Below are 142,648 nucleotides of genomic sequence, written 5' to 3'. Positions count from 1 at the left end.
CTCCACTCCTGGGAACCAGTGGGTCCCATGAAGTCAGAGATTAATTGAGTCTTGCAATGGCATGGGCTGGAAGGGACCTAAAAGATCATCTCGTTTTACCCCCTGTCAGGGACAGGTAAAGGAACATTTTCCACTAGACCTGGTTGCGGCAAGATCCCATCTAAGCTGGTCTTGGACACTTCCAGGAATGGGGCAGGCTCTGTTAAGGCATCACCATGCTCACAGGGAAGAATTTCTTCCCAATATCCCACCTATCTCTCCCCTCTGTCATTGTGACGCCATTTCCATGCCAAGTCCTTGTACAAAGTCCACCTCCAGCCCTTTTATAGTCCTTTTAATTGCCATAAAGTGCTCAAAGTTCTCCCAGGGGAGTACAGCCTCATTGTTTTTCTTTTGATCAGTTTAAGATGTGCGTCACATCTGAGCCAGTTCCCCCACTGCTGCAAACCCTCAGCCTGGTTTGGAGCATCCATTGGGATCAGCCTTTGCCAGGGGGGCTGTGCATGAGCCCCTGGCTGAGCTATGGGGTTGTTGGGGCACAGAATCCTTTCTTCTCAGGAGTTTGGGCAAAAAGTCTCTGTGGGTGAAGCCTTTGGACATTTTCCTCCAAGTCAGGTTTTATGTCAGCTTGACAGTCCATAAAGAAGACAATGACATAATTTCTCCTGCCAATGTCCCCAAGACAGTTGGGGAAGACAAATCAAGTTCTTCCCTTCAATACCTGCCATTTACTATACGTTCTACTGTAGGTGTCCACAGAGCCCCATAATTACCTTGGGCCACCTTGATTTGTTACTGAGCTCTCAAGGTAGCACTGACTGTTCCATTAACTGCCACTTTTGCAAAATTTGCTCCACTTTCAGCGAGGTTTTATTGTCCCCTGGGGAATGGCCTGGGGTGACAGGGACAGGGACAACCCTCCCAAGCCCCTCCCAAGCATCCCCCAGGGCGAGAGGCACAGAGACCCCTTGAGCATCTCCTGGGAACTGGACCAAAGAAACTTGGCAGAAATCAAACTTAACTCTGCATAAATCACTTTGAAGAATGTTTGCTCTTCCCACAAGTAACTTGTGATGGAAATGCAAACAAATCCCAAATATGAATAAACCGACAATCCAAGCAGTGATGTGGCAATTCCAAGTTTCATTGGTTCCTGCACAGCTCCAGCTCAGCTGCTGGCAGGTTCTGATAGAAGAAAAGAGAAAATTTGGCCCAATACAGATTATTAAAAGGAAGGGGAAGCTCTGTGTAGCTGTCACAAAGGTGACAGGGATCAAGAGAAAAATGATTCTCACATTTGGCAAAGAACCCAAGCCTGGGAATTCAGGAGATATTCAGGAATTTAGGTACTTGAGCTGGGCTTTCAGCAGCCTTATGTTCCTCACCGTGGGGTGAATGAACCTTGTCAGTCTCGCTGGTAACATTTGCTCCCTTTCCTCCAGTGATTTTAACACACTTTTCAAGGAAGGACAACAAAATATTTTCTTTTCACTGGCCACCCACAACAGCCATTTTCCTCATCAGTTCTCCCATAAGTTGCTCAGAGGAAGCTGTGTCCAAGTTTCCAAGAGTTCCTCCAGAGAGAACCACAACCTCCTCAGAGGACGGGAACCATGCTGTTGTCAAAGGCACCTGGGGACAGACAACAGTGCCCTGAACTCACTGTGCCAAAATCATGTTGCAATCTGGTTAAGAAAATTGTTAGAGAGATGCCTCAGCCCTAATTAAGGCACTAACAAGACCAAATCCAAAGTGGATTTTATTGAACAGTAAATGTGAGGTAGAGAGAGAGATGGAAAGAAAGAGAAAAGGGGAGGAGAGCAAGGGAGTGACAGGGACAGAGACCTCCCCTTGAGCAGGTGTAAGAGTCTGTCCGAATTTTCCCTCATCTGCCTCACGATCGTCATTTGAGGACCACTGAAGAGAAGATCCCCCCCGTCTCCTCTGTAGGAGAAAGTCACATGCCAAAAGGCCCTGAGACCTGAGAGCATTGCTAAGCTACTGTTTCCACAGGTGTTGTTTGCTGTCTGCTACTCTGAGCCCAATGAGAAGAAGGAGGCACCGTGCCCTTTTTGCAACAACAGCCTTGGAAGCTGCCCCACCTCTCAGTCTGGCTGGACTTCTCCTGAGTGGTGGAACCCTGCAGAAGACCCCTCTCACTCGTTTGCAACCACCGTGACACACAGACTGAGATGTAAGAAGCCTCTTCATCAAGAGACCGAGACATCAAACCCCCATGTGAGAAGGCCCCCTCTTATACTTTCCAAGGACTGGGACTGAGACCCCCAACCCGGGGGAGGTGTGTGGGGAGAGGCAAGCTGACCAAAGCGAGATGGATGTTGCAGGTGTGAGCATTGGGCCACAAAAATAATGGCTCACGCCCACTGCCGAACACAGACTGTGTGTACCCTTTCGAAACACCATTCTTTCCCCAAAACTACCTTTGATTCGGTTGCAAAATTCATTCTCCCTTCCCCCATTGAAAAAGAGCATAATTGGGGTCCAGATGAACTGTGCCTCTGAGATCTCCCCGACATAACAGGCGGATCCTCAACTGGACTGGACCCAAGGAACTTCATCTTTACGTTTGGTAGCTATATCCCCCTCTCTCTCTCTCTCTTTTCTCTCTCTTTTTCTATATTTTTCTCTCCCTTAATCCCTCTATCGCATATTGCTTCGCATATTGCTGTGGTCATTCAATAAAGGTGCATTTGTTTTGATTATTACTGCAAATCCCCCTGTACTGTGTCCGTTTTTTGCACCCTGAGATCAATCCATGAACGATCACAAAACCCGTTCATAAGGACGGATCGTGACACTGGGGTTACTGGGAGCTACCAGGCCCATGCTGGGAGCTCTCTGTGCACACAGTGGGAGGAACTGGGAGGAACTGGGAATGACAGGATGCATGCTAGTGACAACTGGGATGTCCTGGCAGTGACTGGGATAAAACTTGGGGCAGCTGAACCATGCTGAGCTAACTGGGAGTGCCTGGCAATGACTACGAGAATGTTCCGGGCAGCTGGGATATACTGGGAGTGCCTGAGACCATGCAGGCGATGACTGGGACTGGACTGGGAGCCACTGGGAGCCACTGGGAGCGTGCTGCGGGGAACTGGGACCATGCTGGGGGCAACTGGGGGCAAGTGTGAATGACTGTGGCCCTGCTGGGAGAGACTGGCATCATACTGGGAGTTACTTGGGGCTGCACTAGGGGCAACTGGGAGAACTGGGAACACACTGGATCAAAGGGGGAGCAACTGAGACCAACTGGAACTGTGCCAGGGGCAAATTGCATCATAATAAAGAATGACTGGGAGCAACTGGGATCATCCTGGGAGCAGCTCCTGGGTGACTCAGTTCTACTGGGATCATCCTGGGATCACACTGGCAGTGAGGAGGAGCAGCGCGATGGCTCCAGCGCTGGGGCTGGGGGCGCTCCTGGGGGGCCAGGGGCGAGTGGGACCCCCGGCACCGGGACCCCCCTGCTCCTCTTATCCTGCACAGGGACCCCCTGAATCCCCCATACCCAGACATCAGGACCCTCTGCTCCCCTTTTCCCGGGCATCCCATGGCTCCCAGCCTCCAGACTTGGCGTAGGCTTGACTCTAGGACAACCTGGAACGCCTTGGTCTCCCATTCCTGCCTTTCCCAGGCACATCTTTCTGCAAAACCAGAGACAGCCTGAACTCCCCCTTGCCGAACATCCCGGGTGTCCCACTCTGGTCCCCCCTTTTTGGGAAACCCCGGACTCCCCTTTCCTGGGCTCAAGGACCCCCTGGAACTCCCTTCTACCTCTCCACGTCCCTGCCCCCCCTCCATTGCCATGACCCTGAGACCCCCCTGGCACCCCCATTCCTGAGAACCCAGAGGCCCTTTTACCTCTTTGCTCAGTACTGAGATCCCCCTACACCCCTTTATCCGGCACCAACTCAACCTTTTCCCAGGCCCTTCTTTGTTTTTTAGAAGCACAAGACTACTCTTTCTCTGTTCAAACTTCTCATGGAATTACAGCTATTTGAACATCTGCTTACTTTAACATAGAAGCCTTTACTTGATATCAATTTGAACACTTTCATCTCCTTATAGTTTTATGCATTATCAAGAAAAAGAGTATTTTCTTTTTGTTAGGAAAATTAATCCACAAACACCAGAGGTTTATGTCTACAAAGGAGACAGAGAAGTCCTTTCTGGCTTTATTCCAATAAAGGGAGAGGCCATGGGGCATTCCCCTGGGATCTCTTGAACTTTTGGAGGATGCAGCCTTCTTTTTATCCTAATTTCCTGGCCACATTTCCCTTCTCTCTTTCCCCTTGGCTGAGGTGCTTGAGAGGTACAGATGCCCTGATACGCCTGACACCGAAGATTTCACGAAGATTTCCCTCTAATGTATAACCCTCCCTTTTAGTTTTTAATTCTTACGGAATTTAGGGGTTTTTCTTCCCCATTGTTTCTTTCATTTCTCAATGGCTTATTTCGTTTATCAGCAAACCTAAAGTGTATTTGTAAAAGCAAATATCTTTTTCCATTCATCAATCAGTGGAATCCTTCCCATTGTTTCTTTTATCTTCCAGAGCTAGTTTTATCTACGAGCAGACCCACAGATTGTTAGTAAAAACAGATCCACTATTCCTCTCCTTTACAGCTTACAAGAAGATTTCAGCTCTAAAAACAAAGCATCTTCTAAGCCCTCTCATCTAACACTTAACTTCTTCTTTATTGACTTGAGTGTCTTCATGTTGTTTTTTATATACTTGCATTTTGTTCTTTTCTCTCACTCAGAAGACTGAAGTACTTAAAAACTTAACATCATGCATGAGGCCTACCTAACCCACCAATAACTTGTAACAGAAAGCTGTGGCTCAGTTGTGTTCAAATCAGCTTTATAGTTAGTGTTTAGTTTTCTACACCAGCCACAGAAGTCTCTGGTCTCAGCCACGCTAAGAAGAAGAAGCAGCAGCCTGACAGCGAGATCTTCACAGCCACAGCCAGCCCTGCTCTGGCTAAAGCTCCGCAGCCTCCCCTGTCTCCTTGCCCAGCAGCTGCTGAAGCCCAGCCCGGCCAAACCAGAGCCCATGGAGAGAGAAGCCAGCAAGCAGCCCAGAAAATAGAAAAGAAGCCCAGCCTGCAGCAAGACTGCCAGCCCAGCCCAGCCCGGCCCAGCCCAGCCCAGACACAGAGCAGAAGCCAAACCCAGCAGCTCCCTGCCGACCAACAAAGAAAAAAAGTTTCTGAATTTTTTCATCTTTACCATGTGTGTTTCACTAGCTTTTCAGTAGTTTAACAGACTGTCAGATACACAAAGAACTTTGCATCACTTCCCTAACTTTCCTCCCACTCCAAAGCATAACACAGGGCCGCTGGGAGCAACTGGGATCAGACTGGGAGCAACTGGAAGCAACCAGGACCATACTAGGAGCATGTGGGATCATCATGGCATCAGAGAAGGATCATACTGAGAGGGACTGGGTCTATGCTAGAGGCAACTGGGATCACACTGGGAGGAAATGGGGACATGCTGGGGACAAATGGGAGCATACTGGGAGCAACTGGCACCACACTGAGGGTGACTGGGATCCTTCTGGAATCATACTGCAAGTGATTGGGAGCAGGCTGAGGGCAACTGGGACCATGATGGGGCAACTGGGATATACAGGAAGTGACAGGAATCATGTTGGAGGTGACTGGGAGTGGTTATGAGCAAGTGGAATAATGCTAGAAACTACTGGGAGCAACTGGGAGTGAGTGGAAACACATTAGGGACAAATGGGATATACTGGGGGAGACCAGGAGTGACTGGGACCACAGAGGGAGCTTAAAGTTACTGGAATAATACTGGGAGTATCTGGGAGTGACTGGAATCATACTGGGGGCAAATGGCACTGTACTGAGAGTGACTGGGTTCATATTGGAATCATACTGGGAAGGACTGGAACCATACTGGGAGTGCCTGGAACTATGGTAGGGGTGAATGGGAACAGCTGGGACTGTGCTGGGACCATGCTGGGATCATACTGGGAGTGACTGGGATGATACTGGGATCACACTGAGTGTAACTGGAAGTGACTGGGACCATTCTGGGGGTGACTGGGAGCCACAGGGCCCGTGCTGGGAGTGACCTGGGGGGAACTGGGGCAACTGGGCCAGTTGGGGCTCAGGGTTGTTCTCCCCCAGGGCTGCCCTGGCTCCTGCTGCTGTCCCTGGCCCCACAGAGCCGAGGGACAGGGGACAGCTGAGGGACAGGAGACAGGGGCAGGGATGTGAAGAGGTAGAAGGGAGTTCCAGGGGGTCCTTGAGCCCAGGAAATGGGAGTCCAGGGTTTCCCAAAAAGGGAGGACCAGGGTGGGGACACTCAGGATGTTTGGGAAGGGGGAGTTCAGGGGGGTCTCTGGTTTTGCAGAAAGGTGGGGCTGGGGGCTGGGAAAGGCAGGAATGGGGATCCAAGGTGCTGCAGGGCATCCTAGGGTGACGCCAGGATAAGAGGAGCAGGGGGGTCCCGGTGCCGGGGGTCCCACTCCCCCGTGGCCCCCCAGGAGCGCCCCCAGCCCCAGCGCTGGAGCCATCGCGCTGCTCCTCCTCACTGCCAGTGTGATCCCAGGATGATCCCAGTAGAACTGAGTCACCCAGGAGCTGCTCCCAGGATGATCCCAGTTGCTCCCAGTCATTCTTTATTATGATGCAATTTGCCCCTGGCACAGTTCCAGTTGGTCTCAGTTGCTCCCCCTTTGATCCAGTGTGTTCTCAGTTCTCCCAGTTGCCCCTAGTGTAGCCCCAAGTGTGAAGGTCCGTCCGAAATGAATGGGTGACGAATGATTTTTGGGTGCAAAAATAACCAACACAAGGCACAGGGGTTTTGCAGTAACAAATCAACAAGGTGCAATTTTATTGATTATAACCACAGCTAAATATGCGTTTGGTTAAGGGATCCGGGGAAGAGAAGGGTAAGACAAGGAAAAAAGGGAGGAAAGGAGGTCAGGGAATGGGATATAGCTACCAAAACGTGATGTCTTCGGGGTCCCACCGCCGATACTCGCTGGTACACGTCTTGGGGAGATCTCAAAGGACAGTCGGCCTGAACCCCAATATATATACTGTTCTTGGTTGGGGGAAGGGTGGCTGAAATTAGGTTTCCATGGAGGGGAGAAGAATAGGAACAAGAGGCGGGGGTGAGACAGTTCCATTGTTTTCATGGCCGAATGCTCACAGGTACGTTAGGTTTTTCCCCCTCCCTGAGTTGAGAGGGAGTACAGTGCCAGTCTCTGGAAGGAGGTTGCCAGGGGGGTGCCATGGGCGTGCCATGGGGGTGTCAATAGGGTGACAGAGGGGTTCTTGGTTCCTTGATGAGGGGATTCGCATCTCTGTTGGTCCGTCACGGTGGTTGAAGACAGGCAAGAGGGGTCTTCTCATGGAGCGGGGGGGAACCACCCCAGAGCTCAGTCCAGCCAGCTCAGGAGTTTGGAAGAAAGTCCAGTTCAATTGTCCAGAAAAGGGCAGCATGCCCCCTTCGAGTACAGCATGGCGTGTTCTGCAAACATCACTTGTGAACACACTAGATAAGCAGGAGACTTTCTTTCCCAACCGGCTCAGCAGCTTTAACCCTTCAGTAGTCTTTTCTCATGACAATTGTGAGGCAAAAAATGAAGGATTTTCGGATGGACTTCTACACGACCCCGTGTCTCACGATTGTCTTGAGGAATCTTCATCAGCAGAGCTCTAGAGTGTCTTCGAAACTCGTTGCACGTCGGTAGCATAACCCCGGAAAAGTAGGGATGACAGGGGAGAGGGGGTAAAAGGGAAAGAGAAGGAAAAGAAAGAGGGAAAAGGGGAGCCAACAAACATAAACATAATTAATATTGATCATCATAACAACTTCACACGTGGTTATTTGTTATAACAATTTCAAAAAATTATGATTAATTTTAACAATTTAAAAAAATATTCATCAATTAAAACAATATCATTTGTTTAACAATTTCAAAATGATTAAAACAAATCACAAATAATCAAAACAACAACCAAATCATAATATAATCATCATCTTTTAAAATTATTTTCTAAAAATTAAACTAACTTTCTGCAAATCATACTTGATATTTAAGAAGTTGTTCTAAGGCACATATGCTTTATTCATAACCGTTTCGTATCAAGTGTTCTGGGGACATCTATTGTATCGAGTACATCAGCTAAGCAGTGTGCATTGACTACAGTTGACAGTCTCTTAAGCTTTTTCATCATTCTCCAATTCAAAATGAATAGGGCTGCTGACAAGATAAAGCCAAGCGTAACTAGGATCAAAAGAACAACAATTGGATAGTACACATTGTTCAGAACACCTGTGGCAGTAGGTGACCACCCAAAAAGAGTATCCCACCACCTATGCTCAGCATCCTGCTTTACCCTCTCCATAACCCGGTGTATTTGTCTCACATTGTGATGAACAGTTACCAGGGTCTTCTGTCCGCTCTCCTTGATTTTCTCGAGGATGTCAACCAGGTCCTGATGGAGCAACAGTTGTCTCCCGAGGGTGAGGTTCATTCCGATAGGAGTGGGCATCAGCTTCTGGATCAGTGTGTAGTTGGATTGCAGTAGGTGTGAGAAGTAACTGGAGCTTCATAAGAGAAATCGCATCCTACTATCTTAGTAAAGTTACAAGCACAAAAGTTTGAATGATTCTTTGTATCTACCACAACATCTTCTACAAAGACAGAATCACATGTCGTTCTAAAGCATGCACAGCCATTGCCTATGTATATAAGAACTGTCTGGGTATCCTCATGTGGACGAATCTCGAAATGACAGATGTTCTGCTCTGTGTCCAAACAGATATCCTGGGCTACAATTGCATTGCTTTCACAGATAAACCCTTGCTGTTCTCGGACAATACAAGTTTCCAGGTTAAAAGCTTGCCATTTGTCATCAACCTGATGGGCCCATCCCCTATGTTCAGTAGGATAGAGAACAGCTCCGTCATGGTTTAATCCTAATGCAATAACAGGGAAGACCAAATGTACAGAGGCATTGCATATGGTTAGGACAAAAGCAGTGGCTGTGTTTGAAATGGGATCATAGGTAAAGTTCACCAGGTTCCACCAGGATTGGAATTCTCTTTCAAATTCAGTGGCACTGTCCCAGATTATTTTCCGAATTTCTGTGGGGAAGGTGCCTTCCTTGCCCTCTCTTATAATTGCAGCAGAGACAGATTGCATCCACAATTGTGCCTGGACACAGCTGAGGGCTAAGGAAACATTGTTCTGTGTAGCACTAAGTGCATCAATTACCAATTTGTGATCATCCACATTCACTCTTTCCCAATTTGGCAAAATGTTTGACAGCAGCCACTGGTATGTCCCTAAGGCTGACAGAGATGACTTCAGTGGTTGCTGCAATCCGGCCAGATCCCTAGTTGTAGCAGACAATTTGTTCATTAGTACTTCAGAGTCAATGCTATTCAGAATTCCCAATCCTGTACCCACAACACCGGTCACATCCCTTGGTATTGTCTTAAAGGAGCTTCGTTTCTGAAGCCAAGTGGTCCAGCCTTCAAAAGAGGTTTCCAGGAACGGAGAACAGGCTGGTTCAATATCTGAAACATTGTTCTGCATTAGCAATTTTACCTGTTTGAGAGACCATGCCGGATTGAACAATATTTGTTGTTGGCCAGTTTTCCTGATCACATAAGGTCCAATCTCGAAAATTATCGGGATGAGTATGACCGGTGGTATGGGTGAAGTGGTAACAGTGGCAACAGTGGGAGCAGTGGTTTCAACATTAATTACAAATTTAAAAGAAAGGCCTTGAGTATCCTTGGCCCAGAGACAAATTACCTCTGTAGTGCTGGTTAATGTGAAACTGTACCAGCAATCCCGTACGCTTGGGTGCGTGCAGATTTGTTGTTGTTCGTTTTCCCGATCTGTGGAAACACTGATTGACCTTGCTTTGCTATAATTAGACCCATTAACCATTCGGCACCCAACACTAATTTTTTCACCCACTACTCCTTGAACCTGCCAGGTTTTGCGTCTTTCCCATTCTTGTCTGGTGTACAACATATCCTCATGTGTAACTACTGTTAGCAAGTTCAGACCCATGACATCTCCCATAGATCCGGTGGATTACAGGAAGGCATGAGACCAGGGCCACTCGAAGGAGTTCCCTGCTGCTCCTGCCATTCAGGATGTGAAGTTAGAAAAAAGGCTCGCACTTAGGGTCTGAGAGAGTGTAATTACAGCACTCAGTGCGGGTTTTGGTACAGTGTTTATCTTAAATGTGTAAACCAAGCCTCTTAGTCCTAATGGACTAGCTGTGTCATTCTCCCAGTGACATGTCACGTAAGTGGGTTTGGCCAAAGTTAAACTGTACCAGCAATCAAGTGATTCATCATTACAATCTTTTTTAATTGCAACATTGGTGGTTTTGGCACTAGAAACATAACTACCAACATGTTCCTGGAGGCAACACAGAGTAAGGGGACTTTCTATTTTGGAACACCCCCATCTCTTTGTGGGACACAGTTTTGCTGAGGGGATGTTCAGATAATTCTTTCTGCCTGCTTCCATAAAATTTCCAGCAATTATGATGGAGGTGGCCTTTTCATGGAGGGTTCCTTCCAATTTTCTGCATGTTACCACAATTGACTCACCAACCGTTCCCGTCAGGGTTCTCATCAACTCATTCTGGTCCCACCTCCACTCATTCGGGCGGTACACCTTGGAGTCATGCTGCACTAGGGTTGCCAGGCTCAGGTAACGGCTCTTGGGATAGGTTCCAAGGACACTGGTGTGCTGAACAATGGCTTCAGGACCAAGCTGCTCACCAGGGGGTTGTCCATGAAATTGTGGTAAAATGCAGAAAAGTATTAGCAAGGTTATCATGTTTTCAGACGACTCTCATGTCCCTCGGGGTTCACCTGTAAAAGCAAGAACAACAAAAAATCCTGCCACTGAGAGGCAGAAAGGAGTTTAAAATGTAGGGATTATCCAGCGTGTGTGTATGCGGTGCTCTTTTCCAAGAGCGTCAGAGGCTACCCATGCATATTTATTCAGAGGGTTTTTCAGCACAAGTGGTACTTTGCCCACCGAGGGGAGGTCCACTAAGACAGGTTGTCCAGGGTAATGTGATGGATTGTTTGCATCGTCGGGACCTTCCAGTGAAGGGATGATGCTTGGAGGTGTGGGATAAAAAGCAGTGACTTTGGGGCAGCCATTCACTCCCCACCTGCTATTTACCCCTTTAACAGCCTCCCACAGTCGACAGTCCCAGCTTGCTTTGTGGGGCTTAAGGAACCGCTTTAAAAGGCCATTTGTCCTTTCTACGATCCCGTTAGCCTGAGGGTAGTAAGGAGTGTGAAAGGTCCACTTTATGCCTTCGGCTTTGGCCCAATCCTGAACCACCTTGGCAGTAAAGTGAGACCCGTTGTCAGACTGAATTTCTTGCGGCTTTGGAAAAGTTCTAAACCACCCCTGCAAAGCTTTAACTGTATTTTCACCTGTGGCCCTTTTAAAAGCATCAGCTTTTACTAACCCAGATACAATTTCCACTCCTACTAACACAAAATGTTTACCTCCTGATTTCTTAAAAGGACCAATATAATCTACCTGCCACGCATCCCACAAGCCTTTACCTTTTCTCAAATGCAGAGGGTCATCCTCTAAAGGATGCCTTTCCAGTCGCTGCGTCACTGTTCGCAGGCCGATATGCATGTTTTACACATTTCCCTGGTGACTGGCCAGCCGCGGGCGTGTGCTTCCTGGTACAGATCTTTGGCACCTGTGTGCTGCCTTTTTACATGTAACCATTCTAACAGTTGATTCCAATCTTCTGAAATAGTTTCTTTTTTCAGGGGGCTAAGCCTTGCTAGTTCATCAACTATGTTGTTCCATTCACCTGCTTGATTCCCATCAGTTTGATGAGGAGCTACCCAACCAACCAGAAAGTTTCCTTTACTGGCGATTTCTAGGATTTCTTTCCACTTATCTTTCTGCCACACTGGGGTTCTGTTAACTTCCCAGCCATTCTGTTGCCAGAAAGGGAGCCACTCAGTGCAGCCTTTGTATACCGCATATGAATCAGTATAGATGTAAACAGGAGAAGTGTTTTGTGCCTCATGCTGGAAAACACTCCAGAGGGCTATGAGTTCTCCTACCTGAGCGCTGCCCTCCCCTTCTGTGATAATATTTTCACCAGATGAAATATGTAAGGCAGCTGCCTTATATTTCCAAATTTTTCCTTCCTGCTTTGAGGAAGCATCTGTAAACCAACAGTTTGCTGCTATTTCAGGTGAGAATGGTGGTGCTATTTTTATTACAGAAGCAGGTTTGTCTTGGCTACTATCTAGGCTCTCAGTGTCTTGTATTGCCAAGAATTTTGCAGCACCTTCTGTGACAGAAAAGCTATTGCAGTAATACTCTATTTGAGCATACCATTTCCTGACTGACGACTTTTGAGCTATGCCGTCAGGTGGAGGGGTCCCATTTGTGACAGCTTTAATTACCTTGAAGAGACCTCTCAAGATGATAGCTTGCTGCCGTGTGATTTTTTCTACTTCAATGAGAGCTAAGCTAACAACAAACAATCCTTTTTCCCAGGTAGTGTATCTTTTTTCAGCATCTTTAAAACCACGGGAAAAGAAGCTGACGGGCCTTGTTGCACCCTCGGGACCTCGCTGCCAGATGTGTATTGATAGCCCTGAGGAGGCAAACCCCCATTCCACTTGGAAAGGATCTTTAGGATGGATGGGCCCCAATGCCTGATGTGCAGTGGCTTAAAAAATCAATAACTGCAGTGCTTCCTCCTGAGAGGGAGTCCAATCCCATTTGATTCCTTTTCTCAGTAAATTGTAAAGGGGCCTAGCAATGATTGAGAAATCTGGGATGTGTTTCCTCCAGAATACTAACAGTCCTAAGGCTTGTTGGAGGTCTTTTTTGTTTTCAGGCATTTTCATCTGCTCTAGAGAAGTTAGAGTGTCAGGTGGGATGCATGTACTGCCAGATCGCCACCAAATTCCCAGGAATTTTACTTCCTGAGAGGGCTTTTGAATTTTCTCTGAGGGGATCTTTAAATCAAGGCTCTCCAGATGAGAGATTACATTCTGCTGGAGATCCCCCACCTCTTTAATTTCCTCTCCTCCTACCAAAATGTCATCAATGTATTGGTACACAACTACAGTGTCAGGTTTAGGTATTTTTTCTAATTCTTTTGCTAAAGCATGATGTGCTAGTGTTGGAGAGTGTTTGTATCCCTGAGGGAGTCTGGTGAATGTGTACTGTTGTCCCTCCCATGTGAATGCAAAGCGATCCATGTCCTCTGGCTGTATAGGTATCATGAAGAACATGTCTTTGACATCTATGGTTGCCATGATTGTGTGAGCCTTTTCTTGTATTGATGTTATCAGTTCAGCTAAATTTGGCACTGCTGCAGTCAGAGGGTCAGTGTTGGCATTCAGCCTACGGTAATCAACCATAAGCCTCCACTTCCCGTTAGGCTTTCGGACTGGCCACACGGGTGAATTGTATGGGGAGTGTGTGTTAATATTTATTCCTTGATCACGCAATTCCTGAATAACTGGTTTGATGCCTTCTCTAGCTCCAGAAGGCAAGGGATACTGTTTCACATTGATTGTTTTACTGTAAGGCAGTGCAGGTGCGGTCTGAAGTAGCCTAATGTTAAGTGGTGGAGTGCCAAAAGACCACAGGAAACCCTCAGTGTCTTCCCACTGCTTTCCTGAGAGGACATCCATCCCTAGCAGATTATTCGCTATGTCCCCAATTACCATTTTGACAATCAATTGATTTTCTTCTCCAGGGAGTGTTACTTTGACTAAAGCAACGTTCATGGGTTCTATGGTTCCTAAAGCATTAAGAACGCAGCATTGCCTTTTTGTTGGAAGAACTCCACACTTCTGGGCATCTCTATGTGTCAGTGCAGAGATCTGGGCTCCCGTATCAACAATGTAGGTTATCAGAACTTTTTTGGGACCCGTGATTGCTGTAATTAGCATGTCTCCTGATTTGTTTTTTGTGAGCCTTCGTAAGTAAACCCAATCTCCACCCCTTCGCTCACCTGTAAGCAGTGGAGATATTAGTTTCCCGAAAGCTCTGCTGGTGAAGATTCATTGTTTGTGTTTTGGGGCACGGGCAGGTGGGCAGTTATGTTGCTTAGATTCTGTGAAAGAAGTTGCGAAAGAGTTACTTCCGGCTTACTGCTGGTGCTTTTCAGGAGACACGCAGCCAGGGTTTCACTGTCCAAGTTCTGTGAAAGAAGCTGAGAAAGAGTTAATTTTGGCTCACTGGCTGTGTTCTGTGGGAGGCTGAGATACAGCCTCACTGCCCAGGTTCCGAGGAAGGGTTAACTTTGGCTCATTGCCTGTGTTCTGTGTGAAAGACTGTGATGTATTGTGTGTACTGAACTGTGTATTGGTAGGAGTGTTTGTTAATTTCTGGTGAGGGAGGGGGATCGGGGCACTAGGCTGGGTATTTGTTCTTTTAAAATTCCAGTTAGTTATGATTTTCTGCAATTTTTCAAGTGGTAAACCATCCATTATGTCCCGGGGAACCCCCTTCTTTATTCCCAGCATCCACCAGCGTTGTCTGTTGGAAATCTGTTTTCTTGGTTCTATGTTTTCAGTGTTAGGGGTTCCCATAAACCGGACACCTTTTGTTTTTTCAGATTTTTCTTCCAGGGTTTTTACAGGTCCATACTGTCTACAATAGTTTATTAAATCAACTGCTACCTCACCCCATGTCCAAGTCTTGCGGTTACTATTAGATGTGTCAGATGGTGTTGTGGAAGCCTGTGTTGGTGTGTAGGGTGTAGGTGCAGTGTCAGTGGACTCAGACTGATCAGTGGAGCTGTTAAGAAGTCTTTCTAATCTATCTATTGGGCTTAGAGCCATAACTGTTTTCTGAATAGTGATTGAGGTTGATTTCAATGTTTCTGGAAGCCCACGAATTAAAGGGGTCATAATTTCAGGCTTCACAGGCAATTGCATTGGTGATTCAAAACCAGGAATTAATTTTTTCTCATGAATCATTTGAAAACATGCAGCTTTTTGTACACTTTCTAGGATTTGGTCAGGGGTAGTGGCAATTGCTAAGGGATCACCCCTTTCCAGGGGATTTATTCCCCCGGCCCAATAGGCTGCACGTTGTGTTAGAGACCAGGCATCACGCTTATCTCCTGTTGTTAGGAAAACACCGTGTCCCCAGTAACCACTGGCTTCTTGTTCAGTTAACTTAATCTGGTCTCCGCCAGTGAGAGACACACGGAACACATATTCTGTTTCTGATTCGTGGGGGAGGCGACCAAATTCCTTTTTCAATTTAGCTAATTCGGTAGCGCTGAATGGTGTTTGTTTGGTTGTTATGTGGGGATCCATGTCTTCATCATTAATGTAATTATATTCAGTTTTAATAAAAGGTCCCAAATGAGGACAACAATTTTCCCCACAATTTTTAGCTATTTCAGATTCTTTTTGTTTTGCTGCCTTGAGTTCTTTGTAAGGATAAATCTTTTTAATGCAAGGTGTTACTTTTTCTTCCTCCTCTGTAGAGGAGTTGATTTTGTGTATGGCTTTGGTGTGTTCTTCCCTAAGAGCAGCTCGCAGCGTGTAAATTTCATTTCTGTCCTCATTTAACTGTTTTGGCAAAATTTCAACCAAATTTTGAAGGGAATCTATAATTACCATTTCCTCAGTTCTCCGTTTACAGCGGTTTTCTATGGCTGCAGTAAGACATGCTCCAAGAACTGAGCAAAGAATGTTTTTATTTTTACCCATTTTGAATTTTGATTCATGTTGCAGAGAACATATTCTATCAATGACATTTTCCAAATTAAACCAATTGTTCTCTGCCCAAGTTTCTCCACCAGATGACGGTTTGGCATGGTATTTAGCAAGCAACGTGTAAAAGTCAGCTTTTGCTTTAGGATTGAGATTTTCACTCATTTTGTGTGAAGGGACTAGGACTATACCAGGGAGCTGATTTGCGAACTCAAGTTACATAATCATACAGACTTTTGTTCCACTCTGTCTCCCTAGATAGCTGAAGAAACCAAATCTGTCTGGAAGGCACTGTTTTAATTGCTTCAGATTGTCCCTTCCTTTCCAGACAGTCCGGGCACACACACTCACACGCACAAATGTTTTCTCTGTGAGGGGACCAGAAACCTAGAACAGGGAAAAGCCACTCAGCCTTTGCTGCACCGCCCCTCACTCCCTGTGTAGGTGAAGGGCCAATATCTGTCTAAAAGGCACTGCTTAATTACTTCAAGTCTGCCCCTTCTCTTTTAGACAGTCCAGGTACACAAAATACAGCAGTAAAAAACAGTAACAGGTTCAAATTCAGCTCAAAAACAACAGTAACAGGTTCAGATTCAATTCAAATACAACAACAACAACAACAACAGTATCAATATCAGTATCAATATCAGTAACAGCATCAATATCAGGATCAGGAGAAGTATCAGTGTCAGTGTCTGTGCTGGTAAAATCAGTAACAGAAGTGACAGTAACAATTTTCCCTGCTTTTGTACCGAAAAATCTTATGTGTCAATTCCGGAGCCTGTGTGCTCAATCGAACGTAAGATTTGGCTTTGGCGTGTGTAGTCTGCGAGAGGTTACAAACTACACAAAACCAGCAAAATCTCACTGGCTGATGGAATCCTTGTCCGTGACGCCAATTATGTGAAGGTCCGTCCGAAATGAATGGGTGACGAATGATTTTTGGGTGCAAAAATAACCAACACAAGGCACAGGGGTTTTGCAGTAACAAATCAACAAGGTGCAATTTTATTGATTATAACCACAGCTAAATATGCGTTTGGTTAAGGGATCCGGGGAAGAGAAGGGTAAGACAAGGAAAAAAGGGAGGAAAGGAGGTCAGGGAATGGGATATAGCTACCAAAACGTGATGTCTTCGGGGTCCCACCGCCGATACTCGCTGGTACACGTCTTGGGGAGATCTCAAAGGACAGTCGGCCCGAACCCCAATATATATACTGTTCTTGGTTGGGGGAAGGGTGGCTGAAATTAGGTTTCCATGGAGGGGAGAAGAATAGGAACAAGAGGCGGGGGTGAGACAGTTCCATTGTTTTCATGGCCGAATGCTCACAGGTACATTAGGTTTTTCCCCCTCCCTGAGTTGAGAGGGAGTACAGTGCCAGTCTCTGGAAGGAGGTTGCCAGGGGGGTGCCACGGGTGTGCCATGGGGGTGTCAATAGGGTGACAGAGGGGTTCTTGGTTCCTTGATGAGGGGATTCGCATCTCTGTTGGTCCGTCACGGTGGTTGAAGACAGGCAAGAGGGGTCTTCTCATGGAGCGGGGGGGAACCACCTCAGAGCTCAGTCCAGCCAGCTCAGGAGTTTGGAAGAAAGTCCAGTTCAATTGTCCAGAAAAGGGCAGCATGCCCCCTTCGAGTACAGCATGGCGTGTTCTGCAAACATCACTTGTGAACACACTAGATAAGCAGGAGACTTTCTTTCCCAACCGGCTCAGCAGCTTTAACCCTTCGGTAGTCTTTTCTCATGACAATTGTGAGGCAAAAAATGAAGGATTTTCGGATGGACTTCTACACCAAGTAACTCCCAGTATGATGCCAGTCTCTCCCAGCAGGGCCACAGTCATTCACACTTGCCCCCAGTTGCCCCCAGCATGGTCCCAGTTCCCTGCAGCATGCTCCCAGTGGCTCCCAGTCGCTCCTAGTCCAGTCCCAGTCATCGCCTGCATGGTCTCAGGCACTCCCAGTATATCCCAGTATATATAATGCCCTGAACATTCTCATAGTCATTGCCAGGCACTCCCAGTTAGCTCAGCATGGTTCAGCTGCCCCAAGTTTTATCCCAGTCACTGCCAGGACATCCCAGTTGTCACTAGCATGAATCCTGTCAATCCCAGTTCCTCCCAGTTCCTCCCACTGTGTGCACAGAGAGCTCCCAGCATGGGCCTGGTAGCTCCCAGTAACCCCAGTGTCACGATCCGTCCTTATGAACGGGTTTTGTGATCGTTCATGGATTGATCTCAGGGTGCAAAAAACGGACACAGTACAGGGGGATTTGCAGTAATAATCAAAACAAATGCACCTTTATTGAATGACCACAGCTATATGCGATAGAGGGATTAAGGGAGAGAAAAATATAGAGAAAGAGAGAGAAAAGAGAGAGAGAGAGAGAGGGGGATATAGCTACCAAACGTAAAGATGAAGTTCCTTGGGTCCAGTCCAGTTGAGGATCCGCCTGTTATGTCGGGGAGATCTCAGAGGCACAGTTCATCTGGACCCCAATTATGCTCTTTTTCAATGGGGGAAGGGAGAATGAATTTTGCAACCGAATCAAAGGTAGTTTTGGGGAAAGAATGGTGTTTCGAAAGGGTACACACAGTCTGTGTTCGGCAGTGGGCGTGAGCCATTATTTTTGTGGCCCAATGCTCACACCTGCAACATCCATCTCGCTTTGGTCAGCTTGCCTCTCCCCACACACCTCCCCCGGGTTGGGGGTCTCAGTCCCAGTCCTTGGAAAGTATAAGAGGGGGCCTTCTCACATGGGGGTTTGATGTCTCGGTCTCTTGATGAAGAGGCTTCTTACATCTCAGTCTGTGTGTCACGGTGGTTGCAAACGAGTGAGAGGGGTCTTCTGCAGGGTTCCACCACTCAGGAGAAGTCCAGCCAGACTGAGAGGTGGGGCAGCTTCCAAGGCTGTTGTTGCAAAAAGGGCACGGTGCCTCCTTCTTCTCATTGGGCTCAGAGTAGCAGACAGCAAACAACACCTGTGGAAACAGTAGCTTAGCAATGCTCTCAGGTCTCAGGGCCTTTTGGCATGTGACTTTCTCCTACAGAGGAGACGGGGGGGATCTTCTCTTCAGTGGTCCTCAAATGACGATCGTGAGGCAGATGAGGGAAAATTCGGACAGACTCTTACACCTGCTCAAGGGGAGGTCTCTGTCCCTGTCACTCCCTTGCTCTCCTCCCCTTTTCTCTTTCTTTCCATCTCTCTCTCTACCTCACATTTACTGTTCAATAAAATCCACTTTGGATTTGGTCTTGTTAGTGCCTTAATTAGGGCTGAGGCATCTCTCTAACAATTTTCTTAACCAGATTGCAACATGATTTTGGCACAGTGAGTTCAGGGCACTGTTGTCTGTCCCCAGGTGCCTTTGACAACAGCATGGTTCCCGTCCTCTGAGGAGGTTGTGGTTCTCTCTGGAGGAACTCTTGGAAACTTGGACACAGCTTCCTCTGAGCAACTTATGGGAGAACTGATGAGGAAAATGGCTGTTGTGGGTGGCCAGTGAAAAGAAAATATTTTGTTGTCCTTCCTTGAAAAGTGTGTTAAAATCACTGGAGGAAAGGGAGCAAATGTTACCAGCGAGACTGACAAGGTTCATTCACCCCACGGTGAGGAACATAAGGCTGCTGAAAGCCCAGCTCAAGTACCTAAATTCCTGAATATCTCCTGAATTCCCAGGCTTGGGTTCTTTGCCAAATGTGAGAATCATTTTTCTCTTGATCCCTGTCACCTTTGTGACAGCTACACAGAGCTTCCCCTTCCTTTTAATAATCTGTATTGGGCCAAATTTTCTCTTTTCTTCTATCAGAACCTGCCAGCAGCTGAGCTGGAGCTGTGCAGGAACCAATGAAACTTGGAATTGCCACATCACTGCTTGGATTGTCGGTTTATTCATATTTGGGATTTGTTTGCATTTCCATCACAAGTTACTTGTGGGAAGAGCAAACATTCTTCAAAGTGATTTATGCAGAGTTAAGTTTGATTTCTGCCAAGTTTCTTTGGTCCAGTTCCCAGGAGATGCTCAAGGGGTCTCTGTGCCTCTCGCCCTGGGGGATGCTTGGGAGGGGCTTGGGAGGGTTGTCCCTGTCCCTGTCACCCCAGGCCATTCCCCAGGGGACAATAAAACCTCGCTGAAAGTGGAGCAAATTTTGCAAAAGTGGCAGTTAATGGAACAGTCAGTGCTACCTTGAGAGCTCAGTAACAAATCAAGGTGGCCCAAGGTAATTATGGGGCTCTGTGGACACCTACAGTAGAACGTATAGTAAATGGCAGGTATTGAAGGGAAGAACTTGATTTGTCTTCCCCAACTGTCTTGGGGACATTGGCAGGAGAAATTATGTCATTGTCTTCTTTATGGACTGTCAAGCTGACATAAAACCTGACTTGGAGGAAAATGTCCAAAGGCTTCACCCACAGAGACTTTTTGCCCAAACTCCTGAGAAGAAAGGATTCTGTGCCCCAACAACCCCATAGCTCAGCCAGGGGCTCATGCACAGCCCCCCTGGCAAAGGCTGATCCCAATGGATGCTCCAAACCAGGCTGAGGGTTTGCAGCAGTGGGGGAACTGGCTCAGATGTGACGCACATCTTAAACTGATCAAAAGAAAAACAATGAGGCTGTACTCCCCTGGGAGAACTTTGAGCACTTTATGGCAATTAAAAGGACTATAAAAGGGCTGGAGGTGGACTTTGTACAAGGACTTGGCATGGAAATGGCGTCACAATGACAGAGGGGAGAGATAGGTGGGATATTGGGAAGAAATTCTTCCCTGTGAGCATGGTGATGCCTTAACAGAGCCTGCCCCATTCCTGGAAGTGTCCAAGACCAGCTTAGATGGGATCTTGCCGCAACCAGGTCTAGTGGAAAATGTTCCTTTACCTGTCCCTGACAGGGGGTAAAACGAGATGATCTTTTAGGTCCCTTCCAGCCCATGCCATTGCAAGACTCAATTAATCTCTGACTTCATGGGACCCACTGGTTCCCAGAAGTGGAGTGAGGTGCGTTGCCTGGCAACAGGAGTTGTGTTGAGGAGGGGCCTCAGTCCTGCAAGGGGTGTGGAAGGAGAAGGAGCCTGCTGGCTGCTTGTCCTCAGTCAGAGTAGAGATCCATTCTGAATTAGGTGAAGTGTCTAGGAGAGGTGAAAAGTCTGTGAGGCCAAAGCTGAAGGAAAAGTCGCATGCCGGAGACAGCTAGGAGACAGAGAAAGAAAAAAAGAAATGACCACAAGGTCAATTTGCCCCTGACCTAAAAATTCCTTTGATAAAGGAGAACTGGTGATAAATGTCACATGGAATGAATATGTATGAACCTATTGTGAAACTGTATGCATATGCATTTGGAAGGGGGATAAAAGGGGACCTGAAGTCTTCAGGGGTACGCATGCCTTTTCGGGGAGGCTTGCGTCCGGCGCGCGTCATAATAAATGCATACCGGGCTTGACAACTTTTATAAAGTTGTGAGGTGTGGAGAGATTTATTAATAATTGGTTAGCTGAGAAAGGCCATACTGACATAATGCCGCTGGTCAAGCTGAGAGAGGGAAGTCAGCAGTCAGTAAGCTGAAAAGAGAAGTCAGCAGTTAGTGACCAATGACAGGCAAGGACAGAATGCCCTTGCCGCAACATGAGGATAGGGAAGAGAGATTCTCCCTGAGAATATGTAGAAAATATCAAAAGTAGAACCATAGGAATGCAGAAGTAGGCGTAGATGCTGATATGTAACTGACCCATCCTGAGCTTAACTTTTGCAATATGTATGAAGCTCATTATGAACTGTATTTAACCTGCTGTACTGATCAATAAAATTGGGCCTGTGATGATCTAATTGATGTCCTGGTCTCCTTCCATCGACAAATGGTGGAGAATGGGGGCAACGCCGAACTTCTGCCCTTTTTTCTCAGATTAAAAGGAAAAGGGGAATACGCCACGGTCGAGGAAGTTGGGTTTGGGTCCTTGCAGCTGGGACGGTGCTGGAATTTGAAGCACCCTTGAGGATCACAACGGTGAGCCAAGCCAATACGTGTCGCAGGAGCCTGGAGAGCTGCAAAAGCGCGCGCTGACTAATAGGTATGGATAGGCAAGCGGCATACAACCTCTTCGCCGCGTATTTAGAACGGCGAGGAATGAAAGGGATAGATTTAAAAAAGGAGTTTCCAGGGTTATTAGCTTACGGCCATGCTAAAGGTATCTTTGCTAACCCACATACAGTTCATGAGCTAGCAGAGTGGAAGAAGTTTGGGGAAATACTGTGGGATAGAGTGTTAGATGATGATAAGTCAGCAAAGAAATTAGGGAAATTATGGCGGGTGGTGTATAACACGTTACTTCAGCAGGTCTCTGAGAGAAAGGCAGCAGAAAGGGCTACAGAAGCTCATAAGAGGAATATAGGGTATGGTCGTGAGGATGATCCCCTGGCACCTTCTGTAACTAAGATACTTATGCCTAAGGGTCCCCAGCAAAGTGGTGTGGAGGATTTCCCTATAGGCACAGTGGAACCATCTGCACCCTTCCTGTCAGAGGGGGAGGGCGAGTTGGATGGTGGGGGTAAGAGCAAGCCAGCTTTGCCTCCGCCACCAGTTTCAGGCGGGTTGGATGGTGGGGGTGGGAGCAAGCCAGCTTCGCCTCCGCCACCAGCTTTGTCTCCGCCGCTTCCCCCGAGTGAGCCGGCTCCAGTTACAGCTTCAGCGGGGGGCCCACTTCCCCCTACGAGTCGGCTCCGGTTTCACTGTCAGCTCCAGCGGAGGGGCCGATTCCCCCGCGTGAGCCGGCTCCGCTCGAGTCGGCTCCAGTTTCACTGTCAGCTCCAGCGGGGGGGCTGCTTCCCCCACGCGAGCCGGCTTCTGCTCCACCGCCTTCCCCATGCAAAAACTCGGTGTCTGTACTGAAATGCCAGCAGCATAGCACCCTTAAAGAGCCAGATCCCATCCCAGGGGCACACCGTGATCCATGGGGGGAGATGGCTAAACAGAGGAGGGAAGCTTGGGCTGCTTTGGCAAAAGAAGTAATGCAAATCGGGGATGGTGAGGCGGTGGAAGTAGCTTCTAGTCTTGCACGTCCAGTCACACACACACACCACAGTATGATGCACAGGGGAACCTTACGCATAATATAGCAGAATATACTCCCTTAGATTGGAAGCTGTTAACTCAGCTACGTTCTACGGTTAGTCAGTTTGGAGTAAAAAGTGAACCTGTTAAGCAAATGCTAGATTATCTTTTTAATACTCAGGTTTGATGTCCTAATGATTTAAGAGGAATAGTTCGGTTGATATTCACTCAGCATCAGCAGTTGTTGTTTAATGCACATGACCCATTACATGGAGTAACAGTAAAGGAGCTGATGGGCTTAGAGGCATTTTTACGTACAGAGGCACAGATGATATCGGGAGAAGATAAACTTAGGGAGTCTATGTGGTTAGTGAGTGCTGCAATAGACATGGTTAAAGAGCCAGGAGGGTTACCGGCTTATATGGGCATTAAACAAGGTAGAGAAGAATCATTTGCGAATTTTATCGATAGAGCAGCTATTGCTACAGATCGGGCTGGTGTTGCAGGGCGCTATTGAAGTAGTGTGCCTTGCAAAATAGCAATCCAGCAACCCAAAGAGTGTTAGCTGCTTTAGGGGCAAATTGGGCTATTGAGGAAGCATTAGAGCGAATGGCATTAATGCCAACAGCTTCACAGGCATTTATAGCAGAAGCCTTAAAGGAATTAGGATTAGGGTTGCAAAAGCATAGTCTACTCAAAATCAGGTGTTAGCTGCTCTTGCTCCTCTCCGAAGCGGCTCACTGGCAGTCACGCAAGCAGGCTCGAGACCATTCATCAAGTGTTACCGATGCGGCAATGAGGGACAGACACAAGTTGTCGCCGTGTCATCGGAGACACCAGCTGCTGCCGTAAAATCGCTGCCACGTCCTGTCTGCAACCAGCAACAACAGGGAGCCTCGGCTTGGATTTATCAGCAGCAGTAGACGTCACACTAATGACGAACCGGCCTGAGAGGATACCCACTGGAGTAAAGGGCCCTCTTATATTAAATGGACAAACATGTGGAGCATTATTGCTGGGACGTTCCTCTATAACTATGTTGGGATTATTTGTTTTGCCTGGTGTAATCAATGCAGACTTTACAGGAGAAATACAAATCATGGCTTACACCATTTATCCTCCGATTAAAATTAAAAAAGGACAACGCATTGCACAATTGGTACCACTGTCACAAATGACATCAGGAATACAATCATTTACTGGACAAGCACGGGATGAAAAAGGTTTTGGTTCTACTGGTGTTACACTTTTAACTGTGGATTTACAAAATAGACCAAAGCAAAAAGTTGAAATTACTTATGGGCATCAAAGCATAACCCTTTATGGATTATTGGATACAGGAGCAGATACCAGCATCATTTCTCCATATGCGTGGCCACAACATTGGCCTCTATTTCCTTCATCAAACATGCTCACAGGAGTGGGAGGATTTACATTGGCAAGCAGATCGCCGTCTTTGTCTGTGTGTATTGAGAATCAACAAATATCTGCTGTGTTTTCAATTGTTCAACTGCCTCCTACAGTTTCTTGCTTAATTGGAAGGGACATTTTAACACAATTGGGAGTGGTGTTAAATAATCAGCACCCTTTGGGGTAATTGCCATTGCTTGGACTTTCCCCATTCCACTAACCTGGAAAACGGATACACCGGTGATGGTTAAGCAATGGCCATTAAAAGGGGAGAGTCTTATGCATGCCCATGAATTGGTACAGGAACAATATACAAAGGGACACCTACGTTTATCCACAAGCCATTTATCCATATTCACTTGTTATTGCTGCAGAGAAAATTCAGACTACAAGGCCCTGGAAATATTTGGGATGGATCAAATAGTAACACCACAAAAATTGGAATTACAATTGGACATTAAAACTCTACATGATGCACAGAATTTGCTGGGAGACTTACAGTGGCTGAAGCCTATTGTGGGAATACCAAATCATTTACTAGAAGCCCTACGGCCTTTGTTAAGAGGCGTGGACCCTACTACTCCTGTACACCTGACAAAGGAGCATCATCTTGCTTTGCAGCAAATTAGTAACTGTGTACAGCAAGGCTATGTGTCTCGTCGACAACTTGACCACCCCATTGACCTTACTATCTGGAATAGCCCTTGCCACTTGCTTGGTGCTCTCTCTCAGTTGCAAAAGAAAACGGGGGAGATACGGGTGTTGGAATGGTTATCACCACCACTACAGCATAAGAAAACAATATCTTCAAAAATTGAACAATTGGCTGCATTAATCAAAAAGGGGCGTCTCAGAATTCTTGAAGTGGATGGTAGAGAACCTGCTACTATTAGATTGCCTATGGAAAAAGAAACCTTGGACTGGTACCTGATTAATTCGAAGAATTTACAAGAAGCATTATTGATGTCACCTGCTAAAGTAGAGACTAGTAAATTAGTGCCTAGAGTTTTGCAATGGATGACAGAATGGAACTGGATCACTCGACCTTTGAGAGAAGAAAACCCCATAGAAGGAGCTATTACAGCTTTTACGGATGCAGGAAAGAAATCAAGGCGTGCTGCTGTTACCTGGCAAGAAAAGGGACAATGGAAGCATCAACACCTCACAGCAGACCCTGCAGATAGCTTACAAACTTTGGAATTGCTAGCAGTAGTATGGGTGGTGTCCAACTTACAGGAGCCTTTAAATGTGGTCACAGACTCTATGTATGTTGCAGGAGTAGCCAAACGAATAGAGGAAGCAGCAATTAAGGAAGTGAATAATAAACGATTGTATGAGTTACTGATACAGTTAAGGAAGGCTTTACGAGAAAGAAATGCAGCATATTCTGTGATTCATATTAGGAGTCATAAGTGGTCTGAAGGTTTAGGAGAAGGGAATGAACGTGCAGATAAATTGGTTACTCTACCTATTGATAATTCTTGTCCTATTGACAAGCTCACATTGGCCAGAGAAGCACATAGTAGATATCATCAAAATGCAAGAGGTTTAGCAAAACACTTTGAGCTGAGTTTGTCAGAAGCCAAGGCCATTGTCAGAGCATGTCCAACATGTAGTTATCGTAATGGTGGAATAGGTCTAGGCATCGGGGTTAATCCTCGAGGTTTAGAAATAAATGAGAAATGGCAAATGGATGTTACACACATAGCCAGATTTGGTAAAGTCAAGCATGTGCACGTCACCAGAGATACATACAGCCATTACATATGGGCTACGGCTCAGGCAGGAGAGAAAGCTACACATGTTATCAGACACCGGTTAAGTTGTTTCGCTGTTATGGGAGTTCCAAAGAGTATCAAAACCGATAATGGTCCAGCTTATGTAAGTGCTAGGGTTCGGAAATTTTTGAATCAGTGGTCTGTTAAGCACGTGACAGGTATTCCACACTCTCCTACTGGACAGGCAATAGTGGAAACGGTACCCTTAAGCAGTGTATTGAAAAACATCAAGATTTGGCAGATCCACAAGCATGTTTGGCTAAGGTTTTATATGTGATTAACCATTTATGCATTTTTGGGGAAGATGATACCCCCCCTGCAATGAAACATCATCCAAGGTCAGGTCAGGAAAATACTAAGGAAACAGAGGTCTGGGTTAAGTATAAGAACCCGAGTACAGGACTATGGGAAAAACCTGCAAAAGTATTATATTGGGGTCGGGGGTATCTTTGTGTTTCCTCACCTACAGGGCCTTTGTGGGTGCCTGCTAAGTGGACTAAACCTGTTTTTGATGCAGCCTCTGGTGGATCGCCTCACGGAGGAGGACAGGGAGCGACTGGGGAAGGAACTGCTTCTAGTCCTACAACCTATACTATTACAATTGAAGGGGTACTCGGAAGCAGTGGACAGAGCACTGACACGTCACTATCGGACAGCCCAGGAGCTGATTGGTTTTATTGACTCATTATCAACTTTTCATTTAACGAATCCAGTGAAACTACATTGCCTTGACTGTCACAATCCACATTGTGCTGCCTGGATAGCCCTACGTTGTGGGGGTTGTGAAAGAACTTTTTGGATAGAACAATCACTATTGTGGGATTTGTGGTGTCATACTTGTGAACATGAGCACACGTGGGGTAAAAGCTGGCAAGATGAATTAAGGAGACAAACAGGGCAAAATGCATATATAGCTTTAAATCTTTATGAGTCTCCTGAACAGAAAATTCTTGCTTATTATTGATGGGAAGTACAATGTATTGTAAATAGAATTAAGGTTCAAAGTAAATCACGTATAGTTTCTATAAGGTGTAGGAAATTAGTGCCTTTAACACAGCATTCAATTGTAGGACCCTTCAAAGGGGATCCTGATAGAGCATTAGAGTGCTGCATTGACAAGTTGCAAAAATTGAGTTTGCAAGTGGCAGGACCAGTGAAATCAGGAGCAGCAAGATTGAAGACAGATAAGAAAAAGAAGGTAAAAGGGGAAGGGTCTCATTTGAATAAGGGTATCAGTGATTGCTAATTAATTTTCTATGATTGGAACACTTTTACAGTTGTGGGACCCTCGGGAAGATATAGTTGTTGAGGAGGATGACGAACAAGAACTACGATTACAAAATAAGATATACCTTGTATTAAAGAAAGAGCTTGAACTATTAGCCTCATATAGTAAAAAACCTGAAGAGGCTTTGCGATCACCACCATTGAATTGGTTGCTTTGGATTGAAGAACCACAATTTCATACTGGTCCTTACTTATATTCACTTCCTTGTTATGTTTGCAAAAGGGATAATGATAAATGCTATGCATGGGTAGCTTTGCATTGTGCAGATTGTAATCAGGTTTATTGGTATTCACAGAGGTCAGTAGATTATTTATGGTGTAAACCTTGTTCTGGAAGGTGGATTCGAAATTTTTTCTGGGTTAGAGCTCTTGAACAAGGTACTGGCCTGCCAGGACGGACAGGATTACAGCTTTTTGAGAGTGCAGAACAAGTGATTATAGCATATCTTAGGTGGAAGTTGCAGGAAAACCTTAGAATATTTGAAATTACTAAAGCCTCACGCATCATAGCAGCTCGCTGTAAAGCTGATTTGCCTTCAAACTTACCTCATGCTATACCTGTGAGCAAGGATGCTGATTTAGAATTAGATCAGTATATTCAAAAATTGACTCAGCCTTACAATAGACAATCTAGCAAACCAGGGAAAAGACAGCGAAGAAAGGAAAAACAAAGCAAGCAGAAGGAAGAAAGGGAGAAGCAAAGCAAGCAAAAAGAAAAATGAGGTTTGTTCTTGTTATACTGCTCAATGCTGTAGCAAGTGAAGCAGTAGGAATAACACACTTTAGTCAACCAAGGGAAAATTTATGGGTGACACTTGCTAATCAAACTAACCAATCATCACTTTGTCTTAGTCTTGGAGGAGTCACTAACCCATTTCGAACATGCCTAATGGGACTTCCGGTGTGGTCTCCTGGAGAATTTGGCAGTTTGATAAACAATCAAACCTTATGTATGTCTAACATGTCAAACATCACATTGCCAGTGCAACAAGGGTATACTGCAGGTCAGAGTGATGGCTATCGTCAATGCTTACTAATCCAATCACTTAACACCTCTTTGCATTCTCCTCCTGAGGAATTGGATATTTTTGGAAGTACAAATGCCAGCGTATCTAACACTACAGCTGGCGGATGGTTTAGCTTCAGACTTTCGGGTGCTCAGAATTTAAACCAACCTAAAGAAACATGGGCCACCCTAGATTCATCCCTGAATGTGAGTGAATTCTCTCCACAGCATTACAGTCAATGTAACAGCACAAATATCACAGCACCAATGAAATTACCCACAGGAATATTTTTGATTTGTGGAGACAGGGCGTGGAATGGTATACCAGCTAAACCACAGGGTGGACCCTGTTTTTTGGGAAAATTGTCACTGTTTCACCCTAATGTGTCCTTGCTAATGCAGTTGAGTCAAAATTCAAACAGGAAAAAACGTAGCATACATGACTTAGACTGCAGCAAGATAGGAGATCCACGGTTTTGGGGCACATTCAAACAGGTGGTGGTTTCAACTATCTTGCCAGGAGGATCTGCCAATAAAGCTATGAATTTAGCAAAACAATTAGGATGCTGGGCAAGGGATGAGCTGAACAAGACATCACAAATTCTAGACATGTTAACTGCAGATGTGCAAAGTGTTAACCATGCTGTTTTGCAAAATAGAGCTGCTGTAGATTTTTTACTCTTAGCACAAGGGCATGGATGTGAAGAGTTTGAGGGAATGTGTTGCATCAATCTGTCTGATCATTCGGTGTCCATTCACACTAAGATAAAAGAATTGCAACAGGGACTTCACAAACTTAAGGAAGAAGACGGTTTAGGAATTGACGAATGGCTTAAAGGTTTAGGACTTGGACCGTGGCTGAGGAACCTTGTGATCTATGCTGTAGGCCTGCTGGGTGTAATTTTACTGTTTTTGCTTATTTTGCCTTGTATCTTTAACTGTATTCAAAACATGGTTAGCCATACAATAGCAAAAACATGGCAAACTAATCTCCTTGCGCAAGAAGAAAACGGGCGAAATGTGGAGAGATTTATAAATAATTGGTTAGCTGAGAAAGGCCACGCTGAAATAATGCCGCTGGTTAAGCTGAAGGAGAAAAGTCAGAAGTCAGCAAGCTAAAAGGAAAGGTCAGCAGTGACCTTGCTGCAACATGAGGAAAGGGAGTAGAGATTAGTCCTGAATATATCTGAGAATATGTGAAAAGTATCAAAAGTAGAACCATAGGAATGCAGAAGTAGGTGTAGGTGCTGATATGTAACTAACCAATCCTGAGCTCAACTTTTGCAATATGTATGAAGCTCATTATGAACTGTATTTAACCCGCCGTACTGATCAATAAAATTGGGCCTGTGATGATCAAACCGATGTCTGGGTCTCCTTCCGTCGACATTTCCCTGCCGCTGGCTCTGGAGTGCCAATCCCAGCAGGATGTGCTCTGCTCTGCCCATGGAGGTACAGTGCCATGCCAGGCAGGAGACACCTGACTTGGGCAGGGCGCAGCCATGTGGGAATGGATGGTGTGGGACAGGAAGCCCACTGGGAGATTGTGCTGCCCCTTGCAGACTGACAGAGACACCGTGGAGGACATGGAAGTGGACCAGGTCCTGGATGAGGAAGAGATGATGGAGGTGGACTCCTCTTCTACTTCCATGTCCTCCCCTGTTGAGGACATGGAAGTAGACGAGGAGGAGACCATTGAGGAGATGGAGGTGGACATGGAGGATGACACGGAAGATATGGAAGTGGACAAGAAGGATGAAGAGGAGCCCATGGTCCTTGGATGAAGATGGTGCCCCACAGGTAAGACAGGCAGATGCTTCCCACGTCCTGCCCACACACACACTGGGTCCCCTGACGCCAGGCTGGGGCTGGGCTGATGGTCCCGCCCAGGGACACGGTGCCTGCAGGGGGCCTGGATTGTGCTGCCACAAGCACCAGCCCCGGCCTGCCCTGCGCTTGCCTGGGGCCACGCCAGCCCTGCCTGCCCCGGCCCAGCCCCTGGGGCCCAGCTGCCAGCCCTGCTGGGCCCAGTGCTGCCAGCTGACTCCAGCTCTGCTGCTTCCTTTCTTACAGTCCTCATGCACATGATGGCACCGTTCAGATGCATTTGTAAATATGTTTGAGAATTCAGGAGTTTCTTGTAAATACGTTAATTACGTTGGATGTTGTTTGTAAATATGTTTTGAAGATTGTTAGCCCGTTGGATCCCATGTAAATATCTTCTGTACATTGTTGTTGTTGTTGTTATAACGATTGTTATAACGACACATGTTCTGTAAATACTAGATTTGCCAATCTTCGGCAAATAAATACTGTTTCTTTTTAAAACCTGACTCCTCTTGGCCATTCCTTTGGGCATGGGCACCCTTTGCACACTTGTGGGTTCCACTTGTTCCACGTTCCCAGGGCTGGAGGTCCCTGGGGGTGCTGGCACGGCAACCCCAGGGCTGGGGGTCCCTGTGCACAGGGGCTCCCACTGACACCACTCCTGGCACTGGGCACTGCTGCTCTTCCTGGCCTGGGGCACAGCGCTGTCCCCAAGAGCTCAGCTCTCACCAGCTCTCACACAGGGGGCTCTCACAGCACTGGTCCCGGCAGCCATGCCACCAAAGCAGGCAGCAAACCTTCAGCCACCCTTCCTGCTGCAGCCACAGGGACTCCTGGGCCCAGAGCCGCCAGCAGGCCACAGCCATGCAAAATCCACCTGAACACTCTCAAGGCCACCACAGCATTGGCAACTGGGCCAGCTTCATCTGGGCTGCAGATCTTTAAGCCTTGCAGCCTCCACAGGCCCTGGGCTCCGCTTCCCAGACTGCTCTGCACTGCCCTGAGCCCGCTTTGTTCCAGAGAGAAAAGCCAGGCCAGGGCATCCTCACCCTGCCCGCATTCCTGCTGCTGCCAGCGGCCACAGGGCCCTGGGCCCCACTCGGGTGACAGCTGCAGGGACAGGGCAGCCTGTGCTGGGCAGGGGCCACGGGGCTTTGGGCCCTGGGGCTGCTGCTGCTGCTGCTGCTGCTGGGGACCATGGGCCCAACAGGGCCCCGAGCTTAGCCCCTGCCCGGGCAGCTGCCCCCAAAGCCCCACACTCCCCAAGCATCCCCATCACACCTGCCAGGGGGAAATCCCACGGGCTTCCGGAAAGAAATTCCCCATAGTGACTAAACCAAGGGGTCCAAGGGGAAAGTCAGCACAGGCTGAGGTTAACAGCACCCTGACACAGGTGGCTGCAGGGCAGGTGAGATCTCCAGGGCCTCTGGCAGGGCCTGCTCTGCACGTGAGCCTGTGCGGCTGCTCCCAGTGGGACGCAGCACCGGGCTCAGGCCAGCCCTCAGCCCCTCACAGATGATACAAAGGAACAGGCTCAGAAAGCAGTTTCAGATCACTTCCTGTAGGTATTTCAAAGGTCTAAATGTCATTCAAAAACCCAAACTCTTGATTTATTTTTGGTGGTTCGGCATGAGAAGCCATGAATGTGCCTCTGAATGTGCACTCAAGGCACTTCCACTTCCATCCCAAAGGGATCACAAAGGACAGGCCTCAGCTTTCAGCACTGCTGAGCTCCTCACCCAGCAATGAAGTCTGAGGCAGAGGCAATGTTCTGCAGACCCGGGGGGCTACCACTGTAATAGTAATACCTGATGACGATATAGAATTAAAGTAAGGTGAATAACCCCTCTGAATAAAATGATCTTGCTCAATGTCTTTTGCGGGATCGTGCAGATTCAGCACATTTTCTTGGTATCATGAACTTCCTTCTTTCCTTAAATATACTCCCCTAGGATGTTCTCCCCTCTCTTAACCCCTATTAGTCCTGAATTACTGCATACAAGGTCCTTTTTCCCCCCCTGAAAATTCTTGTGTGCCCACCCCCACTTTGTCTTCCTCCCTGGACCCACTCCAGCGCATTCCACAGTATTTGCTGTTCCACACATAGATCCTTCTCTTGCCTCATCCATCATGCATTCCAGCAAGCTGCTCCTAGCTCTGGGAGTGCACGTCTCTCACAGTGTCTGGCTGTGGACATGCCACAAGGGCTGCCCAAACAGGGACCTTCTTTGAGAATTCCTGAGAGCCACTCCGGTAAGGATCCGGCTCTTCCACCATCACGGGACAGAAGACGCCTCGGGTCAGCCACCGCCCTGGAGTGAGACCTGAGTTTTATCAGGATTTGCTGAAGGCAGCATCAGCACCCTCCAGCAGCAACAGGGCTGGCTCAGCTGCTGAATCCCAGGGGACATTTTGAACACTTTGCATCCAGAGCCACCAGAGCAGTGAGTTGGAGGACAGCCACCAGCAGTACAGGATCCTTGGGAGATATTTCAGTCCTGTGGGTGGGCCAGCCTTTACATCAGGGGTAGCTCTGGGTAACAAATTATCCAATCCTTAGAGGGATATATATCTTCCAGGTAGGGAGGCTCTCCTTTCAGAGTGGAAGACTTTTACTAAAGGAAGTTGGAAGCCTTTTGTTCATTGGCTTTTTAAGGAGTTCACAGACATGTCTGTTGATTCAGTTCGTCATGTAGCATTTTGGGACTCAATTAGGGAAAGACTCTATCTTTTGTAAACTCAGGGAGTGATAAGAGTCGCAACATTTTTCCCACTTTTTCATATGATTTATAGAGTTTTCTCAAGGGTTCAAAGTTCTAATATTCAACCCAGACTTTCTGTTCTGCCCCCCGCATTCCTGACCCCACTGATACCATGAGGATGAGAGACAGAAACTGCTGTAAAGCACAGACAAGCCACCTGCTATCTGCCATCTCCCCTCGTTCTCTACCCCCTGCCCATGTCTGTACGGATCACACAGGCCTGGATTCTGGCCTAACCCATTCTTCAGTACCTCTCCTCCCTGGATCCCCCTCAGATAGCTCACAAAATGGAGTCCCTCCTCTGGAGGGGGTCATCAATGTCAAACTCCCTCCCAACCCCGGCTGTTTTATTGGGTCCGCCCCCTATGTTGGGTCCCAGCTCTGCGTCAGGAACCACCCCTGCACTGGGATCCAGTGCTTCCTTGCCTACTCCCGCTGCCCTACCCCCTCCAACTCAGCCATGTTGCGGATCCCACACTGTCGGAGCCGGAAGTGTGAGGGGCGGTAACCGGAAGGCCGCCATCTTGGCTACCAGAGGCCCACAACACCGGGCCTGGCCAGTCACCCCAAGGCCCCGCTCCTCTGCCAAAGAACAAGTTCCCTCTTCTGGAGAGGAGAGGGAAGGGTCATCCCACCTTCAGCATGAGCCTGAGGATTCTTGGAAGAGGATGGAGAAGCTCGCGGCTGAAGAGGGGAACTGGGAATTGGTAGCTAAAATACAAGCAGCACCGGTGCAGTACCGGAGTGGGGCTAACCCCTGATGGGAAGCTGTCACACAAGGGAGATGAAAGATCTTTTTAAAGCAGTGAAACACCATGGGAGGGGGTCACCGTATTTTAATATTTTTTTAAATGGCGTCTTTGCTGCACATGTTATGGTGCCTCACGATCTGCTCCATTTTATGCACATTCGACTTTCTCCCACTGAAATTTTTCTGTGGGAAGGAATAGGGAAAAAACTAATACAACATCCATAAAAGGCTATGCTAGAGAAGACAGGTGGACACACATAACATTAGTCCATCTAGCCAGTGAGGAAGATTTCATTAAACCTCATTCAATAGTCCTTCCCTGAGCTCTGTTAGAAGCGATAAAAGTGCTGAAAAGACAGCTCTCATGAAGACACCCAATGGAGAAACACCTACTCTAGATTTCACAGACATTCTCCAGGGATCTGGGCAATCCTTTCTAAAATTTATTGACCACCTTCCACAAGCAATAGAGAAACAAGTTGAACATCCAAAAGCCAGGAAGGTACTCCTTACTAAACTTGCTGAAACAAATGCTAATAACACCTGTAAAGACATTTTACCTTCTCTGCCACTCAACCCAAAGCCTACCATTGCACAAATGGTCGAAGCATGCACACTTAGGGCATCCTTACACCCTGATTCCAGCCTAGCTGAGGCTACCAGTTGGTGTAGTAGACGTGCTAGTAGCCTCCCAGCTTATTCCCTGAAAGACACAAGAAAAAGGACCTGGCTTTAAATCTGGGGAAATGGGGAGAATTAGGCATTTTTGACAGAATTGTAAAAATACAGGCTATTACCAGGGACCTTCTAGGTGTCACAGCCACTCTCCTCACTGCCCCCCTCGTCCACATGCTTTCCAACACCAGCAAAACCGCTGGCCTGCGGGAAACCCCACACAGACACAGAAAGGCCCCGTGCAATGACACCAAATGCGAGGCTGTTCCGCCCTACTCTCCCCAACATCGTGGAGAACCAGCACAGCGACCTTCTCAGATCCAGAGGGACAGCTCGATCGCTGCAGAAAACTGGACAGAAGACAGCTCTGTCCTGGAACCTAAAGGCAGCTGGTAAGCGCCTTTTCAATTCCAATCCATGATATTTATGTTCACCATATTCCCAAAGGCAAATACAGGCCTGAAGGACGGCCCAAAGACATTTTGATTTAAACCATAACCGGGAAAGGGATGGAGACACTCACTCTACTACCTGAGGTACTCCCCTTGACGCAGGAGATAACTGTCCAGGCTCTATGCTTAGTCCCTTTTCATTCCAAAAGGAACAGTTATAGCCAGAGCCATCCTCCTACTTGACATGATCACCACACCAGCTGATCCAATGGTGATGTGGGCACAGACAACAGGCAGAAACAGACCCATTCCAAAGTGTGCCTTGTCATGTAAAGGGAGAAAGAGATGTCTTTCAGGAGTATTAGATACAAGAGCTGATGTCACCGTAATTTCCTGCTTTGATTGGCTAAAAAACTGCCCCTGGTTCCAGCTGCTGGGGTAATTATTAGCTACCAGGGGAGCCACTACCAGCTTCTGGAGTCACAGTATCATCTGCATGGAAGGTCCTGAGGGCACAGTTGCTACAGTAAGATCATTCGTCGCCTGGGCAACAATAACAATTTGAGGAAAAGACCTCCTGTCCCAAAGGGGGACAAGGCTAGAAATCCTATCAACACCTCAGGATTTCTTGACGGGGCCACAGAGCAGCACGCCACACTTCAGTCAACCTGGAAGACCAACGACCCCATATGGGTGGATCAGTGGCCCCTCCCAGGCAGAAAGTTAAAGGCCCTGCAGTCCCACGTGCAGGAGCAGCTGCCTGTGGGCCACATTGTACCATCTACTAGCCTCTGCAATGTGCCTGTCATTATCATATGATAGCCTGGCAAAGACAAGAGGCGGCTGCTGCAGGACCTTAGGAAAATCAACGAGGTCATCAAGGACATGGGTGCCCTTCTGTCCGGCCTGCCCTCAGCCTCCATGTTACCTCGAGATTGCCGATGGTGCACCATGCCGTAGTTGTGGGTAGCATCTTTTGGAGTCCTCCTATTTTTCGGATATGTTGTTCAACATTTAGGCTGTAATTGGTGGAGCCTGAGCATAGGAAGAGCATTGCTTTGAAGATTGCACGGGTTGAGATGTGAAGGAAGGCTAGTTCAGGGACATTTCGTCCAATTGTCATTTTATTTCACAGTTATTGGCAGAGGGTTGTTATAGATCTTAATGACTACTTTTTTGATGTCCCCACCATTCAAAATGACATCCCCTGGTTTGCCTTGTCCGAACCTGAATCACCAAACACCTTTACAGAGGTACTAGTGGACTGCATTGCCTAGAACAAAGAAGAGTAGCTCAACTATTTGTCAATGGCTTTGAGCCCAAATTCTCTCACTCAGGTGGAAAAGACATCCTAATGCTATCATTTTTCATTACATGGACGATACAGTCATTTGTGCAGAAGCTCAAATCATTTTGGACGTTGCAGTACAAGATGTCATCGCTGTGGTACAGCAGAAGGGTTTTGAGATTGCAGCAGATAAAGTTCAAAAGACAGCCCCCTGGAAGTACCTTGGGCTAAAGAGCACAGAGAGAACCATCACAGGCTAAACACTGCACATCAAGGACAACCCAAAGACTCTGCAAGAACTCCAAATGCTCTGTGGAACAATCAGTTGGGTACGTTCCCTCCTGGCAATCACCACAGAAGATCTCATGCCACTGTTCCTGCTCCTTAAAGGCAGAGAAGGACATGATTCCCGTGATCACTGACACCAGAGGCAGAAGCAGCTGTACAAAAGGTCTCCTGGGTGATTCAAACTAAACAGGCACACAGATACCACACTACTTTTGCTTTCTCCCTGGCAATCCTTGGTGTAAGTCCAAATTTCCATGCATTATTGTTTCAGTGGGACTATACTATCTCAGATCCTGATAATAATTGAATGAGTTTTCAGAGCACACCAACCTACTAAAACAATAACAGCCCAACAGAAAGTTATTGCAGAACTATTGCAGGAAACCTAGAGAGCGTCTGTGCTCCCTTGCAGGAATAGACCTTGTGAATATTTACTTACTTCACACTCAAGAGCACCTCAATTTCCTACTTTAAACATCTGAACCACTGCAATACGCCTTAGATCATTTTTACTCATATTAGGATCAGCCATCAATTCTACCACCAAAATATTCCTGCGCTGCTCAGGATGTTCAAAATTACCCCATACCCAGCAAGATCCATTGTAGCCACCTGCCCAAATTGTCGGGAACACGGCCTTGCTTCTGCCAGAGCTGGAGCCAATCCAAGAGCACTAGAGAGTCTCCACATCTGGCAATCAGACATCACACACTAAGCTCCTTTAGAAAGACTAAAATACACCCCCTTCTCAATCGATGCCTTTACCAGTGCGTTTTTTGGCTCTGTCCATGCTGCAGAAAACTCAGAAGATGCTATAAAACATTACTTTTTTGTTTTTTCCACCTTAGCAATTCTACAGGAAATTTAAACTGATAATGCTCTTGCTTATACCTTGCATTGATTCAAGGAAGGGGCTTTCTGACCACTGGGGTATAAAACATGTCACAGGCATACCACACTCCACCACAGGACAGTCCATAGCTGAGAGGGCCCACTGACCCATCAAAAGGATCCTTGATCAACTGAGAGGGGTAATCCAGATATTATCTCCCATTGAAACACTGGCCAAGGCCTTTTCCGTACTCAACTTTTTGAACAACCCATTTATGGAGCCAACTCCCCCAGTCATCAGTCAGTTTACTAATTCAGCTGCAGCCCAATTAAAAGACCAGTCACCTGTGACCAAAACCCTGAATCTAAACAAATTATCGGCACCTTCCCATTGATTACTTGGGGAAGAGAAGATGCCCTAGTATCTACAGCAACACTCCTAAGATCGATCCCAGCAAAATACAAAAAAACTGTTTCTGGGAACTGCAAGGCAAACACCAGAGCCACCATCAGAAGAACAGAATGAAAGACTAAGAGAGACAACAGCAGCCAGGGAAAGAAGAAAAAGAAGGACAAAAGAAGATCTAAGCAGCGTTGACCACACACACCAAGACCAAGATAGCTCAGACCTCATTAACCAGGATATATGACTTAACATTTGTCAAAATTATATTTTAGCATTGATATATATGCCTCTTCTAATGAGATGTGTTCACACCCTTGCCTTATAGAAGAGAAAGTTTAGTGGGATCACAACTTAAGTTACACCTTCTAATCTCTTAATCTGTTTACTTTTAGTACACCCAAGCCTCCAGATATTAAATTACCGAAGTCAGAGGATGCTCCCATTGGTTGCTACTGAACAGCAATCTGGATGCTCCTCACTGAGCCACATGCCTTCAGCTGGGTGCTTCCACAGACAAGCCACAAATTCTTGTCCATGTACAAGCCTGTCAGGCATTTGAAGGCATGTGTTTTTTCTACCTGCTGTCGCATAGGGAGTCAGTATACCAGGGCATCCAGCTGCTGAAAGATCAAGGAAACAAGATGCAGACGGAAGGCAACAACGACTGGTTCAGTGGACTTTCCAAACAAAGAGGGGATGAAAGGCTGGCTTACATCTTCGCTTAAGACTGTTGTGTGGGTGTTATCATATTCATTGTGTTGGATACTTTATCCTTTTTTGCAAAATGCCTGCAAAACTCTATGACAGAAGCCTTCTCTATAGACAACAAAAAGGGGGAGATGTGAGGGCCCAGGAGCCTACCACTGGAACTGTAATACCTCTGGGCAAAGTGACCAAGGTAAAAGAGAGACACCGCTCTGAATGCAACGGTCTCGCCCATGGGCATTTGCAGGCTCATGGCGTTTTATTGGTATCACCCGGTTCAACTGCTGTATTTTCCTTATATGTATTCCCCCTAGAAGGTCCTAGCCTCCCTGTACTGTTTCAGTCCTGGCTCTTTCCATTGCTCCCCGGCTTTTCCCCCCAATTTTCCCTCTGTGTGCCAAGCCCAATTTTGTCTCCATTCCTGGACGCTCTTCAGTGCAATCCACTGATGCATTTGAAGTTCCACACAAAGATCCCTCTCTCATCTCGTTCACCAGCAGTTTAAACAAGCATGCTCGCAGCTCTTCATGTGCAGGTCACACACAGAGGCTGGCTGTGGACAGGCTGAAACAGAGAACCTGAGTGCACCAGGGAACCTGGCCTCTAATAAAAGGCACGAATCCCGCAACCTACCAAAGAAAAGACTTGCATGTCTCTACTTTTTCCTTATCCTCTCAGTCCTCATGTCACTTTCCCCATCATTTCTGACAGGGAACATGGATTCTCTCTCTCCTGTCTGCAAGTCTAGCCACACATATGACCCTGCAGGAACAGCCTGACCCAAAGGGAAGTGGCAGAACACACTTTGTCAGGAACTTTAGTGACAGAACAAGGAGGAATGGGATCAAACAGCAAGAGGTAGAGGAGATTTGATGATGGGAAGAAGTTCTTTACTCTCAGGGTGCTTGTCCCTGACACAGGGACCAGTGCAAAAAGTCTGTGGATGCCCCATCCTCAGCAACATCCAAGGCCAGGTGGGAGAGGGGCCGCAGCAACCTGCTCTGCTGAGAGCTTGCTCAGCTTGGAACCAGATCATCTTGAGGGTCCCTTCCAAGCTAAACCATTCAAGGAGTGGATAATTCTGCCATCCCCATCTCCCACTGCACAGCACCCCTGAATCTTCAGTGACATCACAGCTCCCAGAGGGTTCCAGGTGGAACGTGCAGGACCTGGAAGCGAGCACAGCAGACACTGCAACGGCTGCCAAGGGTCAGTTGCTGCACAACCTGTGCTCTGACCCTCAGTGCTGCAGTGCAGCTCCTGCCTGGGCTTTTCCAGCTGCCGGCTTTGGAGCGCCAATCCCAGCAGGATGTGCTCTGCTCTGCCCATGGAGGTACAGTGCCATGCCAGGCAGGGGACACCCACCTTGGGCAGGCTGCAGCCATGTAGGTATGGATGGTGTGGGACAGGAAGCCCATTGGGAGATTATACTGCCCCTTGCAGACAGAAAGAGACATTGTGGAGGCGATGGATGTGGACCAGGGGCTGGAAGAGGATGACATGATGGAGGTGGACTCCTCCACTTCCATGTCCTCCCCTGTTGAGGACATGGAAGTAGACGAGGAGGAGACCATCGAGGAGATGGAGGTGGACATGGAGGATGACACAGAAGATATGGAAGTGGATGAGAACGATGAGGAGGAGCCCATGGTCCTTGGATGAAGATGGTGCCCCACAGGTAAGACAGGCAGATGCTTCCCACGCCCTACCCACACACACACTGGGTCCCCTGACGCCAGGCTGGGGCTGGGCTGATGGTCCCGCCCAGGGACACGGTGCCCGCAGGGGGCCTGGATTGTGCTGCCACAAGCACCAGCCCCGGCCTGCCCTGTGCTTGCCTGGGGCCATGCCAGCCCTGCCAGCCCCGGCCCAGTCACTGGGGCCCAGCTGCCAGCCCTGCTGGGCCCAGTGCTGCCAGCTGAGTCCAGCTCTGCTGCTTCCTTTCTAACAGGACTTATTCACATCATGGCACCGTTCAGATGCATTTGTAAATATGTTTGAAAGTTTTGAAGTTTCCTGTAAATATTTTCACAACGTTAGAAGTTTTCTGTAAATACGTTTTGAAGATTGTTACCCCATCAGATCCCATGTAAATATCTTCTGTACATTGTTGTTGTTGTTGTTATAACGATTGTTATAACAAAACATTTTCTGTAAATCCTAGATTTGCCGATCTTCGGCAAATAAATCCTGTTTCTTTTTAAAACCTGACTCCTCTTGGCCATTCCTTTGGGCATGGGCACCCTTTGCACACTTGTGCATTCCACTTGTTCCATGTTGCCGGGCCTGGAGGTCCCTGGGGGTGCTGGCACGGCAACCCCGGGGCTGGGGGTCCCTGTGCACAGGGGCTCCCACTGACACCACTCCTGGCACTGGGCACTGCTGCTCTTCCTGGCCTGGGGCACAGCGCTGTCCCCAAGGGCTCAGCTCTCACCAGCTCTCACACAGGGGGCTCTCACAGCACTGGCCCCTGCAGCCATGCCACCAAAGCAGGCAGCAAACCTTCAGCCACCCTTCCTGCTGCAGCCACAGGGACTCCTGGGCCCAGAGCCGCCAGCAGGCCACAGCCATGCAAAATCCACCTGAACACTCTCAAGGCCACCACAGCCTTGGCAACTGGGCCAGCTACATCTGGGCGGCAGATCTTTAAGCCTTGGTGCCTCCACAGGCCCTGGGCTCTGCTTCCCAGCCTGCTCTGCACTGCCTTGAGCCCGCTTTGTTCCAGAGAGAAAAGCGAAGCCAGGGCATCCTAACCCTGCCCGCATTCCTGCTGCTGCCAGCGGCCACAGGGCCCTGGGCCCCACTCAGGTGACATCTGCAGGGACAGGGCAGCCTGTGCTGGGCAGGGGCCACGGGGCTTTGGGCCCTGGGGCTGCTGCTGCTGCTGCTGCTGCTGGGGGCCATGAGCCCAACAGGGCCCCGAGCTCAGCCCCTGCCCGGCCAGCTGCCCCCAAAGCCCCACACACTCAAAGTATCCCCATCACAGCTGCCAGGGGGAAATACCACGGGCTTCAGGAAAGAAATTCCCCATAGTGACTAAACCAAGGGGTCCAAGGGGAAAGACAGCACCAGCTGATGTTTACCCACCTTTACAATGGTGGCTGCAGGGCAGATGAGATCTCCAGGGCCTCTGGCAGGGCCTGCTCTGCACGTGAGCCTGTGTGGCTGCTCCCAGTGGGATACAGCACCAGGCTCAGGCCAGCTCTCAGCCCCTCACGGCTGATCCCACGGAGCAGGCTCAGAAAGCATTTCCAGACCACTTCCTGTAGATATTTCAAAGGACTAAATGTCATTCAAGGAAGCCACCCTTCACACTTAGATTTGGTGTTGTGGCATGAGAAGCCGTGAAGGTGCATCTGAATGTGCACTCAGGGCACTTCCACTGCCATCCCAATGGCAACACAAAGAACAGGCCTCAGCTTTCAGCACTGTTGAGCTCCTTACTATCAATGATATCTCAGGAGGACGCATAGTTGTGCAAGCCCATGGGCGTATTTTCTGGAACTATGCTACCTCACGACAAAAATGACAAATTAAAGAAAAGTGAGGCAGCCCTCAAAATACAATGTTTTATCAGTTGTATCAAGGCTTCCTAAATGCTGTGTCGGCACCCTCTAGCAGTATGAGGGATGAGGGCTGGCTCAGCTGATGAAGCTCAGGGGATATTTTGGCACCTCTGCATCCAGCACCACCATGCAATCAATGGGGAGACAGCCACCTGCAGCGCAGGATCCTTGGGTGATTTTCCCGTCCTCTGGGTGGGCCACCCTTTACATCAGGGGCAGCTCTGGGTAACAAATTTTCCAAAGCTGAGAGGGATACATAATTTCGAATTAGGGAGGTTCTCCTTTTAGAGGGGAAGACTTTTGCTGAGGGAAGTTGGAAGTCGTTTGTTCATTGGCTCTTTAAAGAGTTCCCAGTCATTTTTGTGTATTCTGTTCATCTTATATCATTCAGGGACAGAGTTAGGGAAAGTCTCTATTTTTATAAAACTCAGGGAGTGAGAAGAGTTGCAAAATTTTTCCCACTTTTTCATATGATTTATAGAGTTTTCTCAAGGGTTCAAAGTTCTAATATTCAACCCAGACTTTCTGTTCTGCCCCCCGCATTCCTGACCCCACTGATACCAAGATAAGGATGAGAGACGGAAACTGCTGTAAAGCACAGACAAGCCACCTGCTATCTGCCATCTCCCCTCGTTCTCTACCCCCTGCCCATGTCTGTACGGATCACACAGGCCTGGATTCTACATTAACCCCTTCTCCAGTACCTCTCCTCCCTGGATCCCCCTCAGATAGCTCACACAATGGAGTCCCTCCTCTGGAGGGGGTTGTCAACGTCAAACACCCTCCCACCCCCGGCTGTTTTATCGGGTCCGCCCCCTATGTTGGGTCCCAGCTCTGCGTCAGGAACCACCCCTGCATTGGGATCCAGCGCTTCCTTGCCTACTCCCGCTGCCCTACCCCCTCCAACTCAGCCATGTTGCGGATCCCACACTGTCGGAGCCGGAAGTGTGAGGGGCGGTAACCGGAAGGCCGCCATCTTGGCTACCAGAGGCCCACAACACCGGGCCTGGCCAGTCACCCCAAGGCCCCGCTCCTCTGCCAAAGAACAAGTTCCCTCTTCTGGAGAGGAGAGGGAAGGGTCATCCCACCTTCAGCATGAGCCTGAGAATTCTTGGCAGAGGATGGAGAAGCTCGCGGCTGAGAGGGGAACTGGGAATTGGTAGCTAAAATACAAGCAGCACCGGTGCAGTACCGGAGTGGGGCTAACCTCTGATGGGAAGCTGTCACACAAGGCAGATGAAAGACCTTCATAAAGCAGCAAAACACCATGGGAGGGGCTCACAGTATTTTAATAATTTCTTAAATGGCGTCTTTGCTGCACATGTAATTGGGCTCACAATCTGCGCCATTTCATGCACATCCTACTCTCTCCACTGAATTTGTTCTGTGAGAAGGAATGGGGAAAAATCTAATACAACAACTATTAAAAGACTATGCTAGAGAAGGCAGGCAGGCACACCTAACACTAGTCCATCTAGCCCGGGAGGAAAATTTCATTAAACCTGAGAATCACGCAAGACACCTTCCCTGAACTGTGTTACAAGAGATAAAAGTGCTGAAAGACAGCTCTCATGCAGACACCCAATGGAGGAACATCTACTCTAGATTTCACAGACAATCTGCAGGGACCTGGGCATAATTTATAAAATTTAATGATCACCTTACACAAGTAATAGAGAAGCAAGGTGAACATACAAAAGTCAGGAAGTTACTACTTCCTACACTTGCTGAAAAAAATCTTAACAACACCTGAAAAGACATATTACCCTTTCTACCCCTCACCCCAAAGCCTACCATTGCACCCTTAGGGCAACCATACACCGTGATGCCAGCCTACATAAGGCTACCAGTCAGAGTGTAGAAGAGGTGCTACTAGCCTCCCAAGCTATTCCCTGACATACACATGAAAAAGGACCTGGCTTTAAATCTGGGGAAATGGGGAGATGAGGCATTTTTGACAGAATCGTAAAAATACAGGCTGTTAGCAGGGACCTTCTACGTGTCACAGCCACTGCTCTCACTGCCCCCCTCATCCACACGCTTTCCAACACCAGCAAAACCGGTGGCCTGCGGGAAACCCCACACAGACACAGAAAGGCCCCGCACAATGACACCTAATGCGAGGCCGTTCCGCCCTACTCTCCCCAACATCGTGGAGAACCAGCACAGCGACCTTCTCAGATCCATCAGGACAGCTCGATCGCTGCACAAAACTCGACAGAAGACAGCTCTGTCCTGGAACCTAAAGGCAGCTAGTAAGCGCCTTTTCAATTCCAATCCACGATATTTATGTTCGTCGTATTCCAAAAGGCAGGCCTGACGGACTGCCCAGAGACATTTTGATTTTAACCAACACCAGGGAAGGGATGGAGACACGCACTATACTACCTGAGGTACTCAACTTGACCTCTTTGCAGGAGATAACTGTCCAGGCTCTATGCTTAGTCCCTTTTCATTCCAAAAGGAACAGTTATAGCCAGAGCCGACCTCCCACAGGATATGATCACCACACCAGCTGATCCCATGGTGATGTGGGCACAGACAACAGGCAGAAATAGACCCATTCTAAAGTGTGCTTTGTCATGTAAAGGGAGTAAGAGATGTCTTTCACGACTATTAGAAACAGGCGTTGACACCACCATAATTTCCCTTTCTGATTGGCAAAAAGAATGGCCCCTGGTTCCAGCTGCTGGAGTGATTATTGGCATCAGGAGAGCCACTACCAGCTTCTGGAGTCAAGGTACCATCTGCATGGAAGGTCCTGAGGGCACAGTTGCTACAGTAAGATCATTCATCACCCGGGCAACAATAACAATTTGTGAAAAGGTCTCTTGTCCCCATGGGGGACAAGGCTAGAGATCATATCAACACCTCAAGATTTATAGATGGGGCAACTGAGCAGCACGCCACAATTCAGTCAACCTGGAAGACCAACGACCCCATATGGGTGGATCAGTGGCCCCTCCCAGGCAGAAAGTTAAAGGCCCTGCAGTCCCTCGTGCCGGAGCAGCTGCCTGTGGACCACATTCTACCATCTACTACCCCCTGCAATGTGCCTGACCTTGACATACAAAAGCCTGGCAAAGACAAGAGGCGGCTCCTGCAGGACCTCTGGAAAATCAACGAGGTCACTGAGGACATGGGTGCCCTCCAGTCCAGCCTGCCCTCAGCCTCCAAGTTACATCGAGTTTGGGAGATGGTTTTTATACATCTAAATGACTGCTCTTTTGACTTCTCCTTGCACCCCAATGAAAGCCCATTGTTTGCCTTTTCCGGCCCCAAATGGACATGCACTGTTACAGAGGTACCCATGGACTGCATTGCCTCAAGGGAATGGAGAAGACCCCAACTACATGTCAATGCCTTGCAGCCCAAATTCGTTCACAAAGCTGGACAAGATGTCCTAATGCTATCATTTTTCATGACATGGACCATATATTAGTTTGTGCAGAAGCTCAAATAATTTTGCACGTTGCAGTACAAGAGGTCATCACGGCGGTACAGCACAAAGGTTTTGAGATTGCAAGAGATAAAGTCCAAAAGACAGCCCCCTGGAAGTATCTCGGCCTAAAATGCACAGAGAGAACCATCACAGGCTAAACACTGCACATCAAGGACAACCCAAAGACTCTGCATGAATTCCACCAGCTCTGTGGAAGCATCAGTTGGGTACGCTCACTGCTGGGAATCACCACAGAAGATCTCATGCCACTGTTCCTGCTGCTCCTTAAAGGCAGTGAAGGACTCGATTCCCGTGATCACTGAGACCAGAGGCAAAAGCAGCTGTACAAAAGGTATCCTGGGTGATTCAAACTAAACAGGCACACAGACACCACCCTGATTTTCCTTTCTCCCTGGCAATGCTTGGTGTAAGTCCAAAATTCCATTCACTATTGTTTCAGGGGGACTCAACTATCTCAGATCCCCAAATACAAATTAAATGTGTCTTCAGAGCACATCGACCTACTAAAATGATAACAATACAACAGAAAGGTATTACACAATTAATCAGGAAAGCTAGAAAACATCAGTGCTCCCTTGCAGGAAGACACCTTGTGAATATATACTTACTTCTCACTCCAGAGAACCTCAATTGCCTACTTGAAACATCTGAACCACTGCAATACGCCTCAGACAGTCTTTAAACAGGCAAAGATCAGCCACCAATTCTACCATCAAACCATTTCTGTGCTGCACAGGATGTTCAAAATTACCACAGGCACAGGCACTCCTGGGCCCAGAGCCGCCAGCAGGCCACAGCCATGCAAAAACCACCTGAACACTCTCAAGGCCACCACAGCCTTGGCAACTGGGCCACCTGCATCTGGGCTGCTGCAGGGGCTGATCTGTAAGCCTTGGTGCCTCCAAAGGCCCTGGGCTCTGCTTCCCAGCCTGCTCTGCACTGCCCTGAGCCTGTTTTGTTCCAGAGAGAAAAGCCAAGCCAGGGCATCCTCACCCTGCCCGCATTCCTGCTGCTGCCAGCGGCCACTGGACCCTGGGCCCCACTCGGGTGACAGCTGAGGGGACAGGGCAGCCTGTGCTGGGCAGGGGCCACGGGGCTTTGGGCCCTGGGGTTGCTGCTTCTGCTGCTGCTGCTGCTGCTGCTGCTGCTGCTGGGGGCCATGAGCCCAACAGGGCCCCGAGATCAGCCCCTGCCCGGGCAGCTGCCCCCAAAGACCCACACTCCCCAAGCATCCCCATCACACCTGCCAGGGGGAAATCCCACGGGCTTCAGGAAAAAATTCCCCATAGTGATATACCACGGGGTCCAAGGGGAAAGTCAGCACAGGCTGATGTTTACAGCACCTTGACAATGGTGCCTGCAGGGCATGTGAGATCTCCAGGGCCTCTGGCAGGGCCTGCTCTGCACGTGAGCCTGTGCGGCTGCTCCCAGTGGGACACAGCACTGGGATCAGGCCAGCCCTCAGCCCCTCACAGCTGATCCCAAGGAGCAGGCTCAGAAAGCATTTCCAGACCACTTCCTGTAGATATTTCAAAGGACCACATGTCATTCAAGGAAGTCACCTTGCACATTTAGTTTTGGTGTCGTGGCATGAGAAGCCATGAAGGTGCCTCTGAATGTACACTCAGGGCACTTCCACTGCCATCATATAGGGATCACAATGGACAGGCTTCTGCTTGCAGCACTGCTGAGCTCCTCACCCAGCAATGAAATCTCAAATAACAGGTATAAATCCCTCAGGCCACTAAACCAAATGACTTGCATGTCTGTACTTTTTTTGTCCTTCTCTCATCCCTTATGTCACTTTCCCCAAAACCTGCCATTTCACAAATGGTCAATGCATGCGCCATTAGGGCATCCGTACACCATGATGCCAGCCTAGATAAGGCTACCAGTCAGGGTGTAGTAGAGGTGCTAATACCCTGTAAGTTTCTCACCCACAAACATATGAAAAAGGACATTCCTTTATATGTGGAGAGATGGGGCATTTTTAACAGAATTGTAAAAATAAAGGCTATTACTAGAGACCTTCTAGGCGTCACAACCACTGTCCTCACTGCCCTCCTCGTCCATATGCTTTCCAACACCAGCAAAACCGGTGGCCTGCAGGAAAAGCCACACAGACACAGAAAGGCCCTGCGGGATGACACCAAATGCGAGGCCATTTGGCCCTACTCTCCCCAACATCGTGGAGAACCAGCACAGCGACCTTCTCAGATCCATCAGGACAGCTCGATCGCTGCAGAAAATAGAAGACAGTTCTGCCCTGGAACCTAAAGGCAGCTAGCAGGGGCCTTTTCAATTCCAATCCATTAAATTTAGGTTCACCATATTCCAAAAGGCAAATACAGGCCTGAAGGACGGCCCAGAGGAATTTTGATTTTAACCAACAGCAGGGAAGGGATGGAGACACTCACTACATTACCTGAGGTGCTCGCCTTGACATCTTTGCAGGAGATAACTGTCCAGGCTCTATGCTTAGACCCTCCACTTTCCATTCCAAAAGGAATAGTTAGAGCCCGAGCCTACCTCCTACTGGACATGATCACCACACTAACTGATCCAATGGTGATTTGGGCACAGACAACAGGCAGAAATAGACCCGTTCTAAAGTGTGCTTTGTCATGTAAAGGGAGAAAGAGATGTCTTTCAGGAGTATTAGATACAAGAGCTGATGTCACCGTAATTTCCCGCTTTGATTGGCTAAAAAACTGCCCCTGGTTCCAGCTGCTGGGGTAATTATTAGCTACCAGGGGAGCCACTACCAGCTTCTGGAGTCACAGTATCATCTGCATGGAAGGTCCTGAGGGCACAGTTGCTACAGTAAGATCATTCATCACCCGGGCAACAATAACACTTAGGGGAAGAGAACTCTTGTCCCAAAGGGGGTCAAGGCTAGAGATCCTATCAACATCTCAGGATTTATAGACAGGGCAACCGAGCAGCGCACCACACTTCAGTCAACCTGGAAGACCAACGACCCCATAGGGGTGGATCAGAGGCCCCTCCCAGGCAGAAAGTTAAAGGCCCTGCAGTCCCACGTGCAGCAGCAGCTGTTTGTGGGCAACATTGTACCATCTACTAGCCCCTGCAATGCACCTGTCATTATCATATGAAAGCCTGGCAAGGACAAGAGGCGGCTCCTGCAGGACCTCAGGAAAATCAACAAGGTCATTGAGGACATGGGTGCCCTCCTGCCCAGCCTGCCCTCAGCCTCCATCATACCCTGAGACTGGCAGATGCTTGTTATACATCTAAATGACTGCTTTTTTGACTTCTCCTTGCAACCCAATGAAAGCCCCTTGTTTGCCTTTTCCATCCCCAAATCGACAAGCACCTTTACATAGGTACCAGTGGACTGTATTGCCTCAAAGAAATGATGAAGAACCCAGCTACTTGTCAATGCCTTGCAGCCCAAATTCTCTCGCCCAGCCGGAAAAGATATCCTAATGCTATCATTTTTGAGTACATGGACCATATATTAGTTTGTGCAGACGCTCAGATCGTTTTGGACTTTGCAGTACATGATGTCATCACTGCAGTACAGCAGAAAGGTTTTGAGATAGCAACAGATAAAGTCCAAAAGACAGCCCCCTTGATGTAGCTCGGCCTAAAAAGCACACAGAGAACCATCACACCTCAAGCACTGTGTCAAAGTGGTCGCAAGGGTTGTAGGATGAAGAGAGAGGAGAATGTTGAATCCATGTTCAGAAGGCTTGATTTATTATTTTATTCTATTTATACCACATTATTATTATACTAAAAAGAATATAAGGAGAAGTTCTCAGAAGGCTAGCTAAGCTAGAATAGAAAAAGAATCAATAACAAAGGAGCTTTCCCTGACTCCATCCCAGAGAGGGCTCGGTCCTTGATTGGCCATTTATTGTACACATCCAACATGGGCCAATCACAGCTGCACCTGTTGCATTTCACAGCAGCAGATAACCATTCTTTACATCCTTTTTCTGGGGCCTCAGCTTCCCAGAAGGGAAAATCCAAAAGAAAGGATTTTTATGAAAAGATGTCGGTGACAGCACTGCACATCAAAGACAACCCAAAGATTCTGCGGAGACTCCACCAGCTCTGTGGAAGCATCAGTTGGGTACGTTCACTGCTGGGAATCACCACAGAAGATCTTGTCCCAGTGTTCCTGCTCCTTAAAGGCAGAGAAGGACTCGACTGTGACAACTGACACCAGAGGCAAAAGCAGCTGTACAAAAGGTCTCCTGGGTGATTCAAACTAAACAGGCACACAGATACCACCCTAATATTCCTTTCTCCCTGGCAATCCTTGGTGTAAGTCCAAAATTCCATGCATTATTGTTTCAGTGGGACTCAACTTTCTCAGATCCCCTCATAGAAATTGAATGCGTTTTCAGAGCACACTGACCCACTAAAACGATAACAACCCCACAGAAAGTTATTCCAGAACTAATCAGGAAAGCTAGAGAACATCTGTGCTCCCTTGCAGGAACAGACCTTCTGAATATATACTTACTTCTCACTCCAGAGCACCTCAACTGCCTACTTTAAAAATCTGAAACACTGCAATACACCTCAAATCAAATTTACACATACTAGGATCAGCCACCAATTCTACCATCAAAACATTCCTGCGCTGCTCAGGATGTTCAAAATTAACCAAGACCCAGCAAGATCCATTGTAGCCACCTGCCCAAATTGTCAGGAACACGGCCTTGCTTCTGCCAGAGCTGGAGCCAATCCAAGAGCACTAGAGAGTCTCCACATCTGGCAATCAGACATCACACACTAAGCCCATTTGGGCAGACTAAAATACATCCACGTCTCATTTGACACCTTTTCCTGTGTAGTTTTTGCCTCTGCCCATGCTGTTGAAAAATCAGAAGATGCTATAAAACATTACTTTTTCGTTTTTTCCACCTTAGCACTTCCACAGGAAATTAAAACTGATAATGCTCTTGCTTATACATTGCACTGATTCCAACAAGCTTCTGACCACTGGTGTATAAAACATGTCACAGGCATACCACACTCCGCCACAGGACAGTCCATAGCCGAGAGGGCCCACTGAGCCATCAAAAGGATCCTTGATCGACTGAGAGGGGTAATCCAGATAATATCTTCCATTGACAGACTGGCCAAGGCCTTTTATGTATTCAACTTTTTGAACAACTCATTTATGGAGACAACTCCCCCAGTCATCAGTCAGTTTACTAATTCAACCGCAGCCCAATTAAAAGAACAGCCACCTGTGTTGCTCAAAGAACCTGAATCTAAACAATTTATGAGCACCTACCCATTGATTACTTGGGAAAGAGAAGATACCCTTGTCTCTACAGCAATACTCCTAAGATCGATCCCAGAAAAATACATAAAAACTCTTTCTGGGAACAATGAGGCAAACACCAGAGCCACCATCAGAAGAACTGAATGGAAGCCTAAGAGAGACAGCAGCAGCCTGGGAAAGAAGGAGAAGGACAGAAGAAGATCTCCTAAGCAGCATTGACCACACACACCAAGACCAAGATAGCTCAGACACAACTAACCAGGATATATGAATTAACATTTGTAAAAGCTATATTTTAGCATTGATATGTGATTCTTCTAATGAGCTGTGTTCACATCCTAAGCTTACAGAAGAGAAAAGTTTAGTGGGACCTGAACTTATGTTTCATCTTCTACTCACTTTATCTGTTTACTTTTAGGACACCCAAGCCTCCAGATGATAAATTAGCTAAAGTCAGAGGATGCTGCCATTGGTTGCTACTGAACAGGAATCTGGATGCTACTCACTGAGCAGGAAGCCTTCAGCTGTGCGCTTCCACAGACAAGCCAAAATTTCATGGTCATGGCCATGCCTGTCAGGCACTTGAAGGCATGTGTTTTTTCAACCTGCTGTCACATAGGGAGTCAGTATACCAGGACATCCAGCTGCTAAAAGATCAAGGAAACAAGATCCAGATGGAAGGCAACAACGACTGGTTCACTGGATTATCAAATATTGGGGGATGAAAGGCTGGCTTTCATCTTTAGTTAAGCCGGTTTTGTGGACATGGTTTATTGTATTCATTGTATTGGTTAATTTATCCATTTTTGCTAAATGCCTGCAAAACTCTATGGCAGAAGACTTCTTTATAGACAACAAAAAGGGGGGAGTTGTGGGGGCCCAGGGGCCTACCACTGGAACTGTAATACCTCAGGGCAAAGTGACCAAGGAAAAAGAGAGACATCGCTCTGAATGCAATGGTGTTGCCCATGGGCATTTGCTGGCTCATGGTGATGCAGCAAGTTTTGTTGGTATCACCCAGTTCAACTGCTGTATTTTTCTTATATGTACTCACTCAAGAATGTTCTCCCCTCTCTTGTACCATTTTGGACCTGGTTTACTGCAATGCTACCCCGATTTCCTCCCCCCATTTTCCCGCTGTGTGCCCAGCCCCATTTTGGCTCCCTTCCTGGACCCTCTTCAGTGTAATCAGCTGAAGTGTTTGCAGTTCCACACAAAGATCGCTCACTCGCCTCGTTCACCAGCAGTTTAATCTAGTGCACTCCCAGCTCTGGGAGTGCAGGTCCCTCACAGAGGCTGGCTGTGGGCAGGCTGAAACACAGAAACTGAGTGCACAAGGGAACCTGGCCTCTAATACAAGGCATAAATCCCGTTGCCCAACCCAACCAATGCCTTGCATTTTTCTACATTTTCCGTCTTCTCTCATCTCACGTGTCATTTTCCCCATTTTCTCTTACTGGGAACTTGGCTTCCCTGTCCAGTCTGCAGGTCCAGCCACACGTGTGACCTTGCAGGAGCAGCCTGACCCAGGGAAGTGGGAGAGGACTTAGCGTCAGAAACTGTAGTGACAGGACACGGAGGAACGCGATCAAACTGTAAGAGGTAGAAGAGATTAAATGATGGGAAGAAGTTCTTTACTCTCAGAGTGATTGTCCCTGACACAGGGACCAGTGCACAGAGGCTGTGGATGCCCCATCCCCACCAACATCCAAGGCCAGGTGGGACAGGGGCTGCAGCAACCTGCTCTGCTGGGAGCTTGCTCAGCTTGGAACCACATCATCTTGAGGCTCCCTTCCAAGCCAAACCATTCAAGGATTTGATCATTTTGCCATCCCCCCATCTCCCACTGCACAGCGGCCCTGAAACTTCAGTGACATCACAGCTCACAGAGGGTTCCAGGTGGAACATCCAGGACCTGGAAATGAGCACAGCAGACACTTCACGGGCTGCCAAGGCTCACTTGCTGCTCACCCTGCGCTCTGGCCCTCAGCGCTGAGCTGCTGCTGCTGCCTGGGCTTTCGCTGCTGCCTGATCTGGAGCGCCAATACCAGCACAGTGTGCTCTTCTGTGCCAATGGAGGTACAGTGCCATGCCAGGCAGGGGGCTCCTGGCATGGGCAGGCTGCAGCCTTGTGGGAATGTGGGTGTGGGACATGAAGCCCACTAGGAGATTGTGCTGCCCCTTGCAGATTGACAGAGACACTGTGGAGGCTATGGAAGTGGACCTGGCGCTGGATGAGGAAGAGATGATGGAGGTGGACTCCTCTTCTACTTCCATGTCCAACCCAGTGGAGGACATGGAAGTAGACGAGGAGGAGACCATCGAGGAGATGGATGTAGATGAGGAGGATGACACCGAGGACATGGACGTTGACGAGAAGGATGAGGATGAGCCCGTGGTCCTTGGATGAAGATGGAGCCTCACAGATAAGACAGGCAGATGCTTCCCACGTCCTGCCCACACACACACTGGGTCCCCTGACGCCAGGCTGGGGCTGGGCTGGATGGCCCCACTCAGGGACACGGTGCCCGCAGGGGGCCTGGATTGTGCTGCCACAAGCACCAGCCCCGGCCTGCCCTGCGCTTGCCTGGGGCCACGCCAGCCCTGCCAGCCCCGGCCCAGTCACTGGGGCCCAGCTGCCAGCCCTGCTGGGCCCAGTGCTGCCAGCTGAGTCCAGCTCTGCTGCTTCCTTTCTTCCAGGACCCATGCACATGATGGCACAGATGCACCGCCGTTGTAAATACATTTGAAAGTTTTGAATATTTCTGTAAATAGGTTTGAAAGTTTAGAAGACGTCTGTAAATATGTGCACTACCTTTGAAGTTTCCTGTAAATACGTTTTGAAGATTGTTAGCCCATCAGATCCCATGTAAATATGTTCTGTATATTACCGTTGATGTTGTTATAACGATTCGTATAATGAAACATGTTCTGTAAAGCCTAGATTTGCCAATCTTCGGCAAATAAATACTGTTTCTTTTTAAAACCTGACTTCTCTTGGCCATTCCTTTGGGCAAAGGCAGCCTTTGCACTCTTGTGGGTTCCACTTGTTCCGCCTTCCCAGAACTGGAGGTCCCTGTAGGTGCTGGCGCGGCCACCCTGGGGCTCGGGGTCCCTGTGCACAGGGACTCCCACTGAGACCACTCCTGGCACTGGGCACTGCTGCTCTTCCTGGCCTGGGGCACAGCGCTGTCCCCAAGAGCTCAGCTCTCACCAGCTCTCACACAGGGGGCTCTCACAGCACTGGCCCCTGCAGCCATGCCACCAAAGCAGGCAGCAAACCTTCAGCCACCCTTCCTGCTGCAGCCACAGGGACTCCTGGGCCCAGAGCCGCCAGCAGGCCACAGCCATGCAAAATCCACCTGAACACTCTCAAGGCCACCACAGCCTTGGCAACTGGGCCACCTGCATCTGGGCTGCTGCAGGGACTGATCTTTAAGCCTTGGTGCCTCCAAAGACCCTGGGCTCTGCTTCCCAGCCTGCTCTGCACTGCCCTGAGCCCGCTTTATTCCAGAGAGAAAAGCCAAACCAGGGCATCCTAACCCTGCCCGCATTCCTGCTGCTGCCAGCGGCCACTGGACCCTGGGCTCCACTCGGGTGACAGCTGCAGGGACAGGGCAGCCTGTGCTGGGCAGGGGCCACGGGGCTTTGGGCCCGGGGGCTGCTGCTGCTGCTGCTTCTGGGGGCCATGGGCCCAACAGGGCCCCGAGCTCAGCCCCTGCCCGGCCAGCTGCCCCCAAAGCCCCACACTCCCCAGGCATCCCCATCACACCTGCCAGGGGGAAATACCACGGGATTCAGGAAAGAAATTCCCCATAGTGACTATACCACGGGGTCCAAGGGGAAAGTCAGCACAAGCTGATGTTTACAGCACCTTGACTGTGGAGAGATTTATTAATAATTGGTTAGCTGAGAAAGGCCATACTGACATAATGCCGCTGGTCAAGCTGAAGGAAGAAAGTCAGCAGTCAGCAAGCTAAAAGGAAAGGTCAGCAGTGACCTTGCTGCAACATGAGGAGTGGGAGTAGAGATTAGTCCTGAATATATCCTGAGAATATGTGAAAAGTATCAAAAGTAGAACCATAGGAATGCAGAAGTAGGCGTAGGTGCTGATATGTAACTGACCAATCCTGAGCTCAACTTTTGCAATATGTATGAAGCTCATTATTAACTGTATTTAACCCACTGTACTGATCAATAAAATTGGGCCTGTGATGATCAAATTGATGTCTGGTCTCCTTCCGTCGACAAATGGTGGAGAATGCGGGCAAAACCGAATCTCTGCCCTTTTTTCTCGGATTAAAAGAAAAAGGGGATTACGCCACAGTCGAGGAGGTTGGGTTTGGGTCCTTGCAGCTGGGACGGTGCGGGAATTTGAAGCACCCTTGAGGTTCACAACGGTGAGCCAAGCCAACACGTTTCCACCAAAGCCTGGAGAGCTGCAACAGCGCGCACTGATTAATAGGTATGGATAGGCAAGCGGCATATGGTTTATTCGCCGCATATATAGAGCGGCGAGGGATAAAAGGGAGAGATTTAAAAAAGGAGTTACCAGGGTTATTAGCCTATGGCCATGCTAAGGGTATCTTTTCTAACCCTCATACAGTTCATGAGCTAGCAGAGTGGAAGAAGTTTGGGGAAATACTGTGGGATACAGTGTTAGACGATGATAAGTCAGCAAAGAAATTAGGAAAGCTATGGCGGGTGGTGTATAACATGTTACTTCAGCAGGTCTCTGAGAGAAAGGCATCAGAAAGGGTGACAGAAGCTCATAAGAGGAATATAGGGTATGGTCATGAGGATGATCCCCTGGCACCTTCTGTAACTAAGGTACTTATGCCTAAGAGTCCCCAGCAAAGTGGTGTGGAGGATTTTCCTAGAGGCGCAGTGGAACCATCTGCACCTTTCCTGTCAGAGGGGGAAGGCGAGTCGGATGGTGGGGGTAAGAGCAAACCAGCTTTGCCTCCGCCACCAGCTTCAGGCGGGTTGGATGGTGGGGTTGGGAGCAAGCCAGCTTCGCCTCCGCCGCCAGCTTTGCCTCCGCCGCTTCTCCCAAATGAGCCGGCTCCAGTTACAGATTCGGCAGGGGGGTCGCTTCCCCCGCGCGAGCCGGCTCCGCTCGAGCCGGCTCCGGTTTCACTGTCAGCTCCAGCGGGGGGGCTGCTTCCCCCGCGCGAGCCAGCCTCTGCTTCACTGCCTTCCCCGCCCGAAAACTCGGTGCCTGCACCGAAGCGCCAGCAGCATAGCACCCTTAAAGAGTCAGATCCCATCCCAGGGGCACACCGTGATCCATGGGGGGAGATGGCTAAACAGAGGAGGGAAGCTTGGGCTGCTTTGGCGAAAGAAGTAATGCAAATGGGGGATGGTGAAGCGGTGGAAATAGCTTCTAGTCTTGCATGTCCGGTAACATACCACAGTATGATGCACAGGGGAACCTTACGCATAATATAGCAGAATATACTCCCTTAGATTGGAAGCTGTTAACTCAGCTACGTTCTACGGTTAGTCAGTTTGGAGTAAAAAGTGAACCTGTTAAGCAAATGCTAGATTATCTTTTTAATACTCAGGTTTTATGTCCTAATGATTTAAGAGGAATAGTTCGGTTGATATTCACTCAACATCAGCAGTTATTGTTTAACACACATTGGCACGCATTTGTAAATGAGTCAGTTGCTGTACAACGAGCCCAGGGAGACCCATTGCATGGAGTGATAGTAGAGGAGCTGATGGGCTTAGGGGCATATTTGCGTACAGAGGCACAGATGATATTGGGAGCAGATAAACTTAGAGAGTCTATGCGGTTAGTGTGTGCTGCAATAGACATGATTAAAGAGCCAGGACGGTTACCGGCTTATATGGGCATTAAACAAGGTAGAGAAGAATCATTTGCGAATTTTATCGATAGAACAGCTACTGTTATAGATCGGACTGGTGTTGCAGGGCGCTATTGAAGTAGTGTGCCTTGCAAAATAGCAATCCAGCAACCCAAAGAGTGTTAGCTACTTTAGGGGCAAATTGGGCTATTGAGGAAGCATTAGAGCGAATGGCATTAATGCCAACAGCTTCACAGGCATTTATAGCAGAAGCCTTAAAGGAATTAGGATTAGGGTTACAAAAGCAAGCAGAGTCCACTCAGAGTCAGGTGTTAGCTGCTCTTGCTCCTCTCCGAAGCGGCTCACTAGCATTCACGCAAGGAGGCTCGAAACCATTCATCAAGTGTTACCGATGCGGCAATGAGGGACAGACACAAGTTGTCGCCGTGTCATCGGAGACACCAGCTGCTGCCATAACATCGCTGCCACGTCCTGTCTGCAACCCGCAACAGCAGGGAGCCTCGGTTTGGACTTAGCAGCAGCAGTAGACGTCACACTAATGACGAACCGGCCTGAGAGGATACCCACTGGAGTAAAGGGTCCTCTTATATTAAATGGACAAACATGTGGAACATTATTATTGGGTGGTTCTTCTATAACTATGTTGGGATTATTTGTTTTGCCTGGTGTTATCGATGCAGACTTTACAGGGGAAATACAAATCATGGTTTACACCCTTTATCCTCCGATTAAAATTACAAAAGGACAACGCATTGCACAATTGGTACCACTATCACAAATGACATCGGGAATACAATCATTTACTGGGCAAATACGGGATGAAAAAGGTTTTGGTTCTACTGGTGTTACACTTTTAACTGTGGATTTACAAAATAGACCAAAGCAAAAAGTTGAAATTACTTATGGGCATCAAAGCATAACCCTTTATGGATTATTGGATACAGGAGCAGATACTAGCATCATTTCTCCAGAAGCATGGCCACAACATTGGCCCCAATTTCCATCATCAAACATGCTGACAGGAGTGGGAGGATTTACATTGGCAAGCAGATCACCGTCTTTGTCTGTGTGTATTGAGAATCAACAGATATCTGCTGTTTTCAATTGTTCAACTGCCTCCTACAGTTTCCTGCTTAATTGTAAGGGACATTTTAACACAATTGGGAGTGGTGTTAAATAATCAGCACCCTTTGGGGTAATTGCCATTGCTTGGACTTTCCCCATTCCACTAACCTGGAAAACGGACACACCGGTGATGGTTAAGCAATGGCCATTAAAAGGGGAGAGTCTTATGCATGCCCATTAATTGGTACAGGAACAATATACAAAAGGGCATCTACGACTATCCACAAGCCCTTGGAATACACCTATTTTTGTAATTAAAAAGAAATCAGGGAAATATCGTCTAATACATGATTTGAGGGCTGTAAATGACCAAATGGAACCAATGGGGGCCTTACAGCCTGGTCTTCCAAATCCAGCTATGATTCCAGAACATTGGCCACTTTTAATTATTGACCTAAAGGATTGTTTTTTCACTATTGGCCTGCATCCTGATGATATGAAGAGATTTGCTTTTACTTTACCAGCAATAAATCGTGGAGAACCGGATAAAAGATTTGAATGGACGTCTCTTCCGCAAGGCATGCGCAACTCCCCCACTTTATGTCAGCTTTATGTTGATGCTGCATTACAGCCACTACGTCGCAAATGGCCAGCAACTATAATATATCAATACATGGACGATATTTTGTTTGCACAGCAACAGCCATTCTCCTCTTTACAGATTAACATCATTAAAAATACTCTTGCTGCATATTCACTTGTTATTGCTACAGAGAAAATTCAGACTACAAGGCCCTGGAAATATTTGGGATGGACTCTGACGAATCAAATAGTAATACCACAAAAAATTGGAATTACAATTGGACATTAAAACTCTACACAATGTACAGAAGTTGCTGGAAGACCTACAGTGGCTGAAGCCTATTGTGGGAATACCAAATCATTTATTAGAAACCCTACGGCCTTTGTTAAAAGGCGTGGACCCTACTACTCCTGTACACCTGACAAAGGAGCATCATCTTGCTTTGCAGCAAATTAGTAACTGTGTACAGCAAGGCTATGTGTCTCGTCAACAACTCGACCACCCCATTGACCTTATTATCTGGAATAGCCCTTGCCACTTGCTTGGTGCTCTCTCTCAGTTGCAAAAGAAAACGGGGGAGATACGGGTGTTGGAATGGTTATCACCACCACTACAGCATAAGAAAACAATATCTTCAAAAATTGAACAATTGGCTGCATTAATCAAAAAGGGGCGTCTCAGAATTCTTGAAGTGGATGGTAGAGAACCTGCTACTATTAGATTGCCTATGGAAAAGGAAACCTTGGACTGGTACTTGATTAATTCGAAGAATTTACAAGAAGCATTATTGATGTCACCTGCTAAAGTAGAGACTAGTAAATTAGTGCCTAGAGTTTTGCAATGGATGACAGAATGGAACTGGATCACTCGACCTTTGAGAGAAGAACGCCCCATAGAAGGAGCTATTACAGCTTTTACGGATGCAGGACAGAAATCAAGGCGTGCTGCTGTTACCTGGCAAGAAAAGGGACAATGGAAGCATCAACTCCTCACAGCAGACCCTGCAGATAGCTTACAAACTTTGGAATTGTTAGCAGTAGTATGGGCGGTGTCCAACTTACAGGAGCCTTTAAATGTGGTCACAGACTCTATGTATGTTGCAGGAGTAGCCAAACGAATAGAGGAAGCAGCAATTAAGGAAGTGAATATTAAATGATTGTATGAGTTACTGATACAGTTAAGGAAGGCTTTACGAGAAAGAAATGCAGCATATTCTGTGATTCATATTAGGAGTCATAAGTGGTCTGAAGGTTTAGGAGAAGGGAATGAACGTGCAGATAAATTGGTTACCCTACCCATTGATAATTCTTGTCCTATTGACAAGCTCACATTGGCCAGAGAAGCACATAGTAGATATCATCAAAATGCAAGAGGTTTAGCAAAACACTTTGAGCTGAGTTTGTCAGAAGCCAAGGCCATTGTCAGAGCATGTCCAACATGTAGTTATCATAATGGTGGGATAGGTCTAGGCATCGGGGTTAATCCTCGAGGTTTAGAAATAAATGAGAAATGGCAAATGGATGTTACACACATAGCCAGATTTGGTAAAGTCAAGCATGTGCACGTCACCATAGATACATACAGCCATTACATATGGGCTAAGGCTCAGGCAGGAGAAAAAGCTATACATGTTATCAGACACCGGTTAAGTTGTTTCGCTGTTATGGGAGTTCCAAAGAGTATCAAAACCGATAATGGTCCAGCTTATGTAAGTGCTAGGGTTCGGAAATTTTTGAATCAGTGGTCTGTTAAGCACGTGACAGGTATTCCACACCCTCCTACTGGACAGGCAATAGTGGAAAGAGCAAACGGTACCCTTAAGCAGTATATTGAAAAACATCAAGATTTGGCAGATCCACAAGCATGTTTGGCTAAGGTTTTGTATGTGATTAACCATTTATGCATTTTTGGGGAAGATGATACCCCCCCTGCAATGAAACATCATCCAAGGTCAGGTCAGGAAAATACTAAGGAAACAGAGGTCTGGGTTAAGTATAAGAACCCGAGTACAGGATTATGGGAAAAACCTGCAAAAGTATTATATTGGGGTCGGGGGTATCTTTGTGTTTCCTCACCTACAGGGCCTTTGTGGGTGCCTGCTAAGTGGACTAAACCTGTTTTTGATGCAGCCTTTGGTGGATCGCCTCACGGAGGAGGACAGGGAGCAACGGCGGAAGAAACTGCTTCTAGTCCTACAACCACTACTGTTACAATTGAAGAGGTACTCGGAAGCGGTGGACAGAGCACTGACACGTCACTATCGGACAGCCCAGGAGCTGATTGGTTTTATTGACTCATTATCAACTTTTCATTTAACGAATCCAGCGAAACTACATTGCCTTGACTGTCACAATCCACATTGTGCTGCCTGGATAGCTCTACGTTGTGGGGGTTGTGAAAGAACTTTTTGGATAGAACAATCATTATTGTGGGATTTGTGGTGTCACACTTGTGAGCACGAGCACACGTGGGGTAAAAGTTGGCAAGATGAATTAAGGAGACAAACAGGGCAAAACAGGGCATATATAGCTTTAAATCTTTATGAGTCTCCTGAACAGAAAATTCTTGCTTATTATCGATGGGAGGTACAATGTATTGTGAATAGAATTAAGGTTCAAAGTAAATCACGTATAGTTTCTATAAGGTGTAGGAAATTAGTGCCTTTAACACAGCATTCAATTGTAGGACCCTTCAAAGGGGATCCTGATAGGGCATTAGATTGCTGCATTGACAAGTTGCAAAAATTGAGTTTGAAGCGGCAGGACCAGTAAAATCAGAAGCAGCAAGATTGAAGACAGATAAGAAAAAGAAGTCAAAAAAGGGAACGGTCTCATTTGAATAAGGATATCAGTGATTGCTAATTAATTTTCTATGATTAGAACAATTTTACAGATGTGGGACCCTCAGGAGGATATAGATGTTGAGGAGGATAAAGAACAAGAACTATGATTACGAAATAAGATACGCCTTGTGTTAAAGAAAGACCTTGAGCTGTTAGCCTCATATAGTAAAAAGGCTGAAGAGGCTTTGCGATCACCATCATTGAATTGGTTGCTTTGGATTGAAGAACCAGACTTTTATACTGGTCCTTATTTACATTCACTTCCTTGTTATGTTTGCAAAAAGGATAAAGATAAGTGCTATGCATGGGTAGCTTTGCATTGTGCAGATTGTAATCAGGTTTATTGGTATTCACAGAGGTCATTGGGATATTTATGGTGTGCACCTTGTTTTGGGAGGTGGATTCGAAATTTTTTCTGGGTTAGAGCTCTTGAACAAAGTACTGGCCTGCCAGGACGGACAGGATTACAGCTTTTTGAGAGCGCAGAACAAGTGGTTATAGCATATCTTAGATGGAAGTTGCAGGAAAACCTTAGAATATTTGAAATTAATAAAGCCTCACGCATCATAGCAGCTCGCTGTAAAGCTGATTTGCCTTCAGACTTATCTCATGCTATACTTGTGAGCAAGGATGCTGATTTAGAATTAGATCAGTATATTCAAAAATTGACTCAGCCTTACAATAGACAATCTAGCAAACCAGGGAAAAGACAGCGAAGAAAGGAAAAACAAAGCAAGCAGAAGGAAGGAAAAGAGAAGCAAAGCAAGCAGAAAGAAAAATGAGGTTTGTTCTTGTTATACTGCTCAATGCTGTAGCAAGTGAAGCAGTAGGAATAACACACTTTAGTCAACCTAGGAAAAATTTATGGGTGACACTTGCTAATCAAACTAACCAATCATCACTTTGTCTTAGTCTTGGAGGAGTCACTAACCCATTTCGAACATGCCTGGTGGGACTTCCGGTGTGGTCTCCTGAAGAATTTGGCAGTTTGATAAACAATCAAACCTTATGTATGTCTAACATGTCAAACATCACATTGCCAGTGCAACAAGGGTATACTGCAGGTCAGAGTGATGGCTATCGTCAATGCTTACTAATCCAATCACTTAACACCTCTTTGCATTCTCCTCCTGAGGAATTGGATCTTTTTGGAAGTACAAACGCCAGTATGTCTAACACTACAGCTGGTGGATGGTTTAGCTTCAGACTTTTGGGTGCTCAGAATTTAAACCAACCTAAAGAAACATGGGCTACCCTAGATTCATCCCTGAATGTGAGTGAATTCCCTCCACAGCATTACAATCAATGTAACAGCACAAATATCGCAGCACCAATGAAATTACCCACAGGAATATTTTTGATTTGTGGAGACAGGGCGTGGAATGGTATACCAGCTAAACCACAGGGTGGACCCTGTTTTTTGGGAAAATTGTCACTGTTTCATCCTAATGTGCCCTTGCTAATTCAGCTGAGTCAAAATTCAAACAGGAAAAAACGTAGCATACATGACTTAGACTGCAGCCAGATAGGAGATCCACAATTTTGGGGCACATTCAAACAGGTGGTGGTTTCAACTATCTTGCCAGGAGGATCTGCCAATAAAGCTATGAATTTAGCAAAACAATTAGGATGCTGGGCAAGGGATGAGCTGAACAAGACATCACAAATTCTAAGCATGCTAACCGCAGATGTGCAAAGTGTTAACCATGCTGTTTTGCAGAATAGAGCTGCTGTAGATTTTTTACTCTTAGCACAGGGGCATGGATGTGAAGAGTTCGAGGGAATGTGTTGCATGAATCTGTCTGATCATTCGGTGTCCATTCACACTAAGATAAAAGAATTGCAACAGGGACTTCACAAACTTAAGGAAGAAGACGGTTTAGGAATTGACGAATGGCTTAAAGGCTTAGGACTTGGACCGTGGCTGAGGAACCTTGTGATCTATGCTATAGGACTTCTGGGTGTAATTTTACTGTTTTTGCTTATTTTGCCTTGTATCTTTAACTGTATTCAAAACATGGTAAGCCGTACAATAGCAAAAACATGGCAAACTAATCTCCTTGCTCAAGAAGAAAAAGGGGGAAATGTGGAGAGATTTATTAATAATTGGTTAGCTGAGAAAGGCCATACTGACATAATGCCGCTGGTTAAGCTGAAGGAAGAAAGTCAGCAGTCAGCAAGCTGAAAGGAAAGGTCAGCAGTGACCTTGCTGCAACATGAGGAGAGGGACTAGAGATTATTCCTGAATATATCCTGAGAATATGTGAAAAGTATCAAAAGTAGAACCATAGGAATGCAGAAGTAGGCGTAGGTGCTGATATGTAACTGACCAATCCTGAGCTCAACTTTTGCAATATGTATGAAGCTCATTATGAACTGTATTTAACCCGCCGTACTGATCAATAAAATCGGGCCTGTGATGATCAAATTGATGTCTGGGTCTCCTTCCGTCGACAATAACTAGGCAGCATTTTTTCCTCCTCACTGAATTACAGGAAGGCTTTAAAAGGAAAAAAAAATATAAAAGAGCGTAAAGAAATTCTATCATACCTCTTAGGCGTTCATCATCTTTGGAGAACAAAAAAAAAAAACTCTAGCACTTCCTGTGCATGGTAAAGAAAGAAACCTAGAAAAGGACAAAAGGATTTGAGCATACTAAATTGTACTATCAAATTTCATGAACACAAGTTAATCCTGTAGTGCTTCAGAGAAATGCCATACATTGAAAAGCTTTATTCGCTAGAAACCAAATCGATCTTTTTATTTTCCAAATCCTCTTTTAAAGAGAAAACTGACTGTGTCTTTGGCTTTTGGCCAAACTCAGTTTGGAGTTGGTCAAACCAAAATGACCCAGTTAATTTCCTGTGCTCTGCTCTTTCTTTCCATATTCACATTCACATCCAATGGGTTGCTGGGATGTGCAGCACAAACGGTTTTCCAAGATGACTTTCTTTGCTCAGAGGTGTGAAATGTCAGTTTCCCATTCCCTGAGTGCTGCTATTAATATTCCCACAGCATCCAACTACTACAGCCAAGTAGACAACAAAGAGAAATGGAACTTGCATTTCTTGGTCCTGTTCAATTTCTGACATCTCAGGCTCATCATCACCCTCAGAACTGCTGTCCTGGAAACGTGGATCCTCTTGCCATGTGGCTTTTATTGGCTTTATTGTCCTAAGCGCGTGAGGCTCTGCAATGACAGCACCAATAGAGAAAAAAAGCCAAAACCAGATTATTCCTCTAATCGTCAGGAAAAATTCCTCCTTTCAAGTGAAATACTTACAGTGGAGAAGAGAGATTTAGGAAGGACAGAGTCTGCCCCTGCCAGATTGTCTAAGCTACATTTCTGCTCCAGTATTTTCCACTTTGTTCCAGGGATCCCTTATGTATTCTTAAACATTTCTCGTTGCATTCAGAAGACACTGAATACCTTCTCAGTTCAGCACAAGTCTGGGGGGCTCATTGCTTTGTGCTGTTGCGTTGGGTTTTTTAATATTTTGGGTAACTTCACAGGGTTTCTTTTCTCTCCTACAAGACTGGGACTCGAGTTAATGTTGTTTCATCTTCATTTCAGATGGCCTCATTTTATCTAAGGTTAGGACACCCCAATGATCATGTGTCATTCCATTTCCTTTTTCTAAAGGTCCAAGAGTAGAATTCAGTAATAAACAGAATGTTCATGGATCTTGGGGCCAGCTCTCGGACTTTGCTCCTCCCTCTACATTACCGCACATTTCCTTAAAAGCCTTGTGAGTTCCTATGAAACTTGATATGACTGGTGTGTCACCTTTTTCCCTGTTTGAGGAATTCAGGGCATGAGAACAAGCTTTTTCACCACTCAGCAAAAACCCCCAATGCCTTCTCAAAGCATGCCTTTCAGAATTCCTGAGATGCAAGCATGACGCACCTCTCAATAATCTACCACAACCCTGGCAAGCAGAAATGAAGATCAAAATGCTTCTGCCTAATTACTGACTTCTGTTGCTGAAAATCCCCTGCATCCTGACCTTTTTTACACCATATTGCCCTACAGTGCCTGCCAGAAGCTCTTCCTTAGCAATGGCACTGTTAGATGGGTTCTGCTGTTACCTTCTTTGATGCCCAACTCCTCTGTGACTCCAAAGAAAGAAAACTTGAAGTAACTCGTCTCCTGAGCTGCATCATCCTACAGCAAAGGTCCCAAATGGTCATCTGGGGCAGAGTCCTGTGCATCCTCTTTGTCCCAGGGTATTTCCTCAGTCTGTTCTGGTTTGTTCTTTGAAGGTCTTTCAAAGAATAAACCAGAATAGATGGAGGAAATACCGTCTATTCTGGTTTGTTCTTTCAAAGGCCTCTTTCAAATCCGCAGCAATGGTGTAGGAGTTGTCTTCAGACACGTGCGGCAGTGTCTCACACTCTTTCTTCTTTTTTTGGCTTTACTGAAATGAGATTGTTCAAGGATAGCAACACAGCACACGTCCTTTTCGGACACAGCTTCCCTAAGAGCCACCTTGCTGTGAATGTCTCCCTAAGCATATCCAAGCCCATTAAGGAGTGGTTCATTATCAAGGGTAAGCAGTGGGGAAACATCTGAGGTTAAGTCTAAAGGCAGGAACAAGAGTCCTTTCTAATTAGCCACATCCTTAAGTGACTTTTCACTGAATACACAGTTACACAGAAATCAAGGTATTTAGCACAGACTTCTTCCTGCCAGTAGAAACATCAAGAGCTAATATGGTTTGCTCACAGAGCTGCACATCTCAGGGTCCCTGCACTGACCGTTCTCACCTTCACTTCCAGCAAGGAACACACGACCTAGAAAGAAAAGATGACAGCGCTATGTGCTGCTGTTGGAGGTCCCAGTTGAGGTCCGACGTCGCTGGTGGGAGCGGCTGCTCCTGCGGGATGTCCCCGACCATGTCCCCCTACGCCTGGGCCTCTCAGCACTCGCTGCTGTCCTCCTGCTCCTGTCCTGGCAACTACTGGACCGCACAGTTTGAGTCGAGGCCCGGCGCTGCTGGCGGGAGCGGCTGCGTCTGGGGGATGGCCCTGACCATATCTCCCTTTGCCTGGGCCTCTCAGCCCTTGGCCTTGTTCCACTGCTGCTGCCACGGCGACTCCTGGAGCAGACAGGTGGACTCTGGGCCCAGCCTTGCTGGCGGGAGCGCCTGCGTCTGGGGGATGGCCCTGACCATGTCTCCCTTCGCCTGGGCCTCTCAGTCCTTGGCCCTGTCCCTCTGTTCCTGTTATGGCAACTCCTGGAGCGGACAGGTGGACTCTGGGCCCAGCCTTGCTGGCGGGAGCGCCTGCATCTGGGGGATGGCCCTGACCATGTCTCCCTTCGCCTGGGCCTCTCAGTCCTTGGCCCTGTCCCTCTGTTCTTGTCATGGCAACTCCTGGAGCGGACAGGTGGACTCTGGGCGCAGCCTTGCTGGCGGGAGCGCCTGCGTCTGGGGGATGGCCCTGACCATGTCTCCCTTCGCCTGGGCCTCTCAGTCCTTGGCCCTGTCCCTCTGTTCCTGTTATGGCAACTCCTGGAGCGGACAGGTGGACTCTGGGCCCAGCCTTGCTGGCGGGAGCGCCTGCATCTGGGGGATGGCCCTGACCATGTCTCCCTTCGCCTGGGCCTCTCAGTCCTTGGCCCTGTCCCTCTGTTCTTGTCATGGCAACTCCTGGAGTGGACAGGTGGACTCTGGGCCCAGCCTTGCTGGCGGGAGCGCCTGCATCTGGGGGATGTCTGTGATGGTGTCTCCCTTTGCTTGGGCCTCTCAGCCCTTGGCCCTGTCCTACTGTTCCTGTCACGGCGACTCCTGGACCGGACAGGTGGACTCTGGGCGCAACTTTGCCGGCGAGAGGAGCTTCTCCTGCGGCCGGGCCCAGCACGTCTGGAATGGACCCTGTCCTCAGGGTCAGGGGACGTGCTGCACATTGCCCTTGATCTGCTGATGCTGCTGGTGTCCAGTGAGGAAGATGGCAGCGCCTGCTGCCATGCTGCGTGTTGGGGCCTGCTGTGGCTGCCCGTCTCTGGAGATGGAGGTGGGGAAAGCAGCACCAATGGCACAGGGCTGTGGGAGCTGGGGCTGATGGCCTCTGACCAGCCACGAGCAGATTGCAGTCCTGACTGTCTGGCTGGCCTGGGGCCATTGAGCTCTGACTCATCCCTGGAGGCTGTAAGGGCAAGCAGGAATGTCAAAGATCACCCAGGCCCCGGCCAGGCCAGGCCAGAGCAGTGCCCCCAGCCCTCCAGCAGTGGATGCTGCGCTCTGCCAAGCCCGGCCTGGGCACTGCCCCCAGCCCAGGGACACCGGGGACTTTGACTCATACATGTTCCGAGCCCAGCACAGCTGTCACACTCCCATCTCTGTGTGCTGTTCCTCAGGCCAGAGCAGCGCCTGTGGGTGCCCTCAGCAGCACAGGAGGAGCACAGGAGCAATTGCCAGGGCCTGGGGAGGCAAACAAGCTCATAGCACTGAGAACAAAGTGTACCAGCACGTGGTTGCCTAGCCAAGTGCTTCTGCTTCTTCCCACTTTGAGCCCTTGCCGAGACACAGGTTCCCTGCAGAGCCCCAGGTGCAGCTTCCCAACTTACCCCTGTTCCTCTGCCTCCTCCCTGCCTCCGGGGTAAAGGCAATCCTTGGCGTTGCACTGGCCGTGCCTCGCTCCTAGATCTGCGAAGGCATCGTTGTCCTCCCATGTTGGCTGTCTGATGGAGAAAGGAAGAGATGATGAATTTCTGCTGCTCTCCCTCACGGAGGTCCGGGGTGTCCCAGCTCTTTCTCCAGCACTTTTCCAAGTTGGGGGTGAAGCTGAAGCCCAGACTCACAGGACAGAGCAGGGCCAGGGCTCCTGGGGCAGGGCCTGGCACAGCACAGCACTTGCACCCTCCTGGCTGGTGGGCCAGGCAGAAGGACACCAACCTGAAGGGGACTCGGATCCCCAGGATAAACATTTCAACAGGGAATTCCCCTCTGTCTCTGCACAGGGGGCACTGGAAATACATAGCACCAGCGCGCAAGGCCTGTCCCTGCAGGGCAAACACAGGCAGGGTGAGTGAGGCCCTGCTGCTGCTGCTGAGCACCTGCTGTGCCCTGGGGCTGAGGGGAGGGCTCCTACCTGGATGCAGTCCCTGTGGAACCAGGCCCTTTTGCACGTTGGGCACACCAGGGTTGTGAAGGTCTTTCTGTCCTCCACAGGCTCCAGGCAGATGAGGCAAACGGTGTCCGACTCAGGAGTCGCCTCCACCTCCTGCTCTGGACAGTACTCAGGGCAGAAAGAGCTGGGGGCAAAGGGATGGGGAAAGTGAGAAATGCTGGATCATTCCCCAGGGGTTGCCATAAAGAGAGATGAGGTACCTGAACGGAGTAACGTATACATTGACACAGCCGCCCTCCTTGGTACAGGGCAGGTGGAACCATCTGTCACAGTGCTCCCTGCAGCACATGATGGTTGCCCCGCTCTGGCCGCAGACGCAGCAGCGCTGGAAAGACCCAAGCAGCTGCAGCAGCAGCAGCAGCAGCAGCAGCCTCGAGGCCTCCCCAGGCAGCCCCAGGGCTTCAGGCAGGGCGCAGGACGTGGCCGCTGCCGGCTCCCAGCCCACAGAGCCGCCAGCTGGAGGAGGGAGGCTCCTGTGGCAGGGCCTCTGTGCCAGAGCTGCTGGGAGCCAGACTTTGTCCGAGCTGTTGGGCCGGCCTTTCTTTCCTGCAGTCTGGGCTAAGCTCTGGCAAACCTCGCCAGGCACAAATCTCCCTGCTCTTGTCAGGCTCTCACCTTCTGTGCCGCCCGCCGCACTGCAATTAGGAGATCTCGAGGGAGAAAGCCCATGAGTCCCCTGCGGTCTGTCTCTTGCTGAAATAGTAGAGTGGCGAAGAACTGCAGCCAAGGGGAGAAGCTGATGAGGAGAGGGCGGCAGGAGCTGCCCATTGCAAAGGTGGAGAGAGCGCCCGGAGCCACTCACCATGCAGAACACGTGGGCACAGAGCCCACCCTTCTGCAGTTTGTCACCACACATGTCCGGGTCAGCCTCGGCACGGCGACACAGCATGCAGGCTGCAGGGGACAGAGCCAATGGCACGGGGCATGAGCAGCTCTGCGGGGCTCTGAACCTGCAGCAGCATCGGCCCCAAGGCTGCTCTGTCCCTGCCTGGCTGATGGTCAGGGCTGGAGGCCTTGCAGAGCAGGGGCCATTGTGGGCACGGCTGTCCCAGGAGCTGCCCCCTGGCCCAGCTGGGCCCCACTTGGGCAGGAAGGAGGCTCCCAGCCCCAGCATGGCCGAGCAGCTCCTCCCTCCCCCTGCCTCTGCTCTGATCCCCACGCTGCCTGCTACCACAAGAGCCCCTGGGCCAGGCTGTCAGAGGGCTGCTTTGCCCTCACCTGGCTCCCTGGCACCAGCGCCGTCCTGCTTGCTGCCAGACATGGTGGCTGTCTACGTTGAGTCTATCTCCTCGAGGGACGTGGTCACTTCGAGGTGCTGTTCCTCTCTCTCTATGGGAGAAAGAAGGGAGGGGGGGGAGTTTGTAGAACAGGCCCAGAGCCACGAGGCTCTACTCCCTGCTCAGCCCTGCGTGAGCCCTGCTCCTGTCTGTTTCTCCTCCCATCGTCGCCTTGAGGAACACTGCAGTGTCCTCTGGCTGTTCCTCCGCTGATTCTGTGATTTTGGGAAGGGAGAGGCAGGTGAGCCTGCAGCACAGGCCCAGAGCCCCAAGGTGTGGGGCCCCTCTGGTCCCTGGGCAGCCACATCCCCGCCCTACCTTCTCCTCCCGTTGTCAGGTCGCACTGACACTCAGCTTGAGCCCCGCGTTCCCTTTTGTGGCCTTGGTGGCACAGGTCACAATGGCCACTCTGACATCAGCGCCGTGTACCCAAAATCGGGGCAGCCATGGCCCCAGGTCCCTGGTAACCACTTGTGGCGGCCCCCTCGGGCACCGAGCTTCTGAGATGGGTCCGAGCATTTGCTCAGGGTGTAAGCAGGGCCGGGACTCCTGCAGCAAATGCAGGGTCAAATGCCAGGCCCTGGGGCAGCCAGCCAGGGTGGCACTGTAGGCAGGGAGGTGCTGTTCAGGCACTGCCACGCCAGGGCTCCGGCCCCGGCCAAGGGAAATCTCTGCCCCTGGCAGGCGGTGGCCCAGAGAGCCCGTGCGGAGTCAACTGCACTGCAGGGATTCAAACCCTGCTCTACGTGAACTGATGTTTTCATCAAGACCTGTCTGCAGAAAACTAAGATGAACCTGATTTGATGCTGCTGCTGATCACCATTGGGTACAGGAGATAAACCTGGACACCACCACAGCTGCCTCCATTATCCTGCCATCATATGAACTAACAACTTTGACTTTCCATATAAATGGAAAAATTAGTATTAAGCTTCTGAGAAACCTCATCTTTTATACTGACTCAGCAGAAAGACAGAAAATTCGCTGAGAATTTTCTGTGTACATTTGACAGGAGAGCTTGCAACTGTCCTCAACTCAAGTCAAATACAGGAGGATGCTTTTCCTACATTATAGGAACTTTGCCAGTTTGGTCCATGCTTTCCTACTAGAAAATACATTGGAAAAAATCAGGAAGAGAAGCACAAACAATTCTTGTCAACTTTTCTCTTTTGTGTCTCTGCAAACATGCTCCTGGAAATGCAGATCCATGACTTCTGGAACAATCAGTGGCATCTCTGGGAAGCAGGGCAGGGGCTGACAGGCAAGGACACCCTGCACCTGCCTGATGCTGGGGCAGCAGGAGTTTGCCCATTTTCCTGTCTCCATGGGAGAGCCACCTTGGCTGGGAAACGATCCCTTCACTGGTCTAGGAGGGAGGCACAGCCAGTGCAATGCCAGGGAGTGCCTTTACCCTGGAGGCAGGGAGGAGGCAGAGGAAGAGGGGGGAAGTTAGGAAGCTGCACCTGGGGCTCTGCAGGGCTCCCGGCCAGGGCTCGAAGCACAAGGAGCCAGAAGAGCTTGGCCAGACAATCCCGAGCTCTGGACACCTTGTCCTCAGCACCGGGAACCCGTTTGCTTCTCCAGGCCCTGGGCACTGCTCCCGTGCTGCTCATGCAAGTCACACACAGACACAGAGCTACCTGCTCTGTCTCAACCCTCTTCAGCACTGAACAGCACAACACAGTAACATGTTCTCTTCAGTACATGGTCTAATTATTAATAGTCCTGCAAAGACTCGCATTCAAAGCACACACACACAAAAACCCCAAACCTTGGTACAAACCTTGCATCAACACAAAATGCATGTTGCTGTTCAGAAACACAGAGCAGCACTTTTGGCCAATGATTTTTCCTATAAGATCTTTCAAAGGATTGCAAAAGTGACTTTGTTTGACAACTTCTTCAAGGAACAAACTAGAAATAGTTCTGATTCTTTAAAAATTTATTGATTTGCTTTCACTTTGCTTCTAGCATCCTTACACTTCTCCCAGCATTCCAGAAAATCGTGAAAATTCAAATAATATCAGGGGAAGTTTTTGAATTCTTTCATGTTTCTCTCAAAGGCTTTCTTGATGTACATAAAAAGAACATACAGAGAAGCAGTGGTTTTCCTGAGTGGACATTAAAAGAAAACGTTATAGACTCCACTATACTAAAACACTTCTGTTGCCTGGTAATTACAAAGCCTGAAGCTCTTCTAGAGGCTTTTCCCAATGACACTTCATAAGTCCTTCTCTGCTCAACTCTCAAGCCTGTCCAGGTCTCATTGAAGGGCAGCAGAGGCTTGTGATGCCTCAGCCCCAGCTCCCAGTTCTGTCCCATCAGCAAATGCTGAGGGAACACTCCGTCCCTTCTGCCAGGTCACTGGGGAATAAGGCAAAAAAGGCTGGTCCCAGCAAGGTCAAAACAGAAAAGAAGGACTTACAAACACGCTGGAATAGAGATACCACCAAAGGAATTGCAATTGGAGGAGAAAAAAAGAAAATTTTGGGAAAATGAGTGACTCAAAGAAAATGGCCCGGGATTATATCAGGGGCATTGCAAAGGAGCAAAACATGCCAAAACTAAGCTCACAGATGTGGCAAAAGCAGGGGGAAAAGTCAAGGAGGAAGACACAACTTAGGGGGGAAGATATGAGGGACATGGCATGGACAGTTCATGAAACAACAAAAAAAAGAAAAAAATCATTCCCAAAGTCAAAGCCATCAAAAGGCATGGCATGTCATCAAGGGCAAAGACATGCACCAAAGATTCCTCTATTGGTCCCCATTGAAATCACAAGATTCCTTTTCCCTTCCCTTCTCCATTGTCAGCCATGAAGGGTATTGATTTTCATCTCTATTCAAACTGCATGAGGAGGTACCTGGATTCAGTGTCAACTGGAAATTGCACATATTAATTTATGAACAGGGGAAAAATGAAACAAGACCTAAAATATCTTTTCACACTGTCTTTTTAAATAGAATCTAATCAGTTTGAATACACTGTTGAAATCTGCCTGATTAACCACAAATTATTTGAACACCTAAATTATTCCCAGAGGCTTGGCTTGTTAAGGCATTCTGAATGTTAATGAGCCCTGGGAGACTGAATTCCTGCACTGAAGAGCTGAAGGCTGAACAAGCCTCTGGAGCAGGAAAATTCAGCAGCAGCCTCCAAGTTGCTGAGGATGTCAGCAGCCCCCACTGAGGCCATCCCTGCCCAGAGACCGTGGGGGAATGGGCAGACAAGGAGAGCGTCCCTGGGGCTGGGGCAGCACAACTCAGAGGCAGCAGCGGCTCCAGCTGGGAAATGGAGTGTGGAATGTGGCTGGGAAAGCCCTGCCTGGGCTGTGCCAAGCAGGAGAGACCAGCCCTGACTCCCATCCCCCGAACAACTCTCTCAAGGAGACATTTAAAAGGAATTACAATTATTTGTGTACTCTGAGTTGGATGTACTGGAGAAATACCACCAAGAGATTCTCAGGAGCTCAAAACAATCAAACAGTCATTTTTGACATCTTTAGAAAGTCAGAGAAACTTTGGCAAGATGTTTAATATGGCATTGTAGGGGTTTTGGTTTTTTAATTTAGGATTTTTCTAATTTTGACATTTTTTAATTAATATATTTATGAGCGTGGATTTTAGTGTCAGTTAATAATTTATGAATTTATTTTGTTGAGAGATAGGATTAGGAGAACAGTAAAGTAGGTCTAAAATTTTAAAAGGGTATAAAGAAAATTTTATTAAAAGTAACTAAAAGAAAAAAAGTGGTAAGTATTAAAATAAACATTGTAGAGTCCTTTTTTTTCTTTACAACTTTTTCTTTTTACTGACAATGTAAAGAAACAAAACTTCAAATTTCTAGTTAGTTTGCTATTTCTAGAATAGTCTTTTTTCAGCTTGTTAAGGTTATGGAGATTTTTTTACAAGAGGAAAAAATAGATTTTTTTTGTTTTTCTTATTTTTGTCATGGATAACAGTTTTCTGAATAACTTTGTTATAGTGTAGTTGTTTTTATTGCTACAAGCTTTTTTACAGCTTGTTGATGGGCCATGTAAACTTATGGGGTATTGTTTTAAAGATGAATTCTTCAAAGGTAAAAGTTTTTATTATTTCCTTATTAAATTATTTTTATCTCTGGGAATAGTGATCTTCTCTTGGGGGTACTGGATTACTTTTTTTTCAGCCCGAACTTTTTATGAAATCACAGTTATTTTATCATTCATTGACTTTAATATGAAGGTTTTTGTTTGATATTATTTGGAATAATTTTTTTAAGTTTTATGTGTTACAAAATAAAGGAGTTTTTTGATTATAGTTTATAAGAGGATTTTAGTTTTAAGATTAAGGTGTTTTTTCTTCTTTTTGATTGGGTATTTAATTTGTTCTTTGCTGACTTTGATGGTGTAATGGTTTCTTTTAAATGTTTGTATTTTGTTTTTTTTCTTTTACTTGAGAAAGGATTGAAGTTTTGAAAGCGTTTACACCTGATCTGATGGTAACTTGCAGTGGAAGTTGGGATTGGATTGTATTAGGACTGGTTTTCTGGCTGCTTTTTTTGGTTTTTTGTGGTTTTTAGTTGTAGGGTTATTTTGTATGGGTTGTAGGTTGTAGTGGTTTTGGTGTTAGTTGTGTTGGGGGGAGGGGACTTGATAGTAAGATTTTAATGTTGTATGACTGGCTTTGTTCTGGTTGGGTTTTGTAGCCTCTTTTGTTTTCCTGTTTGGTAGTTGTTGGGGTTTGGTTTGGTCAGAATGGGGCCAATGGAGGGGGGCAGCCTGGGGAGGGGGGAAGGTGCTCAGCCCACAGCAGGGTTACTTGGTTTGGTTCGGTTTGGTTCGGTTTGGTTTGGTTGAGATGGGGGCTGGGGCCAGGGCTTGCTGCTTCTTTGTTGACTGGAAAAGAAAGATGAGGTTCCTGGGATTTTTTGTCTTTAACATTTGTTTTGAACAGAGGCGTGTTCAGTGTCTCAGTGGTTTAACAGATTGTCAGTTACACAAAAGTTTTGTATTACTTTTTAAAATTTTTCTCATGTCAAACTACGACAGATAATCAGTCAACAAAAAACACTTCTGAAAGCATTGACTTGGCCCATTCAACTTCACAAACTCTAAGCCTGTTCAATTTTAAGTTACTCAACATTTGCAGGAGCACAGAAACAGAAGAAGACAGAGAGAGAGAAAGGCAAAAAACATCCAGAGTAGCACATACACAGGTACCAGCTCCTGGATTCCAGCACTGGTAAGATGGAAATTCCAAGAGGAGGTTGGGCCAAGATGTGTGCTTGCCTTGTGGTCAGCCTTCAATTCCCCTTGGTCTTCCTGGGCCCTTCCCCCCAGTGGGACTTGGGCTCATTTGGTCCCTCAGGAGCTGGGCTGGGGCTGCAGAGGTGGCTGTGGAGCATTGCCTGTGCTGTGCCAGGGACTGGCAGCCACTGCTGGGCTGGCATAGAGGCTCTGGGGGGATTGGGGTTCCAGGGCAGGGCAAGGCTGGACCTGCCCCTTCCTCCCCTACACATGAAATTTTTCAAGCCAACAATCTCCTCCAGTCTATCAGAATAGGGAATGTTGGAGGTGAAATCCCAATTCTGGCCATGGGTGCCTAGAGGTGCAGGACAGTTCTTTTCCATAGGAAGGAAAGCACAGAGCCTAATGTTTGAAAAGCAGATGAGAGACTGACTCAGCCAAGGCCAGCCAGACTTGTCAGGAATGGCAGATTTTGTCTCGGAGCAGTCTTTGGATTATGGGAATTTTGGAGGTGGAAGCCAAATCTTGACCATAGGCACCTGGAGAAGCAGGACAGTTCTTTTCCATGGGAAGGAAAGCATGGAGCCTTCCCCGGTGGTTTGAGGAGAGATGGGAAGTGAGCCTTGTGAAACGACTGCAAGACAGACTTCTCCTGGCAATATTCCTATTGGAACAATCACTGGATATAAGGAAATTTGGAGGTGAAATCCCAATTCTGGTCATGGGTGCTTGGAGGAGGAGAGATCATTTCTATAGGAAGGAAAACATGGAGCCCCAGTGTTTCAGCAGCAGAAGAGAAGAGACCCTCAACATGCCAAGGTCAGTTGGACCAGTCAGATGGTCCCTGGGAGGCCAAACCAGCCAGAGCTGTTCTGTGTTCCCTTGCTTTTATGGGGCCCCACAGTGCCATAATGGTGACTTGTTTCCAAGGGGTGCAGCAGTGTCACAATCGTCCCTAGGTTTCATAAGGCCCTGCAGTATCACAATGGTCTCCATGATTCCATGAGTCCCCTCAGTGTCACAACGGCTCTCTGGTTCCATGAGGCTGTGAAGTGTCCTAATGGTCTCCCCATGGTTTCATGAGGCCCTGCAATGTCATAATGGACCTTTGGCTCCATGGAGTCTCGCAGTGTCACAATGGCCCCTTGGTCCCATGACACCCCAAAGTGTCACAATGGTCTCCATGGTGCCATGAGGCCCCTTGGTGTCACAATGGACCCTTGGTTTGATGGGATCACACAGTGTCACAATGATCTCTACACTCCATGGAGCTACACAGTGTCAGTACACTCCCCTTGGTTCCATGAGGCCCAGCAATGTCACAGTGCTCTCCATGATTCCATGAGGCCCCACAGTGTCACAATGGTCCCTTGGTACCATGGCCCCTGCCTTCCCCCCTCCCCTTCTCAGGCCGCCCTGCCAGCTGAGAAATGCTCCTTGGGCCTGGGCCTTGGCCAACAGCCCCTGGGCTCAGCTCCTCTGCAGCTCATCACAAACACTGTCTGCCCCAGTCACTGCTGATGCCCAACCAGCTCCTGGTTCCTTTAGGAGCAGCCCTGGGAACTGTTTGTGTTCCCTCGGTGACACAAGATCCCTGTTCTCACCCTGTCAAAGAAAGTTGTTGATGCCAAGTGCAGCCAGGATGAACCATTGCTGGGACTGAAGCCCCTCTCTTGGGGCCCTGCAAACAGCGCTCCAAAAGGAGCCCTTGGAGCTCTCCTGGGCCAGCGACTCCCTCTGAGTGGGGCCTCTCCCAGCCGGGAACTCTCCCATTTGCTGCACTTGGGGATCCCCAACAACAACGGAGCCTGGGCCGATCCCTGTCGCAGACATTTCTCCACAGAAATCCTTTTTTTCACATTTCTGTGTCTTCGGGAGCCAGAGGCCCCCGAAGAGAAGGTAAACAATTATTATCAGCTGCTGTGGAATGCAATAGGATTCACCTTGATTGGCTCATTTTCTATGTTTATAATTAAGAGCCAATCACCAGTTCAAGCCAGGGGACTGAGTCCTTGGCCACAACTTTGTTGTGGGTTCTTTTCTATCTCTTCTTAGCTTAGCTAGCTGCTCTGCAAACCTCTCTTTATAGTCTATTTAGTATAACTATAATGTATTATATAATATCTTATTAAATCAAGCCTTCTGATCAAGATACAAGATTCACCGTCTCTCTATCACCAGCCAGCAGCGACCGACACAGGACGCGGTAATATCTGGTGACCCGATGTGTCAGAGCAAAAATTAATCTGATAAGACCAGAGGAGAAAAATTGCTGCACTGGGTAAAAATCCTGTATGTGTAGCATTTGAGGGTTGCTTTGAAGTGACCTCAGAAAGTGGATTCAAGCCAGGAGCTGAAGAACCGAAGATCCTGATTTGGACAGAGTTCACAGCCAAGGCTGACCACAAGAGAATCTTTCTTCTGGAAAATCATCAGGAAAGATGATGGAAAAGAGCAGCAGACCTGTGGAGCTGGCCAGAGCAAGCTGGACTCTTTCAAAAGGTACTGTTCACTTTTCTATCCCTGATGAACCAGCCCTTCGTAGCTTGTGGCTGTTCGTATGGCAAACACATGCCTTGCCAGAAGAGATTCAATTCTCTCCATCAGAGGAAAAACTCATAGCCCTCTGGAAATACTGGTGCAGAGAAGATGGTTGCTTTTTGTCAAAAACAGATATCTATGGGTTCTTTAGATGGGCAAAGCTTTTTGGGTTCTTTGCTGATATTCTGTATGCTTTGGATGTTTTTGTCTGGGAGTGCATGGACTCCATTATCCAGTGCGTGTACATTGAGGGACGTGTCCTGCCTTCTATCTACCCAGCATTTATAAAGCTTTTCCCTGTCTTGAAACGCAGAGCAGCTTGTTTTCAATGGATTTCTAACTGTTATGGCCAGGCTCCATTCCCACCACCTTTGGCAGAAGACCCGGTGGGGGAGGACATTTTTCTTCCCAGCCCCCCCCTGCTTCACGGCGGGGGGGGGCGAAACTCCGCAGCGCGAAGAAGTTTTTTTTACTCTTGCTCCGGAGCATGCTCAGATGGAGTGTTCTCCTTCCCCCCCTTCTCTCTCTCCGGGGGGATGGGAGTGGCCGCTCAAGCCAGCGCCGGCCTCTCAGACTCCGCCTTCAGAAACGGGGGCGGCACCGGTCTCCGAGGTTTCCTCCACGGCCCTGCTAGAGCCGTCACTCCAGGAGATCCCGTCTCCGCCTCTCCAGGAGGTCCCGCCCGCGGTTTCACCGGCCTCCCTGCCCCCGCCAGAGCCTGTGTCGGAGAAGGCCGAAGAGACAGCACTTCCTTCGATTGACCTGTTGCTAAGCAACGGCGACGCTCCGCTGTCTCTCCCAGCTCCGCTGCTGCCGGTTTGCACTGCGACGGCGACTGCGACTGCGCCTCCGCAGAGGACCCCAGAGTCAGCAGCAGAAAACGGAGTTGAACCTGCGGGACCCTCGAAGCAGCCCGCGGCTGATCCCACGCTCAGCGCGGTTCCCCCCCCGGTTCCGGCTCCCTCCCCGGTTCCGGCTCCGTCCCCGCTGCTTCCACCGGACGTCCCAGCAGCCGCCCTGGAGGCTGGTCTCTCCTTCAGTGGAGCAGGGGCTGCCCGCCACCTGACTCTTGCGGCAGTCCGGCTGCCGGCTTTCAAGCTCGGCGGTTTGGGGGGTGGTTTTTCGGGGATTGTCCCATGGAGGCCGCCGCCCCTCTTGTGCCCTAGCGGCGAGGGGGAGGGGGCTCCCGAAAGTTTTGCCTTTGGTCCCCAGCCCAGTGGGGGTGGTGCCGTGATGCTGTGGGAAACAAACATTCCCAGACCCGAGATGAAGATTCTCGGGGCAGCTTCTATTTCCCTGCTGCTGGCATGCCTCAGTGGTTTAGGGGAAAGGAAGCGTCTCACTACCCGTGCTGCCATTGTGCTAGCAGCAAGGTTCAGGCCTGCGGAAATGCAGAGCCTTCCTCATGGGTTTGGCCTGGGATGCTGGGCTCAGGAAATTCCTGGGCCGGGCCCACTGCGAGGCCTCTTGACGTTTTTGGGGATTCTGGTTTGTCCTACCGGTCCGGGTCCCCCTGTGTGAGCCAGTTTTGGGGTTCCTGGTCCAGTATGGGCCAGGGCCCCCAGGGCCTTTCCTTCTCTGGCATTGCTCTGCTCCACTGCTGCTCTTTTGCTTTTCGATCAAAAAAAAAAAAAAAAAAAAAAAAATTTAAAAAATAAATAAAAAAGATTGAAAATACTGGGCAGCAGCTCTGAAGCGCTGAAGCACTGAAAGGCCAGCAGAAAGGACATTTCAAAATTGTACATATTGTTTAAAATTGTGTTATGACTGTAAATGGTTTTTTGATACCTATTGATGGGATTCCTTTTGCAGCAAGCTGTTTCAGGACAAAAAGGACTCTAAGGACTCTCAGATATTCCAAGGGAACCAACTTCGGCTCTTGGACTGTTCCTGAAACTCAGCTGCATGGACTTGAATTCTCTTTGCATTGTTTCTTGCAATTTTCTTATATTGTAGGATTGTTTTAGTGAATTGTTAGTATTCTATATTTTATAGGTGAAGGAATTTCCTGTTCATTCCACATCAGCATTTTTCTTTTATTTTTATACAATTTAGAAAGGTGAGATGTCGCAGACATTTCTCCACAGAAATCCTTTTTTTCACATTTCTGTGTCTTCGGGAGCCAGAGGCCCCCGAAGAGAAGGTAAACAATTATTATCAGCTGCTGTGGAATGCAATAGGATTCACCTTGATTGGCTCATTTTCTATGTTTATAATTAAGAGCCAATCACCAGTTCAAGCCAGGGGACTGAGTCCTTGGCCACAACTTTGTTGTGGGTTCTTTTCTATCTCTTCTTAGCTTAGCTAGCTGCTCTGCAAACCTCTCTTTATAGTCTATTTAGTATAACTATAATGTATTATATAATATCTTAATAAATCAAGCCTTCTGATCAAGATACAAGATTCACCGTCTCTCTATCACCAGCCAGCAGCGACCGACACAGGACGCGGTAATAGATCCCCCCACTCCTCCAGGCTCAGCCCTTTGCCCTTTGCTGGGGAGATGCCAAAGGACCCTTAGGGAGCATTGCCTGCACTCAGGGGAATTTCTCACAGGTGCCTTGCACTGACTCCTTGTGTCTGTGTGCACACAGGACTGCCTGTGCTGGGGAAATGTGGCAGAAATGCTGCTCTCTGAGGGGCTTGAGTGCCTTGGATAGCTGAGTCAGTCAGATATCCAGATATCAGTAAGTAAGGTTTAGTCACAAGGTCTAAGCTAAATTAAATGCTGCTAAGAGTTGTTCTTTTGCTAAATTGTTACATTTTATTTAAGTTATTGGTTAAATTAAATATTGTTAAGTGTTATTCCTCTGTTAAATTGCTAAGTCATAGGTTATAAGTAAGGTTAAAAAGTGTTAAGTACTGTTGTTTTGCTAAACTTTGATGTTTAAGGTATTGGTCACATTTAAGGTGTAATTTAAGTCCTGTTAAGTGTGAGGCCTGTTAAGCCTTTAGGCCATATTCCTTTTATCCTTACCCTCACTTGTGTCACACACACACACACAGAGGGACATTTCTCAGTTCATTTCTGGTTCGATTGCCTGGATTTGGTTTGGTTTTGTTGTTGCTTTGTTTCCCTGGTGTGCCTGAAGTGTCCAGTCAGGAGCAGAGTGGCTCTTGCCAAGGAACTTTGTGCTGCAGTCCCTTAATATTAAATCTGTTTTTGGTTGATCCCTTGCCGGGGATTCTTTCAGCGCTCCCAAGCCCTCGTTGGTAGCAGGGTGAAGGAGCCCTGGCCCAGGCTCTGGCCCTGGGGGACACAGGGACGCTGCCGGGGGGTCCCTGTCCCCCTGTGCCACCCCCAGGGCCCCATCCCCCCATCCCCGTGTCAGGCTCTGGGGTCGATCTCGTGGAACATCCTCTGGGGGAGGCTGCGGGGCCGGGGGGACCCGGGGGGACAGGGGACCCTGCTGTGCACGAGCAGGGTTGGACTGCTCTGGGGGGAACTGTGAGGGGGCTGGGGCAGAGTGACCTCCCCAGTGCCCTCACACAACCCCTGTGATGTCACACAGCTGCCTCTGTGATGTCACACTGCCCCTGGGATGTCACAGGGCCAACTCTATGTCTCCCTGTAATTTCCGTGACATAGAGTTGATGCTGTGACATCACAGAAGACTGATGTCACAAAGTCACCCTGTGATGTCACAATCTGTTCTGTGATGTCATAGCCTCCTCTATGATGTTACACAGCCACCAGGTGATGTCACAACCCACTCTCTGATGCCTCAGAGCCACCCTCTATGATGGCAGACTCTGCTCTATGGCCTCACACCCTGCTCTGTGATATCACAGCCAGCTCTGTGATGTCACCACCAGCTCTGTGGTGTCACAGAACCCTCAAGAACCCTCAAGAACTCAGTTCCATTGAAACACTGAAGTTTCTTGTACTTTGAAGAGATCCCTGTCAGGGACACAACTGAGAAAGTGTCCCCAGGCCCCAGGCAGAGCAGAGAATTGGAGGCACTGATGGCAGCTGAGGACAAAGAGAAGCCAAGTCTTGGTGCCCTGGGGCACAGCAGGGTCTGTGCCACCAAGGGCTGTGAGGAGACACCTTGTCCTGAGGCCCTGGGGCCTCCTGGCACAGCACCAGCCAGGCTGGGCACTGTCAGCCCCTTGTCCTGCCCTCAGCATCCTCCCCTAGCCCACATCCCAGGGGCCTCAATTAATGCTTTGAGACACTCAAGGTGTTGAAGGTACTTTGGATTTTCCTTCCCACACTGAGTGTCTGAGAGGTTTCTGTGCCATCCTGGCCACCAATTCTCTCCTCCAAGGGGTCCATGAGGAGCCTGTGTTGGAGAGGGACCTCAGAGGGAGCCATGAATGCCTGGAGACACTTTGGGTGTTTCCTCTGCCTTTGACTCCTGGCAAGGTTTGTGCAATCTCCTCCCAGGCCCTGAGGTTCAAGGGCTCACTCCAAATGCACAGTGAGGCTCATGAGGATCAAGCCTGTCCTGACAAACCCTGGCTCTGCCTTGATTTCCCTCTGCTCCAGTGTAGTTCATTAGGAGGTTTTCCTTTGACAGTTGTGGAGAAATAGTTCAAAGAGCTTCCAGGAAATATGTAGTCCTATTTAAAAGGGTGTCTTTTATTGCTGTTCTTATTACACAAGAGGTGATTGCAGCATTCAGTGACTGATATTGATGCAGGGACTCTCCTAAGGAGGTCTTGCCTGCTCAGAGAAGTGGTGCCTTGAGCTCTGAGCCAGTGTGGACAACCTTGCTCCATATTCCCCAAGCCCATGGTCTCTCTCCTCACTCCCCTGGGACCTGCTTTTCTTGAAGAACTGGCTGCACACAGCCAAAGAGGGATTTTCCTTCATTTGTTTTTGAAGCAATCTAAAACTCCTGAGTTTCCCCACTGCAAACAGACATCCTTTTCAAGTGTGTGCCAAGCCCAAGGTGCCACCCAGAGCACTCCAGACCTGTCCCGGGCCAGCTGTGAGGGTGCATCATCATCCCAACATGCAGTGGTGCCATTGCAAGGGACTGTTCCATGGACACTTCAGGGACCCCAGTGCCGTGTCTGGGTGCCATGGCAACCCCCATCAGTTCAGGTTTCCTTGGAAACCAGCCCAAGGAGCCATTTCTGCAGCCAGGTTCCATGGCCATTTGCCTGCAGAGCTGTTGCTGCCCTCAGCTGCCATGGCAACCCTGAGGACAAAGCGGTGCCAGGGCTGTTCCAGGTACAATTGCAGTGACACTCGTTGGTGCCACCAGGTGCCATAGCAACGGCCATGGGGACCCGGTCCTTGGTTTGGTGCCATGGCAACCAATGCCCGGCCCCGTTGTGATGGTTGGTGGCCATGGAAAGCTGCCCTGGGCCCTTGCTCAGGAATGCTGTCAGAGCCCAGAGCCAGAGGGGATCCCTTGCTGGGGGCTGTGCCATGGCCACCTGCCCTGTGCCGCGCTGGCCGCTCTGGCACCAGGAACCAGCAGCCACCGGCACTGCCAGGGCCAAAGGCCAGGTCAGCCAGACAGAAAGGGGCAGGGCTGGGCACTGTTTCCATGGCAACCGGCACTGGGGGGACACCTGGGTCACCTGGCCTGGCAGTTGCCATGGAAACCCCTGGCAGGGACTGAGGGCACAGCCCCTGGCACTGAGACACTGCTGGGCCAGGTGCTGGGCACAGGGCTGAGCACGCAGAGATGGTTTTGTTCTTGCTGAGCTGCAGCACAGCCAAGGCCTGTCCTGCCCCTCGTCCAGCCACGCTGGGGAGGGGCTGGGGCTGCGGGGGAGCTGGGCAGGGACACAGCCAGGACAGGGGACCCCAACTGACCCCGGGCATACCCCAGACCAGAGCACATCATGCTCAGGGTATGAAGGGGGGAACAGGGAGGAAGGGGGGAATTTTGGAGGGAGGGCTTTTGCCTTCCCAGGTAACACATAGGCAAGAGGGGGACAGGGTCACCAGTGGACAGGGTCAGTACCAAAGACACAGACACCAACTGAAGGAATTGTGTCATTTATATCATGCACAGCTGCAGACATTTACAAAAGGATAAGCTCAGCAAAGCACATCATCATTGGCAAAGAATTACAAAAGAAGCTCAGCAATCCATCATAACCCATCATTACATTTTGATGACCAATCCCTTGGTGAAACACTAGAGCTGTTTGTGGCAGACAAAGATTCTGGCTGACTATCAAGGTACACCTTACAGACATCAGTAGTACTTTAGTGACACTGTTCTTCATTCTTATTTTTTCAATCTCATTCGAGTTAGGAACAAGAATTCTGTTGTCCATGGAGCTGGCACCTTTTTAATTCCAGAATAATGCCCCCAGGCCCTTTGCTGTTCAGCTTTACCATGCTGTCTGTGGCTAACAAGGCTTGGGGGGCCCTTTCCCCTCTGGCTGGAAGGGGCCGGGTCCCAGTCCCTGAGGGGCACCCAGGCTCCTGGATGGAATTCCAGTGCAAGTCCCTCAGTGTCACAGCAGCCTTCACATGGAGCCCCGTGGATCAGAGCATGTTCCAAAGGGGCCCTTGGGGCAAACAGGGAGATCTGGTCTGGCAGGATGTGCAAAACAATATCCTGGCAGATCTCCTTGTTCTCACACAGAATCCTTGGCTGCAGGGACACATTCCCATTGTTCCTGCCCAGGGTTCAGGACTCAGAGTTGTCTTTCCCAGGAGCTGCTCCTTCAGCTGCCTCGGGAGGGCCTTTTGGCCTCCGGACCCACAGTCTGGCTCCATTATTAGGGCTGCTGCACCCAAACCCTTTATCTCCACAAATGGTGGTGACTGGAGGTGGATCTCCTGTTTTCACAATCGTTCTTAAAATTGCAAAATCAGTAATTGTGCTACCCTGTCATGGGGTTGACAATCCAATCTTGTTTGTTATTGTTTACAGAATAACTGTAATTTCTCCTTGATATTCTGCATCATTTCCTCCTGCCATGACAGGAACACTTTGCAAGGCCAAGCTCCAAGGGAGCAGTTACCAAATCAAAGTGTCCTGAAGGAATCTGAATTCCTGTTTCAGGATTGACAGCTCTCATTTGCTTTGAATTTATCATAATGAATTCCAATGCATGAAGACCCAGCCCTGCAGCCTCTGGGCTGGCCCTGCCAGGGGCCATCACAGCCAGAACAATTACCCAGGCAGCCCAAGTCTCACTGCCCATGGCTGGATTTGCAAATTGGGGGCAGCCGTGCACAGCCAGGGGGTTTCCATTTCCCCAGTGGGCCATTGTGAAGGACATGGAGCACATCTGGGAGATGGGTTCTCCATGGACAAAGGTTCCCATCTCCCCATTTTTCCAACTGCTCTTTTAACAACCCCTTCACCCGTGCAACCAATCCTGCAGCTTGTGCATAATCTGGTACATGAAAAACCCTGCAGGCAAAATCACTGTATTTTTCACAGGAACAGACAAAGCACTCTGCATCACAGTATCATCAAACCCTGCAAAAATAGCCAATTTCCTCCCTTTCTCCCTTTTTCATTGTATACAATCTCACAAAGTTGACCACTGACATTAGGGTCCTGGCCAATCCTGTTCTGTAGGGTATTTAGTGTTACATCCCTGAGCAGCCAAAGCTACCAAATTAGTATTGTCAGCACTATTTCACATTATTATATAATTTTATACATAGATAGTGATATAGAAATATAGATAGATACAGACATAAATAAATATATATAAATAGGTATATTGAAGTCTTATTATACTATAAATACATATATAATTATTATGTATATAGATATTTCACTTGCACAAATGCATCTGAGCTCAAGACTAAAACCTTCTTCTCTTGCTCCATGTGGGAGCATTCCAATCATAATTGTTTCTTCTGATGGTGCTGTTTCCTATGTACTCTTTCCTTTTCCATGTGCAATTTTTGGATGCATTTGAAGCCATCCAGGGGTGCAGCTTCTTTTACCCAACTGCCCCACTGCCCACACAGGGATCCAACCTCAGCCCACTCCAGAGCCAGGGAACTCCAGGGAAGGGCTTCCCAATGGGACTGATTCCTCACACTGACACTGAACAAGTGACATTTTATTGGGATCTGGCCAGACTGAGCCAATTTTGTTTTACCAGTGGCCAAAGTCAGCACCAAAGACACAGACTCCAACTGAAGGAATCAGTGTCATTTCCTGCAGCTCAGAGCAGCAAAGAATCACAAAAGGAGCAGCTCAGCAATGCACCCAACCATCCCCACCAAAGATTGCCTTCAGAGATGAACAAAGATCCAGCAGCATTTACCCTCAGCCTTTACCAACCCCCAGACCCACACAGCAGCTGGGGAAGCTGTCACAGCCAAGGGCTGCAGAGCCACTCCTGGCACTGGAAATTCCTGCAGGTGCCTCCAGCCCCAGGAGAGGCTCCAACCCCACTGGGAGAGGGCCCAGCTCTGACAGTGCTGAATGAACAAACTGACAGCACTGCTAGTGTGGCAACATCTGCTTTCATCCTCCTCTTGGGTCCCTCCCAAAGCCTGGCCAGGGCTCAAGGAGGAACCAAGGGAGCTGACTTTGATCCTTCAGCCCCAAACAAGGCCAGATGTCAGATTTCATGGCCTTGTCTGGCTTCTAAATACACAAAGGTCAATCCACGTTTTACTAATGAGTGGCTACATCTATCTCAGTGCTAATGACCATGCATATTTCATCAGGGAGCAGATACAAAGACAATCTTTGCTTGGAAGGTTCATCCAGAGGCCACCTTTGGCTCAGGGCCTGCTGTCCAGGCCTCACTCAGGGCTGGTGTCCAGGCCTTGGCACTTCAGGGACGTGCTTTAGTGCTGGGCTTGGCACTGCTGGGTGAGTGGCTGCACTGGGTGAGCTCAGAGGGCTTTTCCAACAGAAAGGATTCTGTGATTCCATGATTCTATCCACAGCATTCAGCTGGGGCTATTTTAGCAGCATTCCTTTGCTCCAAAAGTTCCCTCTTGCCCAGCTCCTTTGGCCTGAGGCTTCAGCTCCTTCAGCTCCTGGTGCTGAGCTGCTCATGCTGAACGAGACGGCTCGGAGAGAAGAACACAGTCCATGCAATTCCTTCTGGGACACGGAGAGGGGAGGCTGTGCAAACAGGAGCATTGTTTGCTGTGGCCTCCTCTCTGCCCTTCACGCCTTTCAGTGCTTTGAACCAGCCAAGAGCTTTCTCCAAGAGTGCAATGGAGCAGCTGTTCCTGCTCCCGGGCCTGGCTCTCTCCAGTCTCTGCCCTTGCCTGCTTCTGTCCCTCTTGCTGTGCCCTCTGTTCCCCCAGGGCTCGCTGGCTGCTGCCCAGGACTGTGCACTGGCACAGATCCAGTGCTCCAGAGCCTCCTTTCTGTGCCCTTGGAGCTGCCTGGGCACAGCAGCCTTTTCCATCTGGAAGCTCCCCATGGACAGGGAGTGCCCAGCTCCATTCCTTGCACAGCCTCCAGGAGCCCAGGGCTGCCATCTCCAGTCCCTGCTGGCACTGGGGGCTCCCAGGTGCCTCAGGCTGCTGTGACACCGCTGCACATGGGAGGGAAGAGGGGCAGGGTCTGTGCTCAAAGTCAGCTCCATCTGCTGCTGCTGCTGCTGTGGGGTCATTTGTGCAGCCCTGGCCCAGAGTCAGGGATCAGATCCTGCCAGTCTCTTCCAGCCCTGGCTGCTCAGAGTTTGGGCCTTGGAGCCTCAGGTGGCCAAAGGCAGCTGCTGCTGGTCCCTCTGTGTGCCCATGTTCAGCAGTGCTGCTCCATCAGTCTGTGCCCAGCAACGGGGAAAAGCCTCAGCCCTGCAGGGCCAGGAGCTGCCGGGCTCTGCCTGAGCAGCTCAGCCAGCAGGAAGGGAGCTGCTCCACACGGGAACCAGGAGCAAAGGACATTTCTTCTGTAGGACATGTTTTCTATTTAGAGGGGAAAAAAAAGGAAAAAGAAAAAAAATAGGTAAATTGTAAAAGATAAGAATAAAATCCAAGTGTTAGTGAAAAAACATAACACAATGTTAGTGAAAAAACCAAAACATAAATGCAAAGATACATTCTTTGCATTAAGAGGTAAATGATCTTTTTCAAAAGAGAAGTCAGTTCTTTACATTGTAAATGTGCTGATGGCATGGATCCATCTTACTGACCTCAGCAGCCTCTTAAAAGATTTTGGGCTTTGTTCCCAACACTGGTATTTGAAATTGTGCTCGAAGCAAGAGGAAATTGCTTTGTGCCCTTCCAGCTCCAAGCAGGACTGGGAATGGAAACTCTGTCAAAGCCCAAATCCTTTAGAAGATGACCTTCCTTCTCAGCCTGGGAATGAGCTGCACATTCACTTTGAAACTGCCAGGAGTTTCTTAGAAATACAAAGTCCCACTTACGGCTTTTTGCTCTGGTTTGGAAGTACAGAAGGGCAATTCTCCATCCACCAGCTCCAGGCTGCACTGCCTCAGGAGCACGGCCCACTCGCCAGCCTTTGGCCCACTAGTGGCACTGCTAGAGGAGGAAGAAAGTGCAATTGCACAATTTCAGCCAATCAAGAAGGAAGAATGGGACAGACAAAACACCCTGTGCAGATCCAGGTGTTCAGCCGGGACTGTGGAGAGTTTGGGTCCTTGCCAGTTGGATGTGTGTCCCCAGCTGCAATCTCTGGGCCCTGCAGCAGTGTCTCACTCACCTGCCAAAGCAGAAAGCTCATGCGCTGTGCTCGTAACGGGCTTGTCTGATGCAAAGCTGTCAGAGCAATGTGAGGGCAGAGCCAGCCCAGCTGGGCCCAGGGCTGAGCCCAGCAGAGCCCTGGCAGAGCCCAGAGCAGCCTCAGCACCCGCAGAGCCCAGCTGCAAGGAGAGAAAGCAGAAACCGCCCGTCAGCTGAGGGCTCCTGTGCCCTTGTGCCAAGGCCTGTGGTGCCCAGGCCATGCTGGCTGTGCCCAGAGCTGCCCATCCCTGCTGCCTTTGGCAGCAGAGCAGGAGGGCAGCACATGTGCCCAGCCTGCAGCCAGCCAGGGCACATCCAGCCCTCAGCAGCTGCCCAGAGCAGGATGCTCCTGTGCTCGCTTCCAGCTCCCAAAAGCTCTGATCCCACCCTGCCAAGCACACAGGGACCCACCTCACGCCAGCCACGGCTGCAAGAAAAGCTGCTCCCAAACCATGGCCTCAGCCTTCTCCAAGGGCACAGCCCATCCGTGCCAAAGCTGCTCCCAAGCACTTCCCCATCCACACTGGACCACCTCGAATGCTTCCTCTGGAATAACAAACAACACATTATTGAAAAGAGCTTAGATTCAAAAAGGGAAAACAAGAAAAATGGTAAAAACTTTTATCTCTGTCAGGGCATTGAGGGAGGCCCAACCCCTGCATGCCAGGGAAAAACCCAGCCATGGCTGTGAGAAACCCAAACTTTCTCTCTTCCCCCCTGCACTGCCCCCCAAAATCAGGGTGACCCCAAAGCAAACAAGGGCAGTGGAGCAGCCCAGCTCTTCCTTGCCTGCACAGCAAAGCAGCTGTGCACAGGTTCTGGAGCCCCACCTCTGCTCCCACCATGGGGTTTGTTTGTGTCAGGCTGGCTGCCCCAGCCCCAGCCCCAGCCCGGGGCACGGTAGGTGCTGGGGGCTGCTGGCAGGGCCAGGAGCCCACTCCCATTTCGTAACAACCCCAGCCCATGCCCCAGCCCTGCCAAAAGCAGCTGGGCAGCCACTGAAGAATGAGTTGCATCTGCCCCAGCAAAGGGGGAGCCTTTGGTTCCCCGCCATGCTGGGCAATGCCCAAATCTGGCAGAATTTCCCCGGGTGGGACTCATCTGCAAATTCCCTGTGGAGTTTGGCTTTGAAGAAGGTGCCAGAATCAAAGTGCATCACCTTCAGCCTCCCGTGGCCAGGCTGAGGAAGAGCTTGTCATCCTTGATGTCACCCTCGCTGTCTCCAGCAGCAGCAGCAGCAGCAGCAGCATCCCCACCCGGTACAGCTTCTCCAGGGGCTCCTTCTCCTTCCCTGGGGGCAGACCAGGCTCTCAGGGCTCTGCCCAGGGCCCCAGCTGTCAGGGAACCAGGACAAGCAAAACCAGCTGGGATGGCGGCCACCAGTGCTGGGCAGAGCAGCTCAGCTCCAGCCCAAGGGCTGTGTGTTCCCATCCCATGACCCCGGTGCAGTGACACAGGCAGCACAAAAAGCTCTGGGTTCCTTTGCTTCTGACTGCCAAGGCATATGTGGAGTAGGAACTTACCAGGGCTCTGGATCAAAGTGTGCCTGTGGCTCTCTCCCTTCTTCTATGGCAGAGGAATATCCCACATCCAAGGATCACAGAACAGGTCTTCCAATGCGGGTCTGTCCAAGGAGTTCACGGATAAACACCACCTGATCAGGTCTTTGCACTCTGGGGAGAGAAAGCAGAAACTGAAGGTCAGCCAGAGAAGGCTCCTGTCTGCTTTACCCCACTATTCCCGTGCCCAGGCCATGCTGGATGTGCTCAGAGCTGGGCCTAAACTTTCCCATCCATTCCCTGTTTTGGAGGAGAGCAGGACATGTGCCACCTCCTCAGCAGCTGCCAGAGCGGGATGCCCACGACCCCGCTGCTGGCTCCCAGCACTGGCATTCCCCCCGTGCCCAGACAAGAGGATCCACCTTGAGAGAGCCTTTGTGGCAGCGGGAGCTGGCCCCAGCTGAGGTTCTGGCCCCTCCTGAAAGGGTGCTCCCCGCAGACCATCTGGTGCAGCAGGATGCCCAGGGACCAGACCGTTGCTGCCTCGCCATGGTACCAGCCAAAGTCGTTCCATTCCGGGGGGCTGTACGACAGTGTTCCTATGGAATACAGATGGAGTTCATCAGGGGGATGCAGCTGCTCCCAGAGCCTGGCCCCAGCATCCCTGCGCCTGTGGGGGCTGCATCAGGGGCACACAGGGTGACCACTGCCCTCTCGCCAGCATCTGGGACTTGTGCACAAAGTTAGGGTTGGAAAAGAAGCCTCTGGTGCTGGAAGAGGGCAGCCCTGGCTAGGCCCGACCATGACATGCAAAGGAAAAACCCACTCCATGCTGGGGAAAAAACCTGCCCTTATCCTCCCTGCCTGCATTGCCCCAAAAATATTATGAATCCAAGGCAAACAGGGCGAGTGGAGCAGTCCAAGCCCTTCCTCTCATCTGCACACCAAAGTGGCTGGGGCACAGGTTCCGCCCTCCCTCTCTGCTACCCCACCCACGGGGGTTTTGGTCGGGCTGGCTGCCCCAGCCCAGTCCCAGTCCTGGGCAGAGTGGCTGGCAGAGGCTGTCAGCAGGGCTGGAAGATGGCTGCCCACCCAGCCCCGCTCTAAAGCAACTCAGCTGAAGATTCAGTGCCCTGACTGGCAGCAAAAGGGAGAACTCCCGCTGCCACAGCCAGCTTGGGCTGGGAGATGTTGGGCCATGAGATGTCAGCAGCGGGAGCACAGCCCTGTGTAGGCTCACCTGCAAAGTGAGTGTAGACTGTGTCCTGCAGGTAGGTGCCACAGCCAAAGTCGATGAGTTTGGCCTGCCCGGTGTCCAGGTCAACCAGGATGTTCTCTGGCTTGATGTCCCTGTGCAGGACCCCGCAGCTGGTGCAGTGCCGCACGGCCTCCAGCACCTGGCGGAACAGCTCCCGCGCCTCCTCCTCGGGCAGGAACCGCCGTGCCCGAATGAAACGCTGCAGGTCCTGACACTGCTCTGGCTGCTCCAGCACCATCACGATGCAGTTGGGGAGCTCGAGCCACTCCAGCAGCTGGACCACACCAGGGAAGCCAGTGGACACCTTGGCCAGCAGCACAATCTCCAGGGGTGCGCTGGTGCCGTCGGGCTGCGGGAGGAGCACGATGCCGTCAGTGGGGCCGATGCCGTGCCAGGCCTGGGGAAGCCCTCAGCCAGCCCGGGATGCCCTGCGCCCTGCACTGGCCCCACGCCCGCTCTCCCTCGGGGCGTCCTGGCGGCTCCCACCCTGCCGGGCCTCGGTTCATCCCCGGCCGGCAGCCCCGGCTGCTGGCCCCGCTCACTCACCAGCTCGCCCCAGTGCCGGACGCGGTTCCGTGGCACCCTTTTGATGGCCACCTGCAAGCCAAGGGCAGCAGCGGGGTGAGCTCGCCGCCCGCACTGCGAGCCCCATCCTCCGCCCTCCGCCCTCCTCCTCCTGCATCCCCTCCTCCTGCGCCCGCCGCCGGCCCCGCCGCTCACCGGGGCGCCGTCCGAGAGCCGCGTGGCCGCGAAGACTCTTCCGAAGCCGCCGCGCCCCAGCAGCGATCCCAGCCGGTACCGCTCCTGCAGGGCCTCCTGCGCCGTCTCTGCGGGCGGGACGCGGCTGTCAGCGCTCGGCCCGGGGCCAGCAACGGCCCCCGAGCGCCCCTCACCCGTCCCGGGCCGGCCATGCCCCGGCGTTCGCTCCCGGGAACGCGGCACGGGAGGCTCGGGGCCGGCGGCCGCGCTGCCGAGCGGCAGAGCTCGGGCCGGGGAAGCCGCAGCGGAGGCGGCGGGAGCGGCCGCGCCGCCTGTGTGCTCCGCGGGCCCCGGGAGGAGCCGGGGCCGGGGCCGGGGCTGGAGCCGGGGCTGGAGCCGGGACCGAGGCTGTGGCCGGGGCCGGGGTCGGGTCCGGGGCCGAGCTCGGGCCAGGCGGATCCGAAGGGCGGCGATGCCGCCCCCGCCCCAGGCACTGATGCCCGCCCAGCAGCGCCACCGCCAGCACAGCCAGAGCCGGGCGGAGGCGAGACCGCGGCGGGACGGCCGGGGCCGGGCACGGGACAGCCCCGCCCGGGGCCGGGGGCGGGCCGGGGACATGGCCCTGCCCTGCAGGGGAGGGGGAGGCGGGGAGAGGAGAGGGACGCCGGGCAAGGGACCGCGGGAGAAGGGTGCCCGACAGCGGGAAAGAGAGAGAAAGAGAAAGAAAGAGAGAAGAGAAAGAAAGAGAGTATTCAAAATATCTCTTTTTTCTGCCGCCGCTACTGCTGCCGCCGCTGCTGCTGCCGCCGCTGCCGCCGCTGCAACTGAAGCACCGGGGCCGTTCGTCCCCGTGTCCGTTCCCCGCTCGCCCCACGAGCCCCACGTTCGAGCCCCGCGCGCCCCGGGGACAGCCCCTCCGTCTGTCCAAACACGGGAACTTTGCAGCCTTGAGCCCGGATGCAGAGCCCTGACTCCTGCACACTGGCACAGCGATCCCCTCGCTTGCTGCTGTGCATTGTCCTTGCTGAGGGTCAAACACTGTCGGGGCACCTTCCCTTGGGGTAGGATTCCTACCTGACCCCAGCACGGCACTGACACCTCCAGTGTTGCTTTCCTGTAAAAACAGGGGAAGGAAAACTGTGTGTGGCTCATGGTATTTTAGTGTCTAAAAATCACTAAGGCACTGATCTTAGAGGTGAGGTACATCTGGAATTACTGGGATGCAACATAGAAAAGGGAAGCATAGAAATAAATAGAGGAAAACATCTTGGATTGTTTCTCTCATTTTCATTTCCCTTCTGGAAAGCTGTTTCAGTTTTCCAGGAATCTTCTCCTGTCTGCTCTTCCCAAGAATCTCTCATGGAGAACAAGGTCAAGCTTCTGTCACAAGATTTGCTACCGGGAAATAATGCCACTGGTGAAATTTTCATGGTGACTGTTTGTGCTGGCTTAGGGCAAATTTTGGGAGGAAATCTCCAAAAGGGGTCTGTCTAGAAAGCAAGTTCAAATGGCCCGTCCCCCTACTAGTTCAGGAAAAGACTTCCCTCGAGAAAAGTGGAAAAACCCCCAGTTTATTTAACAAGTAAAGTATTCACAAGCATGAAAAATGAATAATATTAAATAAAACCTCTGACAGTGCTGAAGAGATGGCAAATTCAGAAAGTCCTTTTTGTGGGTTGTAGTTGGCTCACTTGGTCTCTTCTAAGTCCCTCTGGTGCTGGAATGCAGTGTCCCAGAGCTCAGTGGGCCACAGGTGTGAGCTGCTGCCGGTGTTTGCCTGGGTTTTCAGTCCAGAGCAGGTTTAAACAGTTCCAAGAAAAAGGAAAGCCACAGTCCGAGGAACTTCTCTTCCTAAGCTAGCTAAAACCAAATTGCTAGACCTGGGCTGTGAAGGCATTGGGAAATTTCCAAATCTGGGCACTGGCGGTCCCAGCAAACACCAGAGCTGGATGATGCTGGTGCCAGAACCTGCAGATTTCCAAATTTTGGCTTTCTGTGCCAGCAAATCCCCGGACTTGGGCAGTGCCGGCACCAGGAAGTTTTCAGATCTGGGTGCTGGCGCTGCCAGCAAACACCAGATCTGGGTGGTGTCATTGCAGCGACAGAAATCTGCCAGATTTGGTCTCTGCTGGCACCGGGAAATTTCCAAATCTGGGTTCTGGTTACATGAAATACAAGATGTGGGTGGTGCCAGAGCCAGTAGCAGGAAGCTGCCACAGGTTTTGGGTTTCTGTGCCAGCAAATTGCTGCACTTGGGCTGTGCCAGAATAGGGAAATTTCCGGATCTGGGCACTGGCAGTGCCAGCAAACAGCCCAGTTCAGGCTCCAGGCTCCAGGAAGGACTGGGTCTGGATGCCTTCCTCTTTTCTTTCCTTCTTTCCTTCCATCTTTCTTGGGATCCTGCTGCCAAAAAACTCCCGATTGGGCAGTGCTGGCAAAGGGAAACTGCCAGGTTTTAGCTTTCTTTGCCTGCAAATTCTGGATATGGGTGGTGCCAGAAGAGGGAAATTGCCAGATGTGGGCACTGGCATTGCCAGTGTACACCAGATCTGGGTGAGGGAAGAGCCGGCACTGAGAAATTTCCTGAGGCTCATTTTCTGTGCCAGCAAATTGCTGGAATTGTGCTGTGCAGGCATCTGAAACATTCCCGATCTGGGTACTGGGGGTGTCAGCAAATCCGAGATCGGGTTGCTGTAGGTACCAGGTCTTTGCTTGGTTTTGGCTTTCTTTGCCAGCAAGTTGCTGCACTTGGGCTGTGCCAGAATAGGGAAATATCAAAATCTGGGAACTGGCAGTGCCAGCAAACACCACATTTCAGGACTGGATCTGGACCCGTTCCCTCCCTGCCTCCCTCCCTCAACAAGGTGCCAGAGGGGCTGGAGAGCAGCCAGGCAGAAAGGGACCTGGGGGCACTGATGGAGAGCAGGCTGGACAGGAGCCAGCAGTGTGCCCAGGTGGCCAAGAAGGCCAATAGCACCTGGCCTGCCTTAGGAATGGTGTGGCCAGCAGGAGCAGGGCAGGGATTCTTCCCCTGTGCTCAGCACTGCTTGGGCAGCACCTCGAGTGCTGTTTACAGTTCTGGTGCCCCCAATTCAGGAAGGACATGGAGGGGCTGGAGCGTGTCCAGAGAAGGGCAACAAGGCTGGAGAGGGGTCTGGAGCACAAGAGCTGTGAGGAGTGGCTGAGGGAGCTGCTGGGGTTGTTTATCCTGGAGAAGAGGAGGCTCAGGGGAGACAAGGCAGTGTCAGGGCACAGGCTGGACTTGATGATCTCCATGGCCTGTTCCACCCTTGCTGTTCCTGGGATTCTCGGAAACCACCCTTGGAGCAGTTGCAGGAGGAGCCCTGGGCCTCCTCTTCAGCAGCTCCAGCAGCCCAGGTCCCTCAGCTTCTCCTGCCAGCCCCAAAGCCCATCCTGTCAGTCCTGCAGAGCCTCTACAGCTCCTCCTCACTGCCCAGAACAGGGAGCCCCAGAGCCAGACACAGCAGCCCAGATGTGCCCCCCTGGCCTGGGGTGCCGCTGGCAAGGGAGCAGCACCAGGCACTGCAGGAGCCTGCAGACAATTGATCTGAAGGCCAAAGCTCCTTAGCTCCTTCTGAAAGAGCAGGAACAGTTCCTCATTCCAGTGTGGTGGAATGCTGGGCACCGCAGCTCCAGGTGAGGACTGGACACAAGTTTGCTCCCACTGAGTGCTGTGATGGGTTCTGCAGGAGCTCTGGGCTCCTGTGCTTGCCAGGCACAATGAGGAGAGAAGGAGCCAAGTGCACTGATGTGGGAAATGGATTTGTAGAAAGTTTTTAGAGCCTAATAGAAGGCCCACAAAGTATGAATATGTATATAAATCTTGAGACAAGGAATGGTAACTTAAAAATTTCCATGGAATAGGACAGATATTGTTGAGAGAGAAATGGAACTACATAAAATTTTCTAAAGATGGCCTTGCAAATAAGACTTTGGAAAAACAGAGCTATGAAAGATGCATTGTAGTGGGACCCACTAGGAGTAATTTCAAATAATTGGCTTTAAGGCATCTACAACATGGCATGGCAAAAAGGCTGATAGACCAAGAAACGCTTATAATGTATTATAATTAGGAAGTAGTTGGTTTCTGATTGTGATGGCGTGAATTAGAACATCTGTATTGTCTCACCCTTCTCATAAGACTGAAAATGGAATAAAAGTTTTTAAAACACCTCTCAGTGTCCCAATCTCTAGGTCAAGAAAAGAGTATTATCCAACACACTGACACACCTTTGCATCGAGCATAACCCAGCCTGGACCAAACACACTGCAAGGTTTCCCCTGTGGCCCATGTCTCGAAACATCAGGTCTGCTGTTTGACAGCTCAGCTTGGTTTGGTGTCAAGGAGTTCCCTCAGAAATACTGGGTTTGTCTTCCTCTGTGCCTTCCCCTCAGCAGCCTTGGGGATGCATCTGTGTGAAGCAATCTGTCTCACACAGTTTGAGACAACTTCAAACAGGATATTGTGCAATAAATTGTTTCCTCTAAAGTGTTGCAACAATCCCTTTCCAGCAATAGGAAATTATTACTGATATATGAAAGTGGAAACCCCCAACAGTTTATTACCAAACAGAATCCCACCATGACACGCGTTCCAAGAAGGCGCCGGGGTCTCTCTCGGAAGAACAGGAGCTGTCACGGAGCAGTTCCAGCAGCTGATGGAAGCTCGGGGACTCATCCGGCGTCGGCTTTCTCCCACGGCAGAGCTCCATGGAGCGGGCAGGGCAGTGAAGCAGCTGGGCTGGAGCCCCTCGCTGCCTTGTCTCCCCGGCGTGGCTCAGCTCACAGACTCTCGGGCTGGGAGCGGGGCCGCTCCGCTCCTGCCAGCACCGTGTCCCTGGGCTTGGACAAACAGTTTCCTGCCAGGAGAGCCCTGCACACTGCTCCACAGATCTTTCATAAAGGCCCAAACCAACTCCAAACACTCTGTCTGCAGCAGCTTTGCACAAAGGTCTGCAGCAATCCAGGACAGCTGCACGTGAGTGTTGGAAGGCTCTTGTCTTGTTCCTGACAGCAGAATTCTGGATGATCTTGTGCAATTTTCTTCAGATGTAACATGAGAGCTGAGGTTTTTTTGTTAAAATACTTTATGATGAGTAACAAGCCTTGGGAGCATGAGGTATAGGACTGACATGCCAAAGCATGAGCATATCCTCCAAAGCGGCCAGTCTAATTGTCCATTTTATTACTCTTGTAATTATTCCACACTAATGAGGAAAACCAAGCTCTGCTTGGAGGCAAAACAGGCATGGGATACACTACAGTCCCTCGCAGGCTCAGCAGGGCTGGCAGTGACAAAGCAGGCCGTCTGCTTCATTGTGAACCACTACAGAGCTGCATCCCAATCTGGTTTAGGTAGCGTGGTATTATTAAGAGCTCCTTTTCTGCATGAGACACAAAAAGGAGATTCCAAATGATCTTCATGCAAGCATGCAGTAAAGAACTTCTCCTGCTATCCTAAGGAAGCGTTTGCTTTGGCCATTACACTCTTCCCATTCATCTTTTGATGCAGACACCTCAGGTTTTCTCTCACACCCCTGCAAGGCTGGCAGTCGCTGTTTCCCATTTCCTGTTCTTCCCTAGAGATGGTGCAGTGGCTGCTTTGAAACAAAAAGCCCTGGGATCTGGACAGCTTGAAGGAGCATGAAATGCTAATTAAGTGCTCATATTGGTAACACCCAGGTCTGCACTGCCCAGAGCTCTGCAGCAGCATCAGCAGGACCATGCATCATTCCTGTTGGTGGATGTTCATGTTTCTCATGTGCAAGAGCAATGACTTTGAGGAGGGACAAAAACGCCCCTCTCCAAACAGTGGGTGTGCAAGGAGATGTGAAGTTTCACAGCCTTTTCTAGGATATTTTAGAAAGATCTAAGAGAATATTGTGGCATGGGGTAGGTCTCTAATTTTGTCTCCAGAGGAATCCCCACAGGGCACATTCACTCTGCTGCTGATGGCAACCCCATAAGCTCATGGACCAGTTTTCCCTGCAATGTGCCACCCTGCCTGGGCTTTACTAGGCCGGGACTAGACCCAGAGCTAGGCAGGGACAAACACAGGCAGCCAGGTGACATTGTGTAACATCAGAAGCGGGCAACCATGAGGACTTTGCTGCCAAAAGGTTACAGTTTGCACTGGGCCCAGAAGTGTTTTTCCCTAAGGCAAAGCAAACTGAAATGTGAAGTTTAAAAGCTTCAAATGACTATGAAAGGAAACTGCAGAATAATTTCTGGAAGGGCAGCATTGTCAATGATTATGCAGCCCACCAACAGCTGGAGCTGAAACCAGAATTGCTTCTTCCAGCTGTGCAGGAATTCATTCCACTGGCAAGCACTGGTCCATGGGAACAAATGATCCCCTAGCTCTGGGCTGAATGGCACCCAGGCTGCAGTGCAGATTTGAGGAACCCTTGTCACTTGTTATTGGCCTCCCAGTGCACTCATCCTTCTGCAAACAAGGGGCAAACAACACAGCTGGAATGCTGTCCCGGGTAAATATACATACAGGTGACTTTGCCAAAGCAGTGCATCATTTCCCAGTGAAATACATGACCTCTTCTTACCTATGGAATTGTGATTGAAGACACCTGTGAGCCAGATCTGTGGGAGATTGCAAAGGAGCAAAGCTTTGGGATTTGGGCACACTTCTCTTGGTTTCTTTGCTCAGGCCTTTGGTGAGCACGGAACACACATAGGTAGAAAACCTTTGACTAGACAGGATCTTTTGGATCCATTGTCCCCCAGACAGGTCAATGGTGGCCCTGTTGTAATGCCAAGTAACAAAGAGCAGCACAAATGACACAAAGAAAACATGGCCAAAGAGGAATAGGAGAGGCCCAATGAGGAAAGGATGTGGTGAGACACTGGCACACTGAGTGAGCTGCACTCTCATAATCTCTAGGCTGGCAGGTCCTGGTCTCACATTGTCCTCTTGGTTTTTTCAATTTTGTTTATTTATTTACTTTTTTTCATCATCAAAATGAAATATATAGAATTAAAAACATGTCATCAAAACTTAAAGACAGAATCAAAACACATTAGTTCAAAACTACATCGAAAGATCAGAACATATGTACATCTGTAACTATCAAGCCTAACGCATCAATCCTATTCTTCAAACACTCTTCATACAGGCGGCAGCTTCTTCCTGAGCTTGGAGGACAGAGAGCTCTTCTGGATGGGAGGCGAGGACTTTGTGGGTGAGGGAACATTGCAAGTGTCCCGAGAAAACTTCTCAGTAAGACTGTAACCAGTCAGATCTGCAAAGTGGAGACACAAAGTTTAACAGAGGCCACAATGCAAACCTAAAGCATCTGAAGCTCCATAATTCCTGGGACACATTTCCTGGAGATGTGTAAACAGCTGCACAGGGAAACATGCTCCTGCTGGCAGACACTGAGGCAGGCCGGGGCAAACCCTGAGCCACTTGCCCAGAGCTGGCACAGGCCCAGCCAGGCCTCTGGGCTGCCCTGGGACAGCAGGGAGCCCAGAGCCCTGTGCTCCCCAGGAATGGCTCAGCTGCACACGCACCCTCCTGCTCCTCTGCCTGCCCCACAGCTCAGCAGCCCCACAGCTCCAGGGGCACTGGCAGCAGCACAGCTCATTGCAGGGGCACATGCAGGGCACAGCTGTTCCCTGGCAATGTGCACAGCCTCTCTGGGCTGCCACAAGACCCTTCCTCCCACCAGAGACTGGCCCAGCTCCCCCCTCACCTCTGTGTCAGGCTTAGCCATGACTGCCCTTCATCTTGTCCTCCATCTGGAGCTGCTTCAGGCCCCCCATTCCATGAGTAGGAAGAACAATGGAGAGAGCAGGGGCAGATGCACACCACAGAGACCTGCAGCAGGATTGAGGCTCTTTTCACCCATGTATCCCAAAATCTGCAGAACTTTGGAAAACAACAAATGCAGGGAAAACACATTGTGGGCTATGAAATTGCAGAATATCCAGCAATGCAGCCTATTTCTTCTGTGGGGCTTGGCAACGGATCCATCTGAATATTTTACCCTTTTGCAAAGCTGAGGAAAGGGTGGCAGGCAGTTTAGCCAGGCTGTCCTGTTCTAGAGAGTGTCTCTTGGGAACTATCAGGCCCAGCACCAACATTTAAGGCAACATTTGCTTCAACTGTCCTATGGCAGTCAGCCTGTGGAGGTGCCTGTAAAGTGATTCATCATCTCAAGCCTAACATGAAACATCACTTTGAATTGAAAGTAGAGCTCTAAGGCCATGACAGTCATACAAGGCTCCTTTGGCAGGAGCTGCACCTGCTGTGCAGGCTGTGCCATACCCAGCAGATTGTCCCCCATGTGCTCCATGGGGGCAAGGACCCTCCTCATTTCTCAAGTTAATGGCATCATGAGGAGACATGGTTTTCCCAGGGCCTCTGTGGTTAGCACTGTGAAATACCAAACACTGCTCACAGCTGCAATTGCAATTGTCCCTCTGCCCACAAAAGCACAAGGCTCTATCCTTGGCCTTTGCAGGCACTTTCCCTTTCCCATCAGTCACCACATTAGGAAAATCTGACAGACTGGGAGAACTCCAGGGAGCAGCAGGAAGCTGAGTCAGAGGAGCTTTAGTTTGGATATCAGGAAAAAGGGTTTTTCACCCAGAGGGTGGCTGGGCACTGAAAGAGGCTCCCCAGGGCAGTGGTCACAGCACCAAGCCTGACAGGGCTGAAGGAGCATTTGGACAGCAATCTCAGGCACTTGGTGTGACCCTTGGGCTGTTCTGGGCAAGGCCAGGAGCTGGACTCAATGGTCCTGATGGGCCCCTTCCAGCTCCCCATATTCTACACTTCTGTGATTCTGAGAACTGATGGGCTGCAGGAGGGCAGAAATAGGTGATGAGAGGAAAGAAGTGAGGTTGGTTGGAGAATCAAGTCATTGAGTCCACAGAAGATGCAGGATACAGGACCCTTCCCTCCCAGCATTCCCATTCTCTATCTCATCCCTTCTCCCTCCCACACACACGAAGGTGAAGAACATCACTAAAAGAAGAAGAACCTACTTGACTCCCATGTCCATGAGAGCAGTCATTGCTCGTGCAGGAGTCACATTCTGCACCATGATCCCCAGGGTCTGACTGGCTGCTTTCTGAACAAATTCTGGGGAGCTGGACACCATCTGGAGAAGGACCTGAGCACCCTCAGAGTCCATCTCAGAGTCCATGTCCTTCTTCAAGGTCACAGAGAGCTCTCCCAGAGTGACAATGGCAGAGCAGGACACCTTGGAACGGAGGTTGGTCATCTGGGGAAGCCATGAGGGGAAACATAAGAATCACCTTGAAAAGAAAACCACTTGCCTTCAACAGAAGTCCTAGGAAATGACAACACATCCCAGTGTGTCCAGAGGAGCATACAAGTACAGGAAGAGCTGGAGAGCACAAGCACAGAAAGGCGCTTACTCTGGCACCAATTTCTGGCTTCTGTTCCAGGAAACAGAAAACACAGGCTCAGGTCTACAGAATAATTTGCAGCGTTGAATTATAGCTTGGGCAGAGACTGGGACTCTGGCAAATAACATCATTAGTGTCTCAGTTTCTTCATTTGCACATTGCATTATAAAGGCATCACACTCAAAGATGAGTGTCAGATACCCGACCTGCCAGTAAATACAGCTGCATGTGCCCACAGATCCTACAGACAGCTGACAGACATTAGAAATCTCAGGTCTAATCCAGAAATGAAGGCAGACCCTGAGCACACATGGAGATGAACAAGCACATACCTACTCTACACACTGTGTATGAAGAATGGGGGACAATTCAGAACAATGTTCTCACCTCGCTGGTAACTGCCAAGCAAACCTCACCAAGTCTACAAAGCAGGACCTCTGAATGGGACCCAGCCAGGTGTCTGATGGTGAAGAGTCCCTTCTCCTTCAGCTCCCTGAAAGGCTGAAGATTGATTTTTCTCTCCACCGAGGCAGCACCCTCTGAAATGACCAGGCTGGCAGCTCAGATGAACAATGGGAGGTGCTTTTCAAGGAGCGCTTAATGAAATCGTGGAACGTGTTGCCCCAGGATGCTGTGGCTGTCAAAAGCATTCACAAACCCAAGAGGCAAAGAGAGGAGTTTAAGAGTGGCCATTTGAGAAGACAGCCTTTCTGAAATCTCTGGCACATGAGGCCCCTCTGTCACTGCTTCCTAGGAGCTGTGAGACCGGGCCATGCTGCTGTTTGTTGTCACCTCCCTGTACCTGTCCCTGAGACACAGTGCCACCGGGCTGTTATTGGGGCATTTTCCTTCTTTGCCAGCCCCAGCAGGCATTCAGCAGGGAGAGTCTGCACTGCCACTCTGGAGCTGAGTTTCCACTCTATGATCTCGGCCTCTCTGTCACCCCCTCCCTTCCCCTCAAACATTCCCCAAAAAAGCAGCAGGATGTCTGCTGGGACCACCTCAGCCTGCAGGAAGGCCAAGTGGGTCCTGGCCTCTCCTGACCCACAGCACAGCTTTCTTTCATCCCAGCATGGAAATATAAAAACTGTATTATCACATCACACAGAGGGCAAGGAGCTTTTTATTTTGGCCGCAAGTGACCACAGGGCATTGGGGAAGAGGAGAAAAAGAGTGTTTTGCAGCAAGCAACCCGGCTACTCAGGCAGGATGGTAGGAAAAGAGTCTGGGAGCTGCTTTTTAGGACTTTGGTTGTTCTGCTGAAGCTTCTGACAGAGCTGATGGGCAGATCCCAGAGCTGTGGAGAATTCCTGGGAAATTTGTCCTTGGATATGCCTACGAATGCTCTCCCAGCCATGAACTGTTATCTGTGTCCTGTCCATATGTTACTGCCTTGACTGTTGAGTCTCTGAGGTGCCTCCTGAGGCTGCTATGGACATCCTTCACCAAGGAACGGATTGTGATACAGCATCCCTTTCTGCTTCTATTTGGGCACTGACAGAGCCTGGGCCACTCTGGCTGGAGCTTGGGCTCTGGCCAAGCAAGATTGCAAATGAGAGCAGCTCATGGTCCTCAGCTCTTCCCTGCTGCTGGGACAGACAGACATGGCCATGGGGACAGAATGGAGCTGCCCCATCTGCCAGGTCACTAAGAAGGATGTGAATTTTTCTCTGCCCTGTCACCATCAGTTCTGCCTGGGCTGCATCCTGCAGTGGGCAAAGAGAAATCCAGCGTGCCCACTCTGCAGAAGAATGATAGAAGCTGTCAGGTTTTCTGAGTAGGATGAACAGGACTACATATAATGTGCCATCAGCTCCCCCAAACAATTGCTGGAGTCCAGCAGGGAGAGAGCCTGGCCACCTTGCTGAAAGCAGCCCCCAGACCCTGTGATGGCTGCTCCATCTTCCCCACAGGGAACACTGTCCCCAGCTGAGCAGGGGCTGCAGGACCAGAGCCTGTGGATGGCCTTCTGCCCAAGGAGTGGGCCGAATTTTTCAAATAACAATGTCATCTGCTGGACCAAAGGTGGCCCTGGCTGCAGCAGAAGCTGGAGGGAATATGCCAGCACCAGGGATGGCAGGTTAAGGAATTCATAGAGCAGCATCCTGCACGCCCTCTGTGCCTATGGTCAAGTTGCCCAAATCTTGGTGCCAGTACTGCAGCTTCTCCTCTGTGGCAGTCTGAATTGCTGCTAGCACAGTCCAGGGTAAAGAAGCAAAAAGGACCTTTGCATGATCTCCACAGATGTTTTATTCAGCTGCGCAGGGAGATGTTCAGGTGCCAGCAGCCACACACAGAGGGTCTCACTTTGTCTCCACAGGGGCCTGGGGGCTGACCCTGATCTTGGGGCAGTACAAAGATAAGGGGGCCGGTGAGGGAATAGGGAAGGTGTGGCTCAGGAACACAGGAACAGACGCAGGAACAGGGGAAGGAGCCAATGGGGTCTAACAGCTTTTTGAGGGAAGCTTCTGGTGTCTCCCTAGACCAGGGAATGCCCCCCCAGGGTCTCCACAATTCTCTGTGTTTTATATTAATAGGAAACTTCTGTGAAAGATCAAATGAATCAACACAAACTGACAAAAACAATCAAAAGCACTCATAAGACAATTGTTCAAAATGCAAACAATTCTGAGTTCCCAATGTGCCAACAGATTTCTGGGAGTGTCTTAGATCTGGCAGGAGGGATGCAGGGTTTTCTTAGCGCAGTTTATCAGGAAGCTGAGTCACACATACTGAACCTCTGGTCCATGGCCTCCTCAGTGCCATCGTGCAGCAAGGAGGCCCAGAGGCTGCTGTGCTCTGGTCCTGTCAGGGATGAACACAGCGGCTCTGTGGCCAGTGCCAGCTCCAGCTCCAGCAGCTCACAAGAGGAGACTCCTTCCAGAAGCTCTGCTGGCTCCAGTGTGGCAGACCAGCAGAGCCCACTGGAAGCCCCCCTCCATTGCAGCCACCCCCAGATGCGCCCATCATCACTGCAGAGCAGGAGCTGCCCCAGAGGAGCCGCGGCAGGAGCTCGTGGCAGTGGCAGGTCCCTGTGCCCAGGGCAGAGCCACAGAACCTCTGCTCCTGCCTGGGACAGGGGCTGCTCACCCTGGTGTCCCACCGAGAGCAGGGATCCTGGGCCCCAAACTCTGCCCGGCCCTGCAAAAGGCCACCCCGCCAGCAGTGCCAGCAAGTCTCCTGCAGCCATTCAGCCAAATCAGAGGAAACAAATGTCTCTGTAGCTGACACAGTCTCTGCACACAGCTTTCTCCCCTTTCTCCTGGTGCCTTTCCCTGACTCCAGCAAGAGCTGCAGGAAATGCTGTGTGAGCCATGATGATGGAAGAGCTACTGATAAAAACACTGGGGTGATGCTTTCAGAGGAGTCATGAATGGAAGACTGACCAACCTTCCAGCCAATGGTATGCAAAAAGATTCCATTCTTTAAATAATTGCCTGCAATAAATTAGTAAAAAGAAAGATAGGGAAACAAATTAAATCTCCCACAGCTGCTGGCTTTCCTCAGGCTCCATGGTCTATGTTTTGCTAGACTCACTTCATTTAGGCAGAATATTAACTGCCCTGACTTGCTGGAGACTGACCACAAGGTCTCATCTGTGGTGAGCAGTCACTAAAATTAGCTCAGCAGAGGCATCTTCAGCTGTCCAAGTGTAGCAGGAATACATATTCCATATTCTCTGCTTCATGGCTGTGTGGCAACAGCTGCTGGTGTGGATTTGTCAGCGTTGCTTCATGGATTACTCCTGGGAAGGAATTGTGTGCACAGGCACAGTATGATGGCTTCGATCTCCTCTAATTACTCCAATTGGATGATGGCCAGAACTTTTAGGCAAAAAGCATCATGACAGAATAATTTACAATACTCTCCAAACTACTCCTGTGGTTTTGATTTTCTTACTGATTGGGTTCAGTGTCTGGCCTCAAGAAATCAGTCCAGAAAGAACAGGCAAACCTCAGCTTACAAGTTAGAGTGCAAGTCTTTAATTTGCCATTTTTGCAGCATGTATAAACAACTTTTCAACATATTTGCAAAAAAATCTCTTAGTTCTTGCTATACCTATCCAGAACCTGACTCTCTCTTCATTTTATTTTGATTTGAGATCCAAGAATTATTTATTTCTGGACAGGGAAGTAAGAATGAGCTGAAAATACAGACTACAAGTGTGAATCTATACTGCAGGAACTGAGCTGTAGCTTGGAATTAAAGGCAAGAAGGGATGCCATGGTAAATGTGAACGTTTAGTGCTGACATAGGAGCCTTCTGCAATGCTCCACCAACCCATGGTTCACAGTGCTACAAACTCTCTTTCTGGTGTTACAAAGAGTGTTGAAGAGCTGGCTGTAAGTAAAAAAAAATAGCCAGAATGATAATTTTTGTTAATATGGCAGACAATGACTATCTAATAATTCAGAGCTCATAGAAGTGAGTATTCAGATTTCCACTTAGTATGTGCTGGCAGTTTTAATTTGAAATCAGCAGGTTTATCCAAATCAAGTTATCCATAGGAATTAATTTGCTCTATGATCTGACTGAAAATGCCTCATTGTCTGATAAGTTTAGTAGAAATTTGCAAAGTCAAGAGGCCACAGATTTTCATTTCTTGTTTAGTGGCTATTCTGCAGGAAAGCTTTTACAGACTAATCAGTTTGGATGTAATTAAAATGCCAGTACATTTCATCTAGCCATTTTGGTATTAGAACAAAACCATATGACTGCACAGCCTTTTAAAAATATTTTAAAATAAATTTTCAAATCAACACTCCGAGTAGGACTCAGAATAAAAACTCTACCAAACTTCAACTCCATTGGAAGATTCCCTTGTCACCCTGTGAATCATCTCTCCATTCAGATAATTAAAAGTCCCCATTATGGTGGTTTTGGTATGGTTAGGAATTGGGGAAGGGTCTTCTTCCTTCTCAGCTCCATGCTGCAGTGCCTTTGGGATGTGGCCTGCTGGCCGTTGTTTGTGCAGCCCTGGTTTTTCTCCATGGGGCAGAAAGTGCAATTGCATTTCCAGCCCAGAGCCCGTGAGGAGTGGGGCGTGCAGAGCTGTGCCAGACCCAGGCCAGCAGCTGTGCCACCAGAGGGTTTTGGTTCCTGCCCAGTGCAGCTGGTGCATCTCTGCCGTGAGTGCCTCCCCTTCCAGGTGCCCATGGACAGCAGGTGCAGGGTTCTGCAAGGGGCATGGAACAGGGTGGGGATGTCTGCTGGCAACAGAGTGCAGCGGAGAGCAAACAGTCCAGGATGGTCCTGCAGTGTGTGACAGAGAACTCCTGACACAGCTGGGGACTGAGCCAGTGAGGGAAGGCACTGCTGGGCCTGCTGTTTGTGAGGAGAGAAGGGCTGCTGGGTGCCAGGAGGGCTGGAGGCGGCCTTGGGCTCAGTGATCACAAAATGCTTGTGTTTGATTCCCAGAGAAGGAACGAGAGACGTTGGGGAAGTGTTGACATGCAACAAATTGTGAATTTGTTAAGCTTTAACAGGCAGTGCTTAGTTGTACCTTCCCTCACAGCAGTGGTTAATGTGTGCAAGTGGATGTCAGCCTTGAGAATAAAGACAGTGGGCCTACTGGGGAGGTAGCTGCAATGCATTCAAGGAGAAGAAGGCTCTTAACCATGGAAGGAGAATATGAGGAACAGGATATTCACCACATGACTACCAGAGACCCTCAAGAGACCCCTACTCTAAATGTCAGTAATTTTGGGGAAGTGATTTAAACATGTCAAACACTTTGTGAGAATGTTTAGCCTGTGAGTTTGAGCAAAGTAATGAATAAAAGTAATGAAAGTAATGTCTTAGTTCCATGGATACTAACACGTGGGTGTGCATGTTTCAGGGAAGTGATTCCTCATGCACCCAGCACTGAAATAAAGTAATGCCTCTTTTCTCACACTGAGCTGGCAGTGTGGATTGGGCCCTGCTTGGTAGCTTTCATTTTGGTCATTACTATTGAAGCATAAAGAATAGTTGAAATGAAATCTTTTCCACCTGTTTCCCTTTGGTTTACCTGTTTGAGGGTTAAAATTGTGTGCTGCAGGTGTGCTGGGTGTGTGCAGAGCAGTGCAGCCCCAGAAACCCCTTGGCTTGCCCACAGGTTGTCATGCCTTGCTGCCAGGTGTGCCCAGCTGTGGCAGGAGAAGGAGCCCGCAGCGCAGTGGGCACCGTGCCCTGCCCAGCCGGGGCTCTCTGGCACAGAGCAGCAGCAGCGCCAGCGCCGTTCAACCCGCTCCTGCCTTGGCTTCCCCTGGCACACAGAAGCCTCTGGAAATCAGCACCGCCAGCGGCGTTCCCAGCTGGGAGCAGCTGCTGCTGGCGGGCAGATGCTGCCAGTTCGACTGCTGCCAAAGGGGAAGAGAGGCAGAGATGTACACGCACCAGAGCCCTGGGCATGTCCAATAAAGGTGCAAATATGTGGGGAGATTTGTTAGGAAGCATTTCAGCTGTGATGCCAACAGTGGCTTCTCTCCTGGTTCTGTGTGTTCTAGACGAGTAATGCAATGGTTGGCTCTGACAATAAAGAAGTAGATGTTATGTGAATGTCCAAATGTGTAGTCATTATATTGTAATATATCCTCCCATAGTCCTCTTTCCCGTCCCCCTTGTAACAGCCTGGGTAGTCAGGGCATTTGGGGAGGGCTGGCTTGTGACCAGCAGGCAGGGTGTAACAACACCTGACCTCCAGTCGGGATGCAGGAAAGTAATCTCCACCAATGGGCAGCAGAGAAAGAGTTGACCGACAAAACTTTTGGAGGTGATAAGGGTATAAAAGGCAGAGCATCCTTTTTGTAAATGACCAGGTGGCTGCTAGTCACAGAGACTCCCATTGCCATAATTTTTCTTATTCAGTCCTTTGTTAAGGTTTACTAAACCTTTAAAATTTTAAAAGTGAGAGTCATTTCTCACATCTGCAATGCGGTGGGCCATTGTCTTGTTCTGGTTCCATTGCTTGGGTCCCATCTGAGTGCTCAGCTGGGATACAGGCTGTAGGTGCTTGGGGCACTCCTGGAGTTCCTCTTGGATCCCTGAACAACAGGGTTTGGCCCATGAGGGGAATTTTTGCTGCTTTGTGACAGAGAAGAACTTCCCAGGCTCTTTTGTGTTTGCTGTAGGGAAGGTTGGTTATTGCTTTGCATAAACTCACAGACCAACACAGAGCTGTCCCTTTGTGATGTCAGGGCATGGTTGCCCCGTTGTCATAGTGGCATCAGAAGGTTGCCTTGGTGCACGGAAGGCCTGAGTGTCAGAGCAGCCCAAGGCCTGCTGAGAGCAGGAGTCCCCTCCTGGTCCGAGTGTTTGTCAGTGGGAAGCTGCTCACTGACTAGAGGCTTGTTCTTTTAGTGTTGGGGCAAACTTGCACAACACTAATAGCATGATTCACCACCTTGCCAAAGCAGCTTTTGCTGCTTATGGCGTTTCCTTTTCTATTTATTATATAACGCACTTTGCACGTAAGTAGAGGTTTCCCTTCTGCTTTGTCAGGGTGTAAAGTAACCTGGCTTTTGTATGTCTTCCTGCTCTTTCTTAGTGACTGAGTTTCTGATTTTGAAAGAGAAAGAGCATTAGGATGCCACTGCTTTGGTAAAGCTCCCGTCATGACGTTCAGCTAAAAGGGGGTGTCTGTAGCCACAGGGGCAGCATTTGCAGGGGAACCTGCAGGGCTTCCGTTCCCACCACGGGAGAGTCTGTGGCAGCAGAGTCTGTAATTTCCTCAGGTTGCTGGGACAAGCAAGACACCTTTGAAAATGCAGACTGGCAGACCTTCTTGGAATGCCTTTTAAAATCTCTGCAGTTGTTCCCAGAATTCAGGGGAAGCTTCTTTCTTTCTCAGTTTTGTCATGAAAGGATTTAACTGTCTAACTTGATCCTTTACCAAGTGCTTAACTAGTGATTCTCTATGCAAGGAAATGCAAACTCTAAAGCAGTGAGTGTCTGCCACAGCTCAGGGGGATTTTGGGGAAGCATTTCTGGGCAAGCATTTCCAGCAAATTAAAGAGAATTAGTGCATGCAACTGATTAAAAAAAAAAAACAAAAAAAAAAACAAAAACCAACACAAAAACAACAACAAAAAAAAAAGACCTGAAGGAGTGGATTTAAAAAGCTGTTTTATGTGTTTTCTAGAACAGGAGCATTGAGTGTTAAAGAACAATTTGGATTTTCTTGGTCATGTTTGTATTCATTTACTGGCTAAACAGGTTGAAGTGTTGAACAGGTTGAAGGCAAAAGCAAGAATACTGTCCTGATCCCTTGCTGGCTGTGTGAATGAAATGTACCTCCTGGAGGGATGTTACAAAATGGGAAATCATCTCTGTTTGGGTTGACTTTTCTGTTGGATTCAGCAGCCCAGGCAGTTTTCTCACACCATCTGGTTCATTTTCCCTGCCCACTACAGGTCACCTGAAGTGTGTATTCAGCAGTGCTGAAGATCCTGAGGTGAGTGAGAAAGGAACATTTCATGTTCCTGGTGTTTAAGAATTGTAGAGGAAGATGTGAGCTTGGCCAGTAGCAGTAGACTGAAGAGGGCCAGCTAGGAAGGCCGAAAGAAAAACCATATTCATGCCTGAAGCAAAAGTAACAAAGGCAGCGATAGATATTTTTAAATTTCCTTCTCAGAGTTTGAAGAACTAAAAACCTAGTTTTGAAAAGAGAACGATGCTTGCAGACAGCAGATAGGGAAAATTTAATTAAGAGCAATTTCCTGTACAGTTGAATTAGATCATTTTAATTTAAAGAGAGGGACTTAGAATCCTATTCCTATCAAACTTTATGATATCCACTTGGAACATGAGGTGGTAGAACAGGAAGGCCATCTTGCAATGGTGCCTGCAGTATCTGAAGTGCAATGGGCACCTTTGTGGCTGGGGAGCTGCGTGGGCCCAAAGGACGCAGGGCTGGCGGCCATGAGCAGCTGGAGATGAGGCAGCGTGGGGCCAGGGGGCCAAGAAGGCCAAGGGCACGGTGGCTGTGCCAGCAGCAGTGGGGCAGCAGGAGCAGGGCAGGGAGCGTGGCCCTGTGCTGGGCAGCGCTGCGGCCACAGCTGGAGTGCTGTGTGCAGCTGTGGGCCCTGGGAAGCAGAAAGTCATGGAGGGGCTGCAGCGTGGGCACAGAGGGACAGGGGAGCTGGGCAAGGGGTGCAGCACAAGGCCAGGGAGGAGGTGCTGAGGGAGCTTTAGCCTGGACAATGGGGGCTCATGAGGGACCTTCAGGCAGACTGCCATTGATCCCTGCCTTGGATCCATAGAGCCAATGCTCAGCACGAGGGCTGTTTGCCTGCCAAACATCCCTTCACTGCATCCAAGTGCTTTAGACACTGGTGTGGGTAACACTTTCACATTTTGTTTGTTTATTTGTTTGTTTGCTAGAAGGAGAAGCCTTGTGTAATTTCTCCTTCTCCGGGGAGCTTTTTCTCAATCTTTCCTGGCCTTTTTCCAGCCATGGCAGAAACTTTCAGGTTAATGGATCCCGTGTCTTTTGGCTGCCCAGGGAATCAGTGTGTGTTGTGTTTGGGAACTGAGTAGGAAATCAATGCAATTGCGTTCCAGCTGGTGCTCAGAGATTAGAGGAGCTGGGAGGGGCTGGGCTGCATTTCTGATTCCAGCCACTTTAGCACCATCAGTGTGGTCGAGTCCAAGCGATGAACTTGCCCGAACACAGATGCACAAAGAGAGCCGTTCCCAGTGCAATGCTCTGGGTCTGATTGCATTTCATAAGGACCTACATGCTCCAGATTCCCCAAGAGTGTGGGTTACTGAAGCAACAGGACAGCAAGTTCAGGATGGCTGCTGGTTGGGGCACTGCTGCCAAGTGTTGATGTGTGTAGCGACAGAAAGGACAGTAAAGAGAGATTTCAGTAATAAGATCTGTCTATCTATCTATCTATCTATCTATCTATCTATCTAGCTAACTAACTAACTAACTAACTAACTAATTTTGTAGCATTTACATAATTGAATCTTCCTGGCTCTGATCCAAGGCAATTGGAGGCGCAAAGGTGACCTAAACCATCCCTTTCTGGAGAGGATTACAGACATGTTCCCTTGACCGATTCTGAGTAGGCAGAGATGTTTCCCCCTCCAGAGATGGTGATTTTCCCCCTCAGTGCTGTTTTCCTCCTCCAGGCTCTTGTGCCCTGGAGTCTCCAGTTAATTCTTTAAACTTCTGCCTCTCCTAGAGAGGTGGAACAATTCCATGTTTAGGTGGTCTTTGGTGACTCTGGTCATACATGCCATGCCATACATGACACATGGTTTCCTTCACTGGCATCCCCAGGGCTGTGTAAGTGCATTCGTTAATGGGGCCTTATGAGAAACTCTGTTACTGCTGGTCAGAATTCTCCACTGACAAAAGAGGGAGAAGAAACACCTTGGTCCTCCTCCATATACTGAGGTGGCCATAGAGGTTCTCTGACTTCCATCAGAGATCTTTGCACGCATCCTTATCTCCTGAATGACCCGGTTTTCTAACAAGAGTGTGGATGTCAGGAAGGAGGAATGCTGGTGCAGGCCTGAAGAGAACGTGAACTCCAGAAGTGTCTCTCACAAGGGCTGAGCTCACCCAGGAAGCCCCTGAAGAGCCAGGATGGAGCTGTGGGACAGGGCGAGGAGTCAGTCACTACTGAAAGACAAACAGGACACGGCAGAAGCAGAGGGAGGCCCTCACCAGACCCTTGAGAAATGCCACCCCTTCCCTGTCAGCTGCCTGAGAGGCTGCTGGAGCTTCAGTCCCAGATGGCCCCTGATTGTAGGGCCAGGGTCACTTTGGAATCTGTGCCTCCCCTCGGGCAGAGAACGACCCAGGAGAGCAGCAGCACAGTGCTTTGGGTACGTGTGAGCCCAGCAGTCTGTGAGTCTTGGCCCACAAAAGGCGTATGGGAAGTTGAAACCCATCTTCTCTTGCTTTCTGTGCAGGTGCTTCTAGAGAAAGAGCAGGAGCACACTGCCTCATCTGAGCTGCCATGCCAGACTCAGGGAGAGCTGTTCCCAGCCCGAGAGCAGGAAGAGCAGCTCAGGCAGCAGGTGGAAGAGCCACAGGAGAATGGCCAGGTAAGCCTGACTGGCCAGGGCACAGAGGGAAGGGCAGGGAGAGGGGCATAAACCAGAGCTCTTGGGACTGAGGAGGCCAGGAGTCCCACAGGCAATGGAGGCACAGAGCCTTGCAATCTGCAGAGATCAGCTCTGGGACAGGAGGTTTGCAATGGAGGCAGATGTGGGGAGGGAAGCAGAAAGAAGGGGCTGAATAAATGTGATTTGGAGGCTGCAAGAGGAAAAAAGCTGAGCCTGATGGCAGCTCTCAGTCCCTTGCTCTGCTTTTGTGTGTACAGAACATCAAGGCAGAGCCACAAGCAGAGCTGCCCGAAGCTCAGAGCGACATCATGGCAGTGAAGAGAAAGAACAAGGAAGACATGGGAAGAATTCAAGAGGAGAATCTCCATCAGCAGAGGGGAGATCAACAAAACCAGGTGAATGAAAGAGTGGCAGCCACTCCACTCATGAAATGTCCTCTCTTTTGTTTGTTAGAGAACATGAAGGAACAGCTGGATGCAGAGCTTCAGACAGCTCACAGTATGATCAAGGCAAGGCATAAGCAGCTGGAGGAAGAAATGAAAATCATCAGAGAGAAACTTAATAGTTTCCGTCAGTCTCTGCAAAACCAAGTGAGTGAAAGAGGGATGCAGCCACTGCAGTCACCAGTCTGGTGGTTTCTGCCCTTCTTGCCTTTCCAGTGCACAGCAGCAGGGAGTGGGGCCATGCCTCTGAGTGCCATGCTGCTGTAGTGTGTGTATCACAGTCACTCTGAAGGACATTTCCTGGTGTGCTGAATCTCAACATCTGCCCTGGACAGTGAAACTTGTCCTTTGGCCTTTTGGCCAGCAGTCATCCAAATTGATTCCTGCTGGCCTGTTTCTGCTCTCCTTTTTTCTTGAGGTGTTTTTACAGTGGAACTTGGTGACCCAGGATGGAGGATTGAAACAAGCTGTTGTATCCCCTGTCAATCTGTTCTTTGCCTTTCCTCACAGTCGATGACTCCTGGCTGACAGGGACAAGCTGTAGTGTCTGACTGCTTTGTTCTGTTTGACTTGAGGTGCAAGTGTTGACATCTCACCGGGCAGCCTGCGAAGACTTGCAGGGAATGTGTGGCAATGAAGGACCCCAAGTTAGGAGTGAGGCACAGGAGCAGTGCCCACCAGAAATGCTCCAGGTCCAGCACATCATGGGCTCTGAACCTGCTGCTGCAGCAGCATCACCTCGAGGAAGTCCTTCTGTGAAACCTGGGAACTCAGGCTCGGGCAAATCCCGGGAACAGGAGATTGAGGAGGAGTACCTGGAGCTGCTGGGTACGTCTGGGGTGTTTCTTATCTGAGGGACAGTGTGTTGTGTGCAGGTGTCAGCAGAGCTGTACCAAATGCTCCTCCTGAGCTCGGTGTCACAGGGCCATTTAGGACTCCCCAGAGGCAGTGCTGTGCTCCGAGGCAGCGAGAGAGCTCTGGGTGTTCCTGCTGCCTCTGAGGGCACCTGGGACTGGCTTGGGTTTGCCTGAGCTTCGCTCTCTGCTAAAGGCTGAAGCAGGGATTGTTCTTGGATCAGCAGAAGGCTGTGACCTAGCAAATGATCTAGGCAAGTCCTGTGTGCCAGTGGCCAAACTGAACAGAATTTTTAGCTTCCTAAATTCTCCTTAGACTCTTGACTTTCAACCAGTCATCACAGCAAAAAAACTTCACAGAAATGGACTGACTTTGGAGTTTTGTCTTTTTGGTTGGAGATTTTTTTTTGGGGGGGTGGGGTGGGATTGCTTTTCTGTTCATTTTTGGTGGGGGTTTTTTGTTGTGTTTTTCTCCATCCTGAAGGAGCCCTTCTACCCCACGTTTTACTGATGTCATTTTTATGACTGTTCCTGTTACCACTACTACATCTGCAGTTTATTTTCATGAGAATGCTATATTTTTGTCAAGAAGAGAATGCTATCTTTTTGTCAATTAGAACTACTTTGAAAGAACATCAGGTTACAGGACAAATAGAGAGCACAAGGTATTTCCCATGTGCCCTCAAAGAAAAAACAGAGACTTTGATAACAAACTTTATTTAATCTTCTAGTTTTATGCTTATCAAGATGTTTAGACACATCCAAGTGGCGTGATCAGATAAAACTGTACTGCAGGCATTTCTCAGGAGAGAGCCTCCAGCCCAGCCATGGTATATCCCTCAGATCCATGGCACTTTTCCATACCTGATTCCCACTCTTTCCCATGACTGTTAGAATCCTACCCATTGGCCCAGGCCCTGCTCAGATCAGTCTCTAGGAAAACACATCAAGCCCTTTGTGATTCTGCAGCACAACCCAATGAATCTGCTTCTTGCCCGTAACAGCTGCCAGTGCTGTGCTCTCAGATAAGAGACCTGGTGGGGCTGAGACCAGAGCCCAGTGGATTCTGTGTCTGCCATCACCTGTTGGGACAAAAAGGGCACTGATCTGTGCCTCGGTGTGGCTGATCTCAAAGCCCATCCTGTTGTGTCCTGAATGGGGGCAACAGCTTGTCCGGGGCTCAGGCTCACTCTGGCTTCTTCCCATCAGTGCCTGTCAGTGCTCATGCTTGGGCTTTGCCAGCCTTGTTGTGGTCGCTGCCCTGTCCCTGAGGGCTGGAGGGACTGCAGAGGCTGGAGCCTTCCTTAGCTGGGAGAGGGGCATCTTTGAGCTCAGCCTGCTCACAAACAGGTCAGGGTCCTGATGCTGAAAGCCCCGTCAGGATCGGTTACAGCTGGAGCTGCTCTGGTTTACAAATGGGAAGGCATTCCTTTGGCAAACTGCTGAAAGGTGGGGAAGATGTCCTCCTCTCCTGGGATTGTATGTCCCTGTGCTTTGTTTCCTGTCAAGAGAACTCTTCAAAAGACTGTACAAATCAGTCTCTGTGCTGGCCACCTGTGCTGCAGGGCTGTCTGCCTGGTTGTGGTTGTTGTTACCCAGCCGACCACAAAGGGCTCAGAGCTCCAGGCACTGGGGCTGCCTTTTGTATCTCCTGGAAGCTGGGATCTCTGCTTTAAAGTCAGCATCTTGCATTTTGTTTCCCTCAGGGAGAATGGTGAACACCACTGAAAATCCCCTGATGAAATACACGCATCTGAATTATATTGGCAGCGGGTGAGTCCAACAGCAGTTACTCCTGCACAACCGTGGGCCAGGTGTTTTTGGGGTGGAATGTCTATCCAGCGTGAAGTCAGGCCAGCTGCAAAGATGATCACACACTGGGGATAGATTGTCCCATCTCTCAATGCTGCTCAGAATTTGTGAGTGGGCTCAGAAGGCATTGTCAGAGATGCCTTGCTACCGAGGTCTTGCCTGCATCAAGGAACAGGACCTGGAAGGTCTCCTTGTCTCTCAAGTGTGGGACAGCTCTGTGTTAATATCTTTAGAATTTTTTGTATATCTCAAAATCATACTGGCACACTAATGAAAAGAGAAGAAACTTGCTAGCCTGAAAGAGCAACCTATGCCCTATCAAAGCTGTGAGATAACAGTTCCTAGAAACAATTCTTTCCCCTGGTTTGAAGAGGGAAACACTCTGTGGTCAGGAAAGGAACCACACTGTTTAGACAGTGAAACCCAAGAGGAAAGACTAAACTCCCTTGAGAAATTGAACCCCAGTGCTTCAGGAACAGGCCCAGTGTCCATGCACTTGAGAGGAAAATGCATCATCTCCCTTCTGGCAGAGCCCTCCTGCATCCTGCAGGTTTTGACACTTCCAGCAGAGATCTCCTGTGTGGGCTGGCTTTCACTGCAAGATCTAAACAGCTTCTCCTTTCTCTGCTTCTGTTTTGTTTCTAGGACTTTTGGAGATGTTTATAGAGCACTCGACAGTGCCACAGGAGGAGAGGTAAATGTCAACAGCCCCTGCAGACTCTGCTGCACTCGAGGGCTTTCCCCTCTGGTGTGAGCCGTGGCTGGAGCTTTGGGCAGAGCTGTGCTGAAAAGGCACAAGAAACACAGACTGGTCCCAGCCCACAAAACACATTTGGGACTTTGTCTTCCTCAGCTGCCGGAAGGAAGGCACAGAGGGCAGCGGTTCCTTTCAGAGAAGGACGCGCTCACTCGCTCTCCATTGCTAAAACAAAGGTGGTGCCTGCGAGCACCTCACTGCTCTTTGGGGCTAAAGCTTCAGAGTCCTGAATTCTCATTTCTGGCTGCCAGCAAATCCATCTGAAAGTTACTGGTAGTTCCTTGGCCACCTGCAGTGCTGCACTTGGGAACTGCAGGTAGGGAGAGACCTGCAAGGCCTCCCTGAAAGCCCTAAGCCCTGCCCATATCACAAGATGTATCCACAGAGTATTAAGGCATGGATTCCTTCTTCTGAGTCCCAAACAAAGCAGCAGAGAGTGCGGTCAGAGGTTTGTGGGTGATAACTGAGACACCGCTGTTACCAAGTGGTCAAGGCCAAATGTCAGTGGCCCCACATGTCCTGTAACTGGCTCCCAAGGGAGCAGAGAAATGGGCTGTTGGAATGTCAGTTCCTGATTACTGCAGTGCCTAATCACAAGGCAGTTTGGCACAGCTCAGCTGTGTCATTGCAAAATCACTCGCTCCACGTGCCTTGTGGTCTCGTGCCACCAACCTCTCAAGTTACTGATTTTCAATGTCATTTTAGGTGGCAATAAAAAAAATAAATCTTCAAGGAGTGAGGAGGAAGGAGCTAACCTTTAATGAAATAATGATCATGAAGAGGTATAGGAGTCCCAACGTTGTGAATTATTTAGACAGGTGAGAGGTCACGGTCTTATCCCATGGATGTGTGTTTATATAAAGCAAACATGAGAGGTTAAAAACCCACTTTGGTCAGTGGCAGCAAGTAAAGCTGTTAATTTTTATTTATTCGTATTTCTCTACTCATCTCCAATGGATGAGAAGAGAGTGCATCTTGTCTGCGTGAGTCTTTCCTGGCACACCTAGTTTGATAATTACTCCAAAATTATTCAAAACCTGGATCAGCTGTATCTTCCCAACTCAATAGCCTCAAAGTTCACTGCCTCCACATTTATTTGGGATTGATTTTTTAAAGTTTCTTAAGTGCAGATGAACCATCCTAAAGTGGATTTCCCTTGGATTGTTGCCCCTCTTTGCCATTGCTATGCATGCCAGGAAGACTAGGTGCTTATTTCCAGAAACACCATGCCTGACATGTTTTTTATCTGGGCTGTTTCTAAACTGCACTTTTCATTTGCTGCCCATCTAAGACATCTCCTTTTTCACAGATGTGTCTTTCTCTATGAGACTGCACAGATTGCAAATAATGCACAGCCAAGAGGGAATGTCTATTCCTTTGATTCTGTCCTTGTCACAAAGGCACCTGGAAATAAGAAACCTGGAAGCAAAAAATCAACGTAGCCATGCATGTTCATCTCTACCCCCTTGTTCCCTTCTTTCAGCTACCTTCTGGGCGAGGAACTCTTGCTGGTTATAGAGTACATGGATGGAGGTGTCCTGAGCGACATTGTCAGCCAGACCTGCCTGTCTGAAGATGAGATGGCAGCCATCAGTCGGGAGGTCAGCAATCCCAGCTGTGTTTCCAAGGGTTTGGACAGGATTGTCTGGGAAACAGGGGCTCAGAACAGGAGAGGTTTCCTGTGCCAAGCTTTGTTTCTGTGTTGCTGGTATGCTATGGGCAAGTAAAAGCATCTCAAGTGAAAGGCCTGCCAGTGCCCCTGCACTCCCTGTACTCAGTGCCAGTACTATCTCCTGCTGTTGTATTCTCGCTCTGTCTCTTGTATTTGTATTTGCTGTTCTCCACCTTGCCTCTCTAAATGTTTGCCTGGAGTCTGTCTTCACTGCATTCCTTGCCTGTAAAAGCAAAGGTGCTGGTGGCAGGATTTGAAACAAACAGCAAAGAAAGAAAAGAGAGACTCGTTTCTCTCAGTGCTCAGCTAAAAAGGATAGGAGTGCAGCCAGAATGCTCTTTGCTTCTGAGCACATGCGCTGCAGCAGGAGTCATCCTGGCTGGTTGGCAGGGGACAGCCTACAACAGCAGGTGCTGTTGCTCTTTCAAAAGCTGACGTGCCTTTCCTCAGAAAGGTCCTGCTCTGCAAGTGTTGGAGCAGCAAGCTCTTCCTCTCAGTGGCCATTACTGTTCTGCCATTACTCCCCATTCCCCTGGAGAGGGAATCTTTTAGATTTTTTGTTTCCTTTCTTGTGTGATGAAATCACATCACTCATTTTTGCCCTTCTGTTTCTGTTTTCTCGCTCAGTGCCTGCAAGGACTGGATTTTCTTCATGCAAACGATGTGATCCATCGAGACGTGAAGAGTGACAACATCCTTCTCAGAACCGACGGTTCTGTCAAACTGGGTCAGTATATTCTTGGTCAGGTGCAGCGTTCCAGGGATGTGGGTGTGGGGCTGCTTGGCGTGACTGCCAGCTCCCCAAAAATGGTGCTGGTGGGCGTGCAGGGACCCCTGCTGCGAGCTGATGGCACAGTTGCAACGTGCACAGAGGTAGAAGGAGCCACAAGCAGTCAAGAGTGGCCTTGCTCTGTGTGGGTCCCTTCCAGAGGGAGGGAGTTACAAGTCTAAAGTTTCCAAAGAACAAAAGCCACTGCTAGAGGCAGTGTAAAACATGGGGGGATTTTTAAAGTCACCAATGCCAGGAGATTCAACAGAGCAATTTCAAACTTCTGCTGGGGAATTCTTTTGCTTGCTTTCCTAATTGCACAGAATTCAGATAAAACCAGTATTTTGCTTTCTCCTCAGCTGATTTTGGCCTCGCTACTCAGCTCACCCCTGAGCAGAGCAGACGGCGCTCGGTAACCGGGACTCCTTGGTGGATGGCGCCTGAAGTGGTGACAGGTCAACCATATGGCCCCAAAGTGGACATATGGTCTTTTGGAATTGTGGGAATTGAAATGATAGAACAAGAACCTCCTTACTTGGGCGAAAGTTCTGGCACGGTAAGGAGCAAATGCTAACTGATCCCACTGTCTTTCTCACCTCTCCCATGTCCTCTGTGCCACTGGACAAAATCCCATTGCCATCTGCTGGAACTACTTCCACCAAGGTCCCCTCCTACAAATGTCCCTGCAACACATCAGCATCTGCTGTACTTTTGGTTGCATCAGTGGGGGAACTCAAGCCTTACCACATGCAAACAAACTCCAAACAAACTCCATTCTCACTCAACACTTTCCTTTGGGTTAGTGGTTCCAGTTCTTTTGTCTGTGTAGATGGCCTTAATAACGGGAAAAAACATCTTAAAAGTGTTGTTATCTTTCCAGAAATGAAGGAAGGAAACCCAAACCCAACAAAGTTTCTAAAACCATGGTCTTTAGAGAGGAACCTAACCCTGTGTGCAGTTTCTTCTCACTGGAAAACATGGGCATGAGGGTGTAAAGGCCACAGAGTCTCTTCTGCTTCTTGTGCAGTGCTGCTGAAACACTCAATGACCGTGTTTCTCTCCTAGCCCAAGCAACATTCTGCACATCACCAAGCCAGAGCCTGGTGATGTGGAGAGCCTGCCAAAACCTCCTGTTTGTTTCCTGGCACTTTCTGGGATGGGCCTACCATTAATGCATTGACTTGAGCAGCCAAATGACTAGAGGGTGTCCATAGGGATGGAACCTCTCCTTCTTCTGACCTAGACAATTTTTCTTTTGCTGCAAAAGTGGGAAGCTGAAATTTTCAGACTGCTGAGAGACAGAGCTGCAAGTGGCTTCTGTGTGCTCAAGCAGGCATTTTCATCCCAATACATTTGTGCAGGCATCTTAATGTGTCTGTGTTGAAGAGGAGATTGTAAATGTTTGTTTCCCTACCTGGCTATTAACTGATGGATTTCCTTTCTTTTCTTCCAATTCCCATTGTTTTCAAGAACAGCACAAAAAGCTTGATGAGTTTTGTTCTAGGGCACATGTGCTTAAAGGACCAACAAGCACTGCAGAGATGCCTTTCATGTACTAACCCTTGAAATTAGTTAGTATAGCAAAGTCCCTCTTCCAAAAACCATCTCAAGCTGGCATGAATCCTCAGAGAAGCAGATGTCCTTTTGCTGATGTAGTTCCCACTAACTAGGTCAGGCAATGAAATCAGCTGCCAAGGCAAGATCTGCAGGATGGTGGAAAAGCTGTGGCTGCATCGGGGTTTGGGTTTTTGGTTGGTAAAGGAAAGTCATCTCTGGGTCTGTGCCAGGGCAGAAACTGCCACTGAAGAACAGAGATTAAACAAAGGGATCTGGGAGAGCCTTAGAGATGTGAAAGCAGGAGGTGGAGCCTGGTGTCTCCTTTCTCTCCAGGCTACATACCTGATAGCCACAGTAGGGACTCCACAGCTGCGGCAGCCCAAGCTCCTCTCGGCTTTGCTGCGTGACTTCCTGAGCTGCTGCCTGCAGACAGACGAGGAGCAGCGCTGGTCTGCCAAGGAGCTCCTGCAGGTAAAATGTGAAGGGGCTGCAGGTGAAACAGGCTCTGAGGGATGGGCTCCTCCTCCACTCAAGCCCAAGGCAGCAGATGAGCCCCCTTCCTCCTCACCTCCACTCTTGCTGCTCTTCAAATGAAAATGGTGAGGAATCCTAGACTGGGCTGAGCTGGCAGGGCCCTGTAAATGTCCTCTGGTGCAAGTGTCCTGCAATGAGCAGGGACATCTTTAAAGAGATCAGGTTGCTCAGAGCCCTTTGCCACCAGAGCTGGAATGGTTGTAGGGATGGGGCACCTACAAGCTCTTTGGGCAAGCTGTGCCAGGGTGGCACCATGCTCCGAGTAAACAAGTTCTTCCTTAGACCTACTCTGATTAGATGCCCTTAGTGTTTAAAACTATTTGTCCATATCCTATTGTAACTGGCCCTGTTAAAAAAGATGTCCCGCACTTTCTTCAAAGCCACTGTGAAGTCTTGGAAAGTGGCAATAAAGTCTCCCTGGGGCCTGTTCTTCACAAAACTGAATAACTCCAGCTCCCTCTGCATTTCCTGTGAGGAGAGGTGCTCTGTCCTCTGACTGTTTCTGTTGCCCTCTTTTGTGATTTGGTGGAGTGTTCAGTTTTATCTAATGGCAAAAGAATTGAAGTAGAGCAATGCAGGGTACAGAGACATGAAATGGTGGTGGAGGAACCCAAGGAAACCAGTCCCAGCCTAGGGGTCAGAGATTTGGCTGTGGGCAGGAGGGGCTGTGGGGGGCTCACTGTGAGCCTCTGAGGGGCCCTGGTTTGTGCCCCCCAGCCTACCCTCAGAGGTTTCTGCCACACAAACTGGGACAGCTGGGAGGGACTTGTCCCAGCCCCATCTGCTGCCTGGCACGCTCAAGCAGACAGGAACTGTGCCAGGGTTACTGCCAGGTTGTGTGGCAGAGAGGGAACTGCAGGGCCCAGTGCCACTGGGCTGGCCCTGCTGGGAAGGAAGGTGCCATCCAGCACACGAGGGGCAGGGCATGGAAAGGCAGACACTGCTTTCTGTCCCTGTGGGAATCAGCACAGTGCCTGTCTTTCAAAGGCAGGGACCTATGTGAGTCATTGGAGTTTCCTGAAAGGAAGAAAACCCAGGGACAGAAAGCGCCATTTCTAGAGCACTGGCAGGGCAAAAATCCCAGCATGATGAAGACATCACAATAAACAGATGAGTGGGATTCTGGGCCAGGTTTGCCTGTGATGGCAAGGTCTTGCACATTGGGGATGACTGGGGAGCAGATGGTCCCTTTGCTCCTCTTTCTGGGTCTTTCCAGGAACTTGATGTATCCTGATTGAGTCCCTGAGGCAATGAGCTTGGAAAGTAATGGTTCACTGTTCTTTGTTGTATTTTTTTTTTCCGGTGGACAGCATCCATTTGTAACTTCAGCCAAGCCACCATTCATCCTGGCACAAGTCATCAACTCAGTGAAGAAGACGAATAACCCTAACCCTAAACTCTAAACCTAAAACCTAACTCTAAACTTAAATGCTAACCTAAACCCTAACCCTATCCCTACCTCTATCCCTTACCCTTTCCCTAACCCCAACCCTAAGCCTAAGCCAAAGCCTAAACCTTTACCCAAACCTGAACCTTAGTCTAAGTCTAAGCCTAAGCCTAAGCCTAAACCAAAGCCTAAACCTAAGCCTAATCCTAAGCCTAAACCTAACCCTAGGAGACGAGAACATAGCAATCATGTCAAGGTGTTATCTCTGTTACCAATTTAGAGTAGGATTGTAGAGTAGGGTTGCTGAAGAGATTTGTAGCATAGAATTATAGATTAGAGTTGAAATTAATAAAGTTTCTGAAACATCAACTCACTTTGAAGATTTTCCTCCTTCTGACCCCTTCAGAAAATTCAACATTTCCTTCTGAATTACCTATTGTTTTTTATTGGTGCTAAGTCACACATATGGCTTCTTTTGTATGGTTTCATAAGTGAGGAGGGCTCTTCTTCATTCATCCTCTCCAGACCGCACTGCCTTTGGAATATGACCCACTGGCTGGTTATGGCGCAGCTGTGGTATTTCTAGTTGAGGCAGAAAGGGCAATGGCATTTGAAGGCAAAACCAAAGGAAGAATGAGGCAGCCCAAACACCCTGTGCAGATGCAGGCCTTCAGCTGTGACTGGAGAGCAATGGGGTTCCTGCCACTTGGATTTGTATCCCTAAATGCAATAATCTCTTTGGCTGGAGGAGAGGCTTGCTCAAGTGAGAAAGCAGAAAGATCAGAGAGGGTGCTTGGGAAGGTCTCCTGTGGCGCAGAGCTGTCAGCGCCTGTGAGGTGAGAGCGGGCCCGGCCTTGCCCGGGCTGGAGCCCCAGCAGAGCCCCGGCAGAGGCCGGAGCAGCCTGAGCCCCGGCAGAGGCAGGCTGGAAGGAGGCCCTTGGAGCTGCAAGAGGCAGCAGCCGGGCCCTGGGTGCCTCTTGCTGGGAGCGGGCGAATCTTCCGCTCTCAGAGCCCAGGTGACAGCTGGCTGCTGCCGAGGGGAAGCGCAGCCGTGCTGGGCACAGCCCGGCCTGGAGGCCATGAGCGTCTGGAGTGTGCCCAGGAGCAGAGAAAGGCCAAGGGCAGCCGCGGGCCGCTGGGCTGGCTGAGGATTCCTCCTCTTCTGCCGGCTGCCCTGCAACTCCTGGCAAAGGCCAGCAGTGTGTGCAGCACTCTGGGCACCGGGGCAGGGAGCCGGGCTGCTCGGCAGGCTGGAGCACAGGGCAGCTCCTTCAGGCCCGGCACTTGTGCCAGGGAAGCGAGGCCAGCGTGAGGCAGGGACAGCTTGGCAGGGCCCATCTGCAGGAGCCACCGCCTCACGCAGCTCTGGGAGGAAGCGCCTGCAACCCTGCAGTTCTGCACTGAGCCAGAGCAAAGGTGTGAGATGCAGAGTGTTTGGCAGAAATATTCAGGCCCACCAGGCCAGCCTGCTTTGTGCTCTGTGGTGCACAGCAAGCGCTGTGCAATGCAGCTCTGAGCTGCTGGGAGAGAGGCAGTCGGGGATGTGCCTGAGGTGAGTCAAGGGGTTAGCTGAAAATGTAATGAGGATAATTGAAAAGTGCAGATGGGTCAAGGGCCCAGCTGGGAATAGAATTGGGATAGTAGAAGATTGCATATTTTAGTTAAGATTTTAAAATGAGGTAAGAAGCTAAGTTAGTAATACAGCTAGCAGAAATCATGTGCCTTAGTTAAAGAGTACCAAATATATTAGGAACATAAAGCTAGGAGTGACAGGGATAGAGGAAGCAATTGTGAAGAAGCTGAGACCATAGAAAGACCTTGCCTTAAGAGTAATTGAACAGTTAGGAGAGCCTTGGACCATGAGCAGCAGGTCAAAAGGTCTTGCCAACTCGCCATGGGAGGAGAGTTCACCATGGGGAAGACAGCTTTCTTCCTCCCATACAACCACTCCCTCATTTCAAAATCCTTCCGATCCACTTGAGGGAATACAATTGTGCAGCTGTAACAGATATTCAGCTGATAAAAATGCGAAGCAGGCAGGTGATAATTATGTATTATGGGTCCTTAGAAACCTAATGTGAAACCTTTTCTGTAGAAATAGAGAGCAGGAGTCTGCAACTCCTTGCACGTGTCTTTGGAAACTAGTTCACATGTGACCAGGGCTGCAATAAATACACTTCTTTTCTACTATAATTAGTTGAAGAGTCATCTGTCCGTGCTTCAAGGGTTATGCTGGAGTAGTGAACTGATTTGGATGGGAGCAGAAGAGTTTCAGCAGGCAATTTTTGGAAGAGATGGAAGGCTCTTGTGAATGAAAGCCATTTGGAATGGAGAAATGATCCCAAAGTCCATCCAATTGTATCTTTGTGTCTGAATTTAAATCAGAATGATTATAGATAGCTTCATGCAATTTGTCTACAAATTTATCAAAGTCTTCGTTCTTTCTTTGACAAATCTCTGTAAAAGACATAGTTGTAACTTATCTGGAAGTGCAAGAAATGCATTACATGCTAGTTGTTGGCTCATCTGTAAGACTTGATCAATGCTCCTAGCCTGGGCAGTGGCAGTAGCCCCAGGGCCCCTTGCCAAGTAACTGTTGTGCTGTTAAACCATACAGAGGATCACCCTGCACTCTAGGTCTTGCTGCTTCTTGAGCACACTTTTCCTCCCAGCTTTTATGAAACATCACCTGCTGATGGGGTGGCATTCTAAGTCTTAATAGGGTATGCACATCAGCTGGAATTAATGCGTTAGATGGAAAAATATACTGCAGAAGTGACTGTGCAAGTTGGCATTTTCAACCAAATTGTGAAAATGCAGCTCTCATCTTTTCTAAAATCTTCCAGTCGAAAGGTTCTCAAACTCTACTTGCAGCATTAGTTACTACAAGAAAAGCTTCTACATCATTGGAGAGAAAAGTCCCTTCTACAATAGCTTCTGCAATAACTTTTTTCTACTTTTGTTTCTCTTTGGTGGAGATAAAGCTTGGCCTGCAATTCCTCAGAAAGGATTAGGAGGACCATGCTAGTTTGGGAAATTGACACTGTTTGCCCCTAGCATTCAACAGATGCTTGACATCAGGCACAAATTCCAACGTCCAAAATGTAGTGAGCATCTATTAGGCTCAGACTGCAAGGATAATGTAGAATTGTGGAATTGGCCTTCAGTTATCCTGGCATCACTTTTTACACCAGGATTAGCTTCATCACAGGCCCCTACAGCATTCAAACAATTGGCTTGTTGGACAGGAAAACAAATTAACATTACATCTGCAATCCGGAATGAGCTTACCACTGATGTAGGTAGCATACACCACGCTGTGTTACAGGATAGGGCTGCTATAAATTTTTTGTTGCTAGCACAAGGAGATGAGCGTGAAGATTTTGAAGGGATGTGTTGCATGAATCTCTCTGACCACTCTGGATCTATTGACAAGAAATTGTCATTGCTTAAGGAGAATATGAAAAAGCTCACAGTGGTTGAGAATTCTTTTGATGAGTTGTTGAAGTGAGGGGAGAACGACCATCCTTTGATGCATCGAACTCAAGTTTATTGATCGATCATCCATTTTAAATAATAGTGTTAACGAACTTCATGCATATTCCAAAATCCGGGTTTATGATAGGCTAACAGAGAAAACTCTAACCACTCCTTTTGTTTTACAATACCATTGATTGTTTACACAAAATAAAACCAGTGTTCCCACTGTGATATGAAAGGTTCCCAAAACTTCCATATCTGTTCCCAGGGTGCCATCTTTTCCCAGAGAAGGTGTTTCGCTTGTTATGGGAAGACTGCCTTTGAACCTTGTTGTTTATACAATGATGCCTGAGAGAGTCTAATTGTTTATAGAAATCAGGCTGGGAACTGCTTTTGGAACTGCTTCACAACTACCTGTTACTTTTCTCTCAATTGCATGGCTTCATGGCCTTTTTCTTTAAGCCATGCTTGAACTAAACTCTCCAAAATGAGTGGCTAAAATCCTGGGGAATAACAGGCTGGCTCAAGGATTTAGTACCCTTTGGCATAATGATACTTTGTCTTCTTTTTTCAATTCTGCTTGTAGTGCCTTGCTGTGCAGAAAATAATTGAGCGTACTTTTAAATCAGTCTGGCTTGTGCAAAAACAAAACCGGGGAACTGTTGAGAGTTTTTTGCAGATTGAGGAGTTTTGGTTAGACAATGGCCAGCTTCAGCCGATGCACAATCCAACCTGCTTGTACTAATGGACAATGGACACATTCACAAACAATGGATAATGGACATATTCAGAAATGGGGTCGGTATATCCTTGAGAAAAATACAAGAAGAGTCATCAGGACTCAGCAAGTTTGACAGCAAGCTTGGGAAAGAAGGAAAAAACTGAACCATGTGTGGGCCAGAAGACGACAGCAAGACGCGTGAAAAATTAGGTGATCCAATCAGCATTCTAATTTAGATGTGTAAACAGCTAGGATTAACCAATCATGTATTAGCTAGAGACACGTGGACAGTAGAGATTTATTATAAATATAGTCTTTTTAGGGATAATAAATTTGGCTTCACTGGATCATATTGGTTGTGGTGTGATATCCCTGAACCTCCGCACCCCGCACAAGGGCAGCTGGGGAGGCCCAGCCTGGGCAGCAGCAGAAAGGAATTTCCCTGGCAGGGCAGGGCTGTGGTGCAGCACGTCCCCAGCAGGAGCCTGGAGCAGCCCCAGGCTCTGTGTGGGCAGGCAGGGGCAGGCAGGAGGCAGAGCTGTCAGCAAAGGAAGGGCCCAGCCAGGTGGGGCAGCCGGGGGATGCCGACAGCCTGCAGGGACAGAGGCGCAGGGCAGGGACACCGTGGGACAGCCTGGGCTGCACAGGGCACAGGGATGGGCAGCAGCTGCAAGACAGCCCTGCCAGAGCCAACTTGGGCAGCACTTTGGCCGTGGCTGTTGGCCCTGGGCCTGAGGCCATGAGGGGACAAGTGACCCTTGCAGGCCTGGGGCCTCATTGCCTCCTTGTCCCTGCTCAGCAGCCTGGCAGGGGCCGCCCCATGCTCCTGTCCCTGGCATTGCACATGCCCACATGCCAGTGCCCATCCCGGGAAGAGCCCTGAGCAAGGAGGGAGGGACAGGATCTGCCTGGCCAGGGGCTGGGGCTCAGGCCTTGGCCCTTTGAATTTCTGAAACACATCCAGTGGTGCTCAGCACAGAGATATCTTTGCCTTGCTTGTCCCCAGCTGTCATCACTGCCTCCAGTGTTCTGCTCTCCCTGGAACCTGGGGACACTTTCTCAGTCCTGTCCCTCACAGGGATCTATTTAAAGTACAAGAAACTTCAGTGTTTCAATCTCACTTTGAGCTCTTGAGAAGTTCTTTTAGCCCACTCTGAGGAACTGGGTCTGATGCAAAGAGCACTGAATCCCCAGAGGGTCATTAAGTCCCTGTGCTGTGTCTGTGCTGCTGAGCTGGGCCAGGCTTCTGGCCCAGAGGCAGCTCCTGGCAAGGGCAGCGCTGCAGAGAGACAGCTCTGGCCAGGAGCAGCTCCTGTGCACAGCCCAGCAGGGCTGGGACGCTGCCAGGGCCCCTCAGGGACACCAGCAGGGCATAGACAGAGCTCACAGGGGCTCAGCACTGGCAGGGGCTGTGGGATGGCCCCGAGGGGGCTGTGTCACAGAGGCACAGAGCAGTTGGGATGTCAGCAAGGGGCTGTGTGACAGCACAGAGTGGGCTGTGTGACAACACTGAGGGGGGAGTGACATCACAGAGCCAGCTGTGACATCCTAGAAGGTGGTTCTTTGACATCACAACGTGGGTTGAGACATAGAGTATGATATCATAGGGCAGCTGTGTGATGCCACAAAGAAGGCTGTGACATCACAGACAAGGCTGTGACATCACAGGGGAAACTGTGACATCACAAATCTGCTCTGTGACATCACGTATCAGCTGAATGGCATCATATGGAATCTGTGTGACATAACAGAGTGCTTGTGTGACATCATAGGAGGCTGTGTGACATCACTGGTAGCCTGTGACATCACAGGGGCTGTGTGACCTCACAAGGATGCTGTGTGGCATCACACAGGGCAGTATGACATCACAGGGGCAGTGTGACATCACAGGGCCTGTGTGACATCACAGGGGCTGTGTGAGGGCACTGGGGAGGTCACTCTGCCCCGGCCCCCTCACAGCTCCCCCCAGAGCAGTCCAACCCTGCTCGTGCACAGTGGGGTCCCCTGTCCCCCCGGGTCCCCCCGCACCCGGCCCCGCAGCCTCCCCCAGAGGATGTTCCACGAGATCGACCCCAGAGCCTGACACGGGGACGGGGGGACGGGGCCCTGGGGGTGGCACAGGGGGACAGGGACCCCCCAGCAGCGTCCTCGTGTCCCCCAGGGCCAGAGCCTGGGCCAGGGCTCCTTCACCCTGTTACAAACGAGGCCTTGAGAGCGCTGAAAAACCCCTGGCAAGGGATCAGCCAAAACCAGATTTAATATTAAGGGACAGAAGCACAAAATTCCTTGGCAAGAGTCACTCTGTTCCTGACTGGGCACTTCAGGCACACCAAGGAAACAAAGCAACTACAAAACCAAACAGAATCCAGGCAATAAAACCAGAAATGAACCATGAACTCTCCGTGTGTGTGTGCGTGCATGTGTGTGTGACTAAAGGACAGTGTGGGCAAGGATAAAAGGAATGCAGCCAAAAAGCTAAGCCGAGCTCAAAATTAACAGACCTTGATTGATACCTTAGACTTCAGCATTTAGCAAAAGAACAGCACTTTACAGTATTTAACCTTACTTAGAACCTAGGACTTAATGATTTCACAGTGGAATAACTCTTAACAATATTCAACTTATCTTATAACTCATACTAAACTTCATTACTTAGTAAAAGAACAACTCTTAGGAGCATTTAACATAGTTTACAGCTTGTGACTCACCCTTCCTTGCAGGCCTGACTGACTCAGCTATCCAAGGCACTCAAGCCCCTCAGAGTGCAGCATTTCTGCCACATTTCCCCAACACAGGCACTCCTGTGTGCACACAGACACAAAGAGTCAGTGCAAGGCACCTGTGAGCAATTCCCCTGAGGGCAGGAAATGCTCACTGTGGGTCCTTTGGCATCTCCCCAGCGGGTGAAGGGTTGAGCCTGGAGGAGTGGGGGGATCGGCCCAGGCTCCGTCGTTGTTCAGGATCCCCGAGTGCAGCAAACGGGAGAGTTCCCGGCTGGGAGAGGCCCCACTCAGAGGGAGTCTCTGGGCCAGGAGAGCTCCAAGGGCTCCTTTTGGAGCGCTGTTTGCAGGGCCCCAAGAGAGGGGCTTCAGTCCCAGCAATGGTTCATCCTGGCCGCATTTGGCATCAGCAGCTTTCTTTGGCAGTGTGAGAACAGGGATGTTGTGCCGCTCAGGGAACACAAACAGGTCCCAGGGCTGCTCCTATAGGAACCAGGAGCTGGTTGGGCAGCAGCAGTGCCTGGAGCAGACAGTGTTTGTGATGAGCTGCAGAGGAGCTGAGCCCAGGGGCTGTTGGCCAAGGCCGAGGCCCAGGGAGCATTTCTCAGCTGGCAGGGCAGGCTGAGAAGGGGAGGGGGGAATGTAGCAGCACAGGGCCCATGGAACCAAGGGAGCATTGTGACCCTGTGGGGCCCTGTGAGACCAAGGGACCATTGTGACACTGTGCGCCCTGTGAGACCAATGAACCACTGTCACACTGTGTGCCCTGTGAGACCAAGGGACCATTGTGACAATGTGGGGCCCTGTGAGACCAAGGGACCATTGTGACACTGTGCGCCCTGTGAGACCAAGGGACCATTGTGACACTGTGGGGCCTCAAGGAATCATGGAGAGCACTGTGACATTGCTGCGCCTCATGGAACCAGGGGAACTGTACTGATGCTGTGTGACTCCATGGAATGTAGGGGTCCTTGTGACACTGAGAGGCCCCATCAAACCAAGGGGCCCTTGTGACATTGCTGGGCCTCATGGAACCCTGGAAACCATTATGGCACTTGGGGGTGTCATGGAACCAAGGGGCCATTGTGACACTGTGAGATTCCGTGGAACCAAAGGTCCAGTGTGCCATTGCAAGGCCTCATGGAACCATGGAAAGACCATTAACTCACTTCACAGCCTCATGGAACCAGGCAGCCATTGTGACACTGAGAGGACTCATGGAATCATGGAGACCATTGTGACACTGTGGGGCCTTGTGAGACCATGAGACCATTGTGACACTGTGGGGCACCATGGAACCAAGAGGCCTTTGTGTCACTGCAGGGCTGCATGGAACCAAGGGGCCTTTGTGACATTGCGAGGTCTTCTGTCCTCAGTGGTCCATTGTGACACTAAGAAACCAAGCAGGACCATTGTGACACGGCAGGGCTGCATGGAACCAAAGCTCCAGGGTGACACAGAGTGGCCTCCTGTCATCAATGGTCCATTGTGACACTGCGGAGCCAAAGGAGACCATTGTGACACCACAAACGCCCATGGTCCAAAGGTCCATTGTGACAGTGCAGGCCTCACTGAACAGAGGAGTGACATTACATTGTGGGGCCTGTGGAACCACAGAGACTATTGTGACACTGCAAGGCCCTGTGGAATCCTTGGGACCATTGAGACACTGCAGGACCTTCAGGAACCTGGGGGCCATTGTGACACTGTGGGACCCCATGGAACCAAGACACCCTTGTGACACATCAGGGCCCCACAAAACCAAGGGAAGACAGAACAGGTCTGGCTGGTTTGGCCTCCCGTGGGCCACCTGACTGGTCCAGCTGACCTTGGCATGTTGAGGGTCTCTTCTCATCTGCTGCTGAAACACTGGGGCTCTGTGCTTTCCTTCCTATGGGAAAGAACTGTCCTTCTCCTCCAGGCGCCCATGGCCAGAACTGGGATTTCACCTCCAAATTTCCTTATATCCAGGGATTGTTCCCACAGCAATATTGCCAGGACAAATCTGTCTGGCAGTGGTTTCACAAGGGTCACCTCCCATCTGTCCCCAAAACCCTGGGGAAGGCTCTGTGCTTTCCTTCCTGTGGAAAGGAACTGTCCTTCTCGGCCAGGTGCCCATGGCCAAATTTGGGTTCCATCTCCAACACTGCCTATTGTGACAAACTGGAGGAGATTGTTGGCTTGAATCATTTCATGTGTGGGGAGGAAGGGGCAGGTCCAGCCTTGCCCTGCCCTGCAACCCCAGCCCTGCCCTGCCCTGCAACCCCAATCCCCCCCAGAGCCTCTATCCCAGCCCAGCAGTGTCTGCCAGCGCCTGGCACAGCACAGACAATGCTCCACAGCCACCTCTGCAGCCCCCAGCCCAGCTCCTGAAGGACCAAATGACCCCAAGGCCCACCTGGGGGCAGGGCCCAGGAAGACCAAGGGGTATTTAAGGCTGACCACAAGGCAAGCACACCAACCTCCTCTTGGAATTTCCGTCTGAACAACACTGGAATCCGGGCGTGGGTGCTTCTCTATATCTTATTTTTCTTTCTCTCTTTCTGTGTCTACTTCTATTTCTTTCCCCTTGCAAAGTTTGATTAACTTAAAATTGAAAAGGCTTGGGCTCCTGAAGTTGAATGGGCCAAGTTAATGCTTTGAGAAGTGTTTGTTGATTGACTGTCATATTAAATCTTTTACCAAAGTTTCACTGATTTTCTAAATTTCTCAGTAAAGGCTGTTTGGTTGTTTTGAGCTCCTGAGAATGTCTTGTTGGTATTTCTGCAGTACATCCAACTCAGAGGACACAACAGGTAATAAAACCTGTGCTCCTTTCCAGGCAGACATCACTTGTTCTGATGTTCTGTTCATCCAGGCAGTTCTACTTGTAGGGCCGATGTGCCCTGAGGTGCCAAGCTAAGATTGGCCTCTTGCAAGCTGATGAGTCGGCTGGAATTCCATCCTGTCCCATCCCTCAGCATCCCTGCATTTCCCATCTGTAGCCCTGGTCTCCAGCACGGCCATGGAGGCTCTTTGGGCTCTGGACTGTTCCTACAGCCCCCAAGGCAGCTGAGCTCTGCCTTTGGCACAGTCAGGCCTGGCCAGCGCAGGCCATGCTCAGCAATTGTTTGTGTGTGCCTGGCCTTGCTGTCTGCCCTGGTAGTGGCTGCACGGCCCCTTTGTGTCCCTGTGCTGGCCCAGCCATGGTGGCCCAGCCCCTGTGCTGGCCCGGGCCAGGCCAGGAGCATTGCGGCTGGGAACGGCCCCTGTGCCGTGGTGCCCACAGCAGCCTTGGGGCTCTGTGCCTCATGGCCTCCCTGCTGGGCAGCCTCTGCCAGCTCCTGCAGAGCCCGTGGCACCTGTGGGGCTGCACAGACAGCCCTGCTCCGGGCTCTGCCGGCCTCTGGGCCAGCAGAGAGGCAGCCAGGGCTGGCCATGGCCGGGAACAGGCCCTGAGCCCCGCAGGAGGATGGAGCTGGGCCACAGCCAGACTCAGCCCAGGCCAAAGCTGGGCTCATCAGCCAGGGCTGCCTAGGACTGGGCACAGAGGCTGGCGCTGACAAATGTCCTGGGCCCCCTCCCTGCTCTGTCCATGCCTCCAAGGGCACAGAGCAGCCTCCTCTCTGGGCCACTTGCCTGTTTGCAATGCCTTGCACAGGCGCTGGCCCTGCCCCACAAGGCCCGGCCTGAGTCCTGCCCCTGCACGCTCAGCCAGGCTGAGATGGACACTGATGGTTTCTGGGCCAGGCTCTCAGAGCCCAGCCCAGCTCCCTGCAAACTCTGCCAGCTGCCCTGAGCTCTGGGCAGCACCAAGGGCCTCTCCCCAGCCCAGCCCAGCCGCTTCTGGCCCCACAGCTCTGCTCAGGCCTGGCTGCTCTGGCCACTGCCCCACGGCCTCAGCCCCTGGCAAGGGCACAGCAGCAGCTGCAGCTGCCACAGGACTCAGCCCCAGCCATGGGGGAAGGTGCTTGGCCAAGGCCAAAGGAGGCTCCCTGGCTGCCCTGCTCCCCTTGGGCTGAGGTGCTGAGAGCTCTGCAGCCCCTGCTGCCATCCCATCTGCCCAGGGCAGCACAAGAGCCCCGGCCTTGGGGCCCTCAAGAGCTGCTCCTGCTCCAGGCCCAGGGCCCAGGCCAAAGCTGGGGCAGCCACAAAGCTGTGCCCATTTCTGTTCATTGCTGCTCTGTTGGGGATGGATCCTCAGCCACTTGAAGATTGCTGATGAATTTTATTACTCCACAGGCCACTTCTTTCTTGGGCTCTTCAGTTCAGGAATTCAATGAGAAAAGCTCATAAACATTTCTTCTAAACACCCAAACAAGACAAGTCCTTGGGAATAATTCAAGTCTTTATTCCTTCTGTGGTTAATTACACAGCTTTCACAACTCTATTCAATGTGAATCTACTATATTGAAAACAATGAAGAGAGAATTGTTTTGTCCTGTTCAGTTTTGTTCTCCTGTTCATAGACTGAGATCAGCAATGTCCAATTGATATTGACCCCCAGCACCTCCTAATGCAGTTTGAACAGATATGAAAATCAAGACCCTTCATGGCTGAAAATCACTCAGATGTTGTCCCTACCCCCACCCCAATATTTCTCCCATCCAAGCCCTGGGACTCAGAGCAGCTGAGGAATGGAGTCACATCCAGGGATGTCCCCAGGGCTCAGGATTGGGGCTAGGTCAGTTAAATCTCTTTATTGCTGATCTGGAAAGCTGCCCTGGTCCCTTGCTCAGGGCTGGTGTCAGTGCCCAGAGCCAGAGGGGATCCCTTTGCTGGGGGCTGTGCCATGGCCACCTGCCCTGTGCCGCGCTGGCCGCTCAGGCACCAGGAACCAGCAGCCACCGGCACTGCCAGGGCCAAAGGCCAGGTCAGCCAGACAGAAAGGGGCAGGGCTGGGCACTGTTCCCATGGCAACCGGCACTGGGGGGGACACCTGGTTCACCTGGCCTGGCAGTTGCCATGGAAACCCCCGGCAGGGACGGAGGGCACAGCCCCTGGCACTGAGACACTGCTGGGCCGGGTGCTGAGCGCAGGGCTGAGCACGCAGAGATGGTTTTGTTCTTGCTGAGCTGCAGCACAGCCAAGGCCTGTCCTGCCCCTCGTCAGCCACGCTGGGGAGGGGCTGGGGCTGCGGGGGAGCTGGGGAGCTGGGCAGGGGACACAGCCAGGACAGGGGACCCCAACTGAGCCCGGGCATAGCCCAGAGCAGAGCACATCATGCACAGGGTATGAAGGGGGGAACAAGGAGGAAGGGGGGAATTTTGGAGGGAGGGCTTTTGCCTTCCCAGGGAACACTTAGGCAAGAGGGGGCCCTGTTTCTCCAGTGGGCAGGGTCACTACCAAGGACACAGACACTAAGTTAAGGAATTGTGTCATTTCTATCATGCACAGCTGCAAAGATTTACAAAAGGATAAGCTCAACAAAGCACATCATTATTAGCAAAGAATTACAAAAGAAGCTCAGCAATCCATCCAGTCATGACTACCAAAGGTTGCCTGCAGTGATTAAAGAAAGATGCATCAGCAGTTCCCCTCAGGCTTTACCATCACCCAGACCCACACATCAGCTGGGGAAGCCAAGGACTGCAGAGCCACTCCCAGACACTGGGAACTCCTGCAGGTGCCTCCACCTTTGCAGGCAAGGAGGCTCCAACCCCACTGGGAGAGGACACAGCTTTTCCACTGTTAAACAAACAAGCTGACATCACTGCTACTTGTGGCAATATCTGGTTTCATTCTCCTCATTGGTTCCTCCCAAAGCCTGGCCAGGACTCAAGGAGGAACCAAGGCAGTTGACTTTGATCCTTCAGCCCCAAACAAGGCCAGATGGGGCCAGGTCTGGTTTCTCAACACAGAAAGATGAATCCTTGTTTTATCAAAGAACACATACACTGATCATGTTGGTAATAATGCTTCCTTAAGGATTGGATACAAATATAACATTTGGCTGGAAGGTTCCTCTAGAGGTGAACTTCACCTCAGGGCCTGTTCAGGCCATGATCACAGCCTGCTCAGGCCTTGGTACTTTGATCAGTCCTGAGACCTACAATGAACTACAACCTTCCTAACAATTCTTTCAATAACACAGTTAAGATTGAGGTCAATAATTGTGCTACCCTGTCATGGGGTTTAATAATCCAATCTTGTTCATTATTGTTTAACAGAATTACTGTAATTTCTCCTGGATATTCTGCATCAATTTGTAGCAGCGGGAGCTGGCCCCAGCTGAGGTTCTGGCCCCTCCTGAAAGGGTGCTCCCCGCAGACCATCTGGTGCAGCAGGATGCCCAGGGACCAGACCGTTGCTGCTTTGCCATGGTACCAGCCAAAGTCATTCCATTCTGGGGGGCTGTACGACAGTGTTCCTATGGAATACAGATGGAATTCATCAGGGGGATGCTGCTGCTCCCAGAGCCTTGCCCCAGCATCCCTGGATGTGCGGGGGCTGCATCAGGGGCACACAGGGTGACCACTGCCCTCTCGCCAGCATCTGGGACTTGTGCACAAAGTTAGGGTTGGAAAAGAAGCCTCTGGTGCTGGAAGAGGGCAGCCCTGGCTAGGCCCGACCATGACATGCAAAGGAAAAACCCACTCCATGCTGGGGAAAAAACCTGCCCTTATCCTCCCTGCCTGCATTGTCCCAAAAATATTATGAAGCCAGGCAAACAGGGCGAGTGGAGCAGCCCAAGCCCTTCCTCTCGTCTGCACACCAAACTGGCTGGGGCACATGTTCCGCCCTCCCTCTCTGCTACCCCCACCCACGGGGGGTTTGGTCGGGCTGGCTGCCCCAGCCCAGTCCCAGTCCTGGGCAGAGTGGCTAGCAGAGGGTGCCAGCAGGGCTGGAAGATGGCTGCCCACCCAGCCCTGCTTCAAAGTAACTCAGCTGAAGATTCAGTGCCCTGACTGGCAGCAAAAGGGAGAACTCCCGCTGCCACAGCCAGCTTGGGCTGGGAGATGTTGGGCCATGAGATGTCAGCAGCGGGAGCGCAGCCCTGTGTAGGCTCACCTGCAAAGTGAGTGTAGACTGTGTCCTGCAGGTAGGTGCCACAGCCAAAGTCGATGAGTTTGGCCTGCCCGGTGTCCAGGTCAACCAGGATGTTCTCTGGCTTGATGTCCCTGTGCAGGACCCCGCAGCTGGTGCAGTGCCGCACGGCCTCCAGCACCTGGTGGAACAGCTCCCGCGCCACCTCCTCGGGCAGAAACCGCCGTGCCCGAATGAAACGATGCAGGTCCTGACACTGCTCTGGCCGCTCCAGCACCATCACGATGCAGTTGGGGAGCTCGAGCCACTCCAGCAGCTGGACCACACCGGGGAAGCCAGTGGACACCTTGGCCAGCAGCACAATCTCCAGGGGTGCGCTGGTGCCGTCGGGCTGCGGGAGGAGCACGATGCCGTTAGTGGGGCCGAGGCCGTGCCAGGCCTGGGGAAGCCCTCAGCCAGCCCGGGATGCTCTGCGCCCTGCGCTAGGCCCATGCCCGCTCTCCCTCGGGGCGTCCTGGTGGCTCCCACCCTGCCAGGCCTCGGCTCATCCCCGGCCGGCAGCCCCGGCTGCTGTCCCCGCTCACTCACCAGCTCGCCCCAGTGCCGGACACGGTTCCGTGGCACCCTTTTGATGGCCACCTGCAAGCCAAGGGCAGCAGCGGGGTGAGCTTGCCGCCCGCACTGCGAGCCCCATCCTCCGCCCTCCGCCCTCCTCCTCCTCCATCCCCTCCTCCTGCGCCCGCCGCCGGCCCCGCCGCTCACCGGGGCGCCGTCCGAGAGCCGCGTGGCCGCGAAGACTCTGCCGAAGCCGCCGCGCCCCAGCAGCGAGCCCAGCCGGTACCGCTCCTGCAGGGCCTCCTGCGCCGTCCCTGCGGGTGGGACGCGGCTGTCAGCGCTCGGCCCGGGGCCAGCAACGGCCCCCGAGCGCCCCTCACCCGCCCCGGGCCGGCCACGCCCAGGCGTTCGCTCTTCGGAACGCCGCACGGGAGGCTCGGGGCCGGCAGCCGCGCTGCCGAGCGGCGGAGCTCAGGCCGGGGAAGCGGCAGCAGAGGCGGCGGGAGCGGCCGCGCCGCGTGTGTCCTCCGTGGGCCCCGGGAAGAGCACGGGCCGGGGCCGCGACTTGGGCCGGGGCCGGGGCCGGGGCCAGGGCCGGGGTCGGGACAGGACCCTGCGTCGGGTCTGGGGCCGGGCTCGGGCCAGGCGGAGGCCAAGGGCGGCGATGCCGCCCCCGCACCAGGCACTGATGCCCGCCCAGCAGCGCCACCATCAGCACGGCCAGAGCCGGGTGGAGGCGAGACCGCGGCGGGACGGCCGGGGCTGGGCACGGGGCAGCCCCGCCCGGGCCCGGGGGCGGGCCGGGGACATGGCCCAGCTCGGCAGGGGAGAGGGAGGTGGGGAGAGGAGAGGGATGCCGGGCAAGGACCCCGAGAGAATGGTGCCCGACAGCGGGAAAGGGAGAGAGAGAGAAAGAAAGAGAAAAGAGAAAGAAAGAGATTATTCCAAATATCTCTTTGCTGCCGCTGCTTCTGCCGAAGCCTCTACTGCTGCCGCCACTGCTGCTGCTGCCGCTGCCGCTGCTGCAACTGAAGCACCGGGGCCGTTCGTCCCCGTGTCCGTTTCCTGCTCACCCCACGAGCCCCACTTTCGAGACCCGCGTGCCCCGGGGACAGCCCCTCCGTCTGCCCAAACACGGGAACTTTGCAGTGCTGAGCCCAGATGCAGAGCCCTAACTCCTGCACACCAGCACAGCGATCCCCTCGCTTGCTGCTGTGCGTTGTCCTTGCTGAGTGTCAAACACTGTCGGGACACCTTCCCTTGGGGAAGGATTCCTACCTGACCCGAGCACTGCACTCACACCTCCAGTGTTGCTTTCCAGTAAAAACAGGGGAAGGAAAACTGTGTGTGGCTCATGGTATTTCAGAGTGTCTAAAAATCCCTAAGTCAGCGATCTTAGAGGTGAGGTACATCTGGAATTACTGGGTTGCAACATGGAAAAGGGAAGCTCAGAAATAAATAAAGAGAAACATCTTGGATTGTTTCTTTCATTTTCATTTCACTTCTGGAAAGCTGTTTCAGTTTTCCAGGAATCTTCTCCTGTCTGCTCTTCCCAAGAACCTCTCATTGAGAACAAGGTCAAGCTTCTGTCACAAGATTTTCCATCAGGAAATTATGCCACTGGTGCAATTTTCATGATGACTGTTTGTGCTGGCTTAGGGCAAATTTGGGGAGGAAATCTCCAAAAGGGGTCCGTCTAGAAAACAAGTTCAAGCGGCCCCTCCTCCTACTAGTTCAGGAAAAGACTTGAGAAAAGTGGAAAAAACCCCAGTTTATTTAACAAGTAAAGTATTCACAAGCAAGAAAAATGAATAATATTAAATAAAACCTCGGACAGTGCTGAAGAGATGGCAAATTCAGAAAGTCCTTTTTGTGGGTTGTAGTTGACTCACTTCATCTCTTCTAAGTCTCCCTGCTGCTGGAACGCAGTGTCCCAGAGCTCGGGAGGGCCACATGTGTGAGCTGTTGCCAGTGTTTTTCTGGGTTTTCAGTCCAGAGCAGGTTTAAACAGTTCCAAGAAAAAGGAAAGTCACAGTCCAAAGGAACTTCTCTTCCTAAGCTAGCTAAAACCAAATTGCTAGACCTAGGCTGTGAAGGCATCGGGAAATTTCCAAATCTGGGCACTGGCAGTCCCAGCAAACACTAGATCTGGATGGTGCAAGAGTCAGAACCTGGAAATTTCCAAAATTTTAGATTTCTGTGCCAGTAAATCACTGGACTTGGGCTGTGCAGGCACCAGGAAGTTTCCAAATCTGGGTACTGGGGCAGCAAACGCAAGATGTGGGAGGTGCCAAACCCAGTAGCAGGAAGTTGCCAGGTTTTGGATTTCTGTGCCAGCAAATGGCTGTACTTGGGCTGTGCCAGAATAGGGAAATTTTTGGATCAAGGCACTGGCAGTGCCAGCAAACCCCACTGTCACAGACATTTCTCCACAGAAATCCTTTCTTTCGGATTTCTGTGTCTTCGGGAGGCCAGAGGCCTCCGAAGACAAGGTAAACAATTATTATCAGCTGCTGGGGAATGCAACAGGGGCACCTATTTTGATTGGTGATTGGTTCATGTTTTATGTTTATAATTAAGGGCCAATCACCAGTGCAAGCCAAGGGACTGAGTCCTTGGCCACAGCTTTGTTTTGGATTCTTTTCTATCTCTTCCTAGCTAGCCTAGCTGCTCTGCAAAACCTCTCTCCTTATTCTTTCTAGTATAACTATAATGTATTATATCATATATTAATAAATCAAGCCTTCTGATTCAAGAAACAAGATTCACCATCTCTCTCTCACCAGCCACGCCCACTCAGGTGCGGTAATACCCCACATTTCAGGAAGGATTGGATCTGGACCCTTCCCTTCCCTTCCCTTCCCTTCCCTTCCCTTCCCTTCCCTTCCCTTCCCTTCCCTCCCTCAACAAGGTGCCAGAGGGGCTGGAAAGCAGCCAGGCAGAAAGGGACCTGCAGGGACTGATGGACAGCAGGCTGGACATGAGCCAGCAGTGTGCCCAGGTGGCCAAGAAGGCCAGTGGCTCCTGGCCTGGATTAGGAATGGTGTGGCCAGCAGGAGCAGGGCAGGGATTCTTCCCCTGTGATCGGCACTGCTTGGGCAGCATCTCAAGTGCTGTTTGCAGTTCTGGTGCCCCAAATTTAGGACATGGAGGAGCTAGAGCATGTCCAGAGAAGGGCAACAAGGCTGGGGATGGGTCTGGAGCACAAGTCCTGTGAGGAGTGGCTGAGGGAGCTGGGGTTGTTTATCCTGGAGAAGAAGAGGCTCAGGGGAGACAAGGCAGTGTCAGGGCACAGGTTTGACTTCACGATCTCCATGGCCTGTTCTACCCTTGCTCATTCTGGGATTCTTTGAAAGAACCCTTGGAGCAGTTGCAGGAGGAGCCCTGGGCCTCCTCTTCAGCAGCTCCAGCAGCCCAGGTCCCTCAGCTTCTCCTGCCAGCCCCAAAGCCCATCCTGTCAGTCCTGCAGAGCCTCTGCAGCTCCTCCTCACTGCCCAGAACAGGGAGCCCCAGAGCCAGACACAGCAGCCCAGATGTGCCCCCCTGGCCTGGGGTGACTCTGGCAAGGGAGCAGCACCAGGCACTGCAGGAGCATGCAGACAATTCCTGCAGAACTTGTAGGATGATCCTGCTCCCTAAGGGACGTTCCCATGGTGCCAAGTCAGGAACTGCAATGGGGAGTGGGGCCAGAGAGGAAAGGGCAAACAGGGATGGGCTGTTTGCAGGGGAGGAAACAGGGCTGGGAAAGAGGAAGAAATTTATAGCTGAAAGAGTAAAGAAAGCAAAGGTGAAGCCAAGGAAATTCTCAGGGCAGTTTGGGGGTGGATGCCAGGAAGCCCTGGCTCTGAGCAACAGCGTCTGCAGTGGGACAGGAAACTCCCAGCTGATGGGAACAAACTTTCTGGCTGAGTGCAGAGGCCAGGACAAAGCTGAGTGGTTTTCCTGGTGTCCCCAAGCCCTTGCTGGCCCCAGGGGCTGATGGCATTTGTGCTCCCTCAGGTTCATGTCCCCACAGCAACAGCATGGGGGTGCTCCCCCTGCTGTGTGCAATGCAAACAGGGGCTGCTGAGCCAGTGCTGCTGTGTCTGTGCCTGCAAGCATTGGCCTGGGTGTGTTCTTGGGAGAGCCCGGGCAAGGAGCCTGGAGCCCCCAGGGCCTGGCCTGAGGCATCAGCGCTGCCCCAGTAGTGCCCATGGCCTGTCCCTGCTGCAGCCCCGACACTGCCACCCCCAGGGCTGTGCCCGGCCCCAAGAGAACTCAGGCCCTACAGCAACACCAGGGCCACCAGGGCAGCCAAGGGAATCTAGATAGCCCTGGCAGCTTTTGTCTGGGAGGTACCATTGGAAAACCGTATAAAGAATTTTGTAGGCAGATTCTCAATTTTGGCCTTGGATGGCTGGACTTGAAAGTGTTTTTTTCAATGGGAAGAAAAGAATGGGCCCCCAGTGTTTTGAAGGCACATGAGGGGTGGCCCCCAAGATGCCAAGGCCAGCCAGAGCTGTCTGTCCTGGCAGGTTTCATATGGGAATAATCCTCGGATATAATCAGATTTGGGGGAGGAATCCCAATTTCAGCCTTGAACCCCTGGAGGAGAAGGACAGTTCTTTCCCACAGGAAGGAATGCACAGAACTCCAGGGTTTCAGGGGATGATAAGACGCAACTCTCAACATGCCAAGGCCAGCGGGACCAGTCAAGCAGCCCCCAGGAGGCCCAGCCACCCAGACCTGTTCCATGTTCCTGGATCCTTGGATGCCCTGCAGCATCAAAATTGCCCCTTGGTTCCATGTGGCCCTGTAGGATCACCACAGATTTTTGTTTCCATGAGGCCCAGTGATATAACAATGGTCTCCTTGGCTCTGCAGTGGCACAATGGTCCCTTGCTTTCCATGAGGCCTTGCAGTGTCCAAATGGTTTCCTTCTTGCCGTGGGACTGTACAAGGCCACAATGGCCCCTTGCTTCCATGAGGTCACAGTGTCTCCAAATGGCCCCTTGGTTCTATTGGGTTCCCTGGGATCACAGTGGCCCCTTGGCTCCAGCAGGCCTGGATGTGTTACACTGGCCCCTTGTTTCCATGGGGACCCACAGTGTCCCAATGGCCCCCTGCTCCCATGAGGCCCTGGGATTTCACAATGGTCTCATCGCTTCCACGAGGCCCTGCTGTTCCACAATGGCCCTTGAAGTGTCACAATAGTCCCAGTGGATTCCCCCGCTGGTTCACAATGGCCTTCTTTGTTCTGTAGTGTAACAATGGTATCCTTTGTTCCACCGTCAGAATGGCCCTGTGGTCTCATGGAGCCCCCACAGCCCCTTTATGGAGCTCCACAGCCCTTTATGGAGCCCCACAGTGTCACTTTAATCCTCTTGAGTCCATGAGGCCCTGCTGTGCTACAAGGACCCCTTGGTTATTGTCATGGTTTGACCGGAAATGGGACATCTGGGATATGTTGTTTTTGCTGTGGTGACCAATGGGTGTTCGGATTTTAAGATGAGCACCTGGTTTGACCAGTGGGGCATTGGATCCGCCTCAGAGACCACAAACCCAAGTAGTTAAATGCAGGGCTCTTTTCCTTCAGAGCTCTCTTTGGATTTCCGGCGGGAAGGAGTTGGGTGTCCCTCCCCCGGCCCAGTTGCTGGCTAGGCTGGGGGAGGGGAAAGCCACGTGGCCCATCTACGGTAGGCCGGACCCGGTGGAAGGGTGGAGGGGGCACCGAGCGACCTATTTACCCCCCCCCCCCCCCCCCCCCTTTTGGAGACAGAGAGAGAATGCAGCCTGTGCTTGAAGTGTTACCTTGAAACTTGATATCATGTGCTGGCAGCACTTCTGGTAGGAGAAGGGGGGTGGGGGCAGCAAGCAGCCCAGCCGCTTGGGAGAGTTTTTAACCCTTGCGGATGAGAACTTCACGGAACATTACCTTTCCTAGGAAAGGGATAAGAGTGGAAGATGAAGGAAGAAATAGGCCAGTAAGGAGGTCTGGCAAAGAGAAAGAGAGATGTTGAAGGAATGGAGGAAGATAGAGTGGCAATTTTGCTGAACTCTTTTGTTGTATATCCATGGACTGTTTCCAGGTGATACAGAGGCTGCATTGCAGGGGGAAGCGGGGGCTCGGAGCCAAGAGAGTTCGGTGTTGAGACCCCTCGGCCCCAGGGGGTGTAGAAGAAATGGGGGGGACAAAGGTCCCAGAGATGAGAGTGTGCTCTGCTTGGAATGAGACAAGGCATCCTTAAAAAGGTCCACCCTGAAAGCAGGCCTCTGCCCCATCCCATGCCTGGTGGTGAGAGCACCTTGGCATGGAAAGAAGATGTCACAAGATAGCAGGACTCCGGGCGGTGCTAATTGTGACAAGAAGTCCGTGGCACAAGGAAGGACTCCGTCTACTCTTCATGAGCTGAAGATTTGATTTTCTAAAGGGTGGTGCCAGACCGAGTGTGGATAATTTTGGGAAATGTAAATGTACTGAGCATCTGGTAGGAGGAGGAGGGGGAAGTGTTTCTGTGTAGTTTTCATTTTCCTTGTGTTTTTTTTTCTTTGTGGTTTAGTTTTTTGTAGTTTAGTTAATAAAGTTTTTTTTCCTTTTTCCCTAAGCAGGAGCCTGCTTTGCTTATTTCCGGGTACCACCTCACAGCAGATGTCAGGGAGAGCGAATTTTTCATGGCGGCACTGGCATTGTGCCAGTGTCAAACCATGTCAGTTACACAAGGCCCTGCAGTGTCACAATGGCCCCTTGGTTCCAGTGGTCCTGAAGTGTCCTAATGGTCTCCATGGTTCAATGAGGCCCCACAATATCACAATGGACTTTTGGTTCCATGAGCTTTCGTACTGCCAACAACAGTCTCCTTGGTTCCACAGTGTCACAATGGACCCTTTG

At 49.9% G+C, this 142,648-nt stretch overlaps 2 protein-coding genes across 2 annotated transcripts; both read right to left on the bottom strand.

The window, feature by feature from the left end:
* Positions 1–66,980: 66,980 nt before the first annotated feature.
* On the bottom strand, positions 66,981–69,238 carry LOC131560172 (PHD finger protein 7-like). Its single transcript, XM_058808836.1, has 9 exons — positions 69,196–69,238; positions 68,780–68,871; positions 68,593–68,694; positions 68,178–68,302; positions 67,939–68,101; positions 67,743–67,849; positions 67,415–67,528; positions 67,179–67,268; positions 66,981–66,993 (listed from the first exon to the last, which is right to left on the bottom strand). Exons 1-9 carry the CDS (start codon positions 69,236–69,238, stop codon positions 66,981–66,983), a joined length of 849 nt encoding a protein of 282 aa, XP_058664819.1.
* Positions 69,239–89,185: 19,947 nt separating this feature from the next.
* Positions 89,186–136,492, bottom strand: LOC131560169 (uncharacterized). The gene is made up of 11 exons (XM_058808832.1): positions 136,210–136,492; positions 135,988–136,094; positions 135,754–135,864; positions 135,395–135,541; positions 135,250–135,313; positions 134,415–134,608; positions 91,097–91,702; positions 90,923–90,973; positions 90,359–90,725; positions 89,541–89,717; positions 89,186–89,292 (listed from the first exon to the last, which is right to left on the bottom strand). Exons 1-11 carry the CDS (start codon positions 136,490–136,492, stop codon positions 89,186–89,188), a joined length of 2,214 nt encoding a protein of 737 aa, XP_058664815.1.
* Between the last annotated feature and the right edge of the window lie 6,156 nt (positions 136,493–142,648).

Source organism: Ammospiza caudacuta, chromosome 7 (genome assembly GCF_027887145.1).
Source record: "Ammospiza caudacuta isolate bAmmCau1 chromosome 7, bAmmCau1.pri, whole genome shotgun sequence".
Classification (NCBI taxonomy): domain Eukaryota; kingdom Metazoa; phylum Chordata; class Aves; order Passeriformes; family Passerellidae; genus Ammospiza; species Ammospiza caudacuta.
The sequence above is the reverse complement of the archived record's forward strand: the minus strand, read 5'-3'. Positions and strand labels throughout refer to the sequence as shown.

Excerpts from the sequence above, each read along its gene's own strand:
- LOC131560169 (XM_058808832.1), bottom strand. The coding sequence starts at position 136,492 with ATGGTGGCGCTGCTGGGCGGGCATCAGTGCCTGGTGCGGGGGCGGCAT. Across the intron at positions 135,542-135,753 it reads ATGAGCCGAGGCCTGGCAGG|CTGCTGGAGTGGCTCGAGCT; the intron begins GTGGGAGCCACC and ends GGTGTGGTCCAG. Across the intron at positions 89,718-90,358 it reads AGTCTACACTCACTTTGCAG|GAACACTGTCGTACAGCCCC; the intron begins GTGAGCCTACAC and ends TGTATTCCATAG.
- LOC131560172 (XM_058808836.1), bottom strand. The coding sequence starts at position 69,238 with ATGTCTGGCAGCAAGCAGGACGGCGCTGGTGCCAGGGAGCCAG. Across the intron at positions 68,695-68,779 it reads GTGCCCACGTGTTCTGCATG|TTCTTCGCCACTCTACTATT; the intron begins GTGAGTGGCTCC and ends CCTTGGCTGCAG. Across the intron at positions 67,529-67,742 it reads GGGATCCGAGTCCCCTTCAG|ACAGCCAACATGGGAGGACA; the intron begins GTTGGTGTCCTT and ends TTTCTCCATCAG.